The sequence below is a fragment of the Phascolarctos cinereus genome, unplaced genomic scaffold (assembly GCF_003287225.1).
Source record: "Phascolarctos cinereus isolate Bilbo 61053 unplaced genomic scaffold, phaCin_HiC Scaffold_4;HRSCAF=312, whole genome shotgun sequence".
NCBI lineage: Eukaryota > Metazoa > Chordata > Mammalia > Diprotodontia > Phascolarctidae > Phascolarctos > Phascolarctos cinereus.
The window spans coordinates 295,994,415-296,138,593 of record NW_027555847.1 but is presented as its reverse complement, the minus strand read 5'-3'; the positions used below and the strand labels follow the sequence as shown (position 1 = coordinate 296,138,593).

At 36.6% G+C, this 144,179-nt stretch overlaps 1 long non-coding RNA gene across 2 annotated transcripts; it reads right to left on the bottom strand.

Annotated features, from left to right (window-relative positions):
* Positions 1 to 53,017: 53,017 nt before the first annotated feature.
* On the bottom strand, positions 53,018 to 127,814 carry LOC110223093 (uncharacterized). 2 transcript variants are annotated; one of them, XR_002328588.2, is made up of 4 exons: positions 127,427 to 127,814; positions 59,453 to 59,532; positions 57,630 to 57,697; positions 53,018 to 53,232 (listed from the first exon to the last, which is right to left on the bottom strand). It is a non-coding gene; the product is annotated as an uncharacterized LOC110223093 (long non-coding RNA). The 2 variants fall into 2 exon arrangements; XR_013485683.1 differs by lacking the exons at positions 59,453 to 59,532; positions 127,427 to 127,814 and adding an exon at positions 57,900 to 57,951.
* Positions 127,815 to 144,179: the final 16,365 nt, after the last annotated feature.

The following is a 144,179-nucleotide window of genomic DNA, read 5'->3' as shown; positions in this document are numbered from 1 at the left end:
GGGCCTCAGTGCAACATCAGTGCAACACCAGGTAAATACTCAGGGCCTGCAGCCACTGGCACAAGAACCTGAGACAGAGCCCCTTTCACCTTGGGTGCAGAGCTCAAATTTAAAAGAAAAGAAAAAGGTAAAGAAAAAAAGATAAAAGATAACCAAAAAAAGGGATCTTATCATAGAAAGTTATAATGGTGACAGGGAAGACCAAGACATAAACTCAGAAGAAGACAGCAGTGTCAAAACACCTTTGGGCAAAACCCCAAAGAAAAACAAGAAGTGGTTTCAAGCCCAGAGAGAACTCACAGAAGGGCTAAAACAAAAAAAAAAAAGGAGCAAAAATCATATAAGAGAGATAGAAGAAAAAAATGGGAAAAGAAATGAGAGTGATGCCTGAAAATTGTGAGAAAAAAAAATGGAAAACTGTTTAAAAAATGAAATTGGCCAGATGGAAAAGGACATACAAAAAATCCACTGAAGAAAACAGCTCCTTAAAGATTACAATTGGCAAAATGGAAAAGTACAAAAGCTAATTGAGGAAAACAACACCTTAAAAGTTAGAGTTGGGAAAATGGAAACTAATGACTGTATGAGACATCAAGAATAAATCAAACAAATTAAAAGGAACGAAAAATGGGGGGAAAATGGAAAAATATCTCATGGGAAAAACAACTGACCTAGAAAATAGATCCAAAAGAGACAATGTCAGAATCATTGGACTACCTGAAAGCCATAATGAAACAGTATCTGGACAGCATATTTCAGGAAATTATCAGTTAAAACTACCCTGATGTCCTGGAATCAGATGACAACATAGGCATTAAAGGAATCAATCAGTGCCTCAGGAAAGAGATCCTAAAATAAAAACTCCAAAGAACATCATAGCCAAATTTTAGAACTATCAGGTCAAGGAAAAATACTAAAAGTGGCCAGAAAGAAACAATCCCGATATTAGGAAGTCACGACCAAGATTACACAGGACTTGACAGCTGTACCATTAAAGCATCAGAGGTCATGGAACATGAAATTCAGGAAGGCAAAGGAGCTAGGACTGCAAACAAGAATCATTTACCAGGTGAAATTAAGCATAATACATCAAGGGAAAAATGGTCATTCAATGAAAGAGAAGGATTTTGAGCTTTCATGAAAAGAAGACCGAAACGAAACCAAAATTTTGACCTCTAATATCAAGACCCAAGAGAAGCACAAAAAAGTAAAAAAGGGAATAGAAAATATAAGGGATTGAAAGGAGCCAACCTATTTACATCCCTACATAGGAAGATGATACTTATAATTCTTAAAAATTGTATCACTAATAGTACAGCTAGAAGGAATATACATAGACAGAGGGTATGTGTATAAGGTGAATTTGAGAGAATGATATTTTAAAAAATTAGGAGTTGAGAAAGAGGAATACAATGGGTTCAGAATGAAAGAAGAGATAGAAGGGGTAAATTATTTCACATAAAGAGGCACAAAAAACCTATTACAGTGGAGAGGAAGATAGGTAAGCTAGGTTATGAGCATCACTTGAACCTTACTCTCATCAGTATTGGCTCAAAGAGGGAATTCATATACACAATCAGTTGAATATAGAAATCTATCTTACCTGACGGGAAAGCAGGAGGGGAGGAGATCAAGTAAAAGGGAATGGGGGGGGGGACTGACAGAAGGGAGGGAAGGTCAGTGGAGGTGGTTGACAGAAGAAAAACAATGGTGAGGAGGGAAAAGGTGAAAGGAGAGAGAGGACAAGAAGGAAGAAGAATGGGATAGAGGGAAATACACGGGTGATGATCATAACTATGGATGTGAATGGGATAAACTCTCCCATAAAATTTAAATGAATAGCAGAGTGAATCAAAAACCAGAATCCTACAATATACTATTTACAAGAAACACACTTGAAGCAGAGAGAGACACACACACACACACAATAAAGGTAAGGGGCTAAAATAGAATCTATTATGCTCCCCTGAAGTAAAAATGCAGGGATATCAATCCAGATCTCAGACAAAGCAAAAGCAAAAATAGCCCTAATTAAAAGATATAAGGAAGTAAGAGATACATTTATGTACCACAGACAATGAGGCAATATCAATATTAAACATATATGGATGAAGTGGTATAGCATCCAGATTCTTAAAAGAGAAGTTAAGTAAGTTACAGGAAGAAAGAGAGAACAAAACTACACTAGTGGGGGACCTCAACTATCCTTTCTCAGAACTTGACAAATCCAATAAAAAAAATAAACAGGAGTCTAAGGAGGTAAACATAATATCAGAAAAGTTAGATACGACAGACCGTTGATGTGATTTATACCATAAGCAAATTAGAAGAGCAAAGAATGGTCTACCTGTCAGATCAATGTCAACAGGAAGAATTCATAATCAAAGAAGAGATAGAGAGCATTACGGAATATAACATAGACAATTTTAATTGTATTAAATTAATAAGCTTTTATACAAACAAACTTAAGGTAAACAAGATTAGAAAGAAAGCAGAAAGCTGGGAAATAATCTTTACAGCAAGCGTCTCTGATAAAGGCCTCATATCTCAAATATATAGAGAACTGAGTCAAATTTACAAGAATACAAGTCACTCCCCAATTGATAAACGGTCAAAGGATTAACAGGCAGTTTCCAGATGAAGAAATCAAAGGTATCTATAGACATGTGCTCTAAATCACTTTTTATTAGAGAAATGCAAATTAAAACGACTTTGAGGTACCACCTCACACCTATTAGATTGGCTAATATGACAAAAAAAGGAAAATGATAACTGTTGGTGAGGATGTGTGAATATTGGGATGTTAGTGCAGTGTTGGTGGAGTTGTGAACTGATCCAACTGTTCTGGAAAACAATTGGAACTATGCTCAAAGGGCAACCAAACTGTACATACCCTTTTATCCAGTGATACCACTACTAGGTCTGTATCTCAAATAGATCATAAAAAAGAGAAAAAAAGACCTACATGAGCAAAAATATTTATAACAGCCCTTTTCATGGTGGGAAAATATTGAAAACTGAGGAGATGTTCATCAATTGGGAAATGGCTGAATAAGCTGTGGTATATGAATGCAATGGAATATTAATATGTAATATGAAATGATGAATAAGCAGAATTCAGAAAAACCTGGAGAGACTTACACAAACTTATACAAAGTGAAATTAGCAGAACCAGGAAAAAAAGCAATATTATCAACATTGTGTGATGATCAACTATGAATGATTTAGCTCTTCTGATCAACACAATGATACAATTAAAGTATACAGCACTCATGAATAAAAATCCTATCCATATCCAGATAAAGATGACAGACTCTGAACACAGATCGAATCATATTTTTTCACTTACTTTATTCTTTGCCATGTTTTTTTCCCTCTTTTGATCTGTTTCTTCTTTCACAACTGTGACTAAAATGGAAACTTTTTCTTCATGATAGTACACATATAAACTATATCAAACTGCCTACCATTTTCAGAAGAGGTGAGGGTAAGTAGGGAGGGAGGGACAGCAATTTGGAACTCAAAATCTTGTAAAAATGAATGCTAAAAATTTTCTTGACATGTAACTGGGGAAAAATAAAACACTTAAAAAAAAGATGACATGATCACATGGTGAGAGCAAGGAACAACAGGTAGATAACTCACATGTTCTACTGTTATCTTCACAATATTAGATGGAATGAAAGAAGACCCCTAACTCATCAAACTTATGTGAAGACACTGGCAAGAGTAATACAGTATAGGCAGAAAAGTATAGGTTACAAATTTGCATTGTTAGAGGGAATATTTAAATTGATGAGTATTTATATCAAGCTTGATAAGAGAATGAGGGACTTACTAATGCTACTAGCCCAATTTAAAAAAAAAACTTTTTAAAAATTTATTTATTTTTGGTTTTCAACATTCACTTCCATAAGCTTTAGAGTTTTAAATTTTCTCCATTTCTCTCCCCTCCTTCTTCCCCAAGATGGCATCTATTCTGATATAGATTCTACATATACATTCCTATTAAACACATTTTCACATTAGTGATGTTGTAAAGAAGAATTAGAACCAATAGGAGGACCACAATAAAGAAGAAACAAAACAAAACAGAAGAAAAATAAGAGCAAATAGTATGCTTTGGTTTGCATTCAGACTCCATTGTTCTTTCTCTGGATGTGGATAGCTTTTGCCATCATGAGCCTTTTGGAAATGTCTTCAATCCTTGCATTGTTGAGAAGGGCTAAGTCTATCAAAGTTAGTCATCACACAATGTGGTTGTTACTGTGTACAATGTTCTCCTGGCTCTGCTCACTTCACTCAGTATCAGACCATAAAAGTCTTTCCAGGTTTTTCTGAAATCAGCCTGTTCATCATTTCTTTCTTTCTTTTTTTTTTTTTTGGCTAAGCAATGAGGTTAAGTGACTTGCCCAGGGTCACGCAGCTAATAAGTGTTATACGTCTGAGGCTGGATTTGAACTCAGATCCTCCTGAATCCAGGGCCAGTGCTCTATCCACTGCGCCACCTAGCTGCCTCCTCTTCATCATTTCTTATAGCACATTAGTATTATATTACATTCGTATGCCATAACTTATTTAGCCATTCCCTAGTTGAGGGGCATCCCCTTAATCTCCAATTCTTTGCCACCACAGAAAGAACTGCTATAAATATTTCTGCACATGTGGGTCCTCTTTCCATTTTTATGATCTCTTTGGGATACAGCCCTAGAAGTGATATTGCTGGGTCAAAGGGTATGCACATTTTCATAGCCCTTTGGGCATAGGTCCAAATTGCTCTCCAAAATGGTTGCTTCAGTTCGCAACTCCACCAACAATGCATTAGTGTTCCAATTTAAAAAAAAAAATTGAATGCTTATTAACAGAACCACCTTTTCTTCCTGTTTGCTAAAACTACTGTTTTATAAAACTGTCACTATTTGATAAAACTGATCATTCTTTACTTAATGCAAATGACATACATATATGCTTCCTACCTCTGAATTTTCCTCCTTATCTAGTTCCACGGCTAACTCCAATGTTAATGACTCTGAACAGCATGGTTTAGTATATTAAGCACTAAATCTTTCAGCATGAGACATGACTCTGAGGACTGGCTCGGCTACTTCCTCAGATGCACTCATCTTTGATGAAAGCACATCTCAAATTGAGTATCTCCCAATGTCTCTTTTTGTTTGTTTCTTTGTTTTAATATAAATTTATTTATTTTTAGTTTTCAACATTCACTTCCACAAGTTTTTGAGTTCCAAATTTTCGCCTCATCTCACCCCTCCCTCCACCCCAAGATGATGTGCATTCTGAATAACCATTCCCCTAGTCTCTTCTCTCTTCTATCTCTCCCCCCTTCTCTTATCCCCTTCCCCTTCTATTTTCCTGTAGCAGGATAGACTTCTACCCCATTTCCTGTATTTCTTATTTCCCAGTAGCATGTGAAAACATTTTTTTAAACACATGTTTTTAAAACTTTAGGTTTCAAATTTTCTCTCTTCCTCCCTCCCCACCACCCTCATTGAAAAGGCAAGCAACTCAATATAGGTTATACATGTGAAGTTATGTAAAACACTTCCATGGTAGACATGTTGTGAAAAACTAATTCTATTTCCCTTAATCCTATCCTGCCCTCCCATTTATTCTATTCTTTCTTTTGACCCTGTCCCTCCTCAGAAGTATTTCCTTCTGATTATCCCCTTTCCCAATCTGCCCTCCTCTCTATCATCCCCCTGCTCTCTTGCCCCTTCTCCCCCTATTTTCCTGTAGGGTAAGACAGATTTCCATACCCGACTGAATGTGACGTTATTATCCCTCCTTAAGCCAAATCCTACGAGAATAAGATTCATTCATTCCCTCTCACCTTTCCCTTCTTCCCTCCACTGTAAGAGACTTTTTTCTGGTTTTTTTGTGAGATAATTTACCCCATTCTACCTCTCCCTTTCTTCTTCTCCAAATATCATCCTCTCTCATCCCTTAATTTTATTCTCCAGATATGACCCCTTAATTTCTACTCACCCTGTGCCCTCTATCTATCTACATATACATACATATAATTTTTTTTCCTTTTTTTCCTTCAACTACCCTAATACTAACAAAGGTCTCATGAGTTATAGATATCATCTTTCCAAGCAGGAATGTAAACAGTTCAATCTTAATAAGTCTCTTATGATTTCTCTTTCCTGTTTACCTCTTCATGTTCCACTTGAGTCCTGTATTTGAAAGTCAAATTTTCTATTCAGCTCTGGTCTTTTCATCAAGAATGCTTAAAAGTCCTCTATTTCACTGAATGACCTTTTTTTTTCCCCTGAAGGATTATACTCAGTTTTGCTGGGTAGGTGGTTCTTGGTTGTAATCCTATCTCCTTTGCCCTCTGGAATATTATATTCCATGCCGTGCAGTCCTTTAATGTAGAAGCTGCTAAATCTTTGTTATCCTGATTGTGTTTCCACAGTACTTGAATTGTTTCCTTCTGGCAGCTTGTAATATTTTCTCCTTGACCTGGGAACTCTGGAATTTGGCTACAATATTCCTAGGAGTTTTCCTTTGGGGATCTCTTTCAGGAGGAGATCTGTGGATTCTTTCAATTTCTATTTTGCCCTCTGGTTCTAAAATATCAGGGCAGTTTTCCTTGATAATTTCTTGAAAGATGATGTCTAGGCTCTTTTTTTGATCATGGCTTTCAGATAGTCCAATAATTTTTAAATTCTCTGTCCTGGATCTATTTTCCAGGTCAGTTGTTTTTCCAATGAGATATTTCACATTGTTTTCTAATTTTTCATTCTTTTGGATTTGTTTACTAGTGTGATTTCTCATAAAGTCACTATCTTCCAATTGCTCTATTCTAATTTTTAAGGAAGTATTTTCTTCAGTAATCTTTTGGACTTCCTTTTCCATTTGGCCAATTTTTCTTTTTAGGGCATTTTTCTCCTCATTGGCTTTTTGGACCTCTTTTGCCATTTGGGTTAGGCTATTTTTTAAGGTGTTATTTTCTTCAGTATTTTTTTGGGTCTCCTTTAGCAAGCTGTTGACTTGTTTTTCATGATTTTCTTGCATCACTGTCATTTCTCTTCCCAGTTTTTCCTCTACTTCCCTTACTTGCTTCTCAAAATCCCTTCTGAGCTCTTCTAAGGCCTGAGACTGATTCATATTTTATTTGGAGGCTTTGGATGTAGGAGCTTTGACTTTGTTGTCTTTTTCTGGTTGTATATTTTGATCTTCTTTTTCACCAAAGTAAGATAATATAGTCTGACTCTTTTTGCACTGCTTGCTTATGATCCTGGACAATTACTTGTGTTTTATACTCTTTGTTAAGGTACAAATCTGCTTCCAATGTGGAGAATGTACAGTCCCAAGCTTCAGGGGTTTGTACAGCTGTTTTCAGAGATACTTGTAGGGACCTGTAAATTTTCAGTTCTTCCAAGGTGGTATGATAAGGGGTGAGGTGTTTACTCCTTTCCCGGCCTGTGACCACAGGTATTCCTTTCTGTCCTGTAACGGTGAGGAGGGGCTCCTCTTTACAGCCACTACAAGCTCCACCATGCCAGCGCTCCTCCTCACCCCAGCACTACTGCCCAGAACTGTGACCCAGATCCACACACAGGCAAAGCAAGAGATTCCTGCTTCAACACTGGCAAAGAGATCCCTGCAATCCCTCTCTGATCAGCCACTGGATTCCCCCTCAGTCTGTGGCCTGGAAGCTCTGGAAGCAGCTGCCCCCCCCCGGCCATGTTCTTGGGAAATGGAGCTGAAACCCCGCTTTCCTCTCAGAGCACCAACAGAAACAGCCTTTTCCCATTGACCTTCTAAGTTGTCTTTGGCATTGGTCGATTGAGGAGCCTGGAAACCACCACAGCTGCCAGAGATTCAGTGCTCTGAGGCCTGCTCCAGGTTTGCTGCAGCCTGCGCGCCCATGCCGCACTGTGCTGCGCTCCCAGCCCGGCGCGATACACCTTTCTGATCAATCATCTAGGTTGTCTTGGGCTGGAAATTTGTTTCACTCTGTCTTTTTGTGCGTTCTGCTGCTTCAGAATTTGTTTAGAGCCATTTTTTATGAGTGTTTGGAGGGGTTTGGGGTAGAGCTCAAGCAAGTCACTGCTTTCACTCCTCCATCTTGGCTCTGCCCCCTCTCCCAATGTCTTTTGAGAGTAACAGGGCTGCTGATGAAGTAGTATATACATACACTAACAGTACTCCATATGGTTATTTTCTTTCATTAGCTTGGCACTGAGGATAGAACACTGAACTTGGATTCAGAAAGATCTGGGTTCAGATCCCACCATTTCAGACACTTAGTAGTCTCATCTGTAAAATATCACCCACAGCATCTATTACACAGGTTATTGGGAGAATCAACTGTATTCTATCATTGAGTTATTTTCAGTTGGTTCTGACTCTTTGTGACCCAATCCTGGGTTTTCTTGGCAAAGATACTGGAGTATTTTGCCAATTCCTTCTCCAGCTCATTGTACAGATGAGGAAACTGAGTTGTGACTTGCCCAGGTCACATACCTAGTAAGTGTCTGGGGCTAGATTTGAACTCAGGTCTTCTTTACTTCAGGCCCAGAGTTCTATCCACTGTGACACCTAGCTGTCCTATATAAATGTTAGCTCTTATCATTTATTCACTTTTACATTCTGTATTGTAATAAAAGTATTTGTGTAGCATTCTGATGCTTCATGGTAGCATGGAGATGACCTTTTGTCCTTGAAGGTTATACTAATGGAGTATATTCTTTGGTGCATCCTACCAAGACAGAAAAAAGCTTTAATCTGGACCTGATTCCATGCTATGTCATCTTTGGCTTTCATTCAAAGAACACAACAGCAATTCTGAAGAGTCTCCTTGCTATCTTGGGGGCAGGATAATAAAGTTTTGGGACAAAGCAGCTCCCAAACATGACTTAATAAATTCAATAGGAGATTGTGATCTTTGTGGATGGAAAGAATAATGATAACACAAAAGATATGTGAAGAATTGAATTCTTGTGCAGATTTATCTTCTCTCCTAGAGAGTAAACCTACCCAGGGCCTTATATCTTTGAATTCTCACCACTGTTTAGCAGAAACCTGGGCTCATAACAGGATCTCAATAAAAATATGACAAATCTAATGATTGGTAAGCAAAATCTTTAAGTCACCTCAGAGACATTCTCCAATTTTGGAGTAAATTAGGCATTGTTGTGCTAGATTCTATGTAAAGGATTTTTGTTGTTATTCTTGCAAATTCCACTTTCTTTCCTTGATGGCCTCTGTATTGTCCTCATTCTTATTGGCTATGATTGTCATAACTTGCTCATCAATGGATTCTTTCCTTCTAATTCATAATTATAATTATGGAATTATAGGGTTTTAGAGGTAGAAGGGACCTTTGAAATCATCTTGTGTAACTCTTTTCACTTTATAGATAACAAAATGAATTCCAGAGAAGTTAAAGGACATTTTGCTCCAGTCCCATAAGACATGGGAGTGAGCTTTTTACTCTCAGTTCATGTTTCCAGGACACCTCAATGACAGTTGTTTATTCCAAGTCATTCACCTAAAATATACACACACACCCCTCCCAACACACTTAAAGCCTTTAGGGGCTTTCCAGGACCTACCCATCAGAATGCAAATCCTTTCATTTTGTTCCAAAGCCTTTTACCAGAGCTCCACAGGCTATTTCTCTACCCTCATCCACCCTTTTGTCCCTTTTGCTCAGCTCAGGCACACTTGCTCCTCAGTCTTTGTTCCTCAGTCAACTCTCATCTCTAAGCCTCCTTGGGAGCTGAGCCATACATCAAAATGCCCTTCCCTTCTCTGCCTGCTAAGCCATCTCTCTTCCCTATCCCCCCCCTTTCAAAAGGCTTCTGAAATCCCATCTTCCTAAACTTACCATAATCATGCGCTCACAGACAGAAAGTTGGAAAGGATCTTAGAGGTCATATCATCTAACCCTTATTTTGCATATATTGAAACTGAGGCTTGAGGAGGGTCAGTGACTTGCTGAAGGTTACATAGGTAGCAAAGATTAAAGGTTGGATTGGAATCCAGATCCCCTGACTCCACAGTCAGGTCTTTCTCAACTGTAATAATATCCTTTCACTAAGGCCTGAGATGCCCAGGATCATTGAAATCCTCAGGATGATAAACTCTCTGGTGACTATTTAGGCACGTTTTAAAAAAGTCTTTCAGATCAGTTGGGAACAGTTCAATGGAATATTTGCTTTGTCTACCAATGATGAGGATACCTTTATATAGAAGTAATTTCAATTACAATTCCCTGAGTATGACCTTGTTCTTTTGTTGACCCGGTGCTACGCATTCACCTACATGTATCTCTCTGCGAGTTATGTCATTGCTTTTTCAAGAGTGGGAGCTTTCAAATTCAGACAGTTGCTCATTGTTAGTTCTGTAATTAACTCAAAAGGATGCTTAGTGTTTCCTGGGAGGTTTTCAAATGTTCTGTGAGATATGTAACCAAAATCAGAGAAAATAAGGAGCAATTTAAAACTTCCTTGTATATCATATACTTCCATGAATAGATAAATGTCATTATTTCAACATCCACAAGATACATAATGCTGTACTAGAAATCTAGAAGAAAATGAGGAATAGTGGGTCCCTATATTTAATTTGCAACCCAATGAGTAAAGTTCTTGTTTGAGTTCAGACTTAAAAGTAAAACGATGAGGTAGCTAGTAGGCACAATGTATGTTATGGTGGACCTGAAATAAAATCTTAAGACACTTTTCTCAGTGAGACCCTGGGAAGACTGCCTAACCTCAGTTTTCTTATCTGTAAAATAGGCATAATAATAGCACCTACCTCACAGGTTTGTTGTGAAGATAAAATGAGATATTTGTAAAATGATTTGCAAATATCTTCAAAAGTTGTATGTAAGTGAGAGCTATTATTATAAAACAAAATTTTTAATCTCACTGGTAGATATATGATCAAAAATGGAACTGCAACAGCAAAGAGAATCTACTTGAAATATTTTGAGATCAAATCTATGAGGAGTATACATCCTACAAGGTGGAGGGTTCTTACCATAGCTGTTGAATAAACGACCCCCCTCTTTTTTTTAAAATTCGGGAGGTTTGGATAGCTTGGATTAAGTTTTATTCAACCATCTGAAATCATGAATTAACTGGCTTACTGATGGAGTTTTCCCTGTCATTCAAAAGCAACAGAGTTTTAAGGTAGATAGGCCAATACTGGTAAAGAGAGGATTCAAGTTTATTCATTTTTCCTTCCAGTGGATTTAACAGATTTTTTAACCTGAAACCTCCTCCTCCTCCTCCTTCTCCTCCTCTTCCCAGCAGCTGCTACACACCACATATTTGAGGAAAGAAAGTTAAGCTGAAGGACTTGCTGAGTGCAGCTGTAGATAACAGATAGATCTTAGTGGCTAGAGTACAAAGGAAGAAAATAAATTGTTTTTGAAAGTATCCCATGGCTCCCTGCCATGGAAGAATTTCCCCAGAGGTTCTCCGCGTTTATCCTTCTAGGCTATATCAAACATTTCTGGTGCCACTTCCACCCATTCTATTTGATTCCACTGGGTGGTCAGCATAACATGGCTATTGCTTAAAGCCAGCTGAACACGATGTAATTTCCTGAATAGCCTTAGTTTTGATATAAAAGTTACAACACCCAGGAGGCTTGAGGCATTGCTATCCTGCTTGGCTGACCTCAGTCAACTGTTGTGGTCGCTCACCCAAAGAGAGCCCACCTAGGAGAGACATGAGAAAAATGCTAGACTGCATTCCAGGATTGGGAGCAGCTTAACTAGGGGGAGGCTAAGTGACCACCTGAGGAACTAGACCAGTTGTCTTTTCCATGGAAAGACTATTGAACTTTCAGAGGGTGCCAAGATGTGTGTGTGTGTGTGTACGTGTGTGTGTGTGTGTGTAGGTGTGTGTGTGCACACATGTGCACATTGTTGTTATTGTTGTTGATGATGAATTTTTTTTTGGTTCCATTCAAGATTCAGGTGGAGGCTCTATCATCCCTTTGTAGGCAAGCAGCTACACTATGGAAATGTCACGAATAGCTTTTTTCCATCCCTCAGGTCAATTATTTTGTCAAAAGTACTATTCATTTTCATGTTCAATAGCGATCGAAGTTTAGAAAATAAGGAAGGGCATCACATAGTAATATGTGTCACTAGGTAATTTGGGAGAGAAAGGTACTGATAGCTGGGAGAAACATGAAAGGTCTGACATAAGAAGTAGCATATAAATGGAGTCTTGAAGCTAATTTAGTATTTTAAGAGGTAAAAGTGAGAAGGGAGGGTATTCCAAGTATGGAAGACAGGGCAAAGAAATGGAGAGGGGAAAGGGAGAGTCCTGTGTAATCAACAATAAGAACGTCAATTTGGTTGTTAGAGTGAACAAAGGAGAATAATGTATAATAAGTCTGGAAAGGTAGGATGAGGCCAAGTTGGGAAAGGCTTTGAAAGAACCATTTAGGTTCACATTTGCTTAGTATCATTATTTTGTTTTTGTTTCACCTCGGGCAAAAAAAAAAGTCATTTCCATATGTACAGCACAGCACAAAAAGAAAATTCTGTATGAATCTATGAATCTCCATTTTGTCTCACTGAAAAAAAGTATATAATAAAGTTTACATATTACTTTAAAAATACATCATGAAGAGAGCTTTGATAGGCAAAGACTATAATAATTTCCTATGCTTTTCTTTCTTCTTTTTTAAGGGTTGACATGAAGTGTTTTTTGAGGGCAGAGTTTCAAGACGAAACCAGGAGGCATTAGCTGGAGTAACTCCTATAACGGACTTATTTTTTTTTTCTTTTTCCCTTCACATTAATTTCATTCAACAAATATTTATTGAGCTGCTACTCTGTGCAAGGTGTTGCATGGGGCATTTCATTTCTTCATCAGAGAAAGACAAATTCATTTGCCAATCTGATTATTTGCGACTTCCACATTCTCATCCTGCTTCTTCCAGTAGGTTATTGCAATTTTATTTAAGGAAGAGAAGTCGTCGAGGAAAATTCAAATGCATGATCTTCCAGTTAACAACAGGGTACAATGTAATCACATATGGGAAAAAAAAGAACTAGTGTTGCCAGAGTTAATAACTCATATGTCTCACAGGAACAAGTATGTTTTTACGTTGCTAAAGCATAATGGCTTCTAATGATTTTTTCCTTTCAAATCGTTCATGTTGCATGCATCTGCTCCCTTTAGTGCCTAATTGAAGGAAGATAACGCCTGGATTGCCAAACCAAACATCTCTATAGCCCTTGAAAACGTTCCTCCTTTTGAATGCAAGGAGAAGGCTGACTTATTTTGATCTTCAGCTCTGCAAAGCTATGTCTCTCTCTTATGATTTGAAAGTGGTGAAAGGCTTACAAAGCAAACAATTAAAGGGTATCTCACTGTGGGGGAATTTCCTTGCAGCATTAACCTTGGTACTGGACCGATATGTTCACTTGGTTCCCTTTTTCAATTCATCTTGCCAGGAAATCCAACCCATGATAAATATACATATGCACTGAGATCATTGTTGCTCAGAATCTGATGTAGCAGCTGCCTCCATGCTGTCTGTGTTTGTTGATACTAGATATCATAAATACTAATATTTCATAAACTTCAGCACTGTTTAGAAATGGATCTTTTTAGCAAAATTCCCAATTTCCAAGTATTTGTTTTGTTTTTAAACATATTGCCTAAAAGAAGTCCTACTCATGGTCTCTCTATGGACTTGCCTAGTAATGCCTAGTATGTCCCCGCTGAAGAGCAGTGGTAACTTTATTCCTTAAATTATAGGAAGTTTTGGTTGCCTCACTGCTAATTTAAGCTCTTTGTCTTAAAGAAGAGTGGAAAGAGACATCTGTTTGTATAGCTGAAGGCAATTACTAGTGACTGAAGCTCCAGGTTAGAGGAGATGGAACAGGCCTGTGATATTGCATACTGTTTGGAATTTTTATAAAGGATGAGAGGGAAGAAACAGCATAAAGTGTACAGGAAGGTGGCCCACGAAAAAGGGGTAGATTAAAATACCTTGTGGTGAGGGTTGAGTGTTTGCCACAATGACTTTTTTTTTTCTAGCAGAGACAATAGATGCCATGACATATTGCATTCATGGTACTGTTTAGGACAAAAATTCTCATCAAATCAGAGCAGTCATATTTACTTTACCTTTTTAATTATCCTCCTGCATTTAAAATATTTGAGATCTGTCCATTGGTAGTCATACTAAAAGGAGGTCAAAGATAGAAAGGTCCCATATACACCAAAATATTTGAAACAGTATTTTTTATAATAGTAAAGAATTGAAAATAGATAGATGTGGGTTGATTAGTGAATGATAAAACTAATTGGGGCATATGGGTATAATGGACTATTACTGTTCTGTGGGAAACAATGGGTATGAAAAGTACAAAGAAGCATGAGAAATACTTACATGTACTGATTCAAACTGAAGTAATCAAAACCAGGAAAACAATATACATAAAACCTACAACAATGGACACAAAGATGGCAATGATGCAAAAGGAGAGAATAAAACAAAATTGAATACTGTCTGATTTTAGTGACCTAATGTGAAGCTAATGTTTGTAACTGAAATAATTCCCATGGCAAACACCTCTTTAAGCTAAACTCAGGTTATATGTTATGGTTTACAAAGAGCTTTCCTCATAGAAACACTGGGAGATTGATAGGATCAATATTATGCCCATTTTGCTGAGTGGTAAACCACCCAGAGGTTACTGTTCATTCCCACATGACATATGTCAGCTTCTTGACTCTGCCATAGGAAGTCAGTTCAGAGATAGTACAAGAGTAACAGGGATCATGGAAGGAAAGGCAGTAACAAGGGAAGGAAATCTAAGGGGAGCTGAAAGGGGAAAGGAATTTGGATGTCAAAATTGAATGAGTGGTTTGTGACCTAGGCCAGGGTTAACAGATAAAAGCCAGACTAGAATGTAATGAATGGAGTAGCAATGAAGATAGGACAATATGAGAGAAGCAGGACAGAGGCCAGAAAGTATCTGTTCAGTACCCATTAATAAATCTAAAGTGCATCAAGTTCATGCAAGTGTTTTGAATAAAGACAGGCTGCCTGCCTGCCTTACCACCCACACTCTCTTTCACAGAATCACAAAAACTCCAATTGTGAAGAGACCTCAGGGGCCTTCTCATCAAACCCATGCCTTTAAGAACCACATACATACACACCTCCTTGCTAACAAGGGCTCATCCGATTTTTGAAGACCTCCAGTGAGGCAGAAAATGTTACCCTCTAAGGCATTTCCCATTACAATTTTTAAAAAGTCTAATTGTGAGATTTTTTCATTACATGAGGAATAAATTTATTTCTCAGAAATTTCTATATATAACTCCTCGTCCTCTCCTCAAGGACAGAGCAACTGTGATCCCAAGTATTTGAACGTGGTGCTTTTGACCCGCTCCCCGTAGGGCTTCTCTTCTCCAGGACAAACAACAGCATTACCTTCAACTGACTCACCCTTCCACACTGCAGGCATTAAGGGGGCAGAACCCCTGTGACCAGGAAAACACGAAGTAAAAGTTTTTGGCCCTCCCTTCATACCAGAGAAAAAGTCTGAATTCTTTGTTTTTTATGGGTTTTTATAATAGCCTATTGTGAAATTTGGGTTAAGTATTTGGTTATAGGCTCTGTGTCCTCTGCTAGCTGAAAAACTCCCCAAAAGTTCCCATTTAATTTCTTATGCCGACTTGTGATATATCAAAACCATGATGGGGAAAATTGCCATGTGGAAGGGATAACTATACACAACAACTTCATTCTGCCTACCATGCTCTTGAATTCCCCAGTTTATTAGTATTCTGCCTAACCTGTGGCACCCACAGTTGAACACAATACTCCAAATGTACGAATATGATAGAGTATAATAAAATGAACACCTCCCTCATGCTAAAACTAAGTCTTTCTTCATTATGTCGAAGTTAGCATTTACTTTTGTGGCTGCCGTATTGAACTCCTAATTCACTTGATCATACGGTCTGATTAAACTCATATCTATATAGGCAAACTATCTCTCCCTATGCTTTCTCTCAATGGCATTTGTGAAGGAGAATTTTTTGAATGTGTGTGAAAAACTTTATACTTATTGCCTCATTTTATTCGGTGGTCTGGTCAGTTAAGACCTTTCTGACATCCATTATGTTAAGCAGCCATCTTAGCTTTCTGTCATCTGAAAATCTTTTATGAATGTCATCTACAACTTTAAACAAGTTATTAATAAAAATATTTTTTAAAACACTGAGCTAATCATAGATCCCCGAGGCACTCAGAAATACTTTATTCTATGTTGACATCAAACTGTTAATGGCTACTTTCTTGGTGTGGACTTTCAACCAATTTCAAATCCATCTGAGTATACTATGGTCTTTTAGCCCACCTCTCTCTCTCTCTTTCTCTCTCTCAACACAAGAAAGTGTTAAATACTTCACTAAACATCTACATAATATAAATACACAATATTCTTTTTGTATACCAGTCTAGTACCACTGTCAAACAAGGAAAATAAGGTTAGTCTGTTCTGGTTTATTTTTTAATACATTTTTATTCATGTCTTCTGTTTTTTTAATCATCATGGTAATCCTCAGTATCCTTTCATCTGATTCTCCTAGAGAGCCATTCAACATAACAAATAGTAATTTTATAGACAAAATAAAGAAAAAGAAGAAGAAATCTGCACAACCAATACATTAAAAAAAAAAGTCTGAAAACATTTGTAAAGCTAAACATCTGCGGACCTCCCATCTTCATGAAGGATTGAAAGGACCGGGTGTCCTTTCAAGCTATTTCGTTCATCTCATCCTCAATCTTTATAATTTTGTTAAATTCACTTTCAAATGTGTGTGCATATGTGGTTGTTCTTCCATTTATATTGTTTTAATCAGTGTGTGTGTGTATATACATATATACATACATACATTTTATATATGTGTGTATGTGTGTGTGTGTGTGTGTGTGTGTGTGTGTGTGTATAGATTCTGTTTACTTCACTCTGCATCAGGCTGCTTAGAGCTTCTTTCCATATTTCTCTGTATTCATCAAATGCATCATCTCTTTTGTGTGAGGCTAAAGGTTAGTCTCCCATCTGCTCTTGGGCTCGGAGTTGCATGGCTTTGTTTTTGGAGATTGCTCCTTGTGCTGTACACAACTCAGGCCTCTGTCCCTAGCATTACTCCTCTCCACTGTGGAACTGTGACCCAGAACTGGTTAATGAGTAACAGAGCTGCTAAAAGTAAATTATTCCTGCTCTTAGTGCTAATTCTGAGATCCCCTGGGATTTCTTCCCCCCCCCCCAGTGCTTTTCATCCTGATGATTGGTCCCAGTACCCTTACATTCCCTGGGCTTGCTAGAATGTTCCCCACTGCAGCTGCCAATGCTACCACCATTGCCTCTGCTCTAAGCTCCTGGCTAGCCCCTGCCCCAGTGTTGGCAGATCTATGTTTTTAGTTATTCTGGACTGGAAAAATAACTCACTGTGACTTTTTTCTTGCCTTTTCCAATCAGCATTCAGTCTGGCACATTTACTAGGTGTTGTGGAGGAGATGTGTTGGGAGAGCTGTATGAAAATGTTGATTCTCACTTGACTTTACCCATACACGATTGCTTAAAAGAGAGTGGTATTCCATTAAATTAACTTAACATAGTTTGTTTAGCCTTTTCCTAACCAATAGGCATCTACTTGGTTTTCAATTCTTTGCTATCACAAAAAGTGTTACTATAAATATTTTGGTATCTATGGGGACTTTCTTGTCAATGACTTCCTTGGTCCTGATGTTATGGTCTTCTTTGAGAATAAAGGACAAGCAACAAGCCCAGTAATGAAGTTTCTGATTCAAAAGGTATAGGCATATTGATAACTTTATTTTTGCACATTTCCAAACTGCTTTTCTAAAATGGTTTTATCATTTCACAGCTCCTGAAACAGTGTATTAGTTTGTCTATTTTCCCATAACCTCTCCAACATTGACTCTTGCCACTTTTTGTCATCTTGACTGAGTTGTAGGGTAGGAGGTGAAACTTTTTTTGATTTGTGTTTTTCTTATTATTAATGACTTGAAGCATTCTTTTATGTGATGTTGAATACTTTGTGATTTTTCTTTTGAGAACTGTTCATGGAGAATGGCTATTAGACATAATATACATGTATATATGTATGAGTATATATGTGTATATGTGTACAAATAAATCATTTATATATTTTGTATTCTAAACCTTTATCAGATAAATTTGATACCAAGAATTTTTCCCATTTTACCTTTCATTTTTGTACTTAATTTTATCTGTATAGTTTTTCACTTTCATGTAACCAGTTAGCTATTTATCTTTTGTAATTGCTTCTGTTCCTTGTCTGATTAAGAATATATTTTCTCCCACAGATGTGAGAAGTATATGATCTGTATCTCTTCTTTTTTTAAATAGTATGATCTTTAATATTAAGGTCATACATTCATTTAGAATATATTATGGAATATATTGTAAGGTATTTGTCTAAGCCTAATTTCTGACAGACTGCTTTCCAGTTTTCCCAGCAGTTTTTATTAAGTAAGGAGTTTTTTTCCAAAGTAGTTTATGTTTTCTCACCTTATGAATCATTCGGTTGTTGAGCTCTATTTTTTCTGACCACTCCCTTGCATATTCTGTTACTCGATTCCTTTCATGTTCTCAGTTTTATTAGTATATAACTATTCAAAATAGGTTCTATTGTTTCTTCTTGTGATTCCACCTTCATTGTATGCCATTTAATTGATTTCTTCCCTCTTTTTTTAATCAGATTAGCTAAAGGTTATCATTTTTATTAGCCTTTTCAAAACTAACTTTTAGAGAGGGGGCGGAGCCAAGATGGCAGAGTGAAAGCAGTGACTTGCTTGACCTCTCCTCCAAACCCCAAAATACTAATAAAAAAATGGCTCTAAACAAATCCTGAAGCAGCAGAACCCACAAAAAGACAGAGTGAAACACATGTCCAGCCCAAGACAACCTAGATGATTGATCAGAAAGGTGTATCCTGCCGGCTGGAGTGCAGCGCAGTGTGGCATGGGTGCGCAGGCCGCAGCGTGGGCATGCAGGCCGCAGTGTGGGCCACAGCGGAACCTGGAGCTGGCCTTAGAGGACTGAATCTCTGGCACCTGTGGCAGTTTCCAGATTCCTCAATCCACCGATGCCAAAGACAACTTAGAAGGTGAGTGGGAAAAGTCTGTTTCTGTAGGTGCTGAGAAAGGAAGGCGGGGTTTCAGCTCCATTCCCCAAGAGCATGGCCTTGGGAGAGACAGCTGCTTCCAGAGCTTCCAGGCCACAGACTGATGGGGAATCAAGTGGCTGATCAGAGAGGGATTGCAGGGATCTCTTTGCCAGTGTTGAGGCAGGAATCTCTTGCTTTGCCCATGTTTGGATCTGGGCCACAGCTCTGGGCAGAGGTGCTGGGGTGAGGAGGAGTGCTGGTTTGGTGGAGCTTGTAGTGGCTGTAGAGAGAAACCCCTCCTCACAGTTACAGGACAGAAAGGAGTATTGTGGTCACAGGCCGGGAAAGGAGTAAACACCTCACCCCTTATCATACCACCTTGGAAGAACTGAAAATTTACAGGTCCCTACAAGTATCTCTGAAAACAGCTGTACAAACCCCCCGAAGCTTGGGACAGTACATTCTCCACATTGGAAGCAGATTTGTACCTTAACAAAGAGTATAAAACTCAAGGATCATGAGCAAGCAGCGCAAAAAGAGTCAGACTATATTATCTTACTTTGGTGAAAAAGAAGATCAAAATATACAACCAGAAGAAGACAACAAAGTCAAAGCTCCTACATCCAAAGCCTCCAAGAAAAATATGAATCAGTCTCAGGCCTTAAAAGAGCTCAAAAGGGATTTTGAGAACCAAGTAAGGGAAGTAGAGGAAAAACTGAGAGTGATGCAAGAAAATCACGAAAAACAAGTCAACAGCTTACTAAAGGAGACCCAAAAAAATACTGAAGAAAATAACACCTTAAAAAATAGCCTAACCCAAATGGCAAAAGAGGTCCAAAAAGCCAATGAGGGGAAAAATGCCCTAAAAAGAAAAATTGGCCAAATTGAAAAGGAAGTCCAAAAGATTACTGAAGAAAATACTTCCTTAAAAATTAGAATAGAGCAATTGGAAGATAGTGACTTTATGAGAAATCACAACACAGTAGAACAAATCCAAAAGAATGAAAAATTAGAAAACAATATGAAATATCTCATTGGAAAAACAACTGACCTGGAAAATAGATCCAGGAAAGAGAATTTAAAAATTATTGGACTATCTGAAAGCCATGATCAAAAAAGAGCCTAGACATCATCTTTCAAGAAATTATTAAGGAAAACTGCCCTGATATTTTAGAACCAGAGGGCAAAATAGAAATGGAAAGAATCCATAGATCTCCTCCTGAAAGAGATCCCCAAAGGAAAACTCCTAGGAATATTGTAGCCAAATTCCAGAGTTCCCAGGTCAAGGAGAAAATATTACAAGCTGCCAGAAGGAAACAGTTCAAGTACTGTGGAAACACAATCAGGATAACACAAGATTTAGCAGCTTCTGCATTAAAGGACCACAGGGCATGGAATATAATATTCCAGAGGGCAAAGGAGATAGGATTACAACCAAGAATCACTTACCCAGCAAAACTGAATATAATCCTTCAGGGGAAAACTTGGTTATTCAGTGAAATAGAGGACTTTTAAGCATTCTTGATGAAAAGACCAGAGCTGAATAGAAAATTTGACTTCCAAATACAGGACTCAAGTGGAACACAAAGAGGTAAACAGGAAAGAGAAATCATAAGAGACTTATTAAGATTGAACTGTTTACATTCCTGCATGGAAAGATGATATTTATAACTCATGAGACCTTTGTCGGTATCAGCGTAGTTGGAGGAAAAAAAATTATATGTATGTATATGTAGATAGATAGAGGGCACAGGGTGAGCTGAAGATTAAGGGGGCTTATCTGGAGAATAAAATTAAGGGGTGAGAGAAGATAATATTTGGAGAAGAAGAAAGGGAGAGGTAGAATGGGGTAAATTATCTCACAAAAAAAAACAGAAAAGAAAAGTTTCTTACAGTGCAGGGGAAACAGGGGAAGGTGAGAGAGAATGAGTGAATCTCATTCTCATAGGATTTGGCTTGAAGAGGGAATAACATGCACATTCAATTGGATACGGAAATCTGTCTTACCCTACAGGAAAATAGGGGGAGAAAGGGACAAGAGAGCAGGGGGATGATAGAGAGGAGGGCAGATTGGGATAGGGGATAATCAGAAGGAAATACTTCTGAGGAGGGACAGGGTCAAAAGAAAGAATAGAATAAATAGGGGGGCAGGATAGGATTAAGGGAAACAGAGTTAGTTTTTCACAACATGTCTACTATGGACGTGTTTTGCATAACTGCACATGTATAACCTATATTGAGTTGTTTGCCTTTTCAATGAGGGTGGATGGGGAGGGAGAAAGAGAGAAAATTTGAAACCAAAAGTTTTAAAAACATATGTTTAAAAAAATGTTTTCACATGCTATTGGGAAATAAGAAATATAGGAAATGGGGTACAGAAGTCTATCCTGCCGTACAGGAAAATAGAAGGGGAAGCGGATAAGAGAAAGGGAGAGAGATAGAAGAGAGGACAGACTAGGGGAAGGGATATTCAGAATGCATGACATCTTGGGGTGGGGGGAGGGGTGAGATGGGGTGAAAATTTGGAACTCAAAAACTTGTGGAAGTGAATGTTGAAAACTAAAAATAAATAAATTTATATTTTAAAAAACTATTAGTTTTACCTACCACCTATATGGAGTTTTTGTATCAAATTTATCTTATCTAATTTTTAATATTTCCTCTTCATTTTAGGTTTGTTCATACATTAGCTTTCTAGTATTTTGAAATGCATATTTAACTCATTAAATTTCTCTTTCTATTGTGTTAATGTCTGTTTGTAGGGATATGATTTTCTCCTTGTAAACTGCTTTAGTGGCATTAGAAATTTTACTATGTTGTTTCATCACTATAATTTTCTTCTAAGTAATTGGTAATTATTTTTATGATTTTTTTCCCCAGCACACTCATTATTTAAGGATTTCATTGTTAAGTCTCCTTTAGAGTTTGTGTCTTTCATTTGTGATCCCTGAGCCAGTAACTATTTTTATTGTTCTCTGGCCTATAAGTGTATTTTAATTTTTCTGCCTTTTTATATTTGTTTGCAATATTTCTGTGTCCTAATAAATCATCAAGTTAAAGTTCCATGAGGAGCTCATAAATATGTATATTCTTTTGCAGTCCTATTCAGAAGACACCATAAGTCTTTTAGCTCTATTTTCTCCAGCAATTTATTAAATTCCATATTTTCCTTTTTGTTTACCTTTCTGTTAAACTTATCCAAAACTGAAATAGGGATATTGAAGTCTCATATGATTAGTGTGTTACTGTATCTTCTTGTAGCTCAGCTAATGTTTCCTTTATGAATTTAAATGGTATAGTATTTGAAGTGCATAAGTTTATTATTGATATTTGTTTGTTATTTATAGTATAACAAATTCCACATAATATAGTTTCCTTATTTGTCCCTTTTTAATTTTTTTTGTAAGTTTGTCTTTGCTTTGTCAGAGCATAATTGCAGCAAATGCAACCCCTCCCTCTTGCTCCCTACTCCCTTTTTTCCAGTGCTTTGGAGAGCGGGACTCCAGGCTGCAGATTTCTGGGGCTTCAGAGGCAGTCTTCTGTGCTACTAATATCACTGAAAGAGAAGGGAGGAATAAATGGAAAGGGGTAGGACATATGTCTTAGTTTGAAATAGAGCTCCATCTCACAATTCACTCTCCTCCCCCTTCCGAAAGCTTCCCAGACCTGGGCTACAGTGGCCCTAGCGTGGCAGTCCTCAGAATAGCTGGGCCAGAGACCTGAGGAGAAGAGGGGATGAGACAGGACACCATGTGGAAGTTGGGGCAGGGAAGGAGTTGCTGTGGGGCATTCCACTGTGCCTATGGGAAACAGCCCAGAATCTAACTGAAACCAGTTCTGTCCCCCAAAAGTCACTTGGGTCAGAGATCTGGGTTGGTGAACTGTGAATTGTTAAGAATGGGAGGAGGCTGAGACACTTTGGAATCCAGCCCCCAAGGAAATCAGAACTTCAGAAAGTGAGCAACTAGAGAAAATAGAGGGAAAGATCAAAGATCTTGGGAAGAATACTTAAAGAACTTAAACATAAGCAGAAAAATCCACATAGGTTGGGTTCTTGATCTGGCTAGTGAAGGGAAGGGTAGGGAATAAGCCTTTATATAGCACCTACCATGTGCCAGGCACTGTGCTAAGACCTTTTTGAAATTTGTCCATTCATTCATCTATGTACTTACTTTTTTTTTTGGTTCATTTGTTTCTTTTACAAATAGCATCTCATTTGATCCTCATAATAACCTTACAAGGCAGGAACTATTGCTATTGTTATTTTATAGTTGAGGAAACTGACTTAAACGATGTTGAGTGACTTATCCAGTATCACACAGCTATTAAATGTTTGAGACTGTGTTTGAACTCAGGTGTTCCTGACTCTAGACCCAATACAGTCTATTCACTCACTGCCAGCAGCCTCACTACTGTGGGAAGTGGGGGAAGAGGCGTCGTGTGTGTGTGTGTGTGTGTGTGTGTGTATGTGTGTGTGTGTGTGTGTGTGTGTGTGTGTGTGTGTGTGTGTGTTTTAACCTTCTTTTGGTTTCTTGGTTTCTGGGTGTCCTAGACCATGAAGACAGCCTTTGATAGAAAGTTTCTTCTTTGGAGAAGTTTGAGAGGTCATGACAATCAGAGAAAATGTGCACTCTTCCATTTTCTTGTTTACATCACCCAGATGTAGCCAGCCTAGTCCCTCTTAATGGAATTATACTGGTGGCTCTTTGAGATCACCCAACCATTCTCTCTGTGTGTTTTTCTCTCTGTGTGTCTCCCTCTCTTTCTGTCTTTGTGTGTGTGTGTGTGTATGTGTATGTATATATCTGTCTGTCTGTCTCACTATCTGTCCAATAATTTGTTCTGAAAATTTCTTAGGAATTGAAATCAAGCTCATTGGCCCATCATTTGTATCCTCCAGTCTTTTTCCTATTTTGGAAACTGGGACAGTAGTTGGCTTTTTCATATTCCATGCTTCTCTTTCATCTTTATTACAATTTCCATGCTACTGTCATTGTCTTAAAGAAAGAAGTCCCTGAGGATTTGGGCATTGAACTCCAAAGTACTTACGTAGGAAAGTCAAGAGTCAGACCAGGTCTTCTGAATCAAAGTCCCTTCTGCTATAATAGTTTTTTAATGCAGATCTAAGAATTATTCCTTTTATGACACTAATCCCAATTTTGGGGTACTAATGTAAAAACCTCATGCCAAAAATAATATCATTAATATTAGATTGTGAGGAAGAGCAGTACTTTCTTCACAGAGAGGTATGAGTGTAACTATTGACAAGACAGCAGTGAAAGCAATACTAATAGAGGAAAGGAGGACAGCACAAACTTGTTCCTTAGGCAGCAGATATCCAACAAGACTGCAGTCATAGGGAAAGTCTTGCAAAAAAAAATTGCTAGAAATGATGAAACAAAGAAAGGTCCAACAGGTAAGGAAACCGCAAATGCCCATCCTACTTATCCTGCAGTTTTTCCTGTTGAAGGAATTAAACAACCTAGGGTATATTAAAGGTATGGCAGCAAGGTATTTAATATATTCTATAGCAATAAAATACAAAATCCTTGAAGGCAGAGATTATTATTATTATCATCATCATTATTTAATCTCTAGCTAGATTCTAGAACAATGCCTTACTCTATAGCCTTAGAAAGCTGCCTTATTTGTAGTAGGGGATAGGGATAGGACACACTTGTGATTTCACTGACATAGGGAAATGTCAGGTAAGGAAATTCCTTCTACCTTTGCAGCTTGCAACCTTCCCTGCAGTTTATAGTCTGAGAACGTTGCCTGGAGCACTGAGAAGTTGTGTCTTGTCCAAGGTCACACCATTCCAGTACATGTCAGAGGCAGGATTTGGACCAGGTCTTCCTGGTTGTGAGTCTGATTCTCTACCCACAGCTTGCTACTTCTCATAGTAGGAGGCTTAATCATTCAATTGAACTACTTACTGCTGGTGAACTTATTTAGATCATTGCCATCCTCTTACCTTAGTATACTAGGGCAAGTAATTACTTGCATCAGGGAAGGTTAAATAAATTTTGGTATTAATTTGATGAGAGAAGCTCCTGTAAATTTGATGAAAACCTCAACCCCCCCCCCCAATAGTGTGGGGCTCTTGTTTCTTCTTACTGAGGCAGTGTTCTTACCTGTTGGACCTTTCTTTGTTTCATCATGAGGGAGGTGCAACAGGGCCGAGGTATTGTTTGTATGTCCCCCAACCCCGTGCTCAACCTCTACCACTTTCAAGGAATAACACCAATGGAATATTATGGTACCATAAGAATACTAATCAATAAAACTCATTGTTAGAACATTACTAAGATAGTGTTATAGATGATGATTTTTTTTTTAGTATATTGGCATTGATTAGAATGAGCCATTCACTTGCTTTTTATAAACTCAGCCTTAAGAAGACTCTAAGATTTCCCCTTGTATAAAAGTTTAGCCATGGAATTTTTTTTAATCAGAAGCTGATGATGCTATTTGGATAATAACTTATGAAAAGCCTAAGGTGCTAACCAATTTACAGTTAAGTGGCTAATTAGGGCCCAAAGCAAAGCTACCAGAGAGTTCTATCTACTATCTTTAAAGATAGTGACACATAAAAGCAATTAGAAGGGGCTTGGCATTGCTAGGACATATTCAAATTTGGACAAAAGTTTGGGCCAGTTATTATCTTATGCTAATGTATTCTTCTGTCAGGCAGAGATCCGGAGAGAAAAGAGAGCCACTTAAGATATATGAAAGAAATTAGAGTATTAGTTGGATTTGATAAAATTCTGATACAAATGCAAAGCACAGATGTTGAATTCCTTTCTATATTTGCAACCATAATACGGGTACCATGTGTAATTATACTGTTCCAATCACACAGGGAAAAAAGGAATTCCACAGAGAGGCACATAAAGAACACTGCTATCCAAGAGTAGAAAAATCTCATAACACCTGGGTGTGTTGTCACCTGTCTGTCATATCTCATGAGTGTGACACCTAGCCCAGGAATGGCAATTTTTTTAAAAAAATTGTTAGATTTAAGCTCAGGACAATCAGATGTTATTTTTAAATATAGCTACTCTAGTAACACAAAGAAAAATCAGTCAGGTACATTTTGAGGCTAGAAAAAGGGGAAGGAATAGATGAGGAAGGAGAAAAAAGTACAAGAGGAGGGAAATTATGACACAAAATATCCATGTATTTATTTTTTTTTTAAAAGTACGTGGCTTTTAAAATAATGGCTCTAACATCATCTTCGGGTAGTGGTGAAACCCAGACCATTTATACCTTGCTGTTGTGATTTATGATGTCACCAATAAACCCCTTGATGGCATTATATCCTTATAATTTGCGTTACTGAGCATTTTTTCCCTATTCACACTACAATAACTCATTGTGTTGCTGTTTCACACACACATAAACACACAGATTAGTGTGCATATGTGTGCACTGAGTGTAGTTGGTGGGAGCCATGCATTTTAGATGTGATAATAAGTTGAGTTAATAAAAAAAAAGTACAGCATCTGACATCCTGATGTGGGATAGTACCAACATTGCTAAGATACATTATGTGGAGACATAAGACATTGCATTTTATTGGAAGCCTACTTTCCAAAGCTTCCTTTAATGTACGTTTCTTTAAAGTATGGGAGAACCAAAAATGCTTATAGGGTCAGCCAAGAGTCATCACTGAGGGAAATATGTGAGATCACACAGAGATTAAGGATGAATATTCAATTCATTCAAACATCACAATAATAGGATTAAAAAATAATAGGATTAGAAACACTAAACCTTTAGGACTAAATTCTGTGGTCCAAGAGATCTGTGGGTGGATCTCATTGTCTGTGTATCTCTGCTTCCAAAGAGTGAAGCAGAGTCATGAGGAGCACTCCTCTTTTTCCTCACACATTGTTGATTCAGAGAAGTGGTTGGAAAGATGTATTATAGTGTAAGATGCCACAATTAATTAACATTTACCTGAGAATAAGAAATAATATTTGTCCTAGTGTCTAAAACTGCCCTCTTTAACTATAACATTGGTAGGATTCCTTTATAGGAATTATTCCTATTGTAGTTTTCATATTTTTTCTCTAAATTTATGAAGTATTCCGTGTAGATTGTTTTATATGTTCTTTGAGGATTCTATCTTTCTAAATGACCAAAAGAGTTATAACTCTTTGCTCTAGAATAATTATGAGCTATACCAGAGGGAATTCTTTGTAATAGTAGTAGTGGTAGTAGTAGTAGCAACAGAAGCAGCCCTCATTTCTATAGCTCTTTAAGTCTTGGAAAATGGTTAACCAATATTCTCATTTTATCATTCTTGTTCATCTATCCCTTCCAACTTAGTGATTCTTTGATTCTGAAAATGGGAAAAATCTTATATGTAAAGTTGTGGCCTACCATAATAGATAGAACATCGAACCTAGAGTCAGAAAGACCTATGTTCTAATCCTACCTCAGATACTATCTGCATGGTCACAGATGAACAAGCTGTTTCGCCTCTTTGAAACTCAATTTCTTCTTTTGTAAAATGTAGATAAAAATAATAGTACTTAAAAACACTACGCTCGCATGAGGTTAATATGATATTACAACCACACACATGCATGTGCATACACACACACACACACACACACACACAAATAGTATTTTACAAACTTAAAAATGTGAAATACATCAGCGCTGGAGTCAGGAGAACATGAGTTCAAATCCAGCCTCAGACACTTACTGCTGTGTGACCCTGGGCAAGTCTTTTAACCCCATTGCCTCCCCCCAAAAAACAAAAATAAAATAATAAAATAAAATGTGAAATAATAACATGTGAAACCCTAGGGGCCTGTTGGTTAGACTGCTAGACTTGGAATCAGGAAGATTTGAGTTTGAAGTCTTCTTCAGACACTTAGTAGCTATGAGACATTGAATGAATCCTTAATCTCTCTTGTGTCTCCAGTTTCTCATCTGTAAAATGGGGTGATAACAATAACTTTTGCCTCACAGGGTTGCTTTAAAAACCAAATTAAATAACAGGGCAACTAGGTGGTGCTATGGATAGAGCACTGGGTCTATAGTCAGGAAAAACTGAGTTTAAGTCAGGCCTCAGACACTTACTAGCTATGTGAGCCTAAGCAGATCAGTTAGCCTCTATTGACTCAGTTTTCTCATCTACAAAATGAGGACAGTAATAGCACCTACCTCCCAGGTTTGCTGTGAGGATCAGATGAGATAAGATTTCTAAAATGCTTAGCACAGTGCCTGGCATATAACAGGCAGTCTACAAATATTAGGTGTTATTATCATATGGTGATATGATTTATACAGTACCTTATAAATCATAAAGCACTATATAAATATTTGATAGCATTATTACCAAAAATGACATAATCAGATAAGATCATAAAAATGTAAAGTACTTTACAAACTTTAATAAGATATCTTAATGTCACCTATTATCATCATCATCATCATTATTATTATTTTCCAAAGGCAGATAGGTGGCACAGAGGCTGGAACACTGGGACTGGAAGAGTTCAAATCTGGCCTCAGACACTTACTAGCTGTGTGACCCTGTGCAAGTCACATAACCTTGTTTACCTCAGTTTTCTCATCTCTGAAAAATGAGCTAGAAGAGAAAATGACAAACCACTTCAGTATCTTTGCCAGAAAACCCCGAAAGGGGCCACAAAGAACTGTTGATGAAAAATTACTGAACCACAACAATTATTATCTAAATCACTATCATTATAATTTTTAGTATTCGTGTCCCTAAATTATGTCTGGAGTCATGAAGCATATAGGTTATGGAAATGACTGATATGGATTTAATTCTTGATTTTCTTTTGTTTTTTTTAATTCTATAAGCCTCAGAGGCCTTAAGGGAAAGACTATGTGGTTTTCTTTAAAATTTTAACCTTATGGAAATAGGATCTCAGTTAACAACAACAACAACACACACACACACACACACACACACACACACACACACACACATACACCCCAAGGCACTCTTCTAGAACATGGACACACCTGCAATGAATAGCACTCCTAAGTGCTGATAATTGCACTAGAACCTATATGTTAACAGCTATACTTGAAACAACATAGGCTGGAATACCTTTCTATTAATCTGCCTTCTATTTGTGCTAATGCCTGATCATAAGACTCAGAAATCTGGCTGGCTGCTGGTTGCCTTTCTGACTCCCTCCTATGAAATCAGTGAGGTTGATATGATAAATGTGAGTGATATAGCTTAAAACATATATCACTTAGCATCTCCAAAACATATTTTCTCTTAGAAGTTTTAGTCCTATTTAGTCCTATTGGAAGCAATTAAAAAGCTAGTCCCAAATCCAACATAAGAGTATCAGGATGAACAAAGAATCAAATGACCTTTCTATTACGCATTCCAGCCCCAAAGTGTCTTACTATTGGTTAATTTTTGCCTTTTAGACTTTTTCCTTCTTTTCTATTTTCTGATGTACAATGAGGAATTTACTGATGTCACCATCTGTCCTGCCACTGAACTTCCTTCTGCTTGTTGTCTGTCCACCAAAAAGCTCCTTGAAAACAGGGATTCTCTCCCCTTTTCTATCTATATCCTCAGCATTTAGTATAGTGGTACACAGTAAACTGTTAAGAAATACTTATTCAGGGGCAGCTAGGTGGTGCAGTGGATAGAGCAGGGGCCCTGGATTCAGGAGGGCCTGAGCTCAAACCCAGACTCAGACACATAACACTTACTATCTGTGTGACTCTGGGTAAGTCACTTAACCCCCATTACCCCCCCAAAAAAAAAAGAAATATTCATTCATTCATTCCTCTGCATATTTAGGAAGAAGAGAACCCTGAACATGTCACTTATATCTGGGAGCATCTACCAAAAGTTAATGTGACCTATAAATGAATAAAACAATGCAATGTTTACCCAGAGTTGTAGTTTTAAAACACTACCTACCTGTGTTGGTAAATGTATTGTGCAGCCTATCATGATTTATTTGTTTGCAGCAATATTGCCACTGTAATGTATCTTTGCAGACAGGCTTTACATAAAAATGATATTCTGAAGTATATTTCCCATCTGCTTGTGTTATTAAGTACCACCTCTGGCGGCTGTTGAAAATGCCTTCACCTTTTCCACTGATCACTCCATCACAAAATCATGGAAAACTGGTCGTGGAACCTGTTGTTCCAAAGAATTAAGACAAAATGAAGATGTGTTGACTCCTTCGTTTTTCCTGATGCTAATGTGCCCATTCTCTTCTTGACTACAAGCCACCGTTTACTGAATCCGTGAAGGATCCCTCCAGTCAATGGGGACCCTATTTATAAAGTGCATGGAGGATGCCCTCTAAAATAAAGTAAGTACATCACTTATTCCCGAAGGCATTTAGGGTTAGTTCCTCTTTTTCAAATGAAAGTTTGACCTTAGGCCCAATTACTCAGTGAGTACCTGGTTGGTTGGTATCTATTTACTTCATTATTTCCTCCTTTAAGCATGCACAAAATTCATAGAATACAGGCTCTCTCTATTTGCTAATCCCATCTACCCAAGGTCTGATATGACTAGTGAAACAGATTTTTAAAGTTCCGTGCTACTGTTCAATGGCAATGTGACTTGTGATCGAAAGCTCAAGTTTGCTAAAAAAAAGATCGTGTGTGTGTGTGTGTGTGTGTGTGTGTGTGTGTGTGTGAGTGTGTGTGTGTGTGTTCCCAAACTGGAGTTATTCATTCTGATAACAGCTGTGTACTTGGATCTATCCACAATTTCATTGTACATCAGTTATGATGTGTCTGTTTCTAACAGGAAGGATACCAATCTTGATGAATAGCTAAGAGGTAAGATCATTCATAAAAGTTTGAGTGATTAATAATGACCATGCACAGGTTTGGTTTTTTTTTTTTTCCCAGAGTGTAAATAAAATATATCATTCACATGAAGGGCAGGAGCTTGGCAGAATGATTCATAGTGCATTTGAAAGCTTAAAAAGCCAATGATAGGGCCTTCCTAAGCACATTAGAAAGGAAACTGATTTGGTTATTTGAAGAATTTAAGTGTTCGTTGATATAGAAATCCTATTTCTTATGAGATATTTGAGAGGGGACAATTTCTTTAATTACCACCAGTGAAAGAGAGTAAGCACTTTTTCTCTTGACATTCAAAATAGCATTGTAGGGATGAATGCATAAAGGATAAAGGTTCAACTGCAACATGATACTTGGACCTTATACTTCAACCAAACCAAGATTTACTGTATGGCCCTTTAATTGGAGGTTACTATGGGCAGAAAAACCTTAAACTTCAGGATTCGCAGAATGCTTGGGTCTGAAGAAGTCAGTATTCACAGCAAAGTACAGCAGGTCCCTATTAAATTATTAACTGTTTAAGGCTCTGAGGCTAGAAAGGGCATGTGCTTCAAGGACAAAACCATTTATTTCTAGTAGTAAAATTTGGGCACAGCATTAAGATATCCCTGGTACAGAAGCATCCATTATTGCAAATTTAGGTCTTTGGGTGTCAGCTAATGGTACAGGATCTATCCCTTGCTCACAAAATATGAAAAATGAAAAGTAACCTGGTGGCACAGTATGGCTCTCGTTCTCTTACTTGTGCTGTCTAGAATAATAGACATTAAGCATATCACAGGAGGGATAGATTTAGCCTCTGGAGAAAGGGTGCCAACTGTACTTTTTTTCAACAAGCTCACTAACGGATGAATGGAGGAGCATTAATAGTGGCAGCAGATAGCTCTACCATTGCAACTCCAGCAAATGTATGGGGATATATGGCTAATGTAAAGAAACTTATGGAAAGAAATAGGCACTTCTGTGTAGGATTGACTATATTTACATACATATATACACATATATATCAGAGAAGAGAGAGAGAGAGAGAGAGAGAGAGAGAGAGAGAGAGAGAGAGAGAGAGAGAGAGAGAAATGGTTCTTCAACTTTATTTTCTGTTCAATAATGGGTTATGGTTTGGGGGGGTGTTTTTGTTTATGTTTTGAGGCAATTGGGGTTAAGTGATTTGCCCAGGGTCATACATAGTGTCAATTATCTGAGGCTGGATTTGAATTCAGGTCCTCCTGACTCCAAGACCAGTTCTCTATCCATTGAGAACTGGATAGAGTTCTAATCTCTATCCATGGGGCATTATGGATTATGCCCCATGGATTATGTTTTGAAACACTTGATGGCTATTATTTCATTCATTTTCTCATAACATCCCTGATAGATAGATCAGGCATGAATGTTAGGTACCGTGCTATATACAACGATATTTTCTATCAGTGACTGTGAGAACCTCCTAATATCAATGCCCTTTGCAGGAGATGGATGATGATCCAGCCAAGAAAATGGGAAGAAGTGATCGCACAGGGTAGGAGGAGTACCAGGAAAGAAAGCTGTCATGGAAACCAGGGGGAAAGAAAATATGTGGGAAGGAGTGTGTTGACACCGTCAAAACCTGAAGAGAGGTCAAGAATAATGCAGACTGAGAAAAGAAAAGTAGCCAAAATATTATTGATAACTTTCAAAAAAGTTTTCCAAATTGAGTGGTAGAATGAAAAGACAGATTTCAAGAAACTTAAAGTTTAGATAGGGGCTGAGGAAATAGAAATGACAAATGGAGACATTGCTTTCCAGGAGTTTAACTGTGAAATGGAAAAGAGAGTTAAGGTAATAACTTGAAAGCAGAATCACAGAGTGATAAAAGGGATCTTCGTGGATATCTACTACACCCAAGTTGTTTGTTCTTTGTTCTCAAAGAGGAACATAACATCAGGAAGATGATGTCATGACTTGCAAGTGGATTGGATTTAATGAGGGAGGGCTGTGCAAAGTCACCAGCCTCATTCTCTTTTCTGGAGCCACCTGGGCCTGGTGGAAAGATATAGATCAGAACAACTGGAGATGGCCCCAGATGCAGTGGGAGACCTCGACCTTCATCTACTATACTCAAAGCACAACAAAATCTCCATTACAGAGTTAATCTCTGCCTGAAGACCTTTAGTGAAGGAGGACCTAATTCTTACAAAGGCAACCTATTCTACTTTTGGATAACCCTAATGGGTAAGTAGTACTTCCTGAAATCAGTCCTAAATTTACCACTTTGCAATTTCGACCCATTGTGAAATACACCCTCCTTGAAGATTGGGAAGATGGTGTGTGTGTGTGTGTGTGTGTGTGGTGTGTGTGTGTGTGTGTGTGTATGTGTGTGTGTGCGCATGCACATGCTTGGATTTGTTTTTGTTTTTTGGCTTTTCCTTGTATCCCTAGCACTTGGCATACTGACAGGGACATAAGGGCTTAATAAATGTCTTAACTGTTGATTGATTATTCCTATTCCTGCTCTCTGGGGACAAATAAAGCCATTCTAATCTCTACCTTATGACCATACTTCTTTCAAACTTACTGGTCTATTAAGTTTGAAGATTATATTTTCTTTCCTTTTTTTTTTATAAAGTGGGACATACAACTTTTTTGTGTTCTGTGATACCTCTTCAGTTCTCCATGGTCTTTGACATATCATCAGCTGTGGCTCAGTTAAGGATAACTGAGGGGCTTTAAACCCATTGGTGAGTTAGTGGGGGTATCTATCCCAAGCATGCGAAGACTTCCCAAGCACAGTAGGTAGATATGACTAATTTGTTTTAATAGGCTATAAAGGTGGTGGAAGCAGGCAGTGTGGCGCACTTAGAGCTTGGTTAGACAGTAAAGATGCCAAGGTCGTCCACTGCCATTCACCTTGATTTTCATCTTGTCACTAGACTCTGATGACTGTGGAAGAATGAGGCCAATGACTTTGTGCAACTTTGACTCACCTAAATCTAATTTATGCAAGACTCAACATACATCACCCACACCATCTTATCATTTTTACCTACCTTGAAGAATATACGGGGTTCTCCAGTCAAAACTATGTACACAGGTGGCCCAGGCCATAGGGTCATCTTTTCACTGGACTAAAGCAGCAGTGGGATTTGACAGCCCTCTTGGATGCTGAGCAGCTTTTTATAAGGGACTTCACTGCTCCCCTAAAGGTGGTCTAAAAATTGTCTGCTTTACCAAATTTAATACTGGCATGCTTACCATGGTAGGAGGGGATCCTACACTGTGTTTTAAACACAAAAAAAAAATGCATACAAAAACTTTTGCAAATATGATTTTACTGACTATTGGTACATGGAATGTGCATACCCTTATGGACAACGTGAAATCCAATAGACTTAGAAGATAAACAACTTTTGTTTTGAGAGACCTCAGCAGGTATCATGTCCTAATAGCAACCCTGAGTGAAACCAGGCCAGCAAATGCAAGGCCAGTTTATCAAAGTCAGAGGTGGATACACATTTTTCTGGCATGGCTGCAGTGATTGGGAACACCCTGAAGCCACCATGGATTTCACAATAAAACTAATCTAGTCAACGAGCTTGTATACCTCCCAAAATCAGTGAATGACAGGCTCATGACAATGAGATTGCCACTTTCAGGAAAGTACCAGGCCACCTTCGCAAATGTGTATGCTCCCACCATGAAGAAGTGAAAGAAAAATTCTATGAAGACCTGGATTCCCTCATCATTGATGTGTTGAAAGAAGACAAGTTTGTAATTCTGGGTGACTGCAATGCCAGAGCAGGCACAAACTATCAAGCATAGTAGGGAGTCCTTGGGAGGAATGAGGCAGAAACAGCAACAGCAATTGTCGCTTACTGCTGAAAACGTGTTTCTCATGACCTTTTCATTACCAATACCGCCTTCTATTTACCTAAACACAACAAAAATTTCACCCTCAGAGCAAACATTGGCATTCAATAGATTATGTCATTGTAAGGAGAAGGGACGGACAGATTATGAGAGTGATGAAGGGCATGTGTGGCAGAGTGACAGACAGATCATAGACTTATCCTCTCCAAGCTAAATATTCACATTCAACAAAAGCAGTGGTACAAAGGCAAGACAACTGCTAAAAGATTTAATGTCAAGCAATGAATGCTTCTTGCTGCATAAAGTTTGTTGCTAACTTGGAGGGAAAGCTGAGGCAACACACTGTTGGCAACAGTGGAACAGAAAAAGAGTGGAAAGCTTTCAGAGATTTGGTGTACAGCAATGCATTTACTCCTCTGGACCAGGACACTCATAAATATCAAGATTTGTTTGATGAAAATGATGGGAAAATTCAGCAGCTGCTAACCAAAAACTAGAACTCCACAGGGGTTACCAGCAGTATAGTTTATCTGTCACAAAGAAGGTAGTATTTAACTCCACCAAAAGTAAAGTGGAAGTGAAGCTTAGAGAGAGAGACACAGGATTCTTGGCTCAGTAAGAAGGCAGATGATAATCAGCTTCATGCTGATAATGACAATCCAAAGTGTTTTTATGATGCCCTGAAGATAGGCCAAAGACCCATGGTACACCTCAACTACTCAGTGCTGATAGAGCCACATTGGTTAGTCATAAGGAGATGATCCTGGAGAGAGGCTGAACGCTTCCATCGTGCTCTCAATAGAATGTCATCAATTAAAGCTGAAGGGATTGGCCAGATACCTTAGGTTGAGGTCAATCCCTCTCTAGCAAAACTTCCAAATGAAGAAGAGGTTTTGAATACCATTAGGCTCCTCCCCTATGTCAAAGTGCCTGGTGCTAATACTACTCCAGCTGAGATTTATAAGGCAGGGGGTCCACTGTTCATACAAAAAACTGACTGAAATTTTCTAGGGTATATGACAAGAAGAAACTTGTCCTCCAGGAGTTCAAGGATGCCTCCATTTTCCATTTCTATCTGCATTGCCAGAGCTAACTCAGTGTTTGGGAGGCTCTGAAAGGAGAGAAGTATTACACTGCCTACCAAACTAAAATTCTACAGAGCTGTTGTGTTGACTTTATTCTTATATGCATGTGAATCCTGGACAGTCTGCCAGGGCCATGCCAGGAAAATGAATTGATTCCATTTGAATTGTCTCAGGAAGATCCTGAAGATCACCTGGTAGTATAATGTCCCAGACAGTGAGGTCCTTTCTCAAGATGAGCTGCCAAACTACAGAGAGAACAACTCTGATGGGCTGGCCATGTTGTTCAAATGTCAAACATAAGTTGGCTCAAAAGACTTTTTTACAGAGAATTCACAGAAGGAAGCATTCAGGTGGTGGTCAGAAGAAGTGATACAAGGACACTTTCAAGCTCTCTCTGAAGAACTTTGCAATCAATTGTGACACATGGGAGACACTGGCAGAGGACTGCCCAGCCTGGCATGCCCATATCAAGGAAGGTGCAAAAGCACCTTCTCTGAGCAAAACAGAATTGCAGCAGCTCAAAAGAAATGTGAAATGCACAAATTTAGAGACATGTCCTCTCCAAATGTCCATATGGACTATTTGTGCCCAACCTGTGGTAAAACCCTTCGGAGCTCATATTGGTCTGATTGGCCTTAGTTGGACACACTGTATCTTGGCCCCAATATAATGATGTCATTTTGGTCCTCTTTGAGCATGAAGGACAACAACCAGCAATCACAACTGCCAGTTCTTTCCATACTGCAAGATGAAGTTTATCTGGACCAGCTGATTACTATCTACTCACTTATCTGGGACAGCAATGTCCTATTAGCCATTTTTGTTCTCTTCTTTCTAGTCCAAAGGTCATTGTCCTTGGCAGGAAAATGGAAGCAAAATACGAGGTAAACCTTTCTGCCTTCTCTCTCTTGTCAGTTATGATCATGCCATCCATCATAAGCACTGATCCTATCTGACCTATAGACCTTGATTCCCTTTCTGGTGGTGTTGCCATGGAGACTTAGATTGCCAGAAGTGACTATAACAGCTAAGCAGACAATTTTGCCCAGTTTCCACATGCTTGGGGTACTGAACATGAACAGAGTTCCAAGAAGAGGAAAAGGTGTGGAGCAGTGAGACATCAGAGAAATAGAGCCAGCAGTGTTGGATTCTATGGCCTAGGCCAACACTGAATCCTAGGCTGTTCTAGCCAGAAGTTAACCAGTGGCCCCATTGACAGATATGAGGCAAGTTGGTGGAATTCAAGGTGGGAGAGTGGCACAAAGCAGAAAAGATTTGCATCAATTTTCTAAGCAGATTGTGATTTGGACTAATATGAGGCCCCTACTAGGATCCTGATAACTCCTTTTCTGTTCTTTTACTATCGTGTTATTTTTGGGCTTTTACATTGTGGTCAAAGTCCACAAAAATCCATTGGTCTTCACTTCAACTCTTGTGGTAAACCGCCACCCCCTTGCAAGCTTCTGAGCTTCATTTTTAAACATTTTATACCAAATGTAATACTTTATATGTAAATCTATGAAATTTCATCTTATTTGATTCGGCCAATTGATCTTGACTGTGAAAAACTTTTTGAATCCTAACTCTGTCAATAAACTCATTTCCTATACTTTTCAGCCTTCAGTCATCTTCAGATCTGCTATCCTTGACATCTTTGTCTTCATCCTCATCATTGATAAAAAAAATGTTAAATAGTAACCCATAATGTACTGTGTACAATCAAATATATTGAAATATATGCTATGCTTTTAATGCTCAGCATTTTAAATTTTTCTTTTAAATTTTTAGGCAATTGGGGTTAAATGACTTGCCCAGGGTCACACAGCTAGTAAGTGTTTGGTGTGAGGCCGGATTTGAACTCAGGTCCTCCTGACTTCAAGGCTGGTGCTCTATCCACTGTCCCATCTAGCTGCCCCAATGCTCAGCATTTAATACAGAGCTTTGCCTAGAGAAGATAGTTATAAAAGGTTGGTTGATGGATGAATGAATAAACCTAACAATTTAAACTTTTTTAGTGTTAAATAAAATAGGGTCAAGGATAAATACCAGGGATACTTCCCCAGTGATCTCCTTCCTAGTTACCACTGAATCCAAGTAACCCTGGTCCCACATTAGGACTAGGTTGACCCTATCTTCTCGCCCAGTCTGAGGATGAATGTCTCCATGTCTCCAATTTCTTTCATAGTTTTAACTAAAACTTTACTACTCCCAGCTTCCTTTTTCAAGCCCCAGATTCTCCTCAGGTTGTTGTCTTTTTCTGTCTTGAATTCTCCTTTGTACTTGTTAACTAGATTTACTAAAAGTTTCTAAGCCAGATCATAGGCTTCTGAGGAAGGTAGTTCCAGAAGGAGACATGACACCTATCAAGTGGTTTGGCCTGTTACACTGAAAATCAAGACACTTAAATTTATGCCATCCTGAATAACTTCTTTTCTTCTCCATTGTGACCATATATTGATTACTGTTTTTAAGAAAGATATAACTCAGAGCAGCTAGGTGGATAGAGCATTGCTAGTGGAGTAAGGAGGACCTGAATTCAAATCTGGCCTCAGACACATAACATTTACTGGCTGTGCGACTCTAGGCTAGTCACTTAACAACAACTGCCTCACAAAAAAAGAGAGATATAGCTCACTCATCAGATTTATACTGCTTTGTAGACAGGAGCATTTGGAAGCCTTTTACAAGTAAACCTTCATAGAGTAGTAAGACCAGAAGCATTTGTAAATACAACAGTCATAGGCAGAGTAGACAAGAAAACCTACAGTTGTTGGAACAATTTCATAGGTGCTTAGTGGATATGCCTATGAATTCATTAGCTATTACAGATGTTTCTGTCTACAGGTCCTGTTCTATTCATATTGCCCCACTCACAGTCATTCAGAGATCTCTGACAGTGGCTCAACAGTCCTACCTACCTGCTCTTTGAATAACTTGGGATATGTCCTCAGGACTTATTGATTTGTCCTGACTGGAAACAGCTACACATTCTGACCATCTCTTCATCTTACCATCTCTTCCCTTGTCTTGGAGTTCAACTCTCTGTTAGCCACTTAGTTTTATATTTTGTAATCCAAAGATAATTCTCCTGTTTGAAAAAGACAGCAATTAAGTAAAGGGTATGTAGTTTTGTCCTTTCTGTCCTTTATCTTCATCCCACTTATTATTACCTAGCAAACTTTCCTTTTGCCCCTAATGTATTCAAGAAAGTTCTTTTCTGTAGCCCTCGGAATTCATAACCAATTTTGACTTTTTCTGAACATCAGCACTATCAATAACTATACTTTAAAGCCCTAGCACTCCTAGTACTATTTTACAAGATGGTGTCACTCCTTCTTTTGTATTTGCATTGCCTGCTCTTGTCCCCAACTTCTATATTCCCTGTGTGTTCACTCGTCTATTTAAATAACCTATTTTCCTTTTGTTCCTCATCAGAATTATTTCTGTGTTTTTCTTTAAGAGATTTCAGGCCAAACTAAGGGAGTACAGGCAGACACCCAGATGAACTGTCTCAACACTCCCCTCCAAACAACTTGAAAATAACTCCTGAAATCAAATGGGGGGGGGCGGGGAGAGCAGAGCCAACAAAGGGTTAGAGGGAGACATTTTTCCAGCCTGACAAGTTAAGAGGTAGGCAAGAGAGGTCTGTGGCATTGATGTGGGTACCTTGCCCGAAGCACAGCAGGAGCACCAGCAGTGGGGCCTTGGAGGCAGCAGCAGCAACTTTGGGAGCTCTCCACCCAGGGATGGTAAGGGTGGTGGTGTGGAGGGGGGTGTCCGACAGTCAGAAAGAGATTGTGAGCTACACTTTGCTGTCACTGGGTGCAGCTGGCCCTGATTTGGCAACTCTATTGCCCATGTGCAGTCCTGAGTTACACTTCCAGGGTTGAAAGGACCAGTGGGAGATCGGTTGTAAGGGAATAGGGGCCCTGGTCACAGTCTCAAGGCAGAGAAGAGCACTAACACTTGCAGCTGCAGGGGACCAGAGGCCTTTCCTGGGTAAAGATAACCAGAGCACTATAGGAGAGCAGTAACCACACCTCCAGATCACACCTCCTCAGAAGCACAAAAAATTTGCAGATCTCCTACCCCCCAAACTAATTCTGAAAATAGCAGCACAAAAATGCCTGACTTAGTGCCTACCCACACCCAGGGTGAGCAGAGCCTAACTTTAACATAAAGTACAAAATCAAGATATAGGCTGAAAAAATGAGCAAACAACAACAATAAACAACAATAACAAAAATTTGACTACAAAGAGCTACTGCAGTGTCAGGGAAGATCAAGGTATACTTAGAAGAAGATGACTGTGAAAACAGCCACAAAAAAGCCTCAAAAAAAAATTCTAATTAGACCCAAGCTCAACAATAATTCCTGGAGAAATTAAAGAAAGTGATAAGAATGGAACAAGAAAATTTGGGAAATAAATGAGAGTGATGCAAGAAAACTATGAAGAAAGAGTTAACAGCTTGATAAAAAGAGGCACAAAAAATACTGAAGGTAATAATACCTTGAAAAACAGAATAGGGAACCCAGTCTTTGAAAAAAAAAACTGCTGGGAAAACTGGAAAAGAGTATGGCAGAAACTAGGCATTGATCAAAATCTCATATCATATACCAAAATAAAGTCAAAATGGGTTAATGATTTAGATATAAACACTGACATTACAAGCAAACTGGGAGAGCAAGGAATAGTTTGCCTGTCAGATTTATGGAGAACAGAAGAATTCAGGACCAAACAGGAGATAGAGAACATTATGAAAAGCAAAGTGGATCACTTTGATTACATTAAACTGAAAAGTTTTTGCACAAACAAAGCCAATGCAACTAAGATTAGAAGGAAGGTAGAAAATTGGGAAAGAATTTTTTACAATCTGTGTCTCTGATGAGGGCCTCATTTCTAAAATATATAGAGAATTAAGTCAAATTTATAAGAATACAAGTCATTTCTCAATTGATAAATGGTCAAAGGATATGAACAGGTAGTTCTCAGATGAAGAAATTAAAGTCATCTATAGTCATATGAAAAAATGCTCCAAATCACTATTGAAGAGAGAAATGCAAATCAAAACAGCTCTGAGGTACAACATCACACCTATCAGATTGGCCAACATGACAAAACAAGAAAATGGTAAATGTTGGAGAAGATGTGGGAAAATTGGAACGCTAATGCATTGTTGGTGGAATTGTGAAATGATCCAACCATTTTGGAGAACAATTTGGAACTATGCCCAAAGGGCTATCAAAATGTGCATACCCTTTGACCCAGCAATAGCACTTCTAGGGCTATATCCCAAAGAGATAACACAAATGGGAAAAGGACCCACATGCACAAAATTATTCATAGCAGCTCTTTTTGTGGTGGCAAAGAATTGTAAATTGAGAGGATGCCCATCAATAGGGGAATGGCTGAACAAGTTGTGCTATATGAATGTGATGGAATACTATTGTGCTATAAGAAATGATGAACAGGCTGACTTCAGAAAAACCTGAGAAGACTTGTATGGTCTGATGCTGAGTGAAGTGAGCAGAACCAATAGAACGTTGTACACAATAACAGCTATGTCGTGTGATGACTAATGTTGACGAACTTAACCCTTCCCCACAATACAAGGACCTAAGACATCTCCAAAGGCCTCGTCACAGAAAATGCTATCCACATCCAAAGAAAGAACTATGGAATTTGAATGCAGATCAAACCATAGTATTTGCTATTTTTTTCTCTTCTGGTGAGTTTTGTTTCCTCTCTCTGGTGGTTCCTCCTATTGGTTCTAATTCTTACTTACAACATCAGTAATGTGAAAATATGTTTAATAGGAATGTATATGTATAGACTATATCAGATTGTGCGCTGTCTTGAGGAGGGTGGTGGGGAGGAAGGGGGAGAAAAATTTTAAACTCAAAAGCATATGGAAGTGATTGTTGATAAATCAAAATTAATTAATTAAGTAAATTAATTTAAAAAAAAACGAATATACCAAGTGGAAAAAGAGGTACAACAGCTCACTGAAGAAAAACTTCCTTAAAAATAGAATTGGGTGAGTAGAAGCTAGTGACTCAATGAGACATCAGGAGATGTTAAAGTCCAAAGAATAAGAAAAATAGAAGAAAATGCAATATCTCATTGGAAAAAAACAACTGACCTGGAAAAGAAATTGAGGAGTGAAATTCTGGAATTATTGGTCTACCTGAAAGCCATGAGCAAAAAAAAAAGACTCTAGACATCATATTTCAAAAAATTATAGAGGAAAACTGCTTTCAATATCTTAAATCCAGAGAGGAAAATAGACAATCTAGTAATCACTTCCTCAAAGAGATAACAAAATTTAAACTCTCATGAATATTATAGGCAAATTCCAGAGCTCCCAGGTCAAGGAGAAAATACTACAAGCATCCAGAAAGAAACAAATATCATAGAGCTATAGTCAGGATTACAGAAGAGTTAAGGTCTTCCATGTTAAAGGAGTAGAGCATGATATTATGGAAGACAAAGGAGCTAGGATTATAATCAATCATAACCTACCCAGCAAAACTGAGTATGATCTTCAGGGGGAAAATTGATATTTAATGAAATAGAGGACTTTCAAGCATTCCTGATGAAAAGACCAGAACTGAATAGAAAAACTGACTTTTACATACAAGACTCAAGAGAAACATAAAAAAAAAATAAACTTAAAAACATGAAAGAGAAATTATAATAGACTCAATAAAATTAAACTCTTTGCAATCCTATATGGAAAGATGACGCATGTAACTCTTAAGAACCTTATAATTAGGTGGGGCCAAGATGGTGGAGAAAATGTAGCAACTCACCTGAGCTCTCCCCAAAGCCCCTCCTAACACTTTTTTAAAATGCCATTAAAATAATTCTTGGAATAGCAGAACCTACAAAAGGATGGGGTGAAATAATTTTCCAGCCAGAAACTTAGAAGGTCAGCAGGAAAGGTCTATCTCAATAGATTGAGAGTGGAGCACAGTCCAGCACAGGCTGTACCAGCACAGCCCTAGCCCCAGAAAACCAGGATCAGGCCTTGAGAGCAACTGAATCAGCAGCTGCTCCTGCAGCTCTCAGCCCACAGATAGTAAGGGGGTCAAAAAAGTGGTCAGAAAGAGATTACAGGGGTCTCTTTACTAGCACTGAGGCATGACTCTATTGCTTTGCCCATATTCAGATCTCGGTCACAGTCCTGGATGGCAGTCCCAGGGCAAGGAGGAGCACTAGCACACCAGAGATTGCTGCCTCAATTGAGCATATATTCTCATCGCAGTTCTAAGGCAGAAAAGAGTGATTGTGGTCACTCATAGACCAACCACAGTCCAAGAGAGTAGTAAACACACCTGTCCTTAGATCATACCACTTTGTAAGAATTGAAAACTTACAGGTTCCTAGAAGTATCTCTGAAAAAAGCTGCACAAAATCCCTTAAGCCTGGGAAAGAAGCAGAGCCCTAGTTTAACAGAGTTAAAAGTCAAGAAATAGGCTGGGAAAATGAGCAAAGAACAGAAAACTATTCTGACCATAGAAAGTTACTATGGTGACAAGGAAGATCAAAATACATACTCAGAAGATAAAAAAAAAAAGTCAAAGCTCCTACATCCAAAGTCTCCAAGAAAATATGAATTGGTGTCAGGCCACAAAAGAGCTAAAGAACAAGTTTGAAAATCAACTACGAAAAATAGAGGAAAAATTGGGGAGAGAAATAAGAGTGATGCAAGGAAGTCATGAAAAATAAGTCAGCAGCTTAGTAAAGGAGACACAAAAAATACTAAAGAAAATAACACCTTAAAAAATAGACAAGGCCAAATGGTAAAAGAAGTTCAAAAAGCCAACACGGAGAAGAATGCCTTAAAAACCAGAAATTGCCAAATGGAAGAAAAAAGGTACAAAATTTCACTGAATAAAAAGAAAACTTTAAAAAGTAGAATTGGCCAAATGGAAAAGGAGTTACAAAAGCTCACTGAAGAAAATAACTCCTTGAAAATTAGAATGGAGCAAATAGAAGCTAATGACTTTATGAGAAATCAAGAAAAAATAAAACAAAACAGAAAGAATGAAAAAATAGAAGACAATGTGAAATATCTCACTGTAAAAACAACTGACCTGGAAAACAGATCCAGGAGAAATAATTTTTAAATTATTGGACTAACTGAAAGCCATGATCAAAAATAAGAACTTAGATATCATCTTTCAAGAAATTATCAAGGAAAACTGCTCTGATATTCTAGAACCAGAGGGTAAAATAGAAATTGAAAGAAGCCACTGATCACCCCCTGAAAGAGATCCCAAAAAGAAAACTCCCACAAATATTATAGCCAAATTCCAGAGTTCCTAGGTCGAGGAGAACATATTACAAGCAACCAGACAGAAATAATTCAAATACTGTGGAGCCACAGTCAGGACACCACAAGATTTAGCAGCTTCTCCATTATGGGATCAGAAGACTTGGAATATGATATTCTGGAGGGCAAAAGAGATAGGATTGCAATCAAGAATCATATACCCAGCAAAACTGAGTATAATACTTCAGGGGGAAATGGACATTCGATGAAATAGAAGACTTTCAAGCATTCTTGATGAAAAGACCAGTCCTAAATGGAAAATTTGACTTTCAAATACAAGACTCAAGAGAAGCATGAAAAGTTAAACAGGAAAGAGAAATCATAAGGGACTTAATAAGTTAAACTGCACATTCCTACATGGGAAGATGATACTTTTAACTCCTGAGAACTTTCTCATTATTAGGGCAGTTAGAAGGAGTATATATAGACAGAGGGAGCCACTATGAGTTGAATATGAAGGGATGATGTCTTAAAAAAAATAAAAATAAGAGGTGAGAGAGAAATGTACTGGGAGAAAGGGAAAGAGAAAGGTAGAATGGAGTAAATTATCTCATATAAAAGAAGCAAGAAAAAGCTTTTGCAGTGGAGGAGAAGATGGAGCAAGTGGGGGGGGTGAGTAAACTTCATTCTCATCAGAATTTACTCAAAGAGGGAATAACATCCACACTCCATTGGGTATAGAAATCTATTTTACCCTACAGGCAAGTAGGAGGGGAAGTAAGAGAAGAGGGAGTGATAGAAGGGAGGGCAGATTGGGGGAGAAGGTAATCAGAAACAAAACACTTTTGAGGAGAGACAGGGTGAAAGGAGAGAGAGAATGGAATAAACAGGGGGTAAAATATGATGGAGGGAAATACAGTCAGCAATAGTAACTATGAAAAAAATTTTGAGCAAGTTTCTTTGATAAAGGCCTCATTTCTCAAACATATAGAGAACTGAGTCAATTTTATAAAAATAAGAGCCATTTCCCAATTGATAAATGTTCAAAAGATATGATCAGTTTTCATATGAAGTAATCAAGACTATTATAAGCATTTGAAAAAATACTCTCAAAATTGATTGGAGATAAGCAAATTAAAACAATTCTGAGGTACTACCTCACACCTATCAGACTGACCAACAGTATAGAAAAGGAAAATCATAAATGTTGGAGGGGATATGGGAAAATGAAACATTATTAATTGTTGATGGAGTTGTGAACTGATTCGATTATTCAGTACAGCAATTTGGAATTATGCCCGAAGGGCTATAAAACTATGCATACCCTTTGACCTAGCAATGCCACTACTAAGTCTGTGTGCCAAAAGGGATAAAAAAGGGAAAAAAAGGATGTACAGAAATATTTATACTAGCTCTTTTCTGGTGGCAAAGAATTGGATATCGAGAGGATGCCCATTAATTGGGGAATGGTTGAATAAATTGTGGAATGGGATTATGATGGAATACTATTGTGCTATAAGAAATGATGAGCAGGATGCTCTCAGAAAAACCTGGAAACACTTACATGAGCTGATGTAAGGTGAAGTGAATGTGCACAAATAGCAGCAATATTGTAAAATGATCAGTGGTGAATGTTTTAGCTACGATCCAAGACAACTCTGAAGGACTCATGATGAAAAATGCTATCCATCCCCAGAGAAAGAACTGATGGTATCTGAATACAAATTGAAGCATGTTGGTGTTTTTTTTTTTACTGTCTTTATTTTTCTTGAGTGGCTTTTTTGGTCTATGTTTTCTTTCACAACATTATTAATATGAAAATTTTTTGCATGACCACACATACATAACCTTTATTGCATTGCTTGCATTCTCATTCTGGGAGGGAGGGAGGGAGGGAGGGAGGGAGGGAAAGAACTGGGAACTCAAAGTTTTAAAAACAAATGTTAAAAATTGTTTTTGCATGTAACTGGGGAAAAATAAAACACTAAATAAAATTTTAAAATAAAGGCATTGAATGGCACGAAAAGAATTTTATCATTATTAGGGTAATTAGAAGGAGTTTACATAGACAGAGGGCACCACTGTGAGTCTATTATGTTAGAATGATCTCCAAAAAAATTAAGGGGTGAGAAAAAGAGATGCACTGGGAGAAATGAGAGGTAGAATGGGAAAATTTTCTTCACATAAAAGAGGCATGTAAGGAGCAACTTTTATAATAGAGGGGAAAATGGGAAGATGGTGGACAATGCTCAAACCTAAATCCCATTGGAATTGGTTCAAAGAGGGAAGTATAAACATACACACACACACACACACACATAAATACACATACAGAAACACTCAGTTATAGAAATCTATCCTCCTGACTAGGGAAATAAGAGGGGAAAGGGTTAAGAGATATTGAAGGGGGGGATGATAAAAGGGAAAGTGTTAAGGTATGCAATGGTCAGAAGCAAAACAGACTTTTGAGGAGGGAGAGAACAAAAACTCACCCATCAAACAGAAGCAGGTAGAGGAATGGATTAGAAACCAGAATCCAACAAAATGTCATTTAAAAGAGATACACTAGGGGCAGCTAAGTGGCGCAGTGGATAGAGCACTGGCCTTGGATTCAGGAGGACCTGAGTTTAAATCCGGCCTTAGACACATAACACTCACAGCTGTGTGACCCTGGGCAAGTCACTTAACCCCATTGCCTAGCCAAAGGAAAAAAAAAACAAAAAACAAAAACAAAAAACAAACAAAAAAAAGAGATACAATTGAAACATAGAGACATACATAGAGTTCGCATGAGGGACTGGAGCAGAATCTATTATACTTAAACTTGAGTAAAAAGGCAGGAGTAGCCATCGTGTTCTCAGACAAAACAAAAGCAAAAAACACACCTAATTAAAAGAGGCAATTAGGGAAACTACATTTTTGCTAAAAGGTACCATAGACAATGAAGTAATATCACTTTTTTTTTTGCAACAAGTTTCTCTGATAAAGACTTCATTTCTCAAATATATAGGTAACTGAATCAAAATTATAAACATAAGACACATTCCACAATTTGTAAATGATTAAAGGGTATGAATAGGCAGTTTTGAAGAAATCAGAGATATCTATAGTCATATAAAAATGTTCTAACTGAGTATTGATTAGACAAATATATTTTAAAACATCTCTGATGTACCAACTCATACCTATCAAAAATGCTAAATGTTGGAGGGGATGAGGGGAAATATATTCACTAACAATCTGTCTGTTGAGCTGTGAGCTAATCTAAGCATTCTGGAGAACAATTTGGAAATATACCCACAGGGTTATAAACCTCCATGCTCTTTGACCCAGCCATACCACTACTAGGTCCATATACCAGAGATCAAATAAAAAGGAAAGGGACCTAAATGTACAAAAATATTTATAGCAGCTCTTTTTGTGCTGACATAGAATTGGAAACTGAGGGGACATTCATCAATTGGGAAATGGCTAAACAAGTTACGGCATATGATTGAGATAGAATACTATTTTGCTATAAGAAGTGAAGAAGGAGTGGTTTTACAACCAACAACAACAACAGCAGCAACATGGCAACATCTATATGAACTGATGCAAAGTAAAGAGAAAAGAAGCTGGGGATCGCTGTGCACAGCAGTAGCAATGTTGTGATGATTATCAACTGTGGAAGACTTGACTATACAAGACAATTCTAAAGGAGTCATGGAAAAATGCTATCCACTTCCAAAGAGAGCATTGATTAACTCTGAGTATAAATCGAAGTACAATTTCCTGGCTTTATTTTTTAATGTTTTTGCTATATGGCTAATATTAAAATATGTTTACATGATTTCACATGTATAACTGATATAATTTTGCTTGTATCCTCATTGGATGTGGGAAGGGTGGGAAAGAGGGAGAGAATTTGGAACTCAAAAAGAAAGAAAAGGATGTTAAAAATAAATCATAAATTGGGGGTAGGGGGAGAGGAGAGATTCCCATCCTTGAATCTATAGAATTTTCGATCATCAAAGCATTCTTTCTCTGAAGAGTAGGAAACTATCCTTTAGAATTTGGAATTATGTTATGAAAGTGACTAATTGTCCACACCCTTTGACCTAGAAATCACAGCACTGGGAGATCAATGATAGCATACTGCAAGGATTCTACAACTGATAAATTGATAATGATCTCAAAGGATATGAAAAGACAGTTTTCAAGTGAGGAAATCCTATCTATCAATAGTCATATGGGGGAAAAATGCTCTAAATCACTAATAATTACAGAAACACAAGTTAAAGCAACTCTAAGGTCCCAGCTCACACCTATCAGATCGATAACGTTGGCAAAAAAGAAAAAAAAGACAAATGTTGGAGGAGCTGAATTGATCTAGTCATTCAAGAAAGCAATTTGGGTTTTTTCCCAAGGTTTAAATAAACTTTGACCCAGTGATACCACTACTAGTCCTATACCCCAAATACATCAAAGAGAGTGGGAGAATACTCACATTTACCAAAAACTTTTTATATTTATAGTAGCATTTTCTGTATTGGGAAAATAAATTAAGGGAGCATCCATCATGGAGAATGTTCCCCTTTAAAGGGAAAGAAATTATAATATTTGAATGCAATAAAATACTTTTGTTACATAAAATTATGAAATAGTTGCTTTCAGAGAAATCTGAGAAAGATGTGTATGAATTGATACAGAGTGAAGTGAGCAAATTTGGTGTCACTGAATCATTTTTCTGCCAACTCTTCATGACCCTATTTGGGGTTTCCTTGGAAAAATACTAGAGTAGTTTGCCATTTCCTTTTCCAACTAATTTTACAGATGAGGAAACTGAGGCAAATAGGGTTAAGCAACTTGCCCCGGGTCACTCAACTAGTAAGTGTCCAAGGCAGGAAGGAAGGAGGGAAGAACAAAAGAAGGAAGGAAAGAGAGGGAGAGAGGAAGAAAGGAAAGAAAGAAGGAAGGAAGAGGGGAACAAAGAATAGCTTCAAAAATTGAATATTAACTTTATTATATTTTTAAAAGAAACATGAAGCCTATATAATAAAGATCCTCAGTTATTTTCTTCCACTCACATATACGTTCTCTTCATATTTATGTATGCATGTGTTTGTTCACATAGAGGAATGCCCATTTTATCTAAGGCTTATTACATTCAGAAGTTTTTTTACATTTTTTAAAAAAGAATTAATATGGAATGTTTTGGGATGAATTCTATTTTGCTCCAAACTTTAGGATGCATGGAGGCAAGGTGTATGACTGACCTGAAATCATAGACAACTTTTACTTTTCCAGTACATTGTTATTTGAATGACTACAATATAAACCTCTAATTTTGCTGTTAGGTCAGTGCAACAAACTCACCATTGCTTTGTACTTAGACTTCATGATGATGACAAAAATCTTGTCAGTATGGTTAGATGATTTAAAGTGCCTAAGTTTTTATAGCCTGATTATGTTTTTTGAATAGAATCAAAGCAATGGTTTCACAAAGCAATTAGTTGTTTAATGATTAACCTAGAAATATATAGTCTTGATTGTAAATGAAAATGAAGCTTCAGTCCTAGTCACCCATTCAAAAGTGTTGATGATATACAGTAAGATTAAATGGGAATGACCTTTTCTGCATTTGAGTTGATGCTATAATATCTCATTCAAATTAATTCACAAAAATTTTAGTAGCCCATTTCAAATAAATCTGTTTTAATCTTGCTGCATCAGAATATTGTAGCATCCTCTTAATTGGTCTTGGTATTGAGGCCTCTCCCAACTCCAGTTCATCCTACACACTACTGCCAAAGTAACTGTCATTTATCCTAGCTCTGACCATGTGACTTCTCAACAAAACCAACTGTAAGGGTTTTTATTTTGCCTGTAGGATAAAACATAAAATACTCTGTTTAGCTTTTAAATCTGTGCACAACCTTGCCTCAACCTGTCTTTTCATTTTCATTGGATTTTACTCCTCTCAGTTAGATCAGATTTCTTTGTGTTTAGCACTAATAACACCCCACTCCAGACCCTGTCCTTTTGCCTTGCTTGTCCCCATGCCTGAGATGCATTCCTTCTTTACCATCACCTCATAGACTTCTTCTCTTCCTTTAAAATGCAGCTTGGGCATCATCTGAATAAAGCCCTTTCTGATCCTTCCAAAAAATTTCTGGTGCCTTTCCTCCTACAAAATATACTTAACTATTTTGTATATATCTGTAATCATAATCATAATGTATATGAAGCAGCTAGGTGGTATAGTGGATAGAAAGCTGGGCTCAACTTCCTGAGTTCAAATCTGACCTCAGATACTTTCTAGCTGTGTGACCTTGGACAAGTCACTTAATCCTCTTTGCCTCAGTTTGCTCATCTGTAAAATGAGTGGAGAATGCAATAGCAAGCCACTCCAGTATCTTTGCCAAGAAAACATCATTGAAGGAGCTGGACATCACAGAAAAATAACTGAACAAAAACATTTATACAGTACTTCAAGTTTTCTAAGTGCTTTACATATTCTAACTTATTTGTTCCTCTCAATCACCTGAAGTTTAGGCACAATTGTTATATTATTGTTATATTATTTAAATTTTATAGATGAAGAAACAGAGGCAGAGACGGGTTTATTGACTTGCCCAGGGTCACACAACTAGTCAGTATCTAAGGGAAGATTTGCACACTGGTCTTCCTCACTTAAGGTCCAGTGCTCTCTACACTCTTTTTTATTTTGATTTGTTGTCTGATGCATTCAGTGTAAGATCAGTGTGATTACAGACCATTTCTTATTTGGAACTTATGTCCCCAGCACCTAGCATAGTGCTGGGCACATGTTCAGTCGTTCCGGACTGTTCATGACTCCACTCAGGGATATTTTGGCAAAGATATTGGAGCAGTTTGCTGTTTCCTTCTGCGGCTCATTTTACAGATGAGGAAACTGGAGCAAATAGATTTAAGTGACTTCTCCAAGGTCACAGAGCTAGTACGTGTCTGAGGGCAGATTTGAATTCATGAAGATGAATTTTCCTGTTTCCAGGTGCAGTGCTCTATCCACTGCACTACTTAGTACGTAGGCACTTAATAAATATTGATTGATAGTACAAACTGCACAAAATGGGTTTTTTTAGAAGGGAAGTGTTAACAATTCAATTAAAGAGAAGTATTTCCAGATTCATTGGTTGTTCAGTGTAAAGATATTTTCACTTCCCTGTACTATCTCCCATAAAATTTCCATGACTTGTTTACTGAGTATTAAAGAATCATAAGGCTTTTTTTTCCTTTTTTTCACAAGTTAAGACTTTTATTTAGGGTCCATTTCTTATCCATCTAAAGATATCAATATTCCAGGAACAACAACAAAAAAATTGTTGACAAAATATTTTAAAGTTTGCAAAACAATTTCTTTACATTATCTCACATTAGCCTTCCCTGAACTCTGTGAGGTAAATACTCATACCCATATCTTCCTTATGAGGCAACAGAGACTTAGAGAGACTGAGTGATTTGTTTAGGGTCACCCTGCTAGTGTCAGAGGCAAGATGTAAGCCCAAATCTTCCTCACTCCAAGTCAGTGCAGCATTCTACCAATTATTCATCTCTGCTTTATAGCCACATATTCAAGAATTTCTTTTGCCTACTGAAACTATAATTCTCATAGATGGATATTATTCCCTTCATTTTTACAACACATGAAATTTTCTTAGCCTCACCATTCACTCGCATGCACACACACACACACACACACACACACACACACACATATAAAATTTTAAAGTATCCTGATGACAAGAAAAGTCCAGAAAACACATGAGTGATAAAATGTAAATTCATGGATCTTAGGGATTTAAATGGTGCAGAAAACTCTGAAATGGGCCAGATGTTCTTCTAGAAAAAACAGCAGTCCTGATAATGAGCTATGAAATACTCTAGTGGTAAATGAGAGAATGTCAGTATCTTAAGGGACAGCTCCCCCTCCACCAACTTTAAAAAGTGGACAAATTCAAACTTTAAAATGGTTTGGGGTGTGTGTGTGTGTGTGTGTGTGTGTGTGTGTGTAACATAGGCTTCAGTTAGCCAATTTTCCTCCAAGGAATTAATGAAGAAAACCATTCTGTTTCTTTGAAGCCTGAAGCCAAAGAGAAATAGAAGACAATCAAGAATTACTAGCATAATAAATATGAAGACTGTACTGGCTTCTCCTCAAAATTCAGGAGGTTGAAATAAGTTAAAAGAAAGTCAGGATCTGGGTCCCATTTAAAGAAAGATAATAGAAAACTATTTAGATTGGCACCCCAGTGTTATTAACAGCTGTTTTTGGAAGAGAGCTAAAAAGGAAGGCTTGACATAGCTAAAAATATTCTAATGAAATTAATCTGAATATCCAAGTTTATTTACTAATTTGTCATTGAACTTTTGAATTTGGACCTTCTCCCTTAAAAACTGACCTTTCAGTCATGCATGGTGGCACACACCTGTAATCACTGTGAGCAGGGTGACTGAGGTTAGTGGATAACTCAAGCTCAAGACATCTGTTCTTCAGTTGATTGACCTGTAAGTCTGGCACCAATATGGTGAGATCCTGGGAGTGGGGGGCAGGGTGGGAAGGAGGCATCCTCCAAGGTTGTGTAAGAAGGGGTGAACTAGCTCAGGTTGGAAACAGTGGATGTCAATGCTCCCATGCTGATCAGTAGTGGGGTCAGGGTACATGATTAACTGATGCGCTTCCAGCCTGTGAAAGATAGAGAGACCTAGTGTCCAAAAACAACAACAACAACAACAACAATGATGATGATGATTTATTAATAACCCTTCCCCATAGAAGGAGCCCATCTCCTTCAAGAGAAAAAAAAAGTCAAAGACCCAGAAGGCCAAAATGTCATGTTGAAGCATGACCAGAAACACACAAAAAAGGAAGAAAATTCAAATATCTTGCACCTTCTGAAGAGTCACGATACATTAGCTTCATAGGCAGCTTTAAGAATGACATCATCAAATTTTCCCTCACCACTGAGTCATCTGTGAAGAAAATTAAAGATAACAACATACTAGTATTCATCATAAATGCCAAGGTCAACAAGGATCACATCAAGTAGGTTATAAAATAAGCTGTATGATATCAATATGGCCAAGGTCAATGCATCAATCTGGCCCAATAAAGAGAAGACCTATGTCCAGTTTGCCCAGACAATATCCCTTTCGACATTGCCAATAAAACTGAACCAACTAAACTATGTCATACTAGCCTATTTCACATATAGTTCAGTTTTTTTCTACACACGCATTAAAAATAAAAACAGCAAAAATGAATTTCTTTTTACTGCTATTCTCAAAAGCAAGCAAGCTATCAGTAAAATCATTCATCCCTTAGACTAAGGTGTTATCCTGACCATTTTGCAGTAGGTCCCAAGAATTTGTCTTGGTCATGTCACAAGAGCAAAAACAAAAGTATGGGGGAAATAAAGCTACACTTAGTACAACAAAACATTTCAGAGTGAACATTAATTCCTTGGAAATTGGCATACACACACACACACACACACACACACATATATATACATACACACATATGTATATGTGTGTGTGTGTGTGTATAGATATAGATATAGATATATATATATATAAAATCTCCCAAATATCTTTACTGATCCAACCACCAGGCTTCAAGGGAGCCCAGGAACCCTCTAGTTAAATATGGACAGTTTCAGACAATGACAGGTTCCCTAAAGCTAGGACAATTCCCCAAAATTAATACCTTTACATTTCAGAGACTCCAGGTCCTTTCAGCACATGCATAAAAACTTCCCACTTGGTAACCTGGTGCCCAAAGCCTCTCAGACTAAAGTAACTGCTTTCACTCCTCCAACATATCATATGGTTATCCAGGCTTGCAGTCTAAGATTCTGTTGGACTTTGGTATCTTTGGACTCATGCGTACTCTTAAAGCTTATATAAAGAAACACATGCACATTCTCTGCCTTTTGCTCCCTCTCTAGACCAGTCGGTGCCTGGCAAAAGTATCTCCAGTCATCATAACAGAATATTCCTTCTCTTTCTCTAAAGTTGCAAAAAACAATTACCAAGCATCTTCATTATAAATATCACCACGAAAGTCAGAAAGTTAGAGGAATTGAAATTTCCCCTTTTCTGACAGCTGCCTAGGACTCCTCCATAGATGGAGAGGGGGGGGGGTTGGGGTGGAGGGGGATGGTTTGACTAGCAGGGGGAGAAAACCACTTCTACCTTGGTGGACAAAGAAGAATCAGGAAGAAGTTATTCATTGAACTAAGATCCTTCACTACTACAGGGTCTGGAGATCATCCTTCCAACGTATACCTGTTTTAGCCTTGTCCTAAGTTTATAATATGGCTGCCTCCATCCTCTCCTACTACTGTTCATTGTTCCATTCCACACCCATGCAACACTTTGTTGGCCCCCACATGTATTTCTTCTCCAACCCTCCACCATCTTCCACAGAATTCTAGCAAAGTTCAAGTGTAACATAGTAACTAGCATTCCCAAGAACCAGGGAAGTTTACTTAACTATCAGGCATGTCCCTGATTACTCCAAAGATTTCAAGGTAATATCTCTTTGGGTGGGGCTAATCACAAATCACACAAACTTTTTCTGCTACTTCCTTCTATAATCTATGTGCCATCCAAATAAGACTACCAGCTTATCCATTTACTCAATTCTACACATCACACCTTTATACATTGGTATAGGACAATCCTGGGAGAGGAAACTCTCTACAAACGCTGCTCATCATCTTCTCCAGAATTATAGAGAATTGTCCATGTTGCAGAAAGATTAAGTGACTTTTTACACAACCTCTTAAAGCTGGTATATATCAGAAATAAGACTTGAACACAGTTTCTTGCCTTCAAGGCCAATCTATCCACTATTCTCCACACCAAGCAGAGTAGGTTAATGAATGTGCATTGAATCGAATTAATTTCATTCATATCAACATCAATAATCAATAATCCATTGAATTGAATTAATTTATTGAATGTGCATTGAATTGAATTAATTGCTATGAATTTCTTTTTGCCAATAGCAAAAGACTATACTACTAAGCTTTTAGAATTAAAATTCTGTGCATACAATTTCTTATTGACACTAAGATCCAAGAAAGAACAGTCATTTAGTATTGTGAAGCTTTCAAATAAAGAGCAAAAGTATCCCACACCAATTATATAACTAGTAAATTTTCCAGGTGTGTCCTAAAATTCTCATTAATGTTCTCCTTTCCTTTCACAAAACACTTTTAAGAATTCTGATTATTTACCCTTGTATCTTCTCTCTATCAGATCAAATTATTTCAACTCAGTTAAACAAGAATTGATTTACTTTTATATGTATACCGGGGGCTAGGGGCTAGAATTATTCCTAAAATTAGAAGCATTAATTTAGACCCTGCTCTACTAGCAAGTAAACACTACATTTCCTTCAAGAACATACTGAGATTCCCTCTTCCATAATCTCTTCCCTGACTAGCTCTATTCCACATGGATCCTTCCTTTTCTTTGAATATATTTATCACTTAAACACACAGTTTGTAACACCCTATCTCACACTTACTTATATGTGTTATTTGCATCTGTTTTCTAGTTATATTGTCTCTCCAACTTGATTTTAAATTCTAGGGCAACAATTAAGTTTTCTCCACAGCAATTAGTACAGTAGTGGGCAAATACCATAAGACCATATATAAAGAAGAACTGCACAGGGCTTTTACAGCCATCTAGTCCAAGAATCTCATTTTGTAGCTGAGGAAACTGAGTTTCAGTGAGGCTTAGTGACTTACCTACCTCACCGAGTTGTTGTAAGCATCAAATGAGATAACATATGCAAAGCCTTTTATGAACCTTAAATTGTTATATCAATACAAGGTAATATTATCTATTATCAGAAGTACAGATCAAACATGCATTTATTAAGTGCTTACTATATGGTCCTTGCTCACAAACAACTCACATTCTAATTGGGAGGGACACCATGCAAACAACTCTGTGTGTGTGTGTGTGTGTGTGTGTGTATGTATACATACATACATACACAGTGGAGGGATATATTAAAGTGTAGGGACTGGGGTAGCAGTAGAAAATCAAAGGTCTACTAGAGAAGGCCAGATGTGATCTGTGTCTTGGAAGAAGAGAAGATAGAAGTTTGAGGTAAGGAGGGAGCACATTCCAAACCTGAGGGAATGCCAAACTAAGGGAGTAGATATTCAGGAGATAGAGTTTCACAAGTGAGGACTGTGTAGCTGAATTGCAGATTTTGTGGAGGAGTATAAAGCACGTGAAGCTTGAAATGGTAAAAAAAAAAAAAGGGTGGGGAGGGGAGAGAAGGTTGATTGTGAAGGGATTTAAATACCAAACAGAGGACTTTTATATTTGATCTTGGAGAGGCAATAGGAAATTAGAGTTTACTGAAGTAATAGGGAGCCAATGAAGTTTATTGATGAGGAGAGGTTTGACACTATCGGATACCCCTGTCTTAGGAAAATCAATTTGACAGCTGAGTGGGTGAATTAGACTGGGGAGAGACAAGTGTCAGAGATAACATTTAGATGGCTACTGAAACAGTTTAAGTGAGATTCCTATAAAAGGGTTGTGGTTGTACAAGCAGAGAAAAAAGAAATATACAAGAGATATTATAAAGGAAAAAGTGATAAGATTTGACAACAGATTGGATATATGGAGTGAATAAGAGTGACACTGAGGTTAGAAGCCTGGGTGACTGGACGGACAATGGTGCTCTCAATATGGAATATATATATATGGAATATGGGAAGAGAGGAGGGCTTGTGACAGGAGGGAGAATCATGAGTTCTTTCTTGGATATATTGAATTTAACATACTTATGGGACATTCTTGACAGATCAAAAGGAAATTGTTAATATGGGACTGTAGCCCAGGAAAGAGATTAGCACTGGATATAAAGATCTGAAAATTATTTGCATGGAGGTGATAGCTGAACAAAAGCGAACTGATGTAATCACCACACCACATAGTTTAGAGGGAAAAAAGAAGCAGGAACAGGAAGAAGCGTTTAAGGGATCAGTAGGCTATGATGTGAAGATCCAGCAAAGGAGATTTTAAAAGAGCAATAAGACAGAAGAATGAGCAAAGAGATATGTCACAAAAACCTAGAAAAGAGAAAATCATTTACTTGTCAAAAACCACACAGAGTTTAAGAGTGAAGATTGAGAAAAAGGCCCTTACCAGGTAATTACCAGGTAAATATTAACTTCAGAATGAGTATTCTTACTTGAAGCCATATCATCATAAGTGGGACTTGAACTCAGGTCTTTTGACTCCAAAACCAAAGGTCCTAAACAATATGTTAAACTGCCAGCTATTCACAGAACACTGGATCTGGAGTCAGAAGACCTGGGTTAGAATCTCACCTCTGTCTCTTGCTGCCCATGCGACCTTGAGCAAATGTCTTCACTTCTCTGGTCTGCAGTTTCCTCATCTGAAAATTAGAGTTGGACAAAAGACAACCTTTAAGATACTTTGTGATCCTATATAGGGTTTACATAAAAATAGACTCATCTTTCTAAGCATCAAAATTTAAATAAAACAACAAATTGGGCTGTTTATGGTGGTGGGTGGTAACATTAAAAAATCTAAAGTGTGAAATTCTACAATAATGCATCCATATAAACTAAACTTACTTAAAACCAATCTGATCAAAACTTCTGTCCTCTGCTAATTTGCGTTTCTACCTTAAACCAAATCATACCTGCGCAAATCACAGAGCAGGAAATTAATGGGAATGAAGTAATTTCCTTCCTTCCATAACTCTCACCAGAAATTTTGCAGCATTGGTAATTACTTTGCCAAAGGTGGGTCAGAGAGGAAAATGTTGTTACACAGTTACAGACAGATTACACAACTACATTTGTTCAAGCATTAGTCAGAAGGGAAAACAGAATAAAGAGTGTAGATGGCTCAAAGTGATCTATCAACACTATTGGGAGTTCATACCCATCACAGAGTGTTATCTTCATATAGAAAGAACAGAACATTAAATCAAAGGAGGAGCAAAAAACTGATTATTTACAAATATGGGGAAGATGGCACATTGGACATTCTAGAAGAAAGACCTATGGAATTTAAGTAAAAACAAATAATTTAAGAGAAACAAGATGCAAAAAAATGTATTTCAGTTGTCTAAGTGCTCCTCGATTAAAAAAAACCTAAGAATTTAAATTACAGATTTTTAGGAAAAAAACCACTAGGTTTTTCAAAAAGACCTCTATAGGCTGTCTCAAATTAGAATTTTTTTTTGATACTTGAACTATCCTCCTTTCTTCTGCACACTTTTTTGTAGGTAAGTATGTCAATTTTAGAATATTAGAAAGCAAGAATACTCTTATGCTTAAAAAAACCCCCAACATTATGAGAAAATGTGTCAGCAATCTCTGTTAAAAAAAAAAACAGAGAGAGAAATAACCTTCTATATCCTCACCATTAAATGGATCCTGAATGATAATTATTTTAGATGGTCAGTACATATTCTTTATCCTAATACAGGAGATAACCGCAGGTTCCTGGGTAAACAAGAGCCAAGATGCATCAACTTTATTGTTATTGCTGCCCATTTGACAGGAGAGCATACCAAATGAATCACTATCAGTTATTCAAATGGGAACAAAAAGCTGTTAATCAGTTGGCTAATTATACTAAAATGTGAAATAAGATTCCCAACTGGGAGGGACTTTCCCACCATGATTCTTATCTCCTAAAATGCAAACTATTTGTTTCTGGATTCATTTTCGACATTTGAATCCTTATCAGAAGGTCAATCAGCCACAGGTGACTCCTGACCTTTGAACTCTTTTAGGTCCCACTAGCTGTCTGATGTAATGCATATTCATAGGAAAGGAAGAAACTGGTTTCCTGACATTGTCATCTTCCTTTTAACTGCATTCCTTCCTTAGAAATGAGATAACAACTGAAATCCGGACAGTGGAAACATATCACTCACGCACACACACACATACATACATATACACACACTCAGAATGAACACAGTGACTTAATGCATTACTTTCCACAGAAAGTCCCTCAGGATTTTAAGTGTAGTGTTTGTCCATCAAAAAAAAAAAACAACAGGAGAATCAAAGGGTTACTCATTTTGACCATTTACGTGGTCAAAAAAATTGATCAATATTCCTATACATAACTATTTGGTTTTTTTATCAGAACGCCCCAATCTTCTTACCTCTCAGAGGAAAGATTATCCATTCAGAGGTAAAGGATCCACCTTGCATCTGCAGAATATTGTAACCAGCCTGTGTAAACCTAAAATGGAAGGGGATCCAGGAGTTTATATAAAGTAGTGAGAAGAGTTCTCCCTATACATAAGTGAAAGAGATTATTGTATATACTGCTCTGCTGCTGAATAGCTCCAGGGGAATCATGTCAGGGCATTCTGGGGTAAAAGAGTGCTCACACATCACGTCTTTTCATTCACTTAACAAACATTTATTAAACACCTGCAGTATACAAAACAGGCCTGGGGGGAGGAGGGAATACAGATATTTGATGAGATACAGCTCATTCTATAAAGTAGCCTAGATTTTAGGAGGAGAAATAAAACACTATAAGGGAAATTAGTCCTTTATAAATGCATAAAATAATATAAACAAAACCATAGATAAGGGTTTTAAGCAGGGAATCATTTTGACTGGAAAGGAGGAGGATGTGGATCAGGAAAGGCTTAGTGGAGGTAACTGTACTTGAGATAGGATTTAAAAAGGTGGAATTTTTTTTTAAAGGGGTAGGGGTGGAAGAGGATGTATTTAAGGAATTAGGAACTGAATAAGCAAAGATATGGAGTCAGCAAATCAGGACATAAATGGGAATTGACAAGTAGCCTGCTTTGGCTGGAGTGTAGAATAAGTGGCTAGAGGTAATATGAAATATAGCTGGAAAAGTAATGTGGTGCTCTATTATAGAGCGAACCTTAATGGAATAGGAAACTTGAACTTCCTTCTCCTTATTTTCTCTCTTCCCTCCCTCCCTCCCTCTGTTCCTTGCTTCCTTTTCCTTCTTTCCTTCCTTTCTTTCTCCTTCCCGTCTTTCTTTCCCCCTTTCCTTCCTATTGGCATTAGAAAGTTTTAAACAATATCACTGTTAGACTAAACTGTTTAGAGTAGGGGGCAATGTTGGCCAGTTCTTTCTTCCAGGAAATGTGAACCCAAACAAAGAAGACAATCCCAAAGGTCAACAACACAGTTCGTTTTTTTTTTCCCCTCAGTGTCTGAAATGGAATGTACATCTAGGTCTCCATTAATGCAAATAATGAATCCCATGAAGTGGCTGCAAGCATTCAAATTTATAATTATGTAAAATAGTGTAATTTGTCCAAGCCAGTGGTGTGCTAGCTAATGGCTAGCAATAACACTTTTAAGTTTAATCTACATTATTAACATTTTCTTCATGACTTTTTAAAATTTATGCAACCAACAAAACATAGCAATTCCTAATTTTAACATTTGCCAATTTCCAAGGTATTGACATTCACTCTGAAAATTTAACAATTGGCTATCTCAAGGAATAAGCTGGTATGAGCTGGCTCCAGCACAACCCTAGTTCCAGCCACTATTGAAATATGCACATTAAAATAATTCAACTACTTCACAGGATTCATTATTTATACTAATTGAGAACCAGCTATTTAAGTTACTCAAACTGATTGAACAAATTCCTTAGTCTTACACAAGAATTACAATATTTCAAAAGAACTGTAATCTCATTCTTGTGGCTACTCTACTTACTCATATCATAACTTCTCTGTTTAGATGATTTTCTGAGTTTTTTGAACAAAAAATTTTATCACAGGATGGCTAACCTTATTGTAATATGCCTCTGCAAATTTAGGCTGGTCCTCAGTGTTCTCTCTCTCTCTCTCTCTCTCTCTCTCTCTCTCTCTCTCTCTCTCTCTCTCTCTCTCTCCCTATCTATCTCTCTGTCCCTCTCTTTTCCTCTCTCTCTTATGCACACACACGCACACACACCCACACAAACACACACCCACACACGTGCACTAAACTCATGGACTTCTTCGTTTTACCCAGGACCTGTCAGAGTTGATATACTACAGGAATAGCCTTTAAGAGTTAAGGGTCTATGAATCATGATGAGCTAGCAGAGGACTTTAGTGGATGACTCAAACATTGTAATTATTTTAATAATTAAAAGATAAAATGAATAAAAAGAATGTTTGACTTTATACATTTACGTAGGATACTAGGTAGACCTTGGGAGTCCACAGAACTTCTAGTATTACTTTGGTTTAAAACTATACTATTCTATACAGTTGGGAACTTCAATTGACTCTCATTTAATGCCTTGAGTATGTAAAAAAAAATTAAGTATCTGGATGTGAAAAAATACTTTCTTCTTAAGTTTTAGATGCTTGTTGTAGCTCTTTTACAAACAAACAAACAAACAATAACTTATCCTGGCCCAACTGTTTTAGATTTAAATTTGGATTCTGGAAGAAAAGTGATGAAACTATCAATCCTTTTTGACTCAAGGATTCCACATAAGCTGCAAGGAAGGCAAAAAAAAAGGCAAAAAAAGAAAGAAAAACAACGTCCAATATATTCCAAAATATTCATATCAGCACTCTTTATACTAGTAAAGAACTGGGTGGAAGCCATTGACTGGGGAATGACTGAAGATACAACGGAATATTATTGTGCAGTAAGTGGTGATAAATACAATACATTTAGAGAAATGGAACAATTTATATGAAATTATGTAGATAGAACAAAATAAGCAGAAATGAGAAGTGTGTGTGTGTGTGTGTGTGTGTGTGTGTGTGTGTGTGTAAAATGACTATAACAATATAAAGCAGAAGATCCCAAAAGGAAGGCAAAATATGAGTAGACAAACAAACCATTGAAGGTTTTGGAAAACAACTGGATCCCCCAGATCTCCTAGATAAATGACTAACTCTGTTTAACGACTGTAAGCATGGAACTGGTAAGTGAAGTCTACGTTGTTTCTCATGGAAAAGAGCTGGTTAGAGGGATGCTGGTGAATATTTAACAAGTGACTCTCTGTAGGAAAAAAAAATGTACCCAAAGCAAACATTTAAGTTTAGTCTGCATTGTTAGCACTGCCTACATCATTTTCTTAAATCCAGATAACCAACAAAATAATAAACCAAGCTTTAATTTGTAGTATTTGCTGATTTCCAATATGTAAATTGTCATATTAAAAATTTAACAATCATCTTCCTCCAGCTGGTACAATGTTCCAGCATACCACTGAAGTAAGGACATTATGAAAACAGAATTTTATATGCATTTTCAAACATGGTCAATGTTTCCTATAATCTTTTTTTTTTTTTGATATAAGGGAGTGTTCAGTATTGGAGGTAGATTTGAAATTGCTATTATTTAAAGACGTCATCAATTTTTAAGAGAAAGAATTCTTAAAAGTTGCTTTATTTATGTCCTGGAACATTTAAACAAACATCTTAAGAGAATAACGGTAGATTCTTCTGTAATACAGAATCATTTTAGTAACATATTCTCTTTACCTTATTGTTTGGCACCTGCTCTGTGACTGAGGTTATAGATCATTTGTGTTGAATGATTATTCATCAAATAAATAAATGGAAAGCAACATTTTCCCCTGGAATTTTATTACATGATTTCATTGCTAGATGTGAATATTTTATCTAACTTTTGAAATATTGCATAATGGAAGTTATTCTTTTTTTTTTGCCATTTTGACATATTTCCATCACTTTGTCTTTTCTCATGCCTTTCTTCTTAACTAGACTGCCCTCTAATCCCAATTCACTTGTCAAAATCCTACCCTTTCTTCAGAGTCTAGCTTAAGTCAGATTTTTTTCCATGAAACTTTCCTTGATTATTTAGTTCATAAGTAGAGATGTTCCTACTCTCATACTTACAAAATCTCACTTTTAATTTTTCAGTGTGAGCATTTACACCTCAGAAATTCAAAATTGGTAAAATTAGAGCTTCATTTATTGTTTTGTTGATTATCTAGACTGAAAAATGTGTCAATATGCAGTTTGAACTTGAAGGTTTGTGCAAATACCTACACACACACACACACACACACACACACCTGATAGTTAAACTTTCATCAGTATACTCCTATATCACTCTATAAGCCTTCATTGAGCTCAAGAAGAAGTCAGTAGAAGCTTCACTCAGGGAATGAAGTCAGAACCACATGGGAGGTCTGAGGTTCATAATAATAACCTACATTTATAAAGTGCTTTAAGGTTTGAAAGCTGTTTTACATCAATTATCTTATTTGAGACTCACAACACCCCTGCTCGTAAGTGATCTCTGCCTCATCTAAGAATATCTTTATGGCAAAAAGTACAGTGGTACTGGGACTTCACAGATTTTAGAATAAAGCATACACAACATTCTCTTCAGAAAAACTCTCCGTCTTTCTATTCCATTAATGACCACACTGGTTTTCTTAGTCATGGATCAGAAATGCCCAATCTTCATGTAGCATGTATTAATGCTTATTGGGTGAATATAAAATCAGTTAAAAAAATAAAATTATTATTATTTAGTGAAGAAATTTAAGACAACTTACAAAGAAAGAGGTCCATTTGCATTTACGATTTTCATCAAGGGTCTAAAACCTCATCCAGGAATTAATTCAAACTAGATTTCTTTGGACATATATAAATATATATATATAATGCATATGACAGTTATATAGGAATAGAGATAGGGACTGGAGCTGTGATTTCATTGCTGTAAGGAATTCCCTTATGAGGACACTCCCTCTACCAAAGCAGGCCTTCGCTTTCATTGCAACTTAAAGTCTTAGAGAATTAACTAGAGCACTGAGAGGTTAAGTGACTTGCCCAGGTTCACACAGCCAGTTAAGGTTAGAGGCAATATGTTTCTCCTGGCTTCAACGTCACCTCTCTATCGACTACACCACTTCATTATATTAGGTAGTTTGTTCAATATAAATAAAAGGCATAATTGAATATCTTCATTTAAGAAGTACTTATTTGAAATAACTTCTTAGATTAGAGAGAGAGAGAGAGAGAGAGAGAGAGAGAGAGAGAGAGAGAGCACAGATATGTAGTGTCTAAAAGGAATAGAATACTATTATCATTTTTATGCAACTCCTGAGAGTGGCAAAAGTTGTAATCCTTAATCTCAATCATTTGAGCTCTCCCAGTAAACAGAAATTGGTTAATTAAACTTGTATGCACTTAATTATATGCATTAAAATATGCCCAGCAAACAAATGAATCAATGTGGAAAATTGGCCTTTCAGTTCTCTCGGGATAAATTTTCACTTCAGGTTCATGCACTAGGGGAAACCAGGTTTAGCAACCACTGGTAGAATTTAAATGTTAGTTTCTGAAGCTGATCCTATAAGGGTGAATTGTTTAAATAACCGCATTTGTAATTTCAAGTACTCTCATTTAAGACGTAGAGCCCATTTAAGAGGGAATTATTTTTTTTCTTTTTTAAAGTTTGTTTTTGTTCTCAAAATGTTTTATGAGAATATGCACAGATAAATAGCGAAATGTAATGGATTCCAAATATGAACTGTATGTGAAATTTTTCAGAGTTTAGTCATGATTGTTTTATATTCCTGTACTACCTGATGCAAGTGAGCTAGTAGAGTCTAATAATCTCAATTATTTTGGAATGAATGATTTTTCCCCCCTGTGGCTAGACCAATACATATAATTCAGTAAGTCCACATATAATCTTTTGGGTCAAATGTACTGAAACAGCATTTCTTTGAAACTGAATTGAAGGATAGGAGGAAATGAAGATTTCCTGGTCAAGAGCTTTTCTTTCTAGCTTCACAGTAAAATCAAACAACTGGACATATTTCACAATGGGAAACATAAATATTCTTCATTGTTTTCTTTCCCAAATCACTTCTTCAGTGTTAAATGTTTCTTGAGAAACGTGGCGGGGGAAAGGTATATAAACTACGACTTTCCTAAATTCCATTTATTATTTAAAGAAAGCTTTTTTTTCCCCTTTTTAGGTAGGGGAACAAAAGAGCCAAGAAATTAACTTAACTCCTGTTTCTTGTTTTACTTCAGCTTTACTCCTTCCTTCATTCATTCATTCTTCTTGAAAGATTTAGAATGTTCAGTAACACCTGCTGGGATGGGAACGTCACTTTGAGCTTCCCCAGCTTCCCCGTAATCGTGCCCTATGTGTGCTTGCAGTGCCACAGTTCAGTACTCTATCACTCTTCCTGACCATTGGCCAGTTATGTCTGGCCTCTAAAGTGTAGCCACATTGAAGAACTGTCTTTGTGCCTACTGTGGCAAGACCTGGAGACTTGATGTTCTGTGCAGTTGTGACTCTTCATCAGTCTAATGGGTTTGAGAATAGAATCATTGTCCTCCCAGCACAGACGGTCAACAGACTACTGTGAACCAGAGTTGAGAAAAGGCTGGAATTAATTTAATTGCTAAATACCCACCATTCTAGGTTTGTTATCTCTCAGGACCTGTATATAGCACATAAAATAGTGAGGTAAAACACAGCCAACTTAGGGCACATTATTTAGGAAGCCATCAAGTCCTTTTATTAATTTTTTTTTATTTGTACCTTTCAACTTTTCATGGCAAAGCTAACACATTGGAGGGGGGGGGTATGGATTTATGTGTGAAACTATAGTAAAGGTTTAGCCCTGGAAAATGTGGGTAGTTGCGACTTAAGAACAAGCTGCTGTGTCTCTTGGAACAACAAAGGCAGGAGGATTAAAGCAGTCAGTGAAGATGAAAGTTTAGAAAAATCTGTTGGGGAAAAAAACAGCTTGAGAGAAGAAATTCCTAAATAAGTCAAACAGAGATTATTCAGCATCCCCCCCCCTTTACTCTTGTTTTGTTGATGCTTATTTAGCAACAGGTTTATGAGATTCTGTTATATTTTATCATGTCAGATCTTCTATCCTAAACAGGGAATTAAAAGGAAAAGCAGGTTCATGACCTTTCTGTGGCTTTCCCAACATCATTTAGCATTGTTGTCACAAGAAAAACACTTAATAAGTTGAGAACATTTTCCAGCAAAAATATACTGAACAGGGAGGAAACCCATGTGGAACTACTTAGTACCTTCTCCTTCACTGAACTAGTCTGTGCATTCACAGAGAACTTAGGACGCATTTCCTTGTTACATACACACATTAAAAAAAATTTTTTTTGGTTCAACAATGCCAAAAAATGAAAACTCTAAGTCTGAGAATTGTGCTGACAGTCAGCTGTCATTCATTGTCCTTTATTCTGACAACCTCAGGCATTCAGCCATGGATTCATGGGTTTTTTCCCTTTCTCTTCATTTTTAAAGGGATTGGGGGATGGGTGAGTTTATCAGAGGATTCAGCCCTGAATAGACTTTTGTTTTCTTCTTTCATTTGCCTCCTGACTGTGTCCAATGCACTGTGTCTCTCATGCAGTCTCACTCTTTAGAGAGCCTTGGCTAGGCTGGCTAGTTAGTATTCAGATACAAGCCAAAGAAGAGAAAATTCTTCTCTCTGGCTTGCTGAGACTGCAAATAAGCAATTAGACTAAAAGCAATGTATTGGGGGGGGGGCGGAGAAAGGCCATCACAGACTTTGTTGTTGACTGGGACCTGCCAACATAACTTTAACATTTTAAGAACTTCATTGCAGAAAGAAATGCAGAGTTGCTTAGAGGAACATAAGTTAGTTAATGCACTCACATAGTATTTGTTTGCGACATTTCTGCTGTGTAATGTACTTTGTGAACTGTGGGATTTTCCATTTAATCTTGTTTACTTATTGTAATGAGAAACAAATGGGTGAAATTAGCAATGGTGATAGAAAATGCAACCTTTTATTGTCCCACATGTTATGAAAACATTTTCTAGAATGGCATCCTACTCCCGTTTCATTTGAGCTGCTTTGAAAGATTATAACGAAAGGCCGAAGATTGCAAACCGTTTTATGTCTAGCCATACAAACCCACAGTTAACTCTGTTGCATTGTTACATGATAGAGTTGGTTTGAAACAATGAAACCCAGCCATTGGCTAGGGTATCAGTACAAGAGAGTTGGGCTAGGATTCTACACTCCCCCATCTTTAATGCTGACCTTCTGTGTTGAGCCCAGAAGCTGATGCTGTCCTCCCCAGCATTCAGATGTACACACTCCCCTAGTGAAGCTGGGACTGTCAGATTTCTTCCTTGCAAAGGCCCAAGCTCCACTGAACCTTCAAACCCACACAATTGAATGGGAGGTAGTGAATATCCTGGTCCTACTGCTGAGGTCTTGATTTGATAAATGAAACTGTTCCCCATCCCTCCCCCAACCCTCCAAGTTTCTCAAAGTTGAGATTCACTGGCCTGATGAATTTATTTTTACATACTCTAAAGCAGGATAGAGAAAGGAATCTGGATTATTGACATTCTTTACCGGAACTACAGTAGACTGGAGTTAGCAGAAAAAACTGCTAATCACCACAGTTTTAGTGTTGGAAGCAATTTGCCTATAATTAGTAAGTTGATAAATACCAAGAAAATGGGTGCTAAAATGAACAACTCTTGTGCTGAGAGACATTTGACTCCACATTACACTCTGCATTTTTATATATGCAGCATTCCATTTGGTGACAAAGAGAGACAACTTCAGTGGCAGCTGAGGCACTCTAATCTGTCTTCTGAAAGGAAGCAGACATACATCTTAATATAACAACTTTCCTTAAAAACTCTGTTTTTGCAAAGAGTTTGCAATACACAGTCACAGAAAAGAAATACATATTGCCATAAAAAAAGTTCACCCACAGAAGTTGTTTTACGTAGGATTGGGGAGACGGGCATTTTTATGTAAATAGACATGGTATGTTTAACCAGGGCTAGTGTTATTTATGCCTTTTTGTTTCTTTGTTGATATAGCACATGCATATTTCTTTGCAGGATTTCGCTTTTTCTTCTTGTGATGTGAAATGGATATTCCACTAAATGATTCCATTCCATATTACAGAATCAAATCTGATCACTTTTGTTTACTGGAAACAAAGGACCATGCACAGATATATTTTTAAAAGAATGACTCATATTTCATTAATTAAAGACAGCTTTATTCTTGTTTAAATGTAAAATGTTATGTATCATATGGATATGTGGAGAAAAAAGATACTGACTATGGAAAAGATTCTAAAGTCATTTTAGGCATATTCGAAACTATAAATGAAGGGATGGGTGGCTTTATCTGTGTGTATTCTGAAATTCTGGCTCTTTCATACTTAATCTATCAGAAAATGTGAAACCATAATAAATCCAGATGATGAGATCAGATGAACAAAAGATGTGATTCCACAGAAGAAATTCTGAGTGTGTAGGCACAGAATTTCTGGGAGCTCTCCTAGCATTTTCTATAAACTAGAAAGACTGTGGATGGGTAGATTTTACATCTTTCTAGTGGTTTTCTAATGGTAACTGGTGTTTGTAGACATAATTTCTGTGGGTATAAGCCTTCAAAACTAACAGTTCCAGTGAAAATAGCAGTGCTCTTATCTACAGCTACTATACAGGCAAATTTATTAGCTCTTGTTGTTATCAGAGCTTTCCCAGTATCTCCATACCACACTAAAAGCTATAGAGCATGCTGTAAATGGATTGGGTTTCTTATTCTTTATCAGGTATCTCCCATGTAACTTTTATAATGTATTCTTGCATTTTAATACATTTCACCAAGATGGGTTTTTTTCTTTTAATAGTATGCCCATGGTATTCCCAAGCTCTGAATCATATGGAAAGAAATCACTGCAGTCAAATTATGAAAGTAAATGCATTTTTCTTCCCTTCATCAGGGCATTCTACAGTGGGTGGTGAAATATTTAAGCCTTTTCAAAGTAATGTAAACTATCCCAAATATGCAATGGGAAGAAGAAGAGGCTGCAATTCATTATTTCAAGTAATGAATTGACAAGAAAGGGAACATTTTAAAGTTCCAAGTGGATAGCTTTGTTTTCTTTGTGTAGTAATATCAAAGATTCCATGCAATGAATGTTTTGCTTATTGAAGATATGATGATTTCTTTGATCAACACACGATTTTTTTTTCCCTTTAAAACTCAATGACTTTTATGAAAGTATGTGTTGCAGTGAATTACTTTCCACAATAGTCACTATATTTTCTTCCTCTTTTCCCTCTTCATTCTCATTCTGATTCAAATTTGGAGTTCAATTAATTGGAAATAGGCATTTTTACTATTGATGAAAAGACAGGGGCATGGTGGATTATATAGATGTAAAAATACATATTGTTCTGCAATGTCAGTGAATTACAGAGATAAAGTAAATGTCAAGTGGGTTTTTTTTCTGTTTATATGGAAAAATAATTCCCAGGATCTCTTTTACAAGGTAAAGAAAATAATTGGGAAGAGAAATTGAAACAAAAAAACTGAAAATACTCCAATTATATGGTTTTAACAATTCATGCTGCCATTTTGGAATGGATTGTTCCTTGTGATTTTTTTTTTCTTTCAACCTCTGACATTTCTCAAAAGAAAGAATAAATATTTGGTTATTGCTAGATCACTTATCAATGTGAAATCCTTTTATTTTCCATGTAAAGCTACTTCTCCTTGAAAGGTACAAGAGTTCCTTACACATGCCACACTACCTCAACCTTTTTGTCATTCAAAAGTAATGCTGACACATGCAAGAAGTGATAGATAGCATTAGTGTAATAAAAGAGTTAACTCAAACCCAAGCACACACATATATCAGTGTATTTGGAAAATCCTGACCTAAGCACCTGTACAAGATTTTATTAGTAAAATTTGAAGAAAAAGAAATGGAGGTAGACTCTTGGAATGGTTTATAAAATTGCTGACTTATTGATGTATGTTTGTGATACAATACAATTATTGGATCTTAGTTTCATTCCTATTTGTAATAGAGGAATTTTCTTCTGTGTCTGGTTAGAGGTTACTGGGCACTTCGTGTCAGGGCTCAGACCAAGCTTGTCAAGGATACAAGAATGTGCCAAACATGATTAATGGCTAGAGAAGCAAAACAGTTTTTTGATATCAGACAAACTCTTTCAAGTTGTCCTTCATTCCTAGCTCACAAGGTTAACATATATACAAATTTCATTTTTTTCCTAAAGCAAAAATCCCATTTCACATGAAAGATTTAGAATCATAGCTAAATAACCACTTTTCATTAAGCATTGAAGTTGAATGTTTCTCATATACGCTCAGGCAAAAATAAACCTTATGCAATTGTTTTGTCATTTTTTTTCCCCTGATGAGGGGCGATTTCCTAGAACCTGGTGATTTATAATGTTGAGATAGGGCTAATTACAATCCTTTAATAGAAGATTTCTTCCAAGTGAGCCTTTGGTCAACCCCAAATGATTAGAAACTTGGAATTGCTAGCTCCATTATTCTGAAAAATTTCTTCTTTTTTCCAGGTGTTTATTTCTGTTTTTAAAAAATGTGAAGCAGTAGTAAGAAAGATTTTCACAATAGTTGAAAAAGAGGAAAAGAAATAATTGTACATTATTCATTACCATTTTTTTTTCTGTCCACAATCAACTACACAGAGAACAGTTCAATTAGGATCCACAGTTACTTTTAATGAAGGTTGTTATAGAATAAGTGGAAACAGATGTTACCTATGATCCACCACAAGGGACAGCAGCAGACGCAGATATCTCTCCCTTCTATTGACTGCTCCTGATCTTCACTGAATGTTTCAGTAGTGTTTTTAGAACAACCATGCACATTTCTATCCCAAATGATTTATTCTTGGTATTCCCAAGGGACAATCCCAGAGTTGATTTCAACCAAAAGAAACAATCAAATGCATTCATTTTGGCATATACTTTATTATGGTTGGGTTGGTAGTGCCTAATTGTCCTCTCGTATGCTGCCCTATTTTACCAGCTACAGCATGAATTCATTCCAGTCCTATCCTTAAAAGTTTGAAACCCCCTAGTGACAGGAATATTAATGTGCCAACACTGTCATATCTATTTCAGCTCATACATATGCAATGTCTTTGTTTTCAAAGATTTATGTCAGACTTTGCTGAAGTGAGGTATTCTACCATTTTAGATAATAGCATGCCAAAGTGATGTTATCAGCCACATCCAGTACTCACTCAAGCAAGCGGGAGGAGTATCCACTCCTTCATAGTTTAAACACATAGAAAATGTTATTTATCCTTATTTGATGAGGAAATCTTGCAGGGAGAAATGGTGTATTTTTAGGAGAAGATTATGGTCATCCTGTGTATTATCTTTTAATTAAGAATGGATGATTTGTGCCCACTCTGCTGTAGCAAACGTTCTCCTGCTAATGCAGTTTAAAAAGACTTACTTTATTTAATTACAGCTAATCACCAGATTAAAATGTGGAATTGTCTTTGATCTGGTAGATAGATAGATAGATAGATAGATAGATAGATAGATAGATAGATAGATAGATAGACAGATATGAAATCCCTGTGGCAGATAGTATCTTCTCAGACTGTTTTTGCTTTAGTCACCACACCTCTCCAACCCCCTACTCCCAAAGATTACAGCTTAAATAAAGTTTGTTTTATTATTTTCCTTGTTCCTATAAATTGATGGCATTAATATAAGTGTTGATAGAGCACTAGACCAGGAATCAGGAAGACAAGTTCATATCTGACCTAAGACATTTACTTGCTGTGTGATCTTGAGCAAGTCACTTAACCTCTGCCTCATTTTCCTCATCTACAAAATGGGGATTATAAGAGCATTTACCTCTCTGGACTTTTGTGAGGATCAAATGAGATATTTTATTTTTAAAGTCTTTGTAAATGTTAAAGTGCTATATAAATATATACATGTGTACATGTGTCATGATATATCATATATTTCTGTAAAACTTGAAAGAAAGTTCAACTTGGTTTAATAGGAAAATTAATATGAAAATCAGGAACTGTACTAAAATTTGTCTAGGTAGAATGACTGAGCACTTTCACCAAGGTGCCCCCTTGGACTGAGGTCTTGGGCTTTTTTTTTTTAATTTCATTATTTTTTTATTTTCAGTCTTAGTTTGAACTGCCTTCTTCCCTTAAATTGTGCTCCTCATTCACCCAGTCCCATTAGATTCCAGAGTCTGATACCCTTTCTGGTCCTGTCCTTTGCATCAAAAAAAAAAAATCTGATTTGGAAACTATTCTGAGCTAGGTTTGCCTCTTCATATCATGATGAGTTTTCCCCCAAAGGAATTCTCATCCAGTGGAATCCATTGTAATATTTATTTTTTATGCACAATTTACCTTTTTCTAATAGTACAGGTTCATGCTAAGGATTAATTGAGATAGTTAGACTGATGTAATTGATGTTTTGTTTTGTTTTAAGCTCAGGGACACTATTCTGCTTTTCCAAAGACTACTTTCTCTCTCTTTTCTGTCTGTCTGTGCAGTAACCTTTAAGCTGTGTAATGTAGCAGATGCCTGTTTGTTTGACATAAGGGACCACAGGGGGGCAAGGTTCTTCTAGATCAGTGAAAGACAGAACAGAAGCAGCTCGAGGCAGAGCAGAGGTTGGGAGAGGGCAGCAGAGACCAGTGTAAAGCAGGAGAGGGCACTAGTAAACTGACCTATTTCAACCATAACTGTGGTTATCAAGACAACTTAGAACAAAGCAGCTGATTTTATATTTGAAAAACACATAAGCCTAGCCAAAGGAAAAAAAAAGTCTAAACTAACTTCTCTGAATGAAAAAAAAAACAACAACCAACTTCTCTAAATGGAAAAGGTGGAGAGGAGGGAATGGTAAATCTTTCTCTGTAGAAACTTATAATTAGCTGACCTTGGAATTTTTAAAATCATAAAACACCCCTCCTCAGAAAAGAATTCTGACAAAAAAAAAAGAAGAAAACAAATTGAAAGGTGAAAGGCTATAGATAACCCCAGGCTTCCAAATTATTACATTCTTCTTGCCTTCATAACTCACCTGGTTACACATTTCTTTTTCTCCCAATTCATAGAGCACAGTGTGAAATGAATGACACATAGAAGTAGGAAAGGTCTGTGAGCAAAAAGACTTGTTTCAGAATTTAAAACTTTTCTGCATTCCTGACGTTGGTCCAGGCTTTTTTCTTCTTCTTTTGGTTACAAAGGGCTAAAGTTTTTCAGGCCTTGGGTCTAGTTTCAGGAAGATTACTACAAAATCAGCCCGCACATGTTTCTATCTTTTGTTTAGGCTTCCATTTTCATAGACTAAGGAAAGCACCTCTCCTCTGCTTGAATTGTATATTTAAGAATCATGCCTTTGTTGCCCATTTAATGCTTGACCCCTCTGACTTCAGTGCACATGCCACTTTATCCAGAACTATCAACATTCCCACTTTTTTTTACAGTATTTATTTAATCTTACAAAGTGATTAAGCTTGGAGGAAGTTATTCCAAAGAGTTTTTTTTTCTGTTAAATAAAAGAAAAAAAGAAAGAAACATTAAACATTAAGCAGCAGGAGAAGTGAAACTGAGTTTGTGGTTAGTTGCCTTAATATGTTAAACATCTGCAGTTTTGTCTCTCCATCGGGATGCATAGTTGTGCTGAAGTCACATCCTGATAACATCTGCACATTAGTGATAGCTTTTGCTTTATTCTTTATGGTCTGCTGATGAGAGATTCTTTAGCATCCCCTCAGTCATCAAGACCCCAGTTGGATTTCTTTGCTTCTGACAGCCTTAAAGGTGGTTTCATTTACAGTTGCTAAAATGTCACAATATAGGAAGATATTTTCAGTTCGATGTTTCATCCTTTCCTTTTTTTACCCGGATGCTAGTTTTAGCTTTTCAAATGAATGTCGATCTGGAAATAGATTTCCCATGAAATATATTTTGTCTGATTTTTGAAACACCATGTCTGCGGCAAAAGACACCAAAAGGAAAAAAAAAGTTTTCAAGGAGGAACAGCACCTCTGTGCCCCTCACATTGCAACAACAGCTGCAATCCTATGAAAAGGCGAGCTTGTTTAACATCATGTAACACCGAGTGAAGTGAATATTTTAAAGGTCAGGTATTGACTGGCTCTGAACTGCTTGTGTTTCCCTAATGACCCCAATTACATCCAAGCTGAATAAGAAGTCAATAAATGATGGCATTAACATATGTAGAAAAACGTGTTTATTTTACATTTCCAAGACAATTGGCAATCACCTCTTTGGTTTTAGAAAGAGTTGGGACCAGAGAAGTAGTGGGAAATACTGGAGAAGCCTAGGCCTGTGTGGAGGTTTCAGGTTGACTGTGTGGTACTAAAAAACAAAACTCAATCACAAAACAGATATATCTCCAAGCTTTCATTCATGGAAATGATCTAAGGGAACTCCAAAGGACTATTTATATTGCAATATGTATAATCCTCAGTATAACTAGTGAATAGTTAACAAAAATATATGAAAGAACTTTAAGGGGCTAATCTTGCCTTAAATACAATTATTCAATTGAGATGGGTTTTATCTTTTTATTCTTTCATTATTTTAAGTGGAGATTCCATTTTTCTTTTGTATTTGCACAAAGACAAAACTGTTTCTACTTGTCAACAAAGAGCTGAGTCACAGAATTATGGGCGTGGAGAAGTTACCTTACCATTGTATTCTTTGAATGATAGAAGTAAGAAGTCAGAGATTTACCAAGATATCTCCTTTATTTAGGAACCCAAGATCTACAGTCTTCATCAACCTATAAGACCTGTTCTATCTCCCAAATCATTAAGTATAGAACTGGAATTTTGTTCAGTTGTTTTTCAGTCATGTTCAATTCTTAGTAACCCGATTTGAGTTTTGTTTTGTTTTGTTTTGTTTTTCTTTGTTCTGTTTTTGTTTTTTGTTTCTTGGGGGTTTTTTGTTTGTTATGCTTTTTGCAAAGATGCTGGAGTAGTTTGTCATTTGCTTCTCCAGATCATTTTACAGGTGAGGAAACTGAGGCAAACAGCATTAAGTGATTTGCCAAGGGCGGCACAGCATAAGTGTCTGAGGCCAGATTTGAGCTCAGAAAGATGAATCTTCCTGACTCTAAGCCCAACGTTCTATCCACCACACACTTACCTGCTCTAGAACTAACAGCATATCTCTTCATTTGGATGGGAACTCTGAAATATCATAGAAGAAAATATCAGGAAAAGACAAAGAACTGAGAAATAAAAACAAAAATAGCTGGGGGACATTCTATATAGGCAAAATATACCCCTAAGTTATTTATTAAAAACTACAGAGACTGCTTCTGAATGCTATTTTAAGTGCATCAGGCCAGGATAATAGGATCATAGGTTTAAAATTGAACAGGATCTTAGTTCAACCCCCTAAGACAAAGAAACTGGGGCCTGGAGAGTGAAATATGATAACAAGAACATCGTGTTAGCAGAATCTGAGGATATAAACCCTTTATAATAAGGTTGGAATTGTTTTTAAAAAATTTTTAAATTACATGATCATGTTTGATTAATTTAATTTACCCCAATGACTTCCAATCAAGTTCTTAAAGACCCACCACACTGGAGATGTGTTTTGCTTGGCAGATACAGGAATAATAGATAAAAGTTGGAAACAGGAAGGTTTTAATTTAAGATGGGGAAAAAGTTCCTAACATAACTGCCTAAAAGTAGAATGGGCCATTTCAAATGATATCATGTTTCTCATTTTAATTGTATTTGAGAAGATTCCATCACATATATTTATTGTGGATGTTGCAAGAATAATTCCTACATAAGAATGGATTGGACTAGATAACCCCTAAGGTACCTTCTAACTCTAACATTTAATGAATCTTCTTTAGGGCTTCAGATGAGTAGTTGAAAATGACTACTACTACTAATAATAATAATAACAAACCCTCTCCCTGCACAGCTTCTTTCCCTTCCACAGTTGTACTTAATGATGGGTCACTCCAGGCAAAATGTTTTTTTTTTAATATTGGTTCTTAGACTTACATGTACTCATGCTAAATGAAGGGAGCAGAATCAGGAGAACATTGTACACAGTAACAGCAACATTGTTCAGTGATCAATTATGATTGACTTAGCTCTTCCCAGCAATACAATGATTCAAGACAATTCCAAAGACCTAATTCCAAAATTCAAGACAATTCCAAAAGATGTAAAATGCTATCCACATCCCAAGAAAGAACTATGGAGTCTGAATGCATATTGAAGCATGCTACTTTTCACTGTGTGTGTGTGTGTGTGTGTGTGTGTGTGTGTGTGTGTGTGTGTGGCTTTTCCCTTTTGTTCTCTTTCTTCTTTCACAACATGACTAATGTAGAAATATGTTTACATGATTGTACATGTATAACCTTTATCAGATTGGTTGCCATCTTGGGGAGGGGGGATGGGAGTCAGGGAGGGAGAAAAACATTTGAAACTCTAAATATTACAAAAAATGAATGTTGAAAACTATCTTTACATGTAATTAGAGAAAAAAATAAAGTATTATTTACAAAAAAAATTTAATAGTTCTTCCTGAGTTTCCTTTTGCTGTATCTTTCCTCCTCAGTGATAACTTCTTTACCTCTACAGGTACCTCTCTCTGTCCCATCTGGTCCTCAATCTTCCTCTCGTGTCCCCTTGCCTATCAGTATCAGAATATAAAAAGATACATCAGTCTTTTATATTTATTAGCCAATTCACTTCACTGTGATTGAGAGATCATGCCTTCTATAAATACTTTACATTAATTATTAGGTCAGAAGAAGAGATAGGAACATAATGATGATGATGATTACTGTTGTTATTCTTATTATTGTTATTAATTAATGGGATAGAAGAGTAAGGAAAGGGCTGAAAATGTACTCTAAGTAAATAAAATTTAGTAATTTTAGGAAAATTGTGAGGAAAACTTTTCAGCTTTGTTGATAGCAGGGTTCTCACCTCACCAGGTAGCCCTTTAAACCCTAGAGAGAAAAAAGTGAGCTGGTTTAGTTGTTAATAATCCCACACTTAAAGCTTTTAGCAGCAAAAGAGTAGACATTTTTTTTCTTCCATCTGCAGTCCACCCCTACCTTAACACTACAGTTTTACCTAAAAAGAAAATCTCATATCCAATCTCCCTCACCTCTCTTTCCTTCCTTCCTTGCCCAAGTACTACCCCAGGAACTTCCTCACTCTAATCTTCATTTATTCACTCATTCATTCCATATTTATTATGCATCAAGGATGTGCATTACCTTTCCACTTACTTCTGCTACTCCCTGATGCACATTCCATATATTCTCATCTTTTTCTTGCTATCTTAATTGTATTTATGTAATTTTTATTGTAGTAATTATGTGTATTTAATGTAATTTTATACATTAAACCCCTTTTCTCAAGTGCTAAATTGTTATATTGTCCCTAACACCAAAGTTACCTATAATAAAATATATCATTGTAAGTCATTCTATTCATAAAGTTTAAATAATAATAATTTTATTTACTTAAAACCAAGAACCATAATTGCATGTAAAAAGGACAAACTAGATGCCTTTCTGATAAGGTCAGAGATAAAACAAGTCTGTCCATTCACTATTGTTTTTCTTTTTTTTTGATAGAGTGGTAGAAATACTAGCTATTATAAAAGAAGAAAAAGAAATTGAGGGAGTAAGTATAGGCAAAGAGGAAAAAAATTCATTTTTTATAAATGATTTGATGACTTACTTAGAGAATGCTAGAGTAGTAATATGTAGTAATTTTGGCAAAGTTGCAGGATAAAAAAGAAATCCACATAAGTTATCAGAATTTTCTGTATATTGCAAAAAAAAGAGCAAGAAGAAATAGAAAGAGAAGTTTCATCTAAATAACTACAGAATGTATAAAATATTTGTGAATCTACCTACCAAAATATACACAGGAGATATATGAATACAACTACACAACATGCTTTATGGGAATAAAGCTAAACCTAAATAATTTGGAAAATACTCACTGTCAATTTACTGCCAATGAGTAGGTCAAGCCGTTGAGGTTTAGAGGTATAGGGGTAACTGGGACCCTAAAATCACAACAGCAGATCCTGCCCGAATGAATAAGATCAAAGCCTTCTTTAAGTCAAAGACAAGGTTTATTCAAGATCAGCCATATTGGCCATATTTTTCTGAGCGCTGTTGATAGAACTGAGAATAGGCACTGCCATTCCAGAAAGCAATACAAAACTATATCCAAAAAGTTATTAATCCTTTGATCTAGTGATACCACTCCTAGGTCTATATCCTCAAAGAGATTTTTAAAAGGTGGCAAACAACCTTACATATAAAAATAGATATAAAAGATTTTTTGTAATAGTAAAGACTATAAATTAAGGTGGTAATCATTAATGTGGGAAATGATGAACAGCTCATGATATAGCTAGCTAGCTAGCTAGATATACATATAGATATAATGTAATAAATTAAGAGAGCTATGGTTTCAAAGAAACTTGGAGAACAATGTGGACAATAACAATGTTGTAAAAAACAAACAACTTTGAAAGACTCAAGAACTCTGATCAATGCAGTGACCAATTATGATTCCAGGGTACTGATAATGGTGCATGTTACCCACCTCCTGACAGAGAGAGGTTGAACTCAGGGTGTAGGAAGAGACATTATTTATAGACATGGATAATGCAGAAATTTGTTTTACTCAATTCCATTTATTACAAGGGTTTTGTTTTTCTTTTTCTCTTTGGGAGTTGGTGGGGGTATGTTAGAAGGAAGGAAGAAAAAATAGACCCCTGTAATTGGAAAAACCTTAAATTTGTTTAAATGTAACTATTTTAATGCTTTGTATAAGCCTCAGTATTTTAAATTCCTATTGTTTAAATGACAGATATAACAGGTTGCATATGGGTAGTGGATAGGAAGCTAACCTTGCATTAGGAAGATTTACCTGGACCTTCCTTTCCTACAGACACTGGCTGTGTGGCCACAGGCAAGTTATTTAACCTCTCAATGCCCCCAGACAATTCTATAAGACTATAAATTCTACTAGCGGCATATGAGCATAGGAAGGTAAAGGCAGATAAAATCTGAGGTCTGGACAAAAAATATTCAACCTAGGTATTCACATATAATATCCTCCAGGCCACTAGCAGAGTAGGAACAGAAGACATCCTAGTCAATTCAATTCAACAAATATTTATTAAGGACTTATTATACATAAGAGGTTGGATTATAGGCCCATCAGTGGAATCCAAGTAAAGGGGTATTTGGCAACTATTTGGACATAGCTCCAAATTGCTTTCCAGAATGTCTGCACCAATTAATTGACAGTGCTAAATATTTGAATGTTCAAAAAAAAATGAAATAATCCTGGTCTTGATGGATCTTACATTTTACTATGAAGATAAAATGTATTCTACAAGTAAATAAATGCAAGGTTATTTAAATCTGGAGAGAGTGCTAGTAATTAGGGGGAGACACATTCTTTTAAAACTCCCTTTAAAAGATGATGTCACAGTAATTACATGGAGCTCCAGCACACTACAAAGTCTCTTCAGTGGACACCATTAAAATTAGAAAAATATAAGTTTAATCATACATATTCAGAAAATAAGTTGGATAAAAGATATGTGTTGCCCAGATTATGTCATACAGCTAGATAAATAGCACTTTGAGTTAATCTATCTCTTGTGCATGTGAGTGTGGATATGGGTGTATATGACTGAGGCTGCAGAATTGAGAAAGAGAACTTTGAATTGCATTTGGGAAAGAACACAGAATTCATATTTATAATGGGTATCCTATTTCCTGCCTTTTCAATGGATTGTGGAGGGAGTGGAGGAAAGAAGAGAATTTGGAAGGAAGGAAGGAAGGAAGGAAGGAAGGAAGGAAGGAAGGAAGGAAGGAAGGAAGGAAGGACACAGAAGATTCAGTGATCACCAGCTATCTGTTTTTCCGAACAGCTATCTATTTAATACCAATTCTCTGCGAAATGTTGTATGTCTTCTAATCAGAAAACGTCATGGTTTTGGAAGAATCAAATTACAAATCATCCAAAGGGAAATAGAGAATTACATAGTGAGGTGTAAGGCTGCATCATGTTGCTAACAATGACATCTGCACTAGAAAGTCTTAAGAGACATCATCAAGGAACTATATTACCAGAAAATAATATCAGAAAGTCACATAGTGAGTGGGACAAAAACTGAAGGATAGTCTAAACGCTAATCTATTAACCTCAAGAAAGTAAAAGAGCCAGAGAACATTTAGAAATATGTTAAGTTGATCTCCTGGAGTATTGTGGACAAAAGACACAGACAAGCATCCCACAAGATGGGAAAATGTGGAGAGCATCAATGTGCACTCGTCTAGAGAATCCCTATACCACCAAGATGACAAATCCTTCCAAGTAAATTTATATCATTTCATTAATTTATTTTAAGTAGTTGGCTTCTAAAAACTTTGCAGTTCCTCTTATCATTCATTTTGTTGAAACACAAAGAAAACCAAATCTTTATAACATTTAGTAAAGAAAAAAATGACAATATCATCCAAAACTATACATGTCTTCAATTGGGGTTAGGAGGGAAGCAAATGACAACCATTTACTAAGCACCTACTATGTGCCAGGCCCTGAGCTAACTGCTTTACAGATATCATTTCATTTGATCCTCACAACAACCCTGGGAGGTAGGTGATGTTATTATCCCCAGTTTATAGATGAGGAGACCAAGGTACAAAAAGGTTAAATGACTTACTCAGGGTCACATGGCTAGTAAAAAGTCTGACGTCAAATTTTAATTCAGAACCTTCTGATTCCAAGTCCAGTGCTCTAATCACTGCCACCTGGCTACTATCAAAGACATACATGATTTACAATGGAGGTGGTTGATTGTGTGGCAAGAGTAGACCAACAGATGTGGAGTCTGAGATATTAAAGGAAGCAGAGGAAAGTTTCCAAACCAACTCTCTTTTGGACTTGCATTATAAAATAAGCATATATCACAAAATGGGTTTTGGGGTGGGAAGTCAGCAGTATCACTCACAGTTTTGGTGAGGAAGGTGTAACAATCATGATTGATTTTGTGACCCAGCAGTATCATGAGCATTGGAAATGCTACTTAGAAGATCATTTGTATTTTTGAGCACATTCAGAATTTCTCAGCCTGGCACACCACCTCTAACCAAAGACATTTTTCTTATGTCTGGTATTAGCATTTTTCTCTATTAGTAACTCCTAGAACTGTATGTCCTTTTTGTTTGGTCTCAATTTTAATAATGTCTAAGAGAATCAGACTGCACTTTCACATTTCATCAGTGGTGATTTGTCTGATTCATGATATACTTAAATGAAACTCCCTTAGTGCTAAGTCATTTAAAATGAACTAATTAGTTATCTCATCAATTTTAATCATTAAATAATAAAATAAAGTTTACTAGTACTAGCAACTTTGAAGAAGAAATTGCTGAGTAATAATGATAATGAATGGCTTTCATTAGAGTGCTCAAACAAATAGAAAACAGCTTAGGTTAGAATAGGGCCCTCCCCCGGGGAGTGGGAAGAGGGTGGGGTTATACATAAAGTTCAAGATGAGGGATTGCTTCAAATTCAGGATGATGTCAGGGAAAATCTTTCTAACGATTAGAACTGCCTAAAAGTGGAACAATCTGTAAAGATATGATGGGTTACTTCTCTTAAGAGGAGTTGGTCTAGATAATCTTTCAGCTAAGAGGCATAGTAATGGATAAGATGCTAGACTTGAAGTCAGGAAGATCTGAATTCAGATCTTGCCTCAGGTACTTACTATCTGTGTGACTCTGGCCAAGTCACTTCATCTTTATCCACCTCTGCTTCTTCATCCATAAAATGGGGATAATAAAAGCTTTTATTTCTCAGGTTGTTGTGAGGATAAAATGAGGTATTTGTAAAGAGTTATTAGATGCTTATTATTATTATTATTACCTTTCTGATCTAAAATAAATATTTGTTCTAAAAAACTTCTCCAATTACAAATCAGCATGACTCTTGTCCTCAAGCCTTTGTCTAGAAACCTATACTAATATGTGGTTTGTTTTGCTGATTTTTTTCTTACTTCTCTGTTAGTCTCAGCTTCCATAGAAAACTAAAAGCTCCATGAAATCAACAACTTTTAATCCCTGATTTTTGGAAGCATGTCAACTATTCCCTCTGTAATCATCCTAGCTCTCTGATTAGTCACATGCATTTAGTAGGTGGTCAATAAATGTTACTACCAAATAAGCAATAGCCCACATTTATGTATCACTTAAGGTTTTACAAAAAGCTTTTCTCACAACAAACTTTTGATGTATGTAGGACAAGTATTATAATTTTCATAATTTTACTACTGAAGGATATTTGAAGGATATGGAACAAAGAAAAGTAAAGTGACTTTGTTCAGGTTGAAACATACTATGCACGTTCTGCCAGAGTTTAGGGAGGCAGGGGTCACATGAATTTTTTTTTTTGAAAAATGCAGGAAATTATTTTGCTTAATTTAATTAACCAGTTAATAAGCATGTATTAAACATCTATTAAGGCACTGTGCTTAGCACTGGGGACACAAAAAGAGACAAATCCCTGCCCTCAAAGGGCTTTCAGTTTAATAGAGAACAATAAATGTATGCAAGGTGAGCCATGTGCAGGGTAAATAGGAGATGATTAACAGAAGGAAGGTACTGGAATTAAGAGGTGAAGCCTTCCTGTAGAAGGTGAAATTTTAGTTGGGACTTAAAGGAATTCAGAACAGTCAGTAGTCAGAGAAGAGGAGGAAGAGCATTTCAGGTATGATGGACAACCAGAGAAAATGCCTAGAGTTGGGAGATGGTGTAGAAGAGCCAGGAGACCATTCTTACTGGATGGAAGATTGTGTGTTGGGGAGTAAAGTGTTAGACATTTTAGAAAAGTTAGGAGGGGCTAGTTTATTAAGGACTTTGAAGGCCAGTGGAGCATTTTGTATCTCATCCTCAAGGTAGTAGAAAGCCACTGGAGTTGAATAGTAGTGGGAGGGGTGGGGCATGGCATGATCAGACATGAGCTTTATGAAAATTATTTTAGTGGCTGAATTAAGGATAGATTGCAACAGGAAGAGACTGAAGGCTGGCAGTTAAGCACATTTGTTATAATGCTTTTTGTTTTTCTTTCTTTTGTCAATTAGAAGTGGTAAGAGGTAGGGTAATAAGAATTTTCACTCATTGAAAAATATCAATTTAATTTTTACAAATTAAGTGACTTTCCCAGGGTCACAAAGTTAGTTATCAGTTATTTTTCCACAGCAGGAAGCTACTTCTCAGTTCTGGCTTCATCAGTGCTCTGCTTTATATGATCCCAGAAACTGGCAGGCAAAGAAACTCCTTTCTAGCTATGTTAAAAAATTCTGTAGATTCATAAATTCTTCAGAAGTTGCCTAGTTGGCATTTGAATACATGGGAACAGAAATTTTATAAGCCTAAGTGACTACAGAAATATAAGGCAGGACATAAATGGATGAGTGGTTTTTAAAAACATATGAATGAGAACTTATTAATTCCAAAAAGTCATATTTCTTTGAAAGAATTAAAGTAGGAAGCTACATACCTCTTCCAATCATGCTGTCCCAATGCCCATAACAATTTTGGAACTACTACTGGAGAAGTATCTTAGACCAGAGGTTCTTAAACTTTTTTTCGTGTCATGGTTGCCTTTAGCACTCTTGCTAAAGTCTATGGACCCCTTTTCAGAATAATATTTTAAATGCATAAAATAAAATATATAGAATTACAAAATAAGGCAATTATATTGAAATAAAGTTGCGTTTTTTCTCATCCAAATTCACAGACTTATTGAAATTTACATACAGATCCTCTGGGAATCTGGGGACCTCAGGTAAAGAACCCATTCTACGTAAGTTTCAGAACCTTCACAGGAAGCAAATTTTCATTTGATTAGTGAAGACATCAGAAATTCATTTTGAGTCATGTCTGCTGAATAATGTTAGTAATCACTTTGGAACTTCTCATTCACGAAAAAAGGTCCAGCAAGAAAGCAATGAGATCAATTTTCTTCTAGGGCTTGTAAAATATCTCAAGGCAATTCCAAAAGAGGACCGCACTGATGCAATACATGTATAACTATCCAAGGTGGTTGCTTTGAATTAGACATTAATTTATTTGAATATATGTTCTGGTATGTTTGCTAGAAAAATCATCATTTTCCTTTAGAAATTTCAAATATTCTAAAATCAAAATCAAAGAATAACTGATCTCTCAATCAATCATTTACTCAGCATATTTGACTTGCCAGGAACTGTTCTAAACATTAAAGCAACAATTAGTGAAAAGTGGCCAATTTGCATAAGTGGATATCTTCAACCAAAATTTTCATTTTCAGAACAGCATTTTGTTGAGATTGTAAGGATCTTTGACTTTTACGGTCAAACTCCTTTACTAATTCTTGTAGGTTTTCTCACAAAATGTCTCCTGAAGAGTAGGATGAGTTGAGTTAATCACACAGAGGTTCTTTTGCTGTTTAAGATTTCCATTCTACTTTGGTGGCCCCTTCTAGTTATTTCCCCCCTTCCTGTGAAGTTCTACTTTTTGAAGTTTCCAGATAAGGTGGGTTAGGAATTATGATTATCACCTTGGAATTAAACCTATTTCTGATGGCTGTTCAAATTATGACAACCTACGTACCACTGTCTACAAATACCATTCCTGCCCCAGTTGACCTCTTAAGTCCTTTGCATTTTGACTGACCTTTGCAGCTATTCACATTTGCTTTCTTTGAAGCAAAACTAAGAGTGGTTTTGATTATTCATTTATTTTTAATTTTCTAATGTTGGGACTCCTTTGTCTCATTTTCAGGTTACATAAACAGCTGAAGGGAAAATACATTCAATAAAATAAGCTATCTCTATCATTCCACCTAATGTGGGATATTTTAGTAGTAACTGTGCAGAAAAGTATAAAACCCAGGACATTCTTAAGTGTCATTATACTCTAATGCAGATGAAACTATACTCAGAGAGCCATAAAAGATACCACTAACAGTGGGCTTGTATCTGGGGTTTTTTGTGCTTTTTTTTTTTGCTAGGATTAATATGATTTCTGCCAGTTCCCGTGTTGGAAGAAAAAAAAATGTGAGCGAGTTCATACAAATTTTGTAGACTGTATAGAATTTTGGCAAAGCATGATGGTTTTTCAGATTATGGATGAGATAGTTTTAAAGATAAAGTTTGTCTTAGTATGACTAAAATGAATAGGTAACATTTGAGGTTTCTTTTTTTAAGTTGCTAAATTTCTTTAAAAAAAAAAGAGACACTTTAATTTTTTTTCAAAATGTAAAAAATCTTAACATTCTCATATAAATTTCCATGTTCAGTAAAATCCCTTTTAAGTATAATTCTCAATATAATTTAGTTATTCAGCAAACTTCTTGTCCTTCCATTCCCCCTTCCTGTGAAGTTCGTACTGTTTCTGGACATCTCCATTTGTATGTTGTCATGAGACCACCAACTCCAGATGTTCAAAGTCAGGGTTATCATCAACTTCCCTCATCAAACTAATTCTTACCCTCAACTTCTTTCTATTCTTCTAGTCACCCAAATGTAAAAACCTAGAGTCATCCTTATCCTTAATTTCCTGATCTAGTGAGTCATTGAGTTCATTTGATAACTTCTTTAAAAATTGTCTGGTATCCTTTCACACCATTCTCAATGCCTTGTCCGTGATCTTGTTATTTACGCCTCAATAACTACAACCGCCACCTGCTTAGTTTCCTTGCTTTCAGTCTGTCTTCCACCCAACCTGTCCTACTCCTGCTGCCAGTCTAATTTTCCTTACTCCCCTTTTCAGAAAGGTGTTAGGTGGTAAAGTAAAAAGAACTCTGGTCTTTAAATCAGGAAAACGTGGGTTTAAATCTAGGATTAGACACTAGAATGCCACATTGAAGAAACTGCTACTTCTCTATACTTCACTTGATATGTTGCAAAAGGAAAATAATGAAGTATTACTTCATAGGGTTGTCGATGAAAATACTTTTTAAACCATTGGAATTGACTTATCCCTATCACAAAACATCAATCTATATTCCTTTGTTAGATTTTCATGTACCTTCATAATAAAATCTACCTAATCAATTGTATGGGCAGTTAGGTGGCTCAGGGCTGGGTCTGAGTTAGGGAGACTCATCTTCCTGAGTTCAAATCCAGCCTCAGACACTTACTAGCTGTGTGACCCTGGACGAGTCACTTACCCATTTGCCTTAGTTTCCTTATCTATAAAATAAACTAGAGAAGGAAATGGAAACCACTCCAGTATCTTCACCAAAAATGCCCCAAATGGGGTCATGAAGAGTTGGACATGACTAAACAACAACGATCAATCACATTGACTACTGCTCAAATATGCATTGACCATGGTAGTTGGACTTATGTCATCCCTGTTTCCTGATAATGCCTTGCCTGATCCCAATGCTATCCCTTTCCACTTATTAATCCCCTTGCCTGCAATGTCTTTCACTGATGACAACAATATTTATATAACAATTAATGCTTAGAAGTCACTTTGCATGTAATATCTCATTTAATTCTTACAAAAACTGCATGAGGTAAGTGCTGTTATTTTATTTATTTTACAGATGAGGAAATAGAGGATGAGACAGGTTAAATGAAATTTCCAGGATCAGACATCTAGTCACTCAAACTCAGGTCTTTCAGACTCCAAGTTCAACACTATCTAGAGGCAACTAAGTGGTGCAATACAGAGTTTGACTTGGAGTCAGGAAGACCTGGATTCCGATCCTGCCCCAGATTTAGCTTTCTGACCCTGGCTAAGTCACTTAGGGAGACAGTAAGGTGGTACAGTGGCTAGAGCACTAAGCTTGGAGTTAGGAGGACCTGAGTTCACTTCTGGCCTCAGACACTTACTAGATGTGTGACCCTAGGCAAGCCACTTCACCCTGTTTGCCTCAGTTTCCTCATCTGTAAAATGAGTTGGAGAAGGAAATGGCAAAACACTCTAGTAACTTTGCCAAGAAAACCCCAAAAGGGTTCATGAAGAATTGGACATAACTAAAAATGGCTAAAGAACAACAACAGAATTATTTAACTTCTCTGTACTTCAGTTTTGAAAAAAAAATGGGAATAAGAATACCCTCTACCTCATAAGGATGTCATAAGCATCAAATGAACTAACATATATATAAAGTGCTTTGCAAACCCTAAACTACTACATAAATGCTATTTTCAATATTATCTGTCCAGTATACTACCTAGTCTGCCTTCTGTCATTCTATCATTTGTTAAGATTTACCTCAAATCCCACAGTTCCCACAATGCCTTTCCTGTCTCCACAAACCTTTGTTGATTTCCTTCTTTTTAATTCCTGGATTCTACAGTTGCTAATACTTAATTATGCACTTTGTTCTGTGGTTCACTAACAATTTCCTACGTAAATCCTATTTCCTGAACTTTATTGTAGTCAACTTGAGGGCAGAGCTCATATATTTCTGTATTGTCACCACCACCCCTGCCCCCAACTAATCACAGAACTGAGCAAATAGTAAATCCAAAATACATAGCCGTTGATGGACTGATTGATGGTCAATTGTGTAACGAGTCTTTATTAATCTCAATAATAATCAAGAAGTTGGATTATAATAAAGAATCATTGGGTGCTAGTGGAAATGCAAGTTTCTTGGTTTTCCTTAGTGTAATATCCAAATGTGTTATTATGAAACCTTCCTTACAGAAGCTCAGAAATTTCCAGGTAATTTTCTCCATTTTCCATCAGCAGGCTCTGCTTGGTTTTGACTCCTCAGAGCATCATGCCTCCCTTACAATTAGCTGATCACCTGAAATCTCATCAGTATGAGAACTAACTCAGTTTTTGATACTCAACAGCTTCTCAGCTCCCTTAGTTGCCTCTCCCCTCTGAGTGGAGGGCTTGAGGGTGGCATTGACTTCCTCCCAAAGCCTTCCTTTAGAAAGGGCTCAGACCTTTCCAGGTAACTCTCCATTTTCCGTCAGTAGGTTCTTCTTGGATTTAACATCATGTTCCCATACCCCACTCCCACCCCTTTTCAGCTTCCTTTTGTGTGTCTTCCTCAATTAGATTGTAAGTTCCTTGAGGGCAGGCACTATCTTTCTTTTTCTTATTTGTATCCCCAGCACTTAGCACAGTACCTGGCACACAATCGGCAATGAATATTTATTGAAATAAATTTTTATTTGTATCTGAAAGAGCTATAAAACATGATGCTTCCTTTTATTGTTTTCTTTGGAAAGAACTCTGACATTTAAATAAAAAATTTTGTCATATACAGTTAAACATAATCAAAGTAATGGCTTCAGAATGTTTTTTTTTGGGGGGGGGGAGTGTAATGTGTGTGTATGTTTTCCAAGCCAAGGCTATTTAAAAATAATAAATTTGGTTTCCATAGAACAAGTGACTGGTTTCAATTTTTATTCATCTCACTCTCACTAGCCTCATCTATACTTCATTTAAGTTCCATTTTGACTTGCTGTATCATTGATTTTCACATACATTTCTGCCTGACTCCACCATGGAGAGACAACTTGGAGTTACATAAGGAGACAGAAATGTTTCCTGTCCCTGATCCTGTGACCAAAGATGAGACAACTCTGCACATGTTTTCCTAATGTTAGTATTTTTCCAGTGCCTGCCAGTGCTGTATGCATTAAGATCAGAGTGGACAGTGGCAGAATTGGGTAATATGCAACTGGCAAAATTCTTCAGTAGTATATTCCCTTTCTTTTTATTTTAATTTGTGCCTTTTGTTTTTATACCACATTCATGTTTGTATACATCCCTTGACCTGCCACACACATACAATAAGTAAGCAGTTCCATGTAACTAAAATTGGATTTTTATTCAAGCCTGAGGTGTTTGTATGATGCCTTCTCATGAATCTGGACTGGGGGAGATAATGCTGACACAAGCCTGTGGACCTGCATGAGAGACAGAGTTTATTCCAGACACTTATTGAGCCATACACATTCCTTAATAGACACAGGGATGGCTCCAGACATTATTTGGAGAAGAAACAAAAAGACTTTGGAAACTTCAAAAATGTAGGAGAAGCCGGCACTTCAACACGTCTCTGGTTTCTAACTTCCCTCACTGGTTATTTGTAGAATTTGCCTTGGAGTAAGATTAAGATGTCTTCTCCCTCCTCTTCTCTTCTTTCTGTGTTTTCTGTCTCTGTGACTGTCTATCTGTCTGTGTGGTTGTCTGTCTGACTCTGTATGTCTGTCTCTCTTTCTTCCTCTCCTCTTGGTCTGTCTCTCATTCTTTCCCAGTTTGAACATCAGAATAGCTCATTCTCTCTTGAGCATTCTTCTAGTTTAGTCTATTCTATATAACTGCTCAAATTTCTATTTGCTATATTTCTTGGATAAATTAAATTAACTACTATATTTCCAACCATCTTTTCTGCAACCAGCATTCGGTGGGAAGGGGACAAAGTGGCCCATTAAGCTTCGGGATCTTCTGTCCCATTAAAGAGTTATGACTAGGGAAGTTGCACTTGATCTAATTCTCCAAAATAATTAAACCGCTAGATCAGCAGTATTTATAAGTATATATACATATATTTGTGTGTATATGTGTATATATGTGTATGTGTGTATATATACATATTTTTTTCTGGTAGTGAAGAGGTCAAGGGTTTTTGGGGTGCTAGTACCCCAAGATCGCGGTACCAGGCCCTGTCTGAAAGAATTCAGCTCAAATCTTCTTCAGTCAGAGGAAAAGTTTATTAGTGATAAAACGTATAGGCCGGGTGAGATTGAATAGACAATGGGAATAGATAATGGAGGAACAGGAAGGCAGAAGTTTGAAAGGCATCTGCACAAAATCAAGGTGGGGCTAGGACTTTCAAAAGGAGATAAAGGAAGGCCTTTCTGGGGCCTATAGACAAGAGGGAGCCTAAGGCTTTTAGGGGCATCTGAATAAAGATTAAAAGGTAAAGCTATGGCTTTCAAAGGGAAATGAGGGTCTGGGGCCTGTGAGTCAGATTCCCTTTGAGGCAAAGGGTGAAGATCTTGGTTTGGGCCCTGCCCTCATCATTGGGATACTCCTGCAGATAGGTGAAGAAAAGAACTAGTGCCTAGTCAAAGCCCTTTTGGTATCCCCCTCAAGGCAGAAAATACAGTCTCCCTCACAGAGGGGTTGGTCAGATTATAGACATCCATTTATATCTCTCACAAGACACATTTAGACACCTCATATACATACATACATACATACATACATACATATATATATATATACACACACACACACACACACACAAAGTGTGTGCCCCTATTTTATATGTGTGTGTGTGTGTGTGTGTGTGTGTGTGTGTGTGTGTATGTTCCACACATGCAATATTCCACTTCTTCAATGAAGGGAGAGAGGTGCATTTGTTCAACTCTTCTGCAGGGCAAAGTGAAGCCTCAAATAGACCCTGAAAAGAAGCACATCACCATGGGAAGGATCTCAGGCTCTTTTCACTGTGTTCTCATGGCTTGGTTAGTTCAGATTTTGTTCTAGAGCCAAGAATGCCAAACCAAACCATCAAACACAAGGAGAAATGGGTAGGCAGAGTAACATTACCCAGCTGTAGCCAGAGGCACAGAAATCAAATCTGGGCTGAAACAGGTAAAATTGTTCTGAGTCTGTGAGATTTAAAAATAGGAAGCATGTTCAGACATATAGGTGATCTCAGCCAGATTATTAACCAAATGTTAATTAACTATTAAAACAAATGTTTGTTTATGGATTAAACCTGCATTCCTAGCTATTATTCTTTCCCCATAGCATCCTGGAACCCTTGAATGGGTTCTTCTTATCCACTGTACAGCCAGAACACCTGAAGAGACAGTCAAATGCCTTTTAGGGGTGACCACATGCTGTCCAAACATAGATTTGGCCATTTTGAAGAATCTGTGATTAAAGTAGAAAGAGAGCTGTTTCATTTCCCTACTGAAGTAGTAGAAACATTTTGCCCTTATATGTTCAAAGAGAAAACTGGATTCGCCACTTCCTGGAATCTGTTTCCTTTAAAATTCTCTTGAAGGGATTCTTAGTTGATTTTGTTTGGGAAGAACTGTGGAATTTCCAAGAAGCTACCACTCCTTCTTCAGTTGGAATATGGTTCTTTACTGTTCCTTAATCCCAACTTCTATTTTTATTTTTTTGCCATGAGTCCCAGAAAAATCTATCTGTTGGGGGGAGTAAGGGATGGGATATGCTTCCTTAACGGTGTCCTTTCAGATCTACCTTACTATGCTCAGTTCCTAGGTATGAATGGAAGTGAGGTACCTTGAATGTATGTTTGTAATTTGTTAAAGAATAGTAGGCAGTGGTCAATTAAGCAACTCTATTGTCTATAAGACAGCTCTAGGAGCACCTGGCTATGAAGACCAGAAACAAAATCACTCTGGGCTGAGCCTTTGTTTATGAGCTGCCTCAGCTTATACAGTACATGGCTATGCATCTACTAAAGGTGCTACACAGCTGAGGATGTCTGCAAAATTCCAGCTTCATTAAGGCTCCTGAACCCTATCATGTTACACTTCAGAAGGAGTGACCAGCTTACTTAAAACAAAGAAGATTTGACCTTTCTGCACTTCTGAAACCAAAAACAGATGAAGCTAAAGTGACTCATTTCCAGCTTTAAACAAGTTCTAAGAAACATTTTTTTTCAAGTACAGTTTGAGGGTTTCATTTCTTCTCCTTTCCTTGTCCCCCCCTTTTTTGCATAAATATCTCATTCTCTTTTGGTCAAGGTCAACATATTTATTACTTATATTCATGATGTGGTTCTTTTTTTTCCCCTTCTAGCTTTCTTTCTTTTCTTTTCTTTTCTTTTCTTTTTTATCTGTGTTGCTTATAACCATGACCCTTGATCCTCCAAGTCTTAAAACAGCTTGGCTTTCAGCAGCCAAATCTGACAAGGTCAGCATTTTTCTGTTTATTCTGAGAATACTATTTACCCTCTGGGGTTTTTAAAGCAATTCTGTAAAACATCACTTGGAAAAAGTTTGTAACATTCACAGAGACTTCCATAAAGTCAGGCCACAATAAATGGTGACTTTTAACTTTGACTGTTGAACTTTAGGACAAGTAAACCCTGGCCAAGCATTGATGGCTGAACAGTTTCATAGGAAAAAAAATGTAAAAAGTAGGAACTTTAATTCTTTAAAATCTTACAAGTGGAGTGCATAACTTATTTCAGTTGTCAGATACACTCTCAGAACATGTAATTTAAAAGGAAAAGCTGATCAGTTAAATCCTAAATGCTGCTCTTTGGAGGATATTTTAATTGTTTTAAATATATAATAAGTTACATTCATGATTTTTAATTGAAATGAAGAAAGGATACCAGCCTAGAAAGAATAACCTCTCTCTCTCTGTGTTTTTTTCTCTCTCTGTCTCTGTCTCTATCTTACAAACAAACACACACACACACACACACACACACACCACACACTGGGGCTCCCTAGTTCTCCTTCACTGAAAGTATAGTGGCCATTTAAGGTCTCAAGCCACTGTTGCTCTGCATTGAAGCTTTCATTTGCTTAGTTTCCAACCTATTTCCTCTTTCCCTGGGCATTTAGGTGACCCCTCTTTCTTCTCACCCCCAGGTACCCACCATTTTGATGCCATACTTAGTGGGGATAAAGATGGGCTTTATAGTCCTTCAGCCCTGCAGCCCTAGGAGATGCAAGGGCTCCACTCACCCCTGCCCCTCCTAAGGCTGAGATTACTGGCTGGGTCACCACACCTGGCTCTAACTATATCTTTAAATGGTGTAGGTGATTTTGTCAGTTGAGAATCATAACTTCCTATACATACTTAAAGTGACACAAGTTGTTTCTGTCCTGGGAAAGTTTAAGTTTGTAGTTTTATTTAGAATAATTTGGAAGTATGTGGCTCAGTGGATAATCCATCAGATCTCCAGAGACAGTGAGTTTACAAAACAGTGTATATGAAAATTTCATTGACATCTTAGAGTCCCAAAGATTCTACCCATCACAGGTGGAATCTATGAAAGAATACAGAAATTTCCAAATTGCCAAACTCTATTAAGACCTCATTCATATGGAAACCTGTTGCTGCTCTGGTGCTGTAGGCATAGCTGTAATATCAGCACCCTAGCAGTTCAAATTCAGTATTGGGATGAAAATCACTGTATATTTAACAAAGAGAAGGCTTACTCTGCCCTAACACAACAAGGCTATGCATAAAGGAGCACTTAGCTTCTCTGGATGGGCCTCTCTCTTCTTCATCTGGAAACGTGTCTGATCAAACATCAGAGTTTGGGGACTTCTGTTGATCTCAGTCACCCAGCAAGTCTGAGAGGCCTCAACTACACAGGATTAGTACCTCTTATGCCCTCTGGCCAGGAAGCAGTATCTGAGAAGCTAGGGCCAATCAGATTACATTAGAAGAGGAAGATGCTTTAGGGTCAGAGAATTTGTGTCAGGAAATCCACTGGTCTTATCATATAGGATCTTGCTGCATGTATGTATGTATATGTACCTATACATGTATGTATATATAGATGTATGTGTGTATATCACATATGTGAGTATGTACATATATCGATATATATACACACAATACAATATATACATACACATACATGCATATATATAAAAAGGGAAGACTACTTTTTATTTAAAATTATGGTAATTGAAGAAAAATTAAGCATACGTTGTATTTAGAAGCATCAGCATTTTCCCTGGCAATAATCAGAAGTTTGTGCCATCTGAAGTTTCCAGGCTCTCTGGGATGAAGGGTGAGAGTCTCTGAGTCATAAGATTCAAAGAGCAGGTGTTGCCTAGGAAAACAAATCTTTCTAGATCTTTATTTAGCCCTTTTCCTATGGTTAAAATAAGTGCAGTGGAAGATTTTCTAAATAAACCAATATGACTTTAAAACTTCTGTTTTCCAAACCTATGCCAGCGCTTCATCACTATGAAGGGTGGTGGGGGTGACATCGCTGTGGCAGTGACTCTGAGGGGTGCCTGGGCAGGACCCAGACTCTATCTTTATTGCCACTAAACCTAGTGCTAATTTAGCATTTCCTTCCATTATAAGTGTAGGCCATTCAGTCAGTTAATAAACACTTATTTAGCACCTACTATATGCCAGGCACCATGACAAGAGCTAGGGATATAAAGTTAAAAGACATTCCTGAAATCCCAAGGATTTCAATGTAGAGTGGTCCATAGGATTCTCCAGACTGATGAAAGGGTCCATAACATTCAGAAAAGGCTAAAAATCCTTGCCCTCTACACATCTGGGAAGGATTTCCAAGGTCTGGCAATCAACTATTTGTTCAAACACTACGGCAGCTAAATTTAAGAGAGGTTTAACACCAGGACTTTGGACACCAGGTAATATACATTTTTAGGCCACAGTAATTTGGTAAAGCAAACTTCTAAGGTTTTATGTCTGCTTCAGAGGAAATAAATAATAAAAATAGTGTCAGATCTCTTTAATACTTTGATAAAATCACAGATCTTTGGTGGAGAGAAAAGAGAGTAAGGTGGGAAGGCAGAGGGAGATACAGAAAGAGAGAGAGACAAAGACAGAGACATACAAAGAAATAGAGATAGAGACAGAGAGACAGAGACACAGAGACAGAAACAGAAAGACAGAGACAGAGAGAAATGGAGAGACACAGAGGAACACAGACATAGAAAGACAGAGACAGATAGAAAGAGACAGGGAGAGACAGAAAGAGAAAAACAAATAGAGAGCAGAAACACAATGACAGACAGAGAAAGCCGGACAGAGTCAGAGAGGGACACACACATGGTGGGGAGGGGAAGGGGGGGAGGAAGAAAAGGAGGGAGAAAGGAAGGGAGAGAGGGAGGGAGAAAGGGAGGGAGATGGGGGGAGAGGAAGAGGGAGAGAGGGAGGGGGGAGAGGAAGAGGGAGAGAGAGAGAGGAAGAGGGAGAGGGAGCAAAGAGCTGCTGAAAGAATGGTAGAGACTAGATTTGGGGGAAAAAAGACTTGGTGTCACTTGTAGTCTCCAAACTTGAGTTCTGATATCTTGAACTTGAGTTCTGGGTTGGGGGTAAATCCACTTGTATTACCTTCTAAATAAGGAGAGTGCTTGTCACAGAACTGTCCCCACCTCAGGAGCCTCTGTACACTTATTTCCCCTTCACTGAATCCTTGTCAAAAGTCATTTTCTCATTTGTACAATAGGAAGGTTGGGTGAGATGGTTGCAGATATCTTCTAGCACAAAATCAGTGGTCCTATGGCAACCCATGCAGCACTGGATCTTTCCTAGCTTCATGAGGAGAGGACCATGAGATGAAATCAAGATCATCCATAATCTCAGGCTGGATCAGCAATCTTTCACCTTATTCTGTATTAAGTACAGGGAGACTAGATGAGGAGGAACAATTTTGGGGTGTCAGTTGGCTCAGAGGTTTTACAAGAAAAAGAAACAGAAACCAATGGAAACATATAAATATGAAAAAATAACAAGTGTATGGGGGAGGCAAAGTGTCCAGGGAGAAAAAGGAAATAATAGGTTTTTTTGGGTTAGAGGAGAGAAATCTGTTCCCTGGCCTTCAATCAATCAACCAATAAACATTTAAACAACCACTATAGGCCATACACTTTGCTACATGCTCAGTATACAAAAAGAGGCAAGAGACAGTCCCTGCCCTCAAAGATCTTATCATTTCATGGGGGAAACAACATACAAACAAATATTTGCAAAGAAATCTATATTATATAACATGCATATATGTATGTGTGTATATATATATATATATATATATACATACACACACGGGATAAATATAGCCTTTACATAGGTATACTAAAGGAAGGAGATGTTGGAGTAAAAGAAAAGGAAAAGTAATTATGGAGGAAGGATTAAAAAAACTAAAGAAATTGGAAGGACCAAGAAAAAAATGGAAGCCCAATGTGGATGGTGATGATGATGACTAAGATCAGATGAGAAGACATAATATATTGATACTTGGGCTGAATCAACAATCTTTCACCTTAAGCTATATTTAGTAGAGGGAGACCAGATGACTAGGAACATTTTTGGGGTGCCAGTTGGTTCAGAGGTTTTAGAATAAAAAGAAACAGAAACCAATGGAAACATTTAAATAGGAAAAAATAACAAGTGTATGGAGGACTTTGCTTTATATAAATATAAACCTTTGCTTTATACAAAAATAATGCCAGTAAATTCTGGAAATGAAGAATGTAACTGAAATGAAATAACACTAACATACCTTGTTTTGTTGGTACATATGTATGCAAAGTCAAGTGGAGAAATGAGACAAGTCACTTTTGCCACCAATCCACTTGGGCCTCAATTATCTGGGGAGTTTATGGGAAAATGGGGGCAAGAATCACATCACTCATGCTCCATTTCTCTTTGCTAGTGTCTTTCTGCCATGGGAAAATGATCACCATCTACAGTTATAAGAATTTTATGTACTAACTAGGACACATTATGATTTAAGTGAGAACCAAAACTTTAACATTGCCAGCCATACTATTCCATTAACATGTTTTGCATAATAAAACAAACTTTAAATCATTTTTCCATGCTTGCTTTTAGGCATTAACATTTTATATAAAAAGCATGGTCTAGACATGTACATGTACCAGTGGAATTAAATCATCAATAATCACTATCTGAAATGAATTACATTCCAAAAGCACTGGCTAATGATTTATCTTTTCTTCATGGAACAGATCTCTATCAGATTGATTTATGTAGCAGCCAATCATGTTTTAGTAAACTGCAGCATGCACATGCATCTTTAAGTGATGATAAGCTGTGACTGTCCATTTATTTGTACAACACCAGCAAAAAAAAAAAATACCTAACTTATACTAAAAGCAATGTACTATTCCCAAGCACTTTAAGAAAAGATAATGGTCATACCCATCTCAAAATTATTAAGTGATTTGGTATCATGCAAATACAAGCATTCTCCTTAACCCCTAAAAGTCCAGAGTGGATTTTAAAATATGGTGACATTTGATACAGAGTATTCTTTGCCTTTGAATGTTTACATTATTTGCTTTGATAGTCGATGCTTTTGTTAGTTGTTGAAGTGATTGACAGTCTCATGCTGTTCTATTTAATTGCCTTTTCGGCAATCCAAGGTTCTGTGCTTAGAAGACACTGTTTCAAAAATAAATCCAAACTCTAAGTGTGTGTGTGTGTGTATGTGTGTGGGTGTGTGGGTGGGTGGTTGTGGGTGTGGATGTGTGAGTGTGTGTATGTGTGTGAACTATAGAAGTTTCATTTCTCAAGGCAGTTCTGTAAGCATTCCACTACAGCTGTCACCATATTTATCCATATTTATTTGATGGTTCAGTCTCATTCTTCATGGTCTTTGTTTTTTCTCTCTCTATTTAGGAGATAAATGTTTCTCCTTAAGCAAATGAAAATCCTTTCATGCAATCATCATATTAGAGGAAGTATCACTTATACTAGACAAACTTTTCTCCCTTAGTAAAATATGATAAAGGTTCCATTTTTTTCCCTGCCCATGTAACTTAACTATTCTCACTTGGGTTTCTATGAACCAAATATGGTAACGATTTCATATTCTGTCTGAGTTTACATTCAAACTATTTGTATTCCCACACTTGATTACCATTTTTTTTTCTTCAGCTAAAAACATGATATATAAAAATGTTACCTGTAGAAAAGAATTTGTTATGATATACAGACTCTTCCTACATTGTGGGTTTGTAGCTTACTCAAATTTGTGTAACTCAACTATTGTAAAGACAACAGCTTAAGAACATGGTTACAAGTATTTATTTTTCCACTCAGTATGAAAAGAAAATTCACAGAACACCTTTAAACATGGTGTCATTTGTACCTTTTTATTTCACTCTTCATTAAACTTTTCTTTGTTAGACCAAAGTACATTTTCTTTCTCAATGACAATTTCTGTCAACTCTTGATAATTCTTGAAATACTAGAGAAGTGCTACTTTGATTTTAATGTCTGTTTGCCTTTCTTCAACTTATCTAATGATTTATTCTACACAGGGCCTATATCCTAAAGAAGCTGAAAGGGAAGAAGATCTAAAGCAAGGGTGGGAACCTGCAACCTTGAGGCCACATGTAGGTCCTCTAGGTCCTCAAGTGCCTGCATGACTGAATCACTCAAAGGCTGCAGGTTCCCCAGCCCTCATAAAGTTTCCATGTCAGAGCAAGACTTTCTCTGCTTTCCCATTCTAGCTATTCACCCTATCAAGAAGCACTGAGAGAGAAAATCAGTCTTTGCAAGGAAGATATAGAAGTTTTAGATTCTTAAGGAATATCTTTCAAACTAAAATTGCATGAACTGTTTTTATAAACATCATCTCTGTTGCTTCCAGCGCTTTTAAGCCAATAAAAATGCAAATATTTTTCTCTTACCCATAAAATTAAATTGCCTAGTTTTAAATAAAACATAAAAACCTAAATAATGAATACCCAATTCTCAATTATCTGAACCAATAGAAGGTAATAATGATGCACATAGTCTAAAACAGATTATAATATAAATATTATTTGTACTGACATGAAGTAAATACTTTCATACTTTAGCAGTTATTTCAGGAGTTAACTATCATGACTCTATATTCATCAATAGGCAAAGATGGCTGATGGTCATCTATTTAGAGTCACTTGAGAAATGTGACTCTTCTCAAGTCACTTGAATTCCCTGGACCTCAGTTTCTACAAATGAATCCATTTTATTATACTAAGTTATGGAAATGCTTATTTTATTCCACAAATTAATAATAAATTTTTTTAAAAAAGGAATGACGAAGTTGTGTTAGATTATCTTTGTGATATTTTCCAGTCATAGATCAATGATTCTATGATTTCATTATCTTAAATCCTTAAAGGCCTGGCTTACCAAATATACCCAATATATTTCACTATAGCCTGGCATATTAAAGGTCAAATTTTCACCATTATTTATTTATTATTCCTTTGGGTTAAGACAATGCTTAATAAATAAATTGTGCTCAGAAAATGCTCAATAAATTATACAGAGGCAACTTTAGCTCATTTGACATGGATGCCTTTCCCAATCTGATATTTCCTACCATGTCTTCCACTTTCCTTCCTCTTGAATGTCCTACTTTAACACAACAGATTTATTTACTGTCAAAAATCCATTGCACTGCACCATCTCTGTCCTCTCTCTTCATGTTTTTCTACTCACTTGAATTATGTTCATCTCTTACGTCTGCCTCTCTAAACTCTCCCTATGCTGTGGGCTGTGATCAAGACTAGACTCCCTTTCACAGCATGGTAGAATGGAAGAAATAGTGACTCTGAAATCAGAGGACCAGAATTCTAATTCTTTCTTTGACCTTTCCTCAGATCTTGGGCAACTCCTCCAACATCCCTGCGGCTCAGAAACCAGATGAGAGTTTTATCATCTACAAAACAAAGATTATATAAATACATGTTCAATTGAATTAAGTTGAAGGGAAAAAAAAGAAGAGGTTGAAATAGATGGTCTCTTAGGTCCCTTCTAGCTATATAGCTATGATCCCATGATGGTGAAAAAAGTTGTCTGTATTTATTGCCACACCTTCCTCTCTTCTCACTCACTTCTTAACCCCTTGTGTTTTGACTTATTATTTCTTCTTTCAATTGAAACTTCTGTGTCCAGAATAAACTATGATTTCTTGATTTGCAAATTCCAAGGTCTCTTCTTAATCCTTATCCTCCTTGACCTCTCAATAGCATATTGTGACTTTCTCATCTCCATGCTATCATGACACCTGTCTCCTGGTTCTTCTCCAATTTATTAACTCTTAAAAATCTTCTCTGATGGATCAAGACCCATATCCTACTCCCTAACTGTGGCTGAGGCATAAAATTCTAACCTGAAAACTCTTTCTGCATCATCTGTCTTGGTGACCTCATCAGTTCCCATGGTATTATTGGTATAAAGATTTCTTCTGGATCTATATCTCTGGGCTTTGTCTAGCCCCTGATCACCATCTATTCCTTGAACATTTCTAAATGGATGTTGTATGGACCTTAAGTTTCATGTCCTGAACATAAAGTATATATCTCTAAATCCCACCCCCTTTCTTAATAACTTCCTTATATGAAAGAAAGGGTATGGGTATATCACTGAACAAATATATGCTCAGAAAAGGAGGTGAGCCTGTCATCTATGATAGATATAAACAACCTGAGAAGTGTAAAAAATTGAAAAGAAATCCTTGAGGAATATCTTCTTGGCTTTTGGCAGATCCTCTGTAGAAAGTCAAGGGTATATGTAGATTAAAAAATTACACAGGATGAGAAGGTAAGACTGGAGCACAATCTACACTGATAGAGGAAGAATTCATATTAAAAGGATAATTGATACAATGAAGGACTGAATTATATGAGTATAACTTAACTCAAACAATGGAAGAATCTATGGTTTCAATAGAATGAGAAGTTCTTGATGTGCCACTCTCTATACTAGTGCAATCAATCTTTGGGAGTTGTTAAAGTTACACAGAAGTTAAAAGACTTGCCCAGGTCATTCTGCTAGTAGATGTCAGAGGTCACCCTGACCCCAAACTCAGCACTCTATCCACTATGCTAAAATGTCTGTACATAGATAAGAGTATAAATTCCATCAATTATTATGACAGTCTGTTGTTATTCAGTTGTGTTGAATTTGTCATGACCCCATTTTGAGGTTTTCTTGTCAAAGACACTAGATCAATTTGCCATTTCCTTCTCCAACTCATTTTACCGACAAGAAACTAAGGCAAAGAGGGTTGAATTATTTGCCCAGGGTGATACAGAGCTCACAAAGATAAGTATTCCAATTCCAAGCTTAGTGTCTATCTAATGTGCCACCTAGCTGTCCATGACAGTCTGTACCACATTATTTTACATTTTTGTTCATCCATTCAACAAGGTTTTATCACACGATCACATAATGCTGAAGAAGACAAAAAGAAATGCAGGGCACTGTTCCTGCAGACCAGAATCCTATAGTCTTGTTGGGGAGACCATTACAAGAATCAATTAAATAAGAATAGAAGCAAATAATTAAGTGCCAAAATAAGTGATTTGGACAAAAAATTCTTCAAGAAGAAAAATAACATGGCTGAAATTGTCGAGGAAGTTTTTGCAGAAGAAGTGCATATTGGGTAAGTGAGCCATACATGTAGAGAGGCAGAGCAGATACAGCACTGCGCTTGTAGTCAGGAGAACTTGGAGTCAAACTCCTCCTTGTTCACTTATTAGTTGTGGGACCCTGGGAAAGTCCTTTAACCTCTCTATACCTCAGTTCCCTTACTTGTAAAATGATGAAGTTGGACTTGATGACCACTGAGCTCCCTTCCAATTCCAGATCTATTATCCTATGATCATATTCAATTCAACAAATATTTTTTAGGCAAGACACAATGCAACATACTAGGTATGTAAAGATAAAAGGAAGGTGTCCCTGCCTATAAGAAGCTTACATTCTACTTTCTTCATCACAGTAATAAGTATAAATGTTGAACAGAATAAAGGCAGGGAAGAATAAATGTCTTAATCATTACACTAGAGATCTTTCTCTATAATGTCATTCATTAATTACCACTCTTTAAATCCATACATTTTGCCAGTTCCATATGATAACCTGAATACTCCTCTCGTCCATATTTCTCTCTTCAATGTCATCTTGGAAACACAAGTCTCACAAGAGAGTTTAAAGTACAGATATATGGTATCTCCAGCATTCCTTTAATCTCCAACTTTAATGACTCTCTCAAAAAATGAAATGCAATTAGTCTGGCATCTCCTGTTTTTGATGGAACATGCAAACTCTCTTCACATTCTCTGGTGCCCTTTCTAAATGCTTACAGACTTTGCCTCTAATAAGTTTAATGTTTTGCCAGGAACAATCAACATATAGTTGAAGACTTTACCCTCTTCCCTCTTTTGGAAAGGGGATCTATCATGGAGTGTTCGTCATCTGTGAGGATGCCAGGCTGGTTGGAACAGAGAGTTTGTGTTGGGGTGTCCTAGGAGATAAGATTGAATAGGTAATATGAGGTCAGATTAATGAAAGCTTTGTTTGCTGGGCAGAAAGTTTAGACTTGCTGCAATAAGCAATAAGGAGCCATTGGAGGCTTTTGAATGAGAAAGTGACATAATAAAATTGTTGTTTTGGGAAGATCGTCTAACAATGGTGTGTTAGATGGATTAGAGGGGTAATTACTGTAGTCAAGGAGACCAGTTAGGAGGCTGGTGTGGTGGCATGGGAATGGAGAGGGAAGGATATATTCAAGATATACTTCAAAGAGAGGATTAATAGGTTCTTGGTGATTGGTTCGATATAAAGTTTGAAGAGAGAAGAGTCTGAGGATTTTACCCTGGGTGACTGAGAGAGTAGTGATGCCATTATAGAAATAAGGCCTTTCTGAAGGTGACTGGTTTGAAAGGAGAGAACACTGAGTTCAGCTCAGGACACATAGAGTATGAACTGATGGTTGGACAGTCCAATGTAGGTGTCTTGTAGGATAAGTGAGAGACAGGTACTGGAAATATTTACTTTAAAAAATAAAGTCATAGAATTAGAGTTGGAATGTTTCCTAGAATCACTTAGCCCAGCCCTGACCCAAAGCATGAATTCCCTCCAAAAAAATTCCTCTGTTAATCCAGCCTATGTTGAGATACTTCCAGTGGCAGGTAGTTTGCTACTTGAAGTGGCAGCCTATGGCTCTTGGACAACTCTAATTGTTAGGAAAATTTGTTTTCCTCACATCGAGTCCAAAAATCTACCTCTTTATAATTTCTATAGATTTTATTCCACAGCTCCAAAGAGTAAGCTTTATTACTTTCCCATATGGTAGCAGCTGAAATAACTCTCTTCAAAGATAAACTTCCCTGGATCTTTAAATTCACCAAAGAAAATAGTACACAGAGAATAGAACAGGAACCAAAGACTATGCTTTGAGAAGCCCTCATGTTTGTAGGTGGGAAAAGGATAAGGAGCTAGCAACAATTTGCAAGAGGCAGGAAAACCCAAGAGAGCACATAGTCAGAAAGGATGAAGAGGGATTTTACATTCTACTTTAAACCGTTCTTTGGCATAAACATATACATATATGCGTTATGTATGTACATGTATGTATATATGCACACATATAAAATATATACATACACACATATACACTTGCACACATTATTTATTGTGTATGTACAGACACATCTAACTTTTCTTCACTAGTTACATTATAAGTAAATTGAGTGAAGGGAAAATATTTCCTACTTCTGATTCTTTCATTGCATCTAACAAATATTGTACAAGTGGGAGTTGCTTGATAAAGCCCTGCTGAACAGCGGTAAATTTATTTTCCTTTATTCTGTTAAAAAGCAAAAAAAGGAACATTTTCATAATACAGTAGAACACCAAAGGAAGATTTTATATGACACTATCTATCTCTACTTCACTGGACTTAATTTTTAAAGGTAGGTTAAAAAAATCATCTATTAATTCAAAAACTGTTCTGCTGGCGGGTGTTTCCTTCTGTTCTGTGATTTTTGTTTAAAAGAGTTTCAATGGCCCTCTTTTTTGACATCAATATTGCTAACGCCTTACAGCACACATGCTCCAACTTAAAACAGAGAGAAAGAAAGAAAACTTATAACAAGCATAATGAAGCAAAATCAATTCTCATGGTGGCAATGTCCAAAAACATGTTGCTTTTGGCATCTTGTGTCCACCCTCTGCCCATCAGCAGATTGGGAACACGTTTCATGATAGGTACTCTATGCACATAGTTGGTCGTTGTTTTGATCAGAAGTCTTTCAAAGTTGCTTTTCTTTACTATATTGCTTTCCTTGCACACATTGTTCTCCTGGTTTTGCCCACTTCACTCTGAGTCAGTTCACACTACCTAGGACTCTGAAATTATCTTTCCTTATTGCTTAATTGAGCTTTTGTGACATTCCTTTGTATTCATGTACCACAACTTGTTCCACATTCTAATTGCCCCCAGTTTTTAATTTCCCCTTTCAATACGAGAAAGTTTGTTTTGCTTTTGACTAGAAACTTCCCAATGTTATTCTCCTTCTTAACATCCCCATCCCTACTTCTTTCCCTCTTGGAAATTGGAAATTGAATAGAGGACTTTCAAGCATATCTGAAGAAAAGACCAGAGCAAAGTAGGAACTTAGAAACATAGAAAATAATGATCAAGAGAAAACTAGTGAGGTAAATTTATAGATATTGATAAAAATTGCACAATGATAAAAGCACTTCCCTGTTAAGTTCAAAGTATTTTTACACCAAACTATGTGTTTGCTTTTCTGTGTTCAACCTTCCCTTGTCCAATTCAAACAGTAAGATTTGTCTAATGTTTGCTCCTCCTACTCCTTCCTCCATGTGCATATTCTTTTCTTCTCTGATTATAAGAAATAGCCATTTCTACCTTCTTCTTCCTTGCTTCTATGATAATTTATTCCTTTTCTTTCCTATTTTCCTCCTTTATTTCCCTACTTATCCTCATTCTCTTTAAGACTTCAGACTACCTCCAGGTACTTCTATTTTGTTTTGTGTGTTTTTTTATTATTTAACTCCCTCAATACCTTTAAACACTTGTTGCTTCTCTCCCTTTTACAATGTTAATGCCACATTACGATGCAAGTCTTTCATATTGCTCAAATAAATTTACCTTTCCAGTTTTTTTTCCCCTGACCTTTTTGTCTAAATTTCAAAGTTCCTACTCTGTTCTGGTCTTTTTCTCAGGAATGCTTTAAAGTCTGTTCTTATTTAGGAAGATTAACTTGAGAGCTAAGCGGAGGATGGACTAGAGTGGAGAGAGACTTGAGACAAGAAAACCAACTTTTACTCTATTGCAAAAGTCTAGGCATGAGGCGATGAGGGCCTGCCAAAGTGTATAGTAGTATCAGATCAGAAGACAGGGGGTGAACACAAGAGATATTACGAAGGGAGAATTGATAGAACTTAGCAACTGATGGCATATGAAGAATAAAAGAGAGAGAGAGAGAGAGAGGACTCAAGTATGATATCTAGATGGTAAACTTGGGTAAATGGGAAGATAGTGGTGCCCTTGACAATAATAGTAAATTTAGGATTGAGGGGAAAGTTTTGGGGAAAAGATAATGAGTTCAGTTTGGGACATATTGAGATGCCTACAATTTCGGATGCCTACCGAATGTACAGTTTGAGATGCCCAATAGTCAGTTGAAGATGTAAGTCTGGCAGAGAGGTTAGGCCTGGATAAGTAGATTTGAGAATCACCAGCAAAGAAATGATAAGTAAAACCTTAGGCACTTATGAAATCACTGAATGAATAGTGGAGAGAGAAAAGAGAAGAGGATCCAAGGACAGAGCTGTGGTGGACACCTATCATTAGTGACCATGTGTACAAAGTCCAGGGACATGGGGGGAATGAAAAGGAGTGATGAGGCGGACAAGGGAAGAACAGGATCAAGTCTGATCACAGAAACCAGGCTACCAGGAGGTCAGACAGGATGAGAGTTAAAAAAAAGAAAGGTCATTCAATTTGGCAAAAAGATAATTGATAACTTTGGAGAAAACAGTTGTGATTGGTTAGTAAAGTCAGAAGCCAGAATGTAGAGGATGAAAAAGACAGTGAGAAGAAAGAAAGGAAAGCAAAGTCTATTGTAGCTCACCTTTTCCAAGAATTTAGCTACAATCAAGAGAAAAGATACTAGCCAATAGCTTGTAGCGACGGATAGAACAAATGAAGGTGTTTTGAGAATGGAAAAGACATGGGAATGTTTATAAGTGTCAGAGGAGCAACCAGTAGTCAGGAAGAAGGGGAAGGGAACAAGCACTTATTAAGCCCCTACTATGTGCCAGGCACTCTGCTAAGCATTTTATAAATATTAACTCCTTTGATCCCCATTTTACAGCCAAGAAAACTAAAGCAGAGTTTAATTGACTTGCCCATGGCCATATAGCTAGTAAGTGTCTGAGACTGTGTTTAAAATGAATCTTCCTGACTTACCTAAGTGGTGATTAAAGATTACTGAGAGGGCAGGGATAAGTTAGAAAGGACTGCAATAACTCTTCTTTATTTCTCTTTGACTTGATTTCCAGCTGAGTGTGTTTTTTTAAATCAGAGATCTTATGTTTTCTTCTATTTTTCAGGCTTTTAAAATTTGTTCTAAATTTGTTCTTGTTTACATTTGTTAAATTTGCTTCTTGCTTTTTTATGGAGTCATTGATTTTTTGTTTGGTCTATTCTAGTTTTCAAGGAATTTGCTACTTGAATATGTTCTGTCATGTTCTAGTCTTAGCTATGTTTTCTTCAAGTTCTTTCCTCCAGAGATTTTATTCCATGCTTTTTCTCTTGCCTCATTTCTCCTAGCTATTTTTCATTTTAGTCCTTATGGAATATATGCTTTTTTTTATTTGAGTTTCAATTGGCTGTTGTTATGAAGTTACTCACTTCTTTGTAGCAATACTTTGATCTACAAAAATTGTTGATATTGGTGATTTCTTTGATATACTCACCTCTTAAGCTTTTGTGCCCGAATTGAAGCTTTGTAGTAAGGCCAGGATTGACCTGTTGCACTTTTGGGTGGGGTGATCTGTCCTACTTCGTCCTGAGTCCCCTGTGTTCCTGTGCCAACCTCTACTTCCTGAGATTGGACCTTCTTTAAGGCACTAGGTCTTCAAGGTTGTCTCATATCTCAGGGCAATGTGTAAGGGAGAGAACACATGCATTTATTGATAATTTACTATGTGCTAAACATTGTGCTAAGTGCTTTATAAATACTATTTCATTTGATTCTCACAACAAGACTGTGAGGTAGGTGCTATAATTATCACTGTTTTACAGTTGAGGAAACTGAGGCAGACTGAGATTTTTTTTTTTTTTGCTCAGGGTCGCACAGCTAGTTAGTGTCTGAAATTGGATTTAAACTCAAGTCTTCCTGACTCCAGGACATTCAAGCCATTGCACCAACTAGCTATCCATCTGAGGTTAGAGACCTCAGATTCCCTGTACCTAACATTGCTATGCTACTCCTTGCTTCACCTCCTAGGTTGCAAGCCCAAGGGATTGAGAGGATGATGTTGCTTGATTCGGTATTAGGGAAAGTGGAGGGAGTGGGTTAGGGAGAAAGACAACGCATTATGTTTTAGACAATGAGTTTAAGATGTCTATTGGACATCCAACTCTAGATGTGTGAAAGGCAGCTAGAGATGTGACATTAGGGGTCAGCAGAGTCTGGGGAAGGATAGGTAGGTTTGAGAGTCATCAGCATAAAGATGGTAATTAATGAGAGCTGATGAGATCACCGAAGTAACATAAAGGAAGAAGAGAGAAGGCCCAAGACAGAAAATCTTGAGGGAAAACTGTCATTAGAGGGTGTGATCTGAAAGAGGATTCAGCAAAGAAGATATAAAAGGAGCTGTCAGACACGTAGGAGGAGAGAATGAAACTGTCCTTACTCTTAAGAAGCTTACACTCTAAGAGAAGATAATTAAGACTTTAAAAAGAAAAAGTCAAACTTGCAACCAACAGATAGGGGCTTACTCATCTGTATGCTAATTTATAATAAACAAATTTCATCTAGAAAATATGTAGACTTTTTTTAATTTTCAATTTTCTTTCTTTCTCCTTCCCCCCTCCCCGCCTCACCCCCATTCAGTGAAACTACAAATGAAAAACAACATTTGGGGGAAAAATGTCTTACCAAGTCATGAAACATTTGTGAAGCTGAAGAGTGAAAGGGCTCTTCTGTAAAGATAAACTTTGGGATCTGTATACAAATGAACCTCACACCCCTCCTTCCTCCCTTAACCCTTCTGGGTCACCAGAGAAGACCCACAAGAAAAACAGTTACACAGAACAGTGCCACAACTCTCTAGAATGTGCCAGCTTTTGCCTATCATACTTTTGCTGATTAAAATATGAATGGAAACCTGTAGGAGACATATTTCTATCACTGGCTTAGTTATATATTATTTTAATCATTTTGAGTGTTTATTTTCTTCTGCTTATTATCTATAGGGAAAGCATGTGATAAAATGAAGAAATAAGAAAGAAAACCATTCATTAAATTGAACTACAATAATGCAATCTGAAAATATCTAAATTTGTTCTCTTTTCACTAATCACCATGTCCTTTTCTATAATACAAAGCCTCATTCATGCTGTGATGGTAAGTTTTGGGTTGTTATTGGATTTTTTTTTGCATTTTCCCCCCTAAAAATTGCTTCTCATGTTCTCAAGACCTTTATCTCTTTATGAAAGTCCATTAGAAGAACAACAGAGGAAAAAGATGTAGAATTATTAAGCAAAATAAATTAATAAATGATAAAATATAGTTCTACAGGTACTGTGGCCTTTTAACCAAAATTTCATAATAAATTATATAACTATGGAGAATATGCCTTATCATATTCATGGCATACTTGCATAGACACATAGATGTTAGCTTTTTTTAAAAAAATTCAAATAAATGTTAAGTCATTCACTTGGAGCAGTTTAGAATATTACAGTTTAGGATGTATAGAAAATAAATTGTCTTGCCAATGCTTTCCAAAATTTAAGAAAATTAAGGTATGATGCTAAAGGGGAAGGCACAGGTCTATAGTCCAAATGTCAAGGTAAGAGCAAATAACCAGTAGGCCTATCACAAGAGTAAATCATTGCCCATATATCTAAAGCATTCCAAGAGTAGTTTTCACCTTAACTTATTCCAGAAAGATGTTCAACATTTAGGTGCAGTGATGATGCCTTATTTCCTCGTAGGAATGTTGATAATAACCTCCTTTCTCTTGGCCTTCCCAATTCTCTTAAGTTTGTGTTGCAGCTGTTGCAGTTTGAAGCTCCTAGTACATTTGAAACCACCTGACTCACACTTTGCATCATTTGAAAGGGAGAGCCTATGAAGAAATTTAAAAAGTTCACGAAATACCGTTTCCATGTATCATAACAATTAAGATATGACTTTCTTTAAGTAAATAATAGATACATGTATACAATATATCTGTCTAAAAAAAGTATATGTTCTTGTACTTCATGTATCCGTGTATGTGTATATGCAAACACTTATGTATGTATATTTGGATACATATGTAAACAAGCATAGGTGCATAACTGTGTATGTACATATATATTGTATATATGTATGTATCCCCTCTGTCAAAACTCTGGCTTGGTGGCAGGTCCTTTTTATCCTTGAGTATTTGCTGTTGTCTCATCAGCTGAACCAGGGATGCTTATAAAGAAGTTAAAATATGATTTTTCACAATAATGCTTAAAAGCTTTGGATTTTCTAAATAAATAATTAATGTAATTTTCTCTCACTAATGCCCATGTGTGTAGTTTGTGTATGATAAAAGTTATGAAGTATCCCATCAGGAAGGGATGAAAGGCTGGCAAAACTCGAAAAGCTATAAGCTAAATAGAAGTAACAGTTATTGTCCCATTTCACATAAAAAATCATAAACTATTTCCTGTTTTGTCCCATTTCTCAGTTGGAATGTTGTCTCATAGAGGGAACAAGAATAGATTAGGAACTTTTTCTTCTTCTTCTTGAGACAACAAACAAATAATGACTTCTGGTTTATCTGAAGTAATTTAGTAAACACCAAGTACCATTTTAAAACTACATATATTCCATGAAAATTTCTCCATGAAAAAAGAGATGTCTTCTGCGTCAATGCATAGATTTCATCTATAGAATGAATTATTCTACAGTAAGTGGAGAAGAGCTAATTCACACAATTTATTCATTACTTCTGTATAGAAAGCACAAATCATAGTTATAATCTTTTATTTTTATTTCTGTGTAAATGTATTTCTACATTAAGAATTTTTTTTCCTGTAATTTCTAGGGGTTATAGCAGATACTCTCACATCAGTTCTACCAACAAAACAAGAGAATAGCCTCCCAAAACAACATTTATTCTAAAACATTTAGGGGAATACATATATACATACATACATACATACATACATACATGTTTGTATATGTATATATTTGTGTGTGTGTATTTAGCAGAAACAAAAATTCATGCCTTTAGAGAAACACATGACTATATTTCATAGGATGTTTATTTATTCCTTTCAATGAATTTAAGTGAAATAATCAGCCCAGAGAAATATTAAAGGGTGTCTCTGGGAAACATATATCTTTTTTTTTTATTCAGAGAGGACAATTTTAACTGTTAGTTACTATTACTGTATAGATGTGGCTAAAGAGGCTGCTGAGCAGGATGAAAATAAGAGAATACATGTGTGTATATATAATATATATATATGAATATATATATAAATATAATATATATAAATATATATGTTATATATATCACACATAGATGTATACAAATGCACATAAATAATCCACAAACGAGCATGCATGCATGCATATGTTATTCTGTATGTAAATTATAATGGTCATATGTACCTTGTGCATGAGGGAATACATATATGCATATGTGCATGTATAGTACATGTAAATATCCATCCATACCTACCCACTCATGTGTGTATCTCTATGTATGTATATGCATGTATACTAGCTGTAATTACAATATGTACCATGCACATAAGGAAATGAATGTATATACATACACATTCTTCATACATAGAATATGTATACATATAATAGCGGTGGTTATAATTATAATGCATGTAAGGGAATACATACATATATACACACACGCACATATTGTAGTTGCCCTGTGTACTATGTACCCATGAAAATACATATATAAACATGTGTGACATATGCAGATGTGTAGAACATATGCATGGGTGGCATCTATGCCCGTATGAGGTAGGCAAAGCTATTGTTTGCAGAGCCTCTAGTTGTTCTTCAGCCTCATAAATTATTTACATTAAAACAGCATCAGAAAGCTGGTTTTTCAGCAAAAACGCCAGTGGGCATGATGAAGAACATGAAAGCAATCGTTAGGATGCATTTCCAAATCTTTTTTTGAAGCTCCTCTAGCATCATAGGTTGTAAATTTCTATTAAAGTTCTGAGACAAACATTGAGAAATAACTAAAACTAATGGCTGATCTTCTGGAAAAGACATCAGAGATGTTGAATTATAGAGATCATAGATTACTTTGAAAAGTCTACGCAGTGCTCTTTATGGGTAATAGACCCAAAGAAAATTTACATTATCGACACTGAAAGAGAGCAGGGAACAAAATTCCCCATTGGTGATAACAATAAAAGTGCTTTATATGCATTACCTCAGCTGATATAGAGTTTAAAGTTATTACTTGATCAGATGCTAATGAAGAATGCATTAAAATAAGAGAAACTAAAATGTTCACGTATCTTCTAGGAGGCAACTAGTTAGAGTGAAAGATTGCCTGGCGGAGTCAAGGGGCGTGGCTTTGATTACCTGCTCTGCAGTTCGTTATCCGTATAAACTTGAACAAGTCATGTGACTTGCCCTCAATTTCCTTACATGTAAAATACGGAATTTGGACTACATGATCTCTAAAGTCTCTTCCTTCCAAACACTGTATGGACTATAACTTCTGAGTCTGCAAAAAAGTCAAATTTGGATTGAAGACATACAAGTAATATAAAATTAATGGTGCTTCCACATTCAAATCCTCCTTAAGGTTCACCTGCATTCATTTACTCTCTACTTAATTTCAAATTACAAGTGAGAGTAATTATTAATTAGGCCCTCTGGCCAAATTCAACTGGATTTAAAGTGTGGTCCATTGCTATTCAACTTTATTTAGCTGAATAGATGAGGAAGAGGGGCCACCACAAATTCGAAAATAAACACCTGGAAGGTGGGTCATTTTACTGACTTCAAAGAAGAGCCCTGGGAAATACTATGAGTGGCAATGCTGTAGTTTTTCTGGTAAAACCACAGTACTACATGCTGGTATGTAGCAATCCAAAGTAGGGCGGATCCCACTGAAGAAAGCATGGCAAGAAAAATCAGCAGGATTGCCGTCTGCAAACAACAACCACTTTGTTAACCAAGTGGCGAGCTATTCATGTACTGCCTGTAGAAAGCACTGCAGGTCACTATTGATCCCATGGTTCACAACACCTTTAGCAGTGCCATCTCAAATGCAAGCCTATTCCTGTTTTAATAAAAGATAGTTTAAAAATGATTACAGAGCCCTTTGTAGACAAGCAATGGTTATTTATATAATTGCCATCCAAAGGCAGGATTTTGGATCATTGCTAAACATTGTACCAGGCCTCCCCCCACTGCGTCCCGAGCCATCTCCAGTTGTCCTGATCTATATCTGTCCACTGGACTCAGATGGCTCTGGAGGAGAAAATGAGGCTGATGACTTTGCATGGCCCTCCCTTACTCAAATCCAATTCAATGCAAGTCATAGCATGTTGTGATAGTCTTCAAGAATGAAGGACAGACCACGTACACTCGTAGTACCATCACCCCTAATCTCTTAGGTACATCTTACAGGTGATGGAACTTTCTCGTTTGAGTGTATTTTCAAGTGCTTCTCAGAATCTGGTTGTCTTTGAACATGCAATATTGATTTGGTCATTGATAGTTTTCTTAGGCTATTTTTAATAGTTCTTACCTTCACCAAAATTTAACAGGAGAAACATTAACATACCAGCCACCTATCAAAATGAAATTCCTAAAGCACAAATCTGACCATGACACTGCCCTGCTCAAGAGAATCAAGAAGCACTCTCTATTGCCTCTAGGATAAAATAAAGTTATCTAGTTGGCATTTGAAGCTCCTTGTAATTTGGATCCACCTTCTTTTCTAGGCATATTACACATTACTCCCCTTCACAGTCAAATTGGCTACTTGTGCCTTGTATATAACATTCCAACCCCCCTCTTCCAGGTCATTATATAAAATGTCCTCATACCCTGAATGCATTGCATGTATACCTCTGTTTCTTAGAATGTCTAGACTCCTCAAAGCTCTGTCAAAGTACAACTCCTTACATGAGGAAGTATTGATCTCCACAGGGGCTAGTTCCTCCTTCCCACAAGCCCCTCTTCCCAATAAAATTACCTTGTATTTACTTGATAGGCATTTTAAATCTAAGACATGCACAACATCTGTATTTGCTTTTCCTTAGACAAAATGTAAGCTTCTTGAGGCCAAACACAGTTTATTTTTATCTTTTTTTTTTTTATCCCTAGCACCAATAACTTAACTGGCTCTGAATAAATATGTATTCATCAATTGACTGGATGACTGGACAAAAAAAATCTTGCCACTTTTAGAACCTTCAAATTTATATTTCTATTGTAAATTACTATAGCAACTACAAAAAACATTAACAAGCATGAACATCCTCTTCTAAAAAAGAAAAGAAAGAAAAGAGGATGGAATATAGCACAATGCATCTCTATTGAAGCTTCTTTTTGTTATTAGTTCCAATACTGCCCTATTTCTCTGTATCCCTTTCTTAATTTCCCATTGATCCCTTCTATGTATTTTAAAAATATTTCATTGACACTTTTTTCTTTTCTTCTTTTGTATGTATCGCACTCACTCCTTCATGTACCCCCATAACTTCCCTCACCAAAATAAAAGTCTTCCTTTATAACAAATGGAATGAAGGTAGAGTAAAGCAAAACAATTCTATACATGGACCATATCCAAAAATGCATGTTCCACTCTATACTCATAGTCCAACAATGTTCTTCAAGGAGAAGAAAAACAGGGTTTATCATAAGACTTCTGGAGACCTGATTGGTCATTTCACTGACCAGATCTCTTAATTCATAAAGAGTAATTTTCCTTTATAATGTTTTAATCAAGCACCTAGTTGGTGTAATGCCTAGTGCTAAGCCTGGAGTCAGGAAAACTTGAGTTCAAATTTAACCTCAGACTTGCTAGCTGTTTGAACCCTGGCAAATCACCTAACCTCTGTCTGCCTCAGTTTCATCAGCCATAAAATGGAGAGCATAATAACATTTACTTTTTGGGGTTATTGTGAGGATTAAGTAAGATGATATTTATAAAGTGCTTAGCATAGCACCTCACATATGTTGTGGTTCAGTTACTCCTTATACAAGTTACTCCTTGTAAACCTATTTGGGATTTTCTCAGCAGAGACACTGGAGTGGCTTGCCATTTCCTTCTCCGGAAGGAAAACAAGATTAAGTGACTTGCCCAGGGTCACACAACTAGTAAGTGTCTGAGGTCATATTTGAACTCCGGTCTTCCTGACTTCAGTTCCAATGCTCTATCCATTGCATCACTTAACTGCCTCATCTCACACATAGCAGACCCTTAATAAATTCTTCCTTCTTTGCTTCCTAAATTGTTTTCCTGGTGCTCATTGCTTCATTCTGCACTTGCTCATATGTTCTCCCAGGTTTCCCTAAATCTTTTTGTTATTTCTTACTTAACAGTACAACAATATTCAGTTACATTCAAAAAGCAAAATTTTTCAGCCACTTCCCATTGAGGATGGGGGCACTTCTTTAATTTCTCTTTCTTTGACAAACTGATGTTTCAAAATTATGAGTAGAGGAATAGAAGATATGGAAGCAGAAAGAATTAGAGCAGCATAATATAGAGAACTGACAGGTACTCTTATAGTCCACAAAGTTTATGTCCCTATGAAGGCCCCTCATAATCAGTGCTGGGACAATCTGAACTTCTATATCAGTGATATGGGGTTATATCCTTCCACTCCCAATCCAAAAGAACATCCTCAAAAACAGTTGTCTTGAAATTTTTGTTAATGATTTCCTGTCATTACTTGAGATAAATTGAGTCACTCTGGGAACTTAGAACATCAGAATTAGAAATCACTTTTTTTTTTCTTATAACAGATGTCCCAAAAGTCTTAGTGCAGATTTAAGCTTTAATAATTAGCTAAAACCTACACTAAGAGTTTTGGGACACTCTGTATATTAAAGGTCATGAAATAAATGTATTATGGATGTCAATCACTCCTGTCACTGATGAAAACATTACAGATGGTTGGGACATGAAAGAATAAGCTGAATGTTGGAATCATTGTCTTCAGTCCTAAAATAGGCTGTAATGCTTGCAGATTTTCTTTCCCTTTCTTTTCTCTACACATGACCGCCCACGATCACATTCATAGTGCAGTCAGCCATAGTGTCCATACGTTATTTACTAACAATCTTGTCTATGCAACCAACAAAAAAAGACTGACTTCTTTTGTTGCTGTATTCCCCCTCCATCCCCCCCTCCCAATCCTTCTCAAGATCAATGAAAGGTTTAAAATAAAATCATGATAATAATGCAATAGGTTGAACTTCTAGCCTGGGCAACAAGAGAGGGTGATACACATTTCTAGAATACCTACCATGTGCCAGGCACTAGGCTAAGTCCTTTTTACAAATATATCATTTGATCTTCACAATAACCTTGTGGGAAAGGTTCTATTATTATCTCCAAACCTAAAAGATCCTAGTTCTTTTATTTATTAACTTTGGGTGACTTCAGGAAAGTCATTAAATGATGCTTCCTATGTAAAATGAGGTGATTGGGTTAAATGATCTGTAGAGTGAATTCTAAGTTCAAATCCTGTGAGCTACTAGACATTTTGTGAAGACCCTTGGGCACTGAAAGATCAGGCAAAGGAGAAAGCTCAAAACCAGCTATGGCAAGAGTAAATTGAAGTCTGGATGTATGGTTATTAGGAGGTATTCGTTGCCCCTCTAGATCTGAGATATAAACCAGTTCTTTTATTACATAATAACAATAATAATTTGATGTCCCAACAACTCAAACCCTCGATGGTATCCAGAAAAAGGAATGTTACTTGTTTTCTGTTCAGTAGCAAGGTGAATATAAAGTGATTGCCCTTTTTTTTCTTGTAGTTTCACTGGTGTAAGGAACTCTGGTAAACCATTTTCCCTCTACCATTTCAGAATGGATCCTGTTCTGTAATTTATAACCCTAAAGAGATGTATTAGGCAATGAAAGTTTAAGTGACTCGCCTAGGTTCACAAAACCAAACTGTGCCAAAAGTAGGATGTCAACACAAGTCTTCCAGACTTTGAGGAAGGTGCTCTATCCACTTTACTATAGTGTCCTTTTCTATAAAAGGAGCTACAAAACCAGGTGAGATCAATGTGTCCAAATAGATATTCCTTAAAGGGAAAGTCCTATAAGGAAACTGAGAAATGTAAGCATCAGTAAAGTGTCCCATCACCAAAATCTTGGAATTTAAGAACTGACAGTGACCTTAGATGTCACTTTGTTTAGTGGTTCCCAATCTATGGGAACACATGCCACAGATCCTTGGTAGCTATGGGGGAAAGATAGGGAGCTTATGGTTGCTGCAGGAGGCCTAACTCATTCATTATAATAAATAAGCAAACTATTATCTGTAGAGAACAAATATGGTGTATCATGCATATGTTCTCTCATTTTCCAAGTGTATGTAAATGTTACTCTAATTAATAAAATAAAATAAAAGGCACATAGAAGTATTCCAGAATATAGTTACATTTTATCAGTAAGCATTTTTTTTCAATCAACAGATGCTAATAGTACAACTATGACCACATGGGGTCTTCAAAATTCATTTTACCTTTAAAAAGAGTGGTCCTCCAAAAAGCTGGGAACTGCTGATTCGGACATACCTCATCGTTATTTGGGTGAGGTAACTGAAACCCAGAGAGGTTAGGCAACATGTTTAAAATTAAACAATCAAATCAGTATCCACACCTGGAAAGGAAAGATCTGCTTTTTTTGTGACTGACACAACTCTTAATTAGCTTCTTTAGAGAAGTATTTTTTTTTAATTCCCATGTCATAGCATTTTCCAATTTGCATTATAAAAGAATGCTACATCTCAAATCTATTTTACAGGTGGACTAATGTAATTTTTTTTTTTACTGATGTAAAAAGTGTCTATCATACATCTAATGGTGACTACACCTGGAAAGAAATATCAGGTAACTTTGACCTAATGTTTAAATCCCCTGGTCCTCATAAACACAAAGCAATCTATCAGAGTCTAAATTTTTAAAAAAGTAGTTCATATTCATGAGTTTTCCTAATTTCTACATAATCCTAATTATTTTCCACAGGTGCTTTCTGTTTCTATTTATTTTTTAACAAAAAATGTTAAACTTCAGCCACTCATCCCCAATTTCAAGTCATTTTTTTTTAAAGCTGTGCCTTATTTACTTGTTAAGTTTCTAACATTTTTATTTACTCTCTCTCTGAAAGTCATGGTTTGTCCTGTCTCCTGGACTCATGTGCCATCATTGTCTTTTGAATAAAACTGCTAATTGAATGCACAGAACGTTCAAATATCATTATGATTCTGTTAAAAGAATAAACATGTCAAGTGTCAACAAAACATTCTAAGTCTGCTCTGCTTCCAACTGAGTCAAAATAAATTGCTTTAAATTTGTTCTTCTTTGGTAACTATTTGAGAGAGGATCAGGGTACACCTGTTAAATTAACACATTGACTGTGCACCAAGCCTGTTCATCTGTACAGTAAATAAATTAAAAATGTGGAGCCTCTTGCAATTCTCAGTTCAATCTGACTGACTGTAGCACCTCTCTAATCAAATATATCCACATGATATTGTAAGCTACATTACAGCGCATTAATAGCTTGTAAAGTGAAATTGCTGCAACATGATGTACTGTATTCCTGAAGCAGTGACAAATTTATCATTGATAGATGCACTAATGGATATGTTGGATTGCAATAAATATAAAGTCAGGATAGCAATTGCAAAGCATTAAAAATGTCATATATGAGTTTCGCTATTTATGAGGCTGAGTCTGCTGGTAACACATAAGACAGTCTCTGCTATGAGCCACTAGCAATTTGGGGTTCCAAAGAAAAGACAGTGGTCTTTTTAAGAAATCCGGCCACACACTCTTAACACTGGTCAGAGCTGCACAGCTCTCACTCGGTTCTCCAGAGATTTGGCTTCGTGCTTAGTGTCTTCTAGCTCTCCAGCCTGTTTCTCATGGCTTGGGTTCTCCTTCAGTAGCTTTTCCAATATATTATTCTTCAGCTAACATCATATGTTGGGATTCATCCAGTCATTGATCTATACCCAGAAGCATTATATCAGAGGAGTATCTAAACCCCTTCAAAGGGGATTACTGGCACACCAGTCCCAATGGGCCAGGGCTGAATGTCTCATTGCTGTTACATGTTTCCATCACTCAGATGTGTCTTATGCCCCTGCATAGTCTTGCTGACCTTAAAGACATTGTTTCATGTCAAGAAAAGCAAGGAGGACCTCAGCATCCAGAGGATGGTTGATGGAAGGAAACAGGAGCAGCTTGGATGGTGTCTCAGTAATGCCCTAGAAAGGGTATCAAATGGGAACGAGCATCTGGACTGAGTCAAACACACATTGTAGATTTTCCTGAGAAAAAGAGAAGTCCTTGAAGCATGTCTTTGGGGAGTTAGTGACTAGATGGGAACAAAGCATATGTAACTTTTGGAAACATGTAGATATGGTCGATGAAGAACCAGTATCATACTTACACTACATTTGCAGATCTCAACATTTTGCTTGATAATGAAATGTGTTACAATCACGTACATGTGCCCTACTCATAATATTTAGCTTACATCTGCAGCCAATGTTTCCTGCACTCAGTACATTTTTATTTTCAACATCTTAGAGCAAATGATTCTGTATATTTGGGAATCAGATGTCAAAACGCATCTTTGATATCAATAGGAAGATGTCAAACTGGGGGTGTTTTAGATAGTTATACTGAGTGTAGTTTAAAAAATTCAACAAAGGTTTAGCAACTGTAATTCAGCTTAATGTGAAATGAAGTTAGTTTGCTTATGGAAGAATCAGTCTGTTAATCACAAAACCCAGATTACTAAACTCTGTAATAAAATGCATACAATGAATGTTATTCAGTAGAAGTGAATCACATTAGTAGTATAATTAAGGAGGCATAAAGTACGGAGATAAACAATACAAAACCTTCATAATCAGAGTATCATAATATTTTTTTAAAAATTGGGTTTCTATTTTAGTCTGGAAAATCAAGTCATTCTTATATGTTTGAGAATAATTGCTTTAATTGAAAATAATTGATTAAGAGCATACAAATCATATTTTGAAGTCCAAATTTCACCTTAACTTTTCTTTTTCCTTGTTTTAGGAAATTGGGGTTAAGTGACTTGCCCAGGGTCACACAGCTAGTAAATGTCAAGTGTTTGGTCTGAGACCAGATTTGAACTCAGGTCCTCCTGACTTCAGGGCTGGTGCTCTATCCACTGTGCCACCTAGCTGCCCCTTAACTTTTCTGAGAACAAGATAAATCAACCTTCTCAAGTAAATTCCACCTTGAATTTTCTACAGATAAAACAAATAAAAGAATTTGCATGTAAAATTGAAATAAAAGTTGAGGGAAACCAAAGAATGTTTCAAGAGTGCTAAAAATAGACCAACATTTTGGAATTATTTCAAACATAAGTATTCTTTCACAACCTAAGGCCAAACAGTTCATTAATTTTTGCCCTTATAGGCAGGTAATTCATGTGTGCCTTAATATTTTGTGAAAATAAAGAAATAAATGTGTTGTTCAGCTCTTTTTACTATCTATATAGTCACTTTTTTAATATCACTTATGAAGTCAGATTCATGAAAAAATTCTCAATTTTATTAGAATCTTGAGGGGCTAGTCATTATCTCTTGTTTTTCCAGTACTCGTTATCATCATAAGAATTGTAAAATATTGAAAACATTCCAGTCATAAAACTTTTTATGATGATAAGCCTTCTTCTCAAGTACACAATAATGTGGATAAAATAAGATAATATATGTATCTACATATAGGTAAGCACTATACAAAGGAAAATCACATCTTACTATCATCATCATCTTCAAAAAAATCTGGTGCTTTATGAGTTGTTGTCATGCAACATAACTGGGAATAATTTTGGTGTTCCGAAATATGGGATTTTGTGTCAAGGAGAATATTGGGATCATTGATCACTATGCAATCTTCCAACTGCAATCCATGCCATGCTTTTCCTTCTTTTCAATTTAGAACTCAGCTTACTGTTCATCTACAGCTAGGAATTCATAACCTTCATTGTGTGACAAACTTCTTTGGCAGTCTGCTGAAGACTAAAGACCCTCTCAGAATAATTCCTTTAAAAGAATAAAATAAAAAGCACCAGATTACAAAAGAAACTAATTATATTGAAATAGTGATATTTTTTTTTAAGTTCACAGGCACCAGGCTAAGAGTTCCTGATCTGCAGTGTCTGTCTTATGGACTCACAATGGAATATAACCTCAATTATAGATTATAGTCTTGACAATAGATATTTTTCATCCACTTGAATTTTTGTGTGGATTGCCAGAAATATCTTTTTCATGTCCATAGATCTTATTGAGAAGAATGTGATTGTTGTGAATTGGAGCTTTATATAATCAGAGCTTTATATAATCAGAGCAATCAAACCTACAAATAGAGATATCTAGAAGATTTCACATCATTCCCATTCATTCATTTGCATTCTGAGGGAATTCCTTTATTACATTATAGAACGAAAAAGATGACCTGATTGGCAATGGAGATACATGTAGCAGACATATATAAGTTTTAAAATGCTGCCAACAATAATTTGCACTGAAGAAGTATCATAAAGAATATCATCTGTGCTAGAGTCTTTCCTTCTAGCTCTTTTGACACATTAGGAGTCCAGTGAAGTAACCATGTTGTCCTTATGTTTTCCCACACTCTTGTTTCATGGTTGGAGAAGTAAATGAGTTTGATCACATAGAAAGAAGGAAGGTGGACATGGGAACCACCCATATGCTTCACTGGTACTCTCAAGGGTAGAAAAATTTCTGGCATGTTGGGTTGACCTTCATGCAGGACTTGTAGAGAGATGTGGATAAGAATCACATAGAATAAGAAGGCAAGGGTGGGTTATAACATACACCACTAGAAGATATATTCACATTGATGAGATCACAGACTTCTTGAAATAGTAACATATTATTTTTGTTGTTATTATTATTAATTGTCAATAGCTTGCACCTATTTCAATGTTTTATACAAGGCAGGTACTCAATAAACGCTTTTTTGTTGATGAGAAAGATGATATTTCAATGTTCCATATTACTTTTTTGCCTATCTTTAGCATTCAAATACTCAAAATTTAGGTTAAAAAGATTTTAGATTTGAAGTATAATAATAGTTCATAATCATCTAGTACTTTACAGTGTACCAAGTACTTTCCCCACAACAGCCCTGAAGATTAAGTAATTCAAGTATTGTCTCCACTTTACATATGAGGAAACAGAAGTCATTTGTCTATGATCACATGGCTAGAATTAATAGATGAACATTGGTATTCTGACTTTAACTTTAGGGCTTATTTTTTTATGTCAATTTGGGTCTCTTTAAGAACTATTGGTTATGGTTTTAGTCCATATAGTATTACCAGCCAGCATACTCAGCCAAGTTATGCCTTCAGACTCACTGCAACTGTGACAGGAGAGGTAGATATAGAACAGTACTGCCTCTCATTCAGTTCCTTCAAGGACATTAGGACTCAGGAAAAAAACATCATTACCAGTGGGTCAAAGATCGAGGAGGCATCTTGCTTTTGTGAACAGAATATGATCTCCTTGATTCAAAACACATTCTCTTCTTAGAAAGGGACACAGCATCTATGAGCTGGAAGACTATAGAATGCAGAAGAAAAAGATAATATTGTATTAATAAAAAGCAAAACCTGTACTTTATGGGATCTGGCAACCAAAATTAGTAGATAAGGACTCAAGGTCTTTAGGAGTATTTCTCTTGATCCTGTCCTTTTGTCTCAGATAAAGCAGGAAAGCTAATGCTTGGCTTAACTCTTCCCTCTTTCCTCCTGGTCAACCACTGGAGCTGGAAATCACTTGGCTCTATGTTCTCTATTACCTGTTGCCCAGGAAAGCTGATACTTTCTAGTTCTGTCTCTCTCTCTCTGTCTCTGTCTGTCTACCTCTAACTCTCTGTCCCTGTCTGTCTCTGTCTCTGTCTCTCTGTCTCTCTCTGTCTCTCTTTCTTTCTCTCTTCCTGAATGATGTTCTCCTTTTCGGTCTCTTGCTCTTTCTGTCCAGTGTATCTTCTATTCTCAAGCTTGGGACAGTAGAATGTACAATGGTTTGTCAGCTTCTCTCTAGATGATATTAGATAAAAGGCTACACATCTGGTGAACAGAGAAATTACCATTTTTTTTTTACTTTTTCTTTTCTCTCTTCTGGATGTTGGGAAGTCATCATGGCCTTATGTAAAGGTAGGACTAACCAAGCCTAGGAGAGAAAGTCAATTGTCATCCTCCTTTCAAAAATAATGGAGTACTTTATATTTTTAGAATTATTGTTACAACTTCTAATTTAATTATGTAGGAATCATTTTAGATGTGTGCATTTGTTCTGAGCTAAGAATTTCTTCTGACAGTTCATTTGCTTTATAGGTCTCTAACTTAGACTGTATATTCATTATTGAGTTATGAATTTCCCCTACAATCCATGTGTTTAATAATACTCTCTTACTCTTTTGAATGAAATTGTACCTTTAAAAGAAAGGTTCTGTTTTCAGGCTGCCTATTGGCCAGTGCCTAGAAGATCCCAAAAATACTGGTCTCAGTACATTTGAGTTGTGATATATGCAATGAAAGATAGTAGCCGATATAAGCATATAATTTATTAAATATACCCTTCCTCTCCTTCTTTTGATAACTAGGAACCCTTGATTTGAATGAAGGCCTGGATGGTAAGCATCAGATTTGCAGATGACATAAAGCTCTGAAGGATACTGTAGCTAATATATATGAAGACAGAATCTGAATGCAAAAAAAAAAAAGATCTTGATGGATTGAAGTTCATAAGATGAAATTTAATGGAGATGAATGTAAAATTCTACAACTGAGTTCAATTGCATAACAATATGATGGGGCAAGCAGTCCATGTGTAAAAGGGCCTAGGAATTTTATTATGCTGGAAATTCAATGTGCATCATTGATATGAGATCATAACAAGTGATCTAATGTAATATTAGGCTGCATTACTAGAAGTACAGGGTCTAAAACAAGAAAGGTGATAGTTCTATTGTGCTCTATCTAAGTCAGATCTCACTGAGTATATTGTGCCCCAGGATTGGTGACATATTTTAGAATGGATATTGACAAACTGGACCAAATCCAGAAGTATGTGGCAAATATAGTAAAGGAACAAAATTTTATTTAAAAATCTTTATGAATAATGGCTAAAGGAATTATAGATTTTTATCCTGGAACAGAGAGAAATTAGGAAAAATATGGGAGCTATCTTCAAATTTGTTTGGTTGCATTATAAGTAATGAATTAGACTTATGTTTGACTGTAGAAGACAGAACTAGGACCACTGGCTAGAAATCAAAAGGAGAAAGATTTTGGCTGAATATAAAGATGAACTTCTCAAAAATTAGGACTATCCAAAAAACTTAAATGTCCTACGTCAGAAAGCATGATATATCTTTACATAAAGTCTTCAGTAAGAGGTTTAATGGCTAGTTGTCATTACTTTTGTAGATGAGTTTCTCTTTTTAGCTAGAATTTGGACTAGCTATCCTCTATAATCTCTTCCAACTCTACAAATCGATGGCTCTATAAATTAAAAATTAACATTGATATGGCAGCTTCATGATATCACAAAGGGAATATATCAAACCATTTTTTTTGCCCCTTCATTCAAGCTGCATCAACACAATGCAAATATTCCCAAACTTTTTTTTTACTTAAAATGTTTTCATTTTGTAAATATTGCTGAGAGAGAGAGAGAGAGAGAGAGAGAGAGAGACAGAGAGACAGAGAGAGAGAGACAGAGAGACAGAGAGAGAGAGAGAGAGGTACTCCTTTGGAGTAGGTATTGCAGTAACAATTACCTCCAAAATAACATGGTGTATTCAGACCTACTTTTAGCTAAATCTTTAAATAAGACCTCATCCTTGGATCTCTGATCTATAATGCCTGGGTGAAATGAAAATAACACTGCAGTATAGGTGTAATGGAACTCACCCTGTTCCCAGCTATACAACTCCAATTTCATTGGAACCTATAGATTCTCACTAAGTTTTTTTTCTATAGGTATACACTAGCTCAATCTCCTTCCTATGCATATTCAGAATTTTCATAAATGTGTAATGTATTCCCTAGGGCCTAGGAGTTTGAACTAGATGATTTTTAAGGATCCTTCCAGATCTGACATTCTATGCCTCCATGATGAGAGTAAATCAGTAGTTGGGAAGGGATGAAGGAACTGAGGGGAAAGGGGTATATTACAAAAACACCTAACAATGCAGTGGGTTAGTCTTTATAATGTGTTTTTTATCAAATGGTATTCCAGTAGCTTCCCTAAGCACCTGACCGAGGAAGTGGCTTTGACACTGGGGAGAATAGAGCACAGATAGATTTAAATATACAATATTAGGAATTATTCCATACTTCAGTCTATTAACTAGAGCCTGATATGCCCTCAAAGAATGTCAAAATTGAAAATTACTCTTTGGTCATATGCCTTGGAAACATTATTTAACTTTGTATTTCTATCTCATTTTAAACAATTGCACTGTGTATGACAACTCCCTTGTTCCCTTTTGATTAACTCATCCTCTACAAACAGAAACTATATTCCCATCACTTAACATATATTTCAGTTATCAAAATATTGCATTAACTTAGTGTTTCTGTATTGTTTTTGAAAATGAAAAGCTAAAATGATGTTACACTCTTAGAAATATATTTTATTTGGGGTGACAGTTTCCAGACCTAGCCATCTAAGCAAGACTCATGTTTTTCTTCCTTCTTCCTGGCAAGGATCCCAGAAAGGATCTCTATATCTCAAAATCCCAAACTTTGCTTTTGTTCAGGACAACTCACTTTAATTCTTCCTAAACCCTAGTAAGATAGATTTCTCATAAATTGAGAATATAGGCAATTAAATGATCTAGAAGGGGGAAAATCTGTTTTCAAGCTACAAATAGGCTTAATCCAAGACATTTCCTGGTATGTCTAGATAAAACTTTGATTCCAAACAGACAAGATTACTCTCTCTCTCTCTCTCTCTCTCTCTCTCTCTCTCTCTCTCTCTCTCTCTCTCTCACACACACACACACACACACACACACACACACACACACACACACACACACACACATCTTTGCTTAACTTAATCTGGATTTCTGGCATGAGAATTCTTTCTCCATTTCGGGGTAAACTTTTTTTTTTCTGATAAAGATATCCTCCTCATCACATTCTTTGCTAATTCAATTGGCAAAATAATAATAATAACAATGAGAATAATAAAGTACCAACTAAACAAGCAAAGGACTGAAAGTTCTGATCCAAAGGCTAACTTTTATATTGAATTTGATACTTTGAAAAATTCTGTTCATTTATGTGAATCACAAGTTTTCCTAAGGGGAAAAGCTAGCACATAGGATTAATGAAAATATGGAGTATGAAAGAAAATGAATGAAAAACATTTATGTCTCTATCTCCAGTCCTTAGCCCAGTGCCTAATTCAGAGGAGACATTAAGTAAATGTTTATTGAATGAAAACAAAACAAAGAAACAAACAGGAAATGAATGAAAACATATTTTTTAAGCACTTACTATGTACCAAATATCATGTAAATAATGTTTTTTTAAAGGCATGTTTAAAGATGGAGGAAAAGGCTGCATAGACATAAGCAGGATAAAATAGATCATAATTTCTCTGAGGGCAGAGGTTGGATCTTGTTCAATGTTTTTTCTCCCACAGAATCACTGGATCTTGAGTTCAAAGAACATCCAGTCCCAGCCTGTATCTGAATCTGCCACATCAACAAGTGGTCATCCAGCTGTTACCTGAAGACACCTAATAAGGTGCTTCCCAGTAACACCAAGCACAGGATTTTGTACATAGTAATAATATTTTAAATATTCCTTTAAGGAACAAATTAAATGGAGAATTTAAACAATACCCTGGTAATTCAAACAAACCTGTTGTTTTTGAAAGGAAAAATTAGTTTAGGAGCATGGACTGTTCAAATCATTTGTTCGCATTGTTATTGAATTTTCATGTTAATTGCTCATTTCCAGAGATGACTTTTAATATTCTATTAGATTTTGTGCCTCTTCTCAGGTCATAAAATTAGAGAATGATCTACTTTTTTTCTTTTCTCCCTTTTAGATTTTATATGTGTGTGCATATATGTATATATACATATGCATATATATGTATGTGACATTTATATATACACACTATATAGATATGATCTAATATGCATATGTGCATGCATACATACATGCATACATACAGTATCCACAGTACTTCAGGGAAATTAGAACAAGTATCTACAATCTGAGTAGGGAAAAATAAGGATTAAACCATACCACATCACTGGTTTTCAGTTTTTGTACTAATTCCACATTAAAAACTATTTTGAATAATTACAAGTTAAAGCTTATTAGTTGAAGCACAAGATATGACACTATAATTCAAGTTTCATTTTGTTGTTTTTTTTTCTTGATACTGAGGGAAGTAATCCATACTTCCTGTTAGCTTGGAAGTGACTATGAAAGAATATAATTTTCTCATTCATTCTTTTTCTCTTAGTTGGTAACCTTGCTTCTAAAAATTCACAAAAATAATAAACGAAATACATCATTTAATACACTGTCTTTATGATGACCTATAACTCTTTCCATCACAAAAGATATCAATTATCCCTCACAAAAAAGAAACAGAAAATACCACTACTGTTTAAGAGGACAAAACAAGAATTGTAATACATAAGCAGAGGATGAATAGAACACACTTAAGAATTAAACACATTATAGCATAGTTTATTGTCGTGGTTGTTCTATATGAGGTATCTGTCCTGTTTTTCTCTTGCATCTTATATATGCTAGCACCACAGAGTTCAAAACCATTTCACCATATACTATAAACTTAATTCCCTGGAGGCATATACTTTTGAGACCACCCTGATTCCCTTTTACCCAGATTTTGCACTGAAGAGATAAATGAAAAGATCATAGTATTGCATGAATTTAGTTTTACCACTACTTTTAGGCATTTTCCAAATCTCCAGAGATCAAAGTTTTTTAAACATATATGACAACTCTTTTTCCTCTAAGGTTAAGTAAATTTTTTGATGAGTTTCCATAGTATACCTTCCACAAAATGAGCTAATTTTGCCAAAAGTTAAAAAAATTAAAAATAAAACCTCTTTAAAAAACAACCTTTGTATGATGGAATGCTTTCCTCTCTTTGCATTGTGAAAATGTGTGTGTATACTATGAAATGGATTTGAACTCACCTTTCAGGAGACTTGGCTTCATCAACTACTCCCAATACTTCTTCAGGTCTCCTGTCAAAAGCAATGTAGTTCTCTCTCTTCTTCCCTAAGACTCAATGGGTTGATAGCTTTCTTTCTGTCTGTGATAAACACTGCTGAGGACCCTGAGCTTTTGTCTTCACTCCTGATGCCACAACACCTTTTCTTGGCACTCCATATGGTCCTAAGGGAAAATTCCTGCAGAAATTACCTTCTTACTAATCTCTTGACAGATGGCTTTCCTGGCAAGAGTCTTAGAGGAACTATAGGGGGATTTTATTCTCTAGCATTTCCTCCTCACAGGGTTTTTTCCTCCTAATTGCACATTTGTCTATGCCTCATGTCCTAATAGGCCAGAGGATCATTGCCTTCTAGCAGCTCTCTTATCTGTTCTGTTTTTCTGTTCTTGATTGTCATAGATCTGCTAGCTTAGATCTTTTTTTAATAAAAAAAAAACTTTCAATGTTTCAGTATTTTACTCAATATGTACCCAGAGGGCATTTGTGAAAAGAGGATCTGTTATAAGCTCAAAAACATAAAAGTGAATAAATATTAAATATTTCTTCTTCTACAGCTACAGTAATTTTATATAGATAATGATATATAAATATATAGGTATTGATGAAACAGTGGGTCCAGAAATTCAAAATTCAAATGGTTTTTTGTTTGTTTGTTTTGTTTTGATTTTCTGAGAGTCCTGTGCATATGTATGTACTTAAGTTCATTCCTCAATGGTGGGTTCCTAAATTAAAAAAAAAAATAGGATACTCTGAGGAAAATAACCAAATGAAAACTGACTTTGAAAGTACTGTTGTGTTTTCTGCTGACTAGAGAAGATAACTAAGGAGGGTTATCATGTAGGATGCACTGCTACATCAGTTCTTTTGACCAGTTACATCCTCAAGGATATCAGCTTAGTAATAATTTAAATATGACTGGGATGAGATTGGTAACTTTTCTTGGATAAGGTAAATCATTTATATATAGTGGAATTGAGTAAAATTTCATGAGAAGATGAAATTGTAAAGTTATCCTGAGTTAATTTTGTTTGTTAAAGGTCAAAAGAAAGAGAGGAGTTAAAACCAGTTTTTTCGTAACGGGAAAACAAAACATAATAAAACATATGACAGTCAGTAGTATGGGATGGGCAGCCCTCAGTTGAGGAAAGATTCTAACCAGGGTAGAATAGCTGACAGACTGAATAAGGAGGCAAAGACACAGGGAGAACAGGCAGAGTTTGGGGTGAAGTATCAGGTCAAGTAAAGAAAAAAAAGCAATAGGACAATAAAGAAGCATCAAAGAAGAGACTGTAAACAAAAATATTTTCTAAGGAGCCGTTAACCAGAGTCAGAACCAAAGATTGAAAGGGTAGGCCAAGGTTCCTCAATGATAGTCAGAATGGAGAAGCAAAGAAGAGTAAGTTAGTTTACCTAATTTTGTTTGTATTTTTGCTTTGTACAATTACCTTGATTAGTGAAAATGTATTAAATAGAATAATTTTAACTACTAAAGATTCATTTTAATTTCTCTGTGTGCCCACCCATTCCAGGAGCTATTAACCTCAGTTTCTCTGTTTTGCTTAAGTGTTTAGATATATCTACCTTCCACTAGTAATTTCGGAAGTGAAAAATATAAGAAAAAAAAAGGCTACAAAGAAACCATTTTGCCTTGAAGTTCAATCCTGGTTCTTGTCATAGGTAACTAGGAGAAAAAGTATATAGAGTGTGCTGTGTTTAAGAGCCAGGGTGACTCAAGTTTAAATCTTGCCTCAGATACTGACCCTGAGGAAGTCCCTCGACTTCTAGCCTCAGTTTCTTCATCATTAAAATGAGAATAATAACAATAGCACCTACCTCGTAGGTTCTTATGAGGATCAAAGGAAATAATGCATATAATGTTCTTTACAAACTTTAACATTTTATTTAAATGTACATGTATTTGTATATGCATATATACACACAGATATATGTATGTATGTATGTATGTATGTAAGTATATATATATATATATATATACACACACACATATATATATATGCTGTTATTTATTATTATTAACATCATAATTCTTTTTATTGAGGTACAACCAAGCCAACAACACATAGCATTAATAGTACTATATCATCATAGTACTATTAGTACTATATCCCTATATGCTCTTCAGGACAACAGTACTTTCAGAGACTTCTATTACTTTAGTATTAATTAGTATGAGAAATTAGTGAAAATTAAAGCTATAAAGCTCTTTACAAGGAGCTGGGTTGTAAAAATCACTTAGCAAAGCCAATGATATATTCATAATTGGCAAATGCACTAAGATAAGTAAAAATCTGTGCTTAGTCAGTACTCAGAGAAATTCTGTGTGAAACCATCATTATGCAGAGTGTAAATGTCTTAGGATCCATGTGGTTTCAGGGCTACATCACTTGTGACCTGAATTGCAACTACGGAAGGGCAGCTGGGACTTTGTCCTAGGTTGCCAAAAAATTGAAGGTTAACAACAGCACTTTTAACCATTCAGCAAGTCGAAAAGAAAAAAAAAAGTTGAACTTGGCATTTGACATGTAAAAATAATTAAAGAAACAAGGAGACTAACAATTAACCTAAACCATATGCATGTAGGTGGTACAGTGAATATGGCATTGCACTTGGAGTTAAGAAGACCCAAGTTCAACTCCAGCCTCATTCACTTACTAGGTATATGACTCTGAGCATGCCACTTCATTTCTTTCATTTTCAGTTTCCTTGTATGTAAAAGAATAATAATAATATTGACGTGGAGGTGATTATTATTTCCATTTCTCCTGATATGTGATTCCTCCCTATCCCTCCCTTTTCCCCTTCCTTAGGAGCAGCCTAACCAGAAGCAGCCTTGTAGTATTCTAGAATCTCTGCCTCAGAGGCCTATGTTACAAAATCTAACTCCCTGCCTCTAATTTGAGGGTGCTACTTAAATCACATGCTAGAATCATCCATTATAACTCTCTTTATGACTAAGTTATAATGAATGTTTTCCAGTGCTTTAAAAGCTGGCAACCTCACTTAAAAGGAAAAAAACTACCATTATAAGCAATGCTCATAATAGGACAAAGTATTTTTGAGATATACTTAAGAGGATATTTGTGGTTCAAGTTGAAGAATTGCTACCTTAGAAGCTTATGACATATCAAACAGTACTCCCAAGAAAATTTTGTGTATACATACATGTATATGTATTTATGTACACATATATAAATGAGATAGATGATAGATAGATGGACAGATAAAGATAGGTAAACGATAGATCCCAGAGGAAAAGTCTAAAGATGATTTTTTTTAACAGTCAATATTATTTAAGATTTGCAAGTTTCACTTATCAAAAGACCTGGGCATTATGGTGATAGTGTGTTAAGGGATATAGAGACCAAGTAATTTCCTGTCTTATAGATTTCTGGGCTTCCATCACCATGTCTAGTACAGAATTATTGACTTAAACTTTATCTAATTGAAGCCCTTTCAATTCATTTGGTTTTCTATCTTATGTAGAGCAGTGATTAAAGGAAGCTATTTTTTTTACTTTAGATTTACTCAATAATGAGTAATGTCAAGCTTCACTATAAGCCTTATACTGCAAAACTAGTTAAAAAAAGAAGAAAAAAGAAAAATCAAAACCGACAATCATGTTAATATCAATGGTCAGTTCCCAATCCAACTAGATAGATATGATACATTTTGTCTGGGCTTGTGTCTGAGGCCTTCATTAAAATGACAACTAATGTAGGTGATCAAAACCTATGAAGTAAATGATGTTAAACTCTGAAATCATATGTCCTTGAAAAAGCAGTGCTCTCTAGCTTAGCTTTCCAGAATCTAAGAAGCATCTTCCTGCATACTCTGCTAAACAGTCCTGCATAATCACACCCCAGTTGGATCAGGACAAAAACTGCTAGTCACACAGGCCAAATAAAAAGTCTTTTCTCAAGTTTTTTTCTCTACAACAATATATTTTTCAAAATGCCTAGGTATTAAACACTCAAGAATATATAATGGGAAAAAGCAAGATCTAGGTGTTGGCATATTCAATGTAGCTTTGTGTGAAATTACATGATGAGTCTTCTGAGTAAGCTCGCTTGTGGAGAGTGAAATTAAAGAGCAGTGGTAGTTTAGAGGGTAGCCAGCTTCACTCAAGGAAAACTAGCTCTGTTTACTCAGATAGTAGCAGGCCTCTGAGATACACTGAGCTTTTAAAAACTAGGTAAATTCTGGCTTGGTGTCAAACTAGTAACAAAGGCATTTTCTAAGGTTAAAGAGAGGATCAGTTTCCCCTTTCCTCTTACTTTTAGTTGGCTGAGGGATGTGCTGACCAGTTGTTGTCTGTTTTTGCATTGCAAGGGGGAAAGAAAGCACAACAGAAAGAGATGTTTTATTTACTAATAGGCCCAAGAGTGGGCAAATTACTCCTTGTCTACAAAATGAGAATAGTTGGATTAGATCAGTGGTTTCCAGTCTTTCTGAAATGAAATCCTCTTTTAACATGAAAAATATTTTCATATCCCTTGTGGTTGTTACTCAGTCATGTCTGATTCTTCATGACTCCATTTGGGGTTTTCTTGGCAAAGATACTGCCATTTCCTTTTCAGGGCAATTTACAGATGAAGAAACTGAGGCAAATAGGGTTAAATGACTTGCCCACAGTCACACAGCTAGTAAGTGTCTGTGGCCAGATTTGAACTCAGGACAATGAGTTACTCCAGACCCTGCACTCTATCCACTGCACAATCTAGCTTCCCTTTACACCCCTAGTCTTTTGCTACTTACATCTATTAACTGAGAAAATTCATTACCAAAAAAAAAAAGACAAACAAAAAAAAGAACAAAAAAAAGCAACCTAGTGTTGATTCATTAACATTTTGAAATGAATGTGTGCTTTCTTTATCAAGACTGCCCCTATAAACATTTTTTTAAAAATTGTGTGACATTATTTGGCTTTCTACAGAAAGTAAGTTTACTTCTATGCCAATTTGCGTATGGATTGCAAACCTCTTATGATAATTCTTGCATTGCTCCACTACTGAGTCCAAGTCCCAAAGACTGGAAAACTGCAGATCTCTAAGGTCACTTCCAGCCAAACACTCTGTTAAAATGTTTACAAAGTCCTCCTGGTTCTGCTCACCTCACCCTGCATCAGTTTATGTAAGTTTTCCTAGGTTTTTCTGAAATCATTCTGCTTGTCATTTCAATGAGGAATGAAGGGAGGCTTCAGAGAATTGTTCATGGGAAAATCTGAAGTGAAAAGAAAGAGTATCAGTTAGACAATCTTGAAAGTCAACAATGTTGTGATTAAGGTGGGGGTAGAAGACCAGAAAAATGTGGGACAGGAAATTGTTTTCTCTGTTTGTCCCTGGATACAGAGCCAGTCACCATAAGACTCAGAATCTTTGATAAACAAACCTTTTAAAAAGTAAAACAATACTAATTATTAAGAAAATATCATTTTTCACCTTTTCCTCTGAAACTATACCCATAAGTACAATGTGGATGTTTTAAAGGTTAGCCAAAGGCTAGTGACCTAAAATGTGCCTTACATTAACTTCTGATACTCTCCTATAGGTCTTACTTATATGAGTCATTCTTACTAGGTCAAGCTTGCTTGAGATCAGTTATCAAATAATAACCAAATGATGAATGATAGGCTTTAGTCTTTGGTCAATGTCTAGAATCCAGATGTTATGTAGGACTGAGTACCTCAGACATAAAAATCAGTGGGTTGATTTGTTGCCTATATTTTATTAGCAATCGCTGCAAGAAGAAAAATATTGAGAATGTTGGGGTCTCATCAGATCCCCTCTTCTATCCCATAATCAGCCTACCATAATCTGCAAGTTAAAAGAAAGCCATTTGCAATGAAAAGTAATTCTGAAACAAATGAGAGGCAGAGTCAACTTAGCCCATATGTCCCAAGTTCTTGTGGATGGTAAAAATCAACAGATTTGAACTGAGTGGCAAAACACATATCTGTACATCTAAAGATAAAATAATCACCATGAAGAAGGCAATTTTTCAGTGCACTTGTGGGAACTATATACTTAAACAGTCAATGCCTCTATTGAAACCTACCGCTCAAGTGGTACTTTGCAAAAGTCTGGTATAACTGCTTAAAGATTACAAGACACTTCAGTGTAGAGGTAACACTCAAGGCCAGACATCTGAAAGGTTCCTACTAGACCTCACTTTCTTTTGGGCACAATTTCGTGCCCTCCAGTCCTTGTACCTGCTGAGGTCAGTCATGCTTCATATTGGAGCACATTTCATTAGTCATGGCCTTCAAAGGTAGGGCAGGTGGCCAAGTATTCAGACAATTAACTGCCTGCTCAAAACTCTCCCTCCTCCCCCCACCACTTTATTCTCTGAAAATTTGCCCTTTAAAGTTTGAGAAAAAAACAGTGCAAAGCACACTTGAACTTTGTGACAGGAAGGAAAGCATCAACAAAAGCCCACAAAAAGGGAAGAGCCAGATGAACAGAGTCAGCGCTTCAGATGAGATATGAAGAGGAAATGAGGACAAAGCACAACAGAAAACACTAACAAACAAAGAGCAAATCAAGGAATGCATAATAGGAAGGGAACAGAACCAACATAAACAACTGTAAAGCATATCTTTGGCAGAAATTGACCCACAGTTCGAGGACGATAGAAACATTTAATTGTTGAGCAATACTTTTAAAAGGGTGTTTTACCTCAAGAAATCATATCAGTGAATAATTTTAAAATTCTGGTCCAGCAGCTGCTTCTACCCCTTCATCCCAAAGCCCAGCTGCAAGAAGAAAAGCTAGGAAGAGGGAGAAGACAAAGAATAATGAACAAGAGGTTGAAATCTGGAAAAGAGAGAAATTAAAATGAGACAGTGAAAAATTAAGCTGCAACACAAGAAGATAGGCAAGAAAAAAAGCTTTAAACAAACTACACTAAATGTAATTTAGAATGTTTTTAAACTCAACTATTGAAAACAAATCTTTCTGAAACTAATTTGTAAGGCTGGCAGATCCATGAAACTACTGTCCCAGTGGTGGGATGTCTGAGAGATAGCACTATACATGTACCATGTGGAACTACTGGATTGCCAAGTGCTATTTATTATGTGGACATAATTGAGGAAATGGTGCTGCATTTTCAGCTATATTTTTTCCTCTGATCTGTTTGACTGAAACAATGTACAAAATGCTCACAGCTTGTTCTCAGATAAAATGGAAAGGACAAATGTGTGATGTATGAGTCATAAAAATATATAAAACATTGGTATGGCAACTGTGTTAACTGTACAAAGTCTTAAAATCTTAAGGGCGATAATAAATAGAGAAAATACACCAAATATGTGAATAAGTCTCGTACTGCCTGAGTAAAAATGCTCTGATTAGACCAACCGGGGTGAGCATAATATTAATTATCTTATTATACTACCCCAAACAACACTATACTCCAGCTATATAAAATGAATCAAGATCCCACTGGAGACTCAAGGACCGATTATGATAAATTAATAATTACACATATTTTCAGCACCTACTATGTCTCAGAATTTCACTAGATTGTTAGAATACAAAAGGATTGGACATTGTGGGGTTTTTGTTTTATTTCATTTTGTTTTTTACCTCAAGATGCTCAGGTCCCCTCATTTTGTAGCTGGGAAAACTGAGGTCCAGAGAGGTTGTGACTTCTTCAGTGTCCAAGATAGAATTTGAACTCAGTACCTCTGACTCCTTTCTAGTAATTCAGCTGTAGAAACAGACTAGCACACTAAAAAGTTTAGTAACTGATATATAATTAGTAGAAGATAAATGAGAGCTAGAATAGTCAGGAAAAGCTCCACGTAGGAGGCGAAACTTGAGATGGGCATGATTGAATTGGTAGAATGAAGAGGAAAAGCATTCCAAATGAAGGGAATACCAGGAAGAACTATATCTGGCAGGAGTATATAACACTTTTTGACTTTGCAATACATTTTGCATACAGTTTTTCATTTCCTCCTTTGTAGAAACTCTGTGAAGTCAGTACTACAGAAGCTATGATTCCCACTTGACTCATGAAGAAAACGAGGCTCAGAGTCTAGGCAGTAAGTGTTCAAGGTAAGATTTGAACTTCAAGTGTATTTTCTTTACTACATCCATCTATCTCTCATGGGCAGCTAGATGGCTCAGTGCATAGAGTGCAGGGCCTGAAGTTAGGAGACTCATCTTCCTGAGTTCAAATCTGGCCTCAGACACTTACTGACTATGTAACCCTGGGTAAGTCACTTAACTCTGTTTGTCTCAGTTTCCTCATCTGTAAAAAGAACTGGAGAAGGAAATGGCAAACCACTCCAGCATTTTTGCCAACAAAACCCCAAATGGGGATTGGATGTGATTGAAACAATTGAACAAATCTCCTTCTTATGAAATCACAGAGGCAGGAATGAGTTCTCCGTATTCCTAGGATAGTGATGACAGGTCTTACTAAAACTGGGGGAGTGTATGGTGAAGTATTGAGAAATAACACAGGACAGAAGAGTTGGAACAAGATTAAGGAGAACCTTGAAATCCATTCAGAGGAGTTTAAACTTGATAGAGTTTAAAAAAATGGAAGCTATTAAGGATTTTGAGTAGTTCAATGACATGATGAAAACTGAGTTCAACAAGGCTTATTCTAGCAATGTTATGCAGGATATACTGAAATAAGGGGAAGACTGGAGGCAGAAAGTCCAGCTAAAATGCTACTGCAGTAATCCTGTCATGAGATGATGAGCGATTAGACTAGAGTGATTAAAATAGGAGTGGAGAAGATGGTATGGCTAAGAGAAAATATTTGGAAGGAAATTGTAACTGGACTTTTCAGTTTTGTTTTTGTTTTCCTGATCTGGCTATATAAGAATTAAAATTGACACCCAGATTTCAAGGCCAGTTTAGAGAAAAAAGGGACCGGATATAGATGTGGGCCAACATATGAAAGCAGCATTCAAAATCATGAAAATACTTGAAATATACTAGACAGAGTGTGTGGAGAGAAAAGAGCAATTTAGTGTTATGGAAAGCAACAGAAACAAATATGGTCATGAGTGTAATACAGAGTCTAGAAACTACCTTAAAACTGTTTCATCAAAAGTCTGTTTCAATGCTTATTCCCTAAAGGGAGTTGCTCAGATAAAATGGCATGACATTTACTGGCAGCAGGATTTGTGTCAATGGTATATGAAGTAACAGTCTGAAGACCTGACTCCATAATTCCTTGAGGAGTTTGCTAAACATTCACTCGAAAAACTGAATTGGCAAATTGAGTAATTCAAACACAAACAAACAAAAAACTTCAGCAGAATAGAAAATACAGTGGCTTTGGAGTGAAAGGACCTGGATTCAAATCACTCTTCTGATGCTTATTACCTATGTTACCCTGGGCAAAGTCAACCCTCTGAGCTTCACTTTTCTCAAATGTAAAATGAGAAGATTAGATAAGATGGCTAGTGAAGTCCCTTGCAGCTCTGGATCTTATAAGCATCTTCATATTTCAGAGGGAAAAAAGGTGGTTGTTTGCCTTCTCAGCTAATATGATGCAGTAGAGAAACGGGTAGCCTAGGAGTCAGGATCACCTAGATTCAAGTACTGCCCTGGACTTGAAATGACCAAATGACTCTGAGCAAGTCACTTAATCTCTTTGTGCCTGTAGGGCATAGTTGCAAAGAAGTGTGCTTTTCATCAATTTTACAAAATCTTTTCTCTGTAGAAGTTGCACCAATGAAATCACAAGCCTTCTAAAAAAAAAAAAAAACAACCTAGAAATGAGAGAGTCAGCAAGGTGTAGTTAGTAGATAGAGGACCGGCTTTGGAACCAGGACAATCTGGTTCAGTTACTATGTCTGACACATACTATCTGTATGGCAGGTCACTCTTCAAGATAACATTATACTCATATAAGAAAAATATTGGACATTATATTGTGAAATTTGTTTTTAAATGGATATTATATGGTCTAGGATGAAAGCAGGGAAATAAGTCAAGCATGAATAGTTTGTTTCATCATCTTGGTGTTTTACTTCTCAGCAAAATCTATACTGCTTTGAACCACGGCTATTTGCAGACATTCATGAAAAAAGAGTCAATAGCTTAGTGAACAGGACTGGCAAGACACAAAGATAGTCACCACAGAAAAGAAGCCAAGAAGATAAGTAGAAATTTGGAGGTAGCTCATAGTAGGACAGAAGTCACAGTGGATATAATAATGCCAGTTGTCAGCAAGACCCCATTATTCAGAATGAAAGGAACAACTCTAGCTTTAGGTATTAGATGTTATAATTGTCCTTCCCATTCAGAAATGATGAAACTGACAGAAAGTTTTATTTAAGGATTTAAAATATATACAAAATGTCATATCTGATTAGGCCAGAGATCCAACCATCATGTCTTTGACATTGGCACCCAGGGGGTACTTGGCAAGTAACTATGAGAGATGCCCTTTATGATGTCATCTTTGACAAATTACAGAAAAGCCACAAAGAGTTCCATGTTTCCTTGATAACTCAAGGTAGGATTTATCATCATTGGACTAATACAGATCATTCTGTAACTTATGACTTTTTATCTTATATTCCTTTTTTCTAGGACTTACACGATATATTTTTATTCTGATACCACTTTTAAGCATATCATGTTACCCACGAGTGGAGTATCCTGGAATTTTGTGAATCAATTTACTTTTTCCATGTTCTCCATGATCTTATAGATTTAAGTATTCTCTTACAATCTTCATTTTTTCAGATTTGCATTCTATTTTTTTTGTCTATCCTTACATCATGCCTCTTTTACTTCCTTATAATTTAAATTATATTTCTCTTATTTTTTAAAAAAGTCTCTGGTGTATCCTCTCTGAGTAGGCTATAAACATTCTGGGTAAAATATAGGATAGTTTTATTATCCAAAGAGAGGAGGTAGCTTTTTTTTTTCTTGAAGGTATTCTTGGTCATAGCAACACATTCTGTTGATGCATCTAAGGGACATCATAGAGCCATCATTATGAATTTGAATTCAAATTTAGCTTCAAAATGTATTAGATTTGCTCTCCCCTCTTCAGTTCATGTTCCATGCAGTTGCCAAAGTAATTTTCCTAAAGTGGAGGTCTGACAATATCACAGCCTATACCCAACAAGTCAAGTGAATCCCTATTACATCAAGGATAAAATATTTACTTCTATCTGGCATTTACAGCTATTCACAACCTGGCCCCTTCCAACTTTTCTAGCCTTCTTATATATCCCTTGCCTTCAAAGAGTCTGCAATCCAGGTACATTGGACTACTGTAGTCCATATAGTCCATACATCACATATGATGCTGTCTTTGCTCTAGCTATGTGCCCCACTTTTTTTGTTACTCTATCTTTCCTCACTTCCATTTCTTAGGATCCCAAACTTCTTTCAGGATTCAGTTCAAATCCCTTCTTATGCAAGGAAGCCTTGCTTTGGTCTCCCTCCCTTACTTACATATTTCTTGTGTCCCCCTATTAAAATGCAAGTTCTTTGAGAACATGGACTGTTTTTGCCTTGTCTTTGTATTCCAAACACATAGCACAGTGCTTGTCACAAAGTAAAAATTTAACAAATGCCTGTTGATTGGTTGATTGATGGATAATCCATCTTTTCTTGAAAATGCTGATTAGAAATCTTATTATTATTCATTGTCTACATATGTCCTTCTTCAGAATTTCATTTGTATAAGCATTGCTTTTTACCAACAGCCATATTGGTCACATTCCAGAACCTCTTGGCTCTTACCTTTTCGAAGCTTGCTTTTCTTCATTTTGTTGAGCTCGTGGGTGACTGAAGGAATAGCCCAGGTAGTTAAATGGAGTATATGAACTACACTCAGGCCACATGAATCAAAAATCAGTGCCTAACGACATTCTGAATGTTCAGAAACAGTATCAAACTTTTTTTTGCCTTTGATTTTTTCCGTCTATATATATATATATATATATATATATATATATATTTTAACTGTGTAGACTGTAAACTTCCAGAGCATTACTCAGGTAGTAGATATCATTACTAACTGGAAATTCAATCTAGATCATGGAAATTTTTTACTCTATATATGTTGGTGCAGGTTCATACCTGACTTTGGTCATCCAAGGTCAAACATCATTGTATATTAGTAAGAAATCTCTGATGAAGCTATTAAATGGCCAAGAGCTAATTATTGGATTACTTACCTATATAATCCAATAAAAGAATAATCAGTATCTAGTAAGCCCTGAATGATCATTTTTATAACTTTTGATTATGCTGCTAGCCAGTTGAATTGAATAATAGTCACAGAACCTCTGCTCAAATATTTTTGGTGGCAGGAAACTCATCACTTCATAAAGTAGCATATGAAATTTTTGTACAGATGAATATATCAAAATGTTTTTCTCTATTTTGTGTCTCTATAACTCCTACCAATTGGCCATAATTCTTCTCTTTAGCAAAAAAATGTCTAGCCAATAATCTAGATGAAAGCACTCTGAATATTTAAGAATATTTCCTATGTCCACTTCACACATTTTTTTCTCAAGAATAAAGACTCCCGGGAGGAACCAAGATGGTAGAGTAAAAGCACTTGCTTGAGCTCTTCCCCCAAACACCTCCAAATACCTGTAAAAATGGCTCTAAATAAATTCTAGAGCAGGAGAACCCACAAAAAGACAGAGGGAAACAAATTTCCAGGACAAGACAACCTGGATGGTTGATTGAAAAGGTCTATTGCACTAGGCTGAGAGAGGGGCACTGTTCACTGCAGGGAAAGACTGGGCCTCAGCAAACCTGGGGCAGGCCTCAGAGGACTAAATCACGGGCAGCTGTGGCAGTTTCCAGACTTCTCAACCCACAGATGCCAAAGACAACTTAGAATGTCAGTAGGAAAAGTCTTATGACCATGGTGAGAGAAATATGGTTCCAGCCCCAGTCCCAACACAGCCCCAGAGCAGCAGCTGCCTCCACATCTCAGCCCACAGACAGAGGGAGATTTGAGTGGCTGATCAGAGTGGGATTGTGGGGATTTCTTTGCTGGTGCTGAGACAAGATTCTCTTACTTTGCCCATGGTTGGATCTGGGTTGCAGTTCCAGGTAGTGGTCCTGGGGTGAGGAGGAGCACTGGGGTAGTGGAGCATGTAGTGGTAGTAGAGAGAGAATCCTTCTCACAGTTCCAAAGCAGAAAAGAGCACTTGTGGTCACTCATAGACAGGTCAGGAAAGTAGTAAACACCTCGCCCCTTATCATACCACCTTGGAAGAACTGAAAATTTACAGGTCCTTAGAAGTGTCTCTGAAAACAACTGCACAAAAACCCCAAAGCTCAGGACAGGACATGCTCCACACTAGAAGTAGACCCCTACCTTAACAAACAGTTTATAACTCAAATAATTGCCTGGGATCATGAGCAAACTGTGCAAAAAAAGTCAGACCATAGGATCTTTCTTTGTTGACAAAAAAGATCAAAATATACAACCAGAAGAAGACAATAAAGTCAAAGCTCCTACATCCAAAGCCTCCAAGAAAAATATGAATTGGTCCCTGGCTATGGAAGAGCTCAAAAATGATTTTGAGAAGCAAGTAAGAGAAGTAGAGGAAAAACTGGGAAGAGAAATGAGAGTGATGCAAGAAAATCATGAAAAACAAGTCGACAGCTTACTAAAGGATACCCAAAAAAATACTGAAGAAAATAACACATTCAAAAATACACTAACCCAAATGGCAAAAGAGGTCCAAAAAGCCAATGAGGAGAGGAATGCCTTAAAAAGCAGAATTGACCAAATGGAAAAGGAAGTCCAAAAGCTCACTGGAGAAAACACTTCCTTAAAAGAATGGAGCAAATGGAAGCTAGTGACTTTATGAGAAATCAAGACATTGTAAAACAAAACCAAAGAATGAAAAAATAGAAGACAATGTGAAATATCTCATTGGAAAAACAACTGACCTGGAAAATAGATTCAGGAGAGATAATTTAAAAATTATTGGATTATCTGAAAGCCATGATGGAAAAAAGAGCCTAGACATCATCTTTCAAGAAATTATCAAGGAAAACTGCCCTGATATTCTAGAACCAGAGGGTAAATAGAAATGGAAAGAATTCACCAATCACCTCCTGAAAGAGATCCCCAAAGGAAAACTCCTAGGAATATTGTAGCCAAATTTCAGAGTTCCCAAATCAAGGAGAAAATATTGCAAGCAGCCAGAAAGAAACAATTCAAATATTGTGGAAACACAATCAGGATAACACAGGATTTAGCAGCTTCTACATTAAGGGACCAGAGGAGTTGGAATACACTATTCCAGAGGTCAAAGGAGATAGGATTACTAGCAAGAATCACCCTACCCAGCAAAACTAAATATAATCCTTCAGGGGAAAAAATGGGCATTCAGTGAAAGAGGACTATCAAGCATTCTTGATGAAAAGACCAGAGCTGAATAGAAAACTTGACTTTCAAATACAAGACTCAAAAGAAGCATGAAGAGGTAAACAGGAAAGAGAAATCATAAGGGACTTACTAAAGTTGAAGTGTTTACATTCCTGTATGGAAAGATGACTTTTGTCAGTATTAGGATAGTTGGAGGGAAATAAATTACATGGATAGATTAATAGACAGACAGACAGACAGACAGACAGACAGACAGACAGACAGACAGACAGATAGATAGATAGATAGATAGATAGATAGATAGATAGATAGATAGATAGATAGAGGATACAGGGTAAATTGAAGATGAAGGGGTGATATCTGGAGAATAAAATTAAGGGATGAGAGAGGATTATACTGGGAGAAGGAGAAAGGGAGAGTTAGAATGGGGTGAATTATCTCACATAAAACAGAAAAGAAAAGGCTTTTACAGTGGAAGGGAAAAAGGGGAAAGTGAGAGTGGATGAATAAATCTTATTCTCATTGGATTTGGCTTAAAGAGGGAATAACATACACACTCAATTAGGTATGGAAATCTATTTTACCTTACAGGAAAATAGGGAGGAAGGGGATAAGAGAACAGGGGCATGACAGAGAGAAGGGTAGATTGGGGGAGGGGGTAATCAGAAGAAAACACTTCTAATAAGGTACAATAAAATAAATGGGGGGCAGGATAGGATGAAGGGAAATGTACTTAGTTTTTCACAATACGACTACTATGGAAGTGTTTTGCATGACTACTCATGTATAACCTGTATCAAGTTGCTTGCCTTCTCAATGAGGGTGGATGGGGGGGGGAGGAAGGGAGAAAATTTGGAACCCAAAGTTTTAAAAACAAATGTTAAATATTGTTTTAACAGGCAACTGGGAAATAAGATATACAGGCAATGGGGTATAGAAATCTATCCTGCCCTACAGGAAAATAGAAGGGGACAGGGATAAGAGAAGGGGGTTGGGAGATAGAAGGAAGGGCAGATTAGGGGAAGGTACATTCAGAATGCACACTGTCTTGGGATGGGAGGAGGGATGTGATGGGGAGAAAATTTGGAACTCAAAATCTTATGGAAGTGAATGTTAAAAACTAAACATAAATTAACTAATAAAAAAGGGGAAAAAAAGAATAAACACTCCCAATTTCTTAGTTATTCATTCTATGATGTGTTTTCTAGTCCCTTCTCCATCTCAGTCATCCAGCTCTATACATGCTGCAATTGATCTGTGTCCTTCTTAAAATATGGAAAGTGGAACTAAATATAACACTCAAGATGCAATTTAACCATTGCAGAATACATTGGGACTTTCTCTTCTTTTTATGGACACTGTGCTTCCATTATTATGGTCATTAGTTTGTTTTGTTGTTTTGTCATCCATGCCACACTACTTCTTTAGATTAAACCTGCAGTAAACTTAAACTTCAAGATGTTTGTAGTGTAGGATGATATTAAGTAAGTGTTTCACAATCTTACTCTTAGGCTGTTGATTGTTTTTAAACTTGTCAGTATGAAAAATAAGACATAATAAATTTAGAACATGACAATATTATAGTTCTTTATAATATAACAGGAAATCTCTACCAGACCAAAGAGGGTATTAAAAAGCAAATGGAAACTATAGAACAACTTGAAGAAAATTTGACCAGAGTAAAATGATTTTTTAAAAATCTAATAGCATTGAGAGAAGACACATATTGTAAACCAACCAAAGCAGATAATATTTAGGACACAAATAAACAAAGACACTGTAAAAAGCATAGGTTTTCCAGAAAATCATGATGAAATGAAAAGCTTAAATACTGTACCAGATTTTTTGTTTCAGAAGCATTGAAAACAGAGATAGACTCCACCATAGGTGACCAACAAAGGAAAATCCCAAGCTGTAATCATCAAAGGATATAATGGTTAAACTTTACAATTTCAACGTTTAGCAACAAACAGGCAAATGTACAAGAGACAGACCTTTGCATATCAAGACACATTAGTTCAACTAGCCCAAGACTATTTTTCCCCATTAAAGCAACAACAGCAATGACAAGGAAGAGAATATTTCCTCCTCAAACTGGGGAATACCTGAAAAATATCACACGTGAATGTAATGTAATACTGCATCACAAAAAAATCAATTCAAATTGAATTTGTGACATTTGTGTCTCTGCCAGGTCCAGATGACTACTGTCTATATTCAAAATGTACAATCATGTGCTTCCTAGACAGGGAGGTAAAGAGATTTGAGGAACCTATCTTCAAATTCTAGCTTATTAAAGCCAAAGATATATTCTGCCCTCTTCAAATCCTATAAATATAAGA